General features: G+C 40.7%; 1 long non-coding RNA gene across 1 annotated transcript; it reads right to left on the bottom strand.

The window, feature by feature from the left end:
* Window positions 1–15,910: 15,910 nt before the first annotated feature.
* On the bottom strand, window positions 15,911–112,679 carry LOC129107687 (uncharacterized). Its single transcript, XR_008531912.1, has 4 exons — window positions 112,584–112,679; window positions 56,099–56,320; window positions 28,248–28,303; window positions 15,911–16,364 (listed from the first exon to the last, which is right to left on the bottom strand). It is a non-coding gene; the product is annotated as an uncharacterized LOC129107687 (long non-coding RNA).
* Between the last annotated feature and the right edge of the window lie 22,227 nt (window positions 112,680–134,906).

Genomic DNA, 134,906 nt, shown 5'->3' with positions numbered 1-134,906 from the left:
TATTTTACTATAACATATCTAATACATTTTATTGTTTAATTAAAATCACAAAATCTTGCAACCATCACACAATTATAAGCTCTTAATTTATACTCAGTTATAGGACAATTTTGTTAGTTCTGCATTTTCCGCTATCAATAAATATAAAGGAACCAAGAGAGGTGTGATCATTGATGTAAATGCAAGTGTTGGATCAATACAGACAAACAACAAAATGCCTCAATTCAAATTGAAATTAATACAGGCAGTCCAGAAAAAGAGCAGGAGCTTCAATGACACAACCAATCAATATAAGACTCAGTGACTCAATGGAAGCATCAAGATATAGTGGGCTAAATTAAAGAACCAACTAGAAAAGTCGACAAACTAAATAACTAAATAACATCACTAAGAATAATAAATGTGTGATAAGGTGATATATATATATATCAAAACAAATACATGCTGAAAAGTTTTATGTACTTTGATGATGAGGATATTAATTACAGCATGTGGCTTGTGTTTAACACACTTGTTATTGTGTATTGGTAAGTCTGACTGATCTAATTGAGAATAAAATAATTTAGGAAATAGATTTATATATAACAGGGAATACAGGGTGGGTAAGTAAAGAAATTAAAAGGTATTTTATTTTATTTTATTTAAAATATTTAGTTTTACTCATCTTTATTCACTTATGTTAATTTTTCAGTTCATTAATTGACAGGTAAATCGAAATATTATTTACCTAGATAATTGATTACTTTTCTAATCATTTGTAGATTTATTCATTTATTTTGAAGTTGTGATGCCTTTTTTATTCTCCACACAAAACCAAGAACCAATTGTTGGACACCCACACCAAAAAGCTTTCACAAAAGCACCCTCATCGAGGAGATAAACACTATGTGCTGGACAGAAAAACAAATAAAAGACAAAAAGAAATAGAGTCCTCACACTAATAATTGCTCCTATGAACATTTGATACATTACCACTGGTGACATTTCAACCACCTAGCTCTTCTTCAGACAAACCCTTATTCTTGGACACCAACACAAACCAATAAGCCAATAATAAGCAAACAAACAATGAAATCAACTGTAGGGATTTTCTGTCTTGTGACACTGTTTGGGTTTCTTTGAGAGATAAAGGCAATCGCAGGTCTGAATACATTCATGTGAATGATGGTAGAAGGAGTTCGGTGTGATTGTTGTTTCTATCTCAGACACAACAATAGATGGATACATTTTGTGTTGGCAGATTACCCAAACACCCCCGCCTGCTTCTCTGCAGTCACTGTCTTTACAGGTTCTATCAAAAATAAAGCTAATCACATGCTTTGTGCCATGGTAGACAAATGCTAGAATGATTTCATAGGAATTAATGGCCAATCTGCACACAAAAAGAAGAAAAATAACCCATTTGTATTTATTTAGAGGTAAACATTTTGGCAGTGATGATCTATAAAGGAAATCCCCACTTCTAAAATGGATGCATTTGATGAGTGACTATGAGTCAAATTATGTGCGTATCTTCATTGCAGTATGGAGTCATGGACAAAATAATTTGGTTAAAAGATTAAGTGAGGTTAAGATAATATGAAGGAAACCACCTTGAAACAAATAATGATTAGTAATCATGTACATTTTCATTTATGGGTACACAGTTTTTAAAACTATTAGAAGTATTTAAAAGTAATTTATGGGTAAAAGACTGACCAATGGTGATTAACTAGAACTGAACGGAGTAGCATTCTTATCAAAAGACTGGAGGAGGTGAACTGTCTTCAAGGTAGTTCAGAATAGTGTTTGTTGGTTGCACCTGTTTGTTGTGTGCCAGCTTGCGATGAGTTTATTCTTATCAGAATATCTGCAGTTCCTCTGCAGTCTGGCTCTCTCTGAGTTTGGAAGTGTGACAATTTTTTTGTACCCAATTAGAGAAACCGTCTGCTTGAGGTACCGATTCTGACAGCGCCGGATATGAGCAACAGTGCACTTTGTGCCACATCTAGAGCAATGTAACCTGAGAGTTGATGGGGAGTGTGCCATCAGGTTAATCAGGTGCAAAACGCTTATGCTGCACAACTGAAAGGCACAGTCAAATAGCTTTTTGACTGCTGTTGTACGTGCAAACACATGAACAGGTCTATTTGTGAAAAAAAAAACACAGACTCCCTGCCTGTCACACACAAACTCTGAGACAAACCATTCTTGACAATAGTTTGGTTTATTGAAATTTGTCAGTTGTAAGAATCAATCAGTCTTTTTAAAGAGCGTGTTAACATGGAGGGTAGGTGAAATAAAGCTTCCTAGGCAAGATTTTTCTTTTGCAAAACTGAATAAACTAAACTAAAAAAACGTGCTTTCAAAAACAACATAGATAGTGTTTGTATTCCAGGTAATTGAGTTAGATTTAGTCAAGACATTTCTAAAATTCCCTTCGGCCTCAGACAACCCTGTGTTTATAAGGTGAAGTCTCTCTTCTCTTTCATCAAGTGATCTATGAGCGTCTGGATTTCCCAAAACCTCACTCTCCTTCTTTTAACTAACAGAAACACAGAAGTGTTTTCAACAGCAATTAGACCTTACTGATTTGATAGATCCATTGACTACTTCATGTTTTTCTTCTTTTTCCCTGCTCTCTGTTACTGATGTTAAAGGTGTGCTGCTCATTATTTATTGTAAACAAACACTGCTTTGTTTAAATTAATTTATATCCACCCAAAATGCATTGTGTGCATCAATACGGGATAACAAACATGTTGAATGCATGTTTTGTATGTTTTGGAATATGCACTGTTCAAAACACATGCTCTCTTCTTCTTCTCCTCTTTTATACCCCGTGTTCTCTTTTAGATGCATTACTGCCACAGACATTTAGTACACCTTCTGCAGTCAACAGAAACTTGTATCCTGTAGTAATGACATGCATATGCACACTGGTAAAGTGTGAGATAAAAACAAGGCAGAGACTCGCTTTTTAAAAGTATGGCTCTACAGCACCACTAGCAGTCAAAGATATTGCTCTATGCAGGTTATATTGCACATTATATGATAAGTGGTAAATAACTATCAAGATTTTAGTGGAAGTTCAAGTACTGAAACAATTACTTTTATCCTCTTAACTTACTGAGGTACAGTCAGGGTCTTTCCTTTCAACTAGTGATGAATATTGGATATTCAATTAACCCTACCTGTTTACATACCCATTTAGTTACAGCACCCGTTTATTCATTTCACGTATAATGGATTATTTGTTAATATATATGTATAATAAGCCTGTTATCAATTCTAGTTAGACAGCGGAAGAAACAATTATAATGTGAAAGTGCTTGGGCTAAAGTGCTGCAGGGATGCAGTGTAAAGTAGGAGGAGTCAGATTTCACCATTTTATCAGAGACGATAGTGGAGGATTTGGTGTAAACGCGAAAAGCAAAACTGCTTTTACGGCAATATTTGAATTTAAAAATATAATAAGATAATAAGGAACCGGATAACATTAATAAAACAATCTGTAAACTTTGGGTATAAAGCCAATGGAGGGGTTGCAGCCAGTGTGCGCGGTGCAGCATCGACAGTTGGAAACACGCAGCCCTGTAGAGAAAGAGAGCACCAACACAGGCAGAAGAAAAAAAGAGAAGCTCCACTCTCCATCTCATGTCAAGAAACACATTTTCCTCCTGCAATTAAAACATGTGATCAGAGCTGACATCAGGTCCATTCAGGTATCAGAGAGACGAGACCAACAGCGATTCAACAGGACCCAACCCAGCCCGTTAGACCTGGACTGGATGGTTTGAAACTCAGGTCCTAGGTCGGGTCAGGGTCACCGGTCACTGGGACTGGTGTAGACCTCTATTTCTAGGGACCAAGCTAAGTAATGTAATTCCTCAGTATCTGATTGCAGCCTTGGGAATTGGGAAGAAGAACTGTGAGGAATAATCAGACGGTAAACTCGACTTTATGTGATTCCCCCATCGGCATTAAGGAGCTGGACTCATTCATGTTCCATTACCTCAGGAATGTCTACCGGGGGAACAAGGGAAGCAGCAGCACATCACAGGCTGGCATTCACCTTTCAATCACCCTCCTCCTCCTTCTCCCCTCTCCTCCCCTCCCCCCACCCCCCTACCCCTCACGCCTGTAATCATGTTAGCTCATACATAATCACATTTCAATTACCTACAGGGGTGTGACCCTTGCTTCCCAACATGCCTAATCTAATAAATATGTTTCCTAAAAGAGACAGAGGGATGCCTTGTTTTGGTAGAAGGATGGGGGGGGAGAGCATGCATCAACATGCCGTGTCATGCCGAAGCTATAAAAAGGGATGCCGCAGTTTTCGTCTGATTCAACCATGGAAGTCAGCAGCTATTTTTAGTAGGACATATGTGGCGCTAGGAAGAGATGTAAACACTGTTGGATTTGGATTGGCGAGGATGGGAGAAAAGATGGGGAGGGAAAGGAGGATAGAACAGAAGATGCATGCAGCGAGAATAACAATCCCACGGACCAAGTGTGTGTGTCTCTATCAGCCTCTCAGTCTGCCTGTGTATGTGTGTGTGTCAGGGGCCCTCTGAACTCCAGGCCTTTCTGCAATCCCATCGTTCAGGAGAGTGGAGAGAAAACACCAAAGATACCCTCAGCCATAAATCTCCCTCTCCCCCTCCTCTCTGTCGGTCCCACTGGGTAAGGTAATTCTTTCCTTTAAGACTTTTTCACCTTGTCTCCGTCTCTCTCACTCTCCTTCTCTTCCCTCTCTTTCTGTCCGCCTGCTCTTTCACTCTGTAATTCCCACTCTGTCACTCTGGGTCTGTATGCTTAGCGGCCTTGTGTCATTATTATGGGCCAATTTGTGTCAATGCTAACATCCCATTCATCATGGGGGGGGGAATGGTTTCCGCCAGGGCTCGGGGGGCTCACATACCTCACCTCTCACATTTTCACCATGGTGGCATCCGCTCCACTATGGGGTCGGAGGTCAGAGTTCCAGACCTCCTGAGTGATCACTGACTTCTCTGCTAACCCCCTCCCTGAACTCCCATTCCTTCTCCCCGCCAGCTCTCTTACATTTCCAGGTCTTCACCCTCCTTCACTTGATTCCTCTTGTTTTTTTCTCTTTCTCTGCCTTGTCTCCCAATTCACCAGTTCTTCTTCCATATTGAAACTCTTTATATTTCCATGCCCACTGTCATTTTACCTTTGACGAGACAAACACCACTTTTGTCCTTTGAGAGTGTGCCACTAATAAAAGGCCACATCTTGTTTGATCAGTTCAGATTTTTGTGATGAGGGTGATGTTTCTGCAGAGAGGTCTGCACCCCGCTCCATACATTATGCTCCTTTTCCCAAGCCTTATCCCACCCACACGCCCACCAACCCTCCACAACCCAACCCCCCTATCACATCAATGGCTCACATCCCTTACTCACACCAAAACCCCTGCATGAGGGTCGATGGTTTTCTTCTGAATGAAGGGCCCAAATGAAAGTGCATTCCTGTCTCAGCTCTGAGAGGAAGCAGCTGGCTGTTTGGTGAGTTCATGTCAGACGTTTGGTGTTTTATATCCACGTTCTACACTGGAGAATAAGATTATGCATTGAGTATAGAGAAAAGAAGGACCAACAAGAAGAACTTCAACAACAGGAAATGGTGCAGATAATTGCTGTGGAAATGCAGCCACACCACCTGAGGTTGCTCCTCCTGTGAACTGTAGGCTGGGACAAAGGAGGAATTGAAGCTGATGTCAAGGTGAAAGGTCAGAACGCAGAGCAAAAATCTGCTGTGATGGTCTAGACTTCTTTTTCCCAAACATGTTTCACATGTCTGTGTAAAGGCTTCTCATGGACGATTTCATTCCTTGTTTAGAGTGTGGCAAACGAATTAAGACCTTTGCAGTTGACCCTCTCGATTACATGACTCAGAGAGCAAAGATTTCAGAAAAAGGTCTGTGAGTGAGACTTTTCCTGCTATTGCCTGAAAATTAGCAGCTGAGCTGAAAGGATCCTTGTTGTTGTGAAGTTCCACTTGCTTGTTTAGAGATGGTATTTGCTGTAAATCTGTGCAGCGAGAGCTTGGCTCCGGTGTGTCGGAGGCTGCCAGACGGAGGCAGGCATGGTGGAGGAAGGCATGTGGGGCACGCAAGTCCGTCTACATTTCGCTCTCTGCCAGCTCCTAATTATGCTCAATTACACCTTTAACACAAGTGGGCCGCTGTGGACATTTCTCAGGGTGTGAGGTCAAGCATTTCCTGTGTCTGTGAATGGCCCAACGTCAAGGGAATTGTCTTGCATGGGCCTCCCTCCCTCTCTCCCTCCCTCCATCATTCACCCTTTCTTTTTGACCCCTCCTCCACTAAGCCCCGATCCCAGACCTCCACCATTCACCAATGAGTCAGATAGTTTGGGCTTAACCTCTATGACTTGCTAGGGCACTCTTCTCTCAAACCCAAACAAACAGGAAAAGGCATGCATACCCCGACTACTTCACATACACTCATGCATGTGTGCATGGGATGCATGCAAATAAAACTTACAAATCAGACATGTTAGCATCCTGAAACTCAAGATAAACCACCTCCAAGAATTCAAAAGACCATTTAAAAAAAAAGTATTTTGTTCTGCATCCACTTTGACACCCACCCCTCTCAAGCTAGAGACAGGATTTCTATTTTCTGATGGTCTAGTTCATTTTTTTTTTATCCCTTCATTGTCAACAAAACACCTTGAGTAGGCTTTAGGTGCGTGCCAGGGTGTAAATTATAGATCTGATCCAATCTAATCTTATCTAATCTAATCTAATTGACAGAGTGAGTTTTTGTGAGTCAAAAATGTGTGAGTCAGAGCTTCTGAAGAAATGGAAAACCTGCCGCACAATGGTAGTGTACCAACAGGTTGGGTTCCCACACCCAGTAGGAAAATAAATACTCCATAATCACTGCCTATCAAAACAGGCAACAGGGTAAACCGAAAATGGCACATTCCAAGGGAAATCCATAGCGAGCAAGTACATGCTCGCTCCTCCGCACTGACATTTCAGAGACACAAGGGAGAGATTAGAGGCACATGTGGAAGGGCCACAAAACCAGGATGAAAGATGGTTGAGGAAGATGGGGGTTAGGCCCCCTATTTTTATAAGATGAATTGCTGGTTGAAGTGACACCATGCTGATTGAACTGACTGAAGGTAAAATCTGGAAGTGGCTCAAGTGCGCAGACTGGATTTAGTTGAGTGACTTATTGAACATAACAAATTCGGAAATTGCCCAAATATGCAGGAAGGGACAGTTATGTAACATGTATATCACAGTTTTATGACTTTTTTTTTTAAGTTTCAGTTGGCAAGCTGTGTCTGCAGGAGAAAAGTACACAAGAGGACACAAACCAACTCGCATGATCCAAAAAAGAGAGCGTGGGAGTAAGAAATAGTTTTTGGGTGAATGAAAAATGTCACTGGCAAGAGCATGTATGTTTTGAACATCTCTGAAACCACCCATTTGCCCACCCACCGCCCCACACAGTCCTGCAGGCCACCACGCAGTGGATACAGTTACTGCAATGACATAGCATTTCACTCTGCCAAGAAGACAGGAGTGGAAACAAATATGAGAAAAAAAAAGTCCTCAGAGAAAAATGGAAGGATTTTTTCTTAAATGCTGAGTCGAGGACTTTGGTTATTATTGGAGGTGGGGAAAAATGAAAGAGGTCATTCATGACAAAGAGCCAAGATATGAGGAAACCACACTTGTGTCTGCAACAGGCAGTGGGAAGGCTGAGCCAAGTCTTAGTCTCAGCTGTTGTTCCAAGCCACACATTTATCACACAGGCACTTCCCCAGCAAGAAAAGACCCTCACAGGCGGCTCATGGCGGGGTGCAGACTCGCTCAAGTGACTAGATGACCCCGAATACCAGAGAGTGGCAGGTCTGTGGGATGAAAGGAGGACTTGTCTTGGCCGCTGTCTGTCCATGTGACTTTAAGTGCTGTCCCACGTTAAGGTAGAGTGAGCCTTTAGAGAGAGACAAACTACCTGGCAAATATTTGTGTGCTGGATCCAAATTGTGAGCCATATGAAGAGGAGGAAAACTGAACTGGGTGGAATATGGCCTAAAGCTATTAAACACACTGTGTTCTCCTCCTTCACATTCTTCACCTTGGAAAAAATGAACAGGATAGAGAAGGTGGAAGGAGTGGGTGAGAGAGAGAGAGAGAGAGAGAGAGAGAGAGAGAGAGAGAGAGAGAGAGAGAGAGAGAGAGAGAGAGAGAGAGAGAACAGAGTCCAACCTCCACTATACTAAAGAGCATTGTATGTAGCACTTCAGTGGACTAATGATTATAGGAAAGCTTTTCCAGGTTCTGGCCATCTGTCACTTTTATGAACAGTGTGGTAGGAAATTGGGTCTTTGGGTTGTTTGGCCTTAGAATAATGAGCCACTGAAAATTACTATTATAGATGACCTCCCGGCACTGTTCTCATATGGAGCCAATCGAGAAGCAGGTCCAGAGGCCTCCTAACAATCAGGGATAAATCAAATGGATGTTACGGGTCAGGGGTGTGGGTGCTGCAGGAGGTAGGCCTGGGAACAAGGTAACGTTCTTACTGCATGGAGGCGGGCTTGACTAAGGGGTGTTTCTGAAAGAAAAAGGGCCTTGTTCCAATCAAAGTGTCATCAAAATCTTGTAATGCTTTACCTGAACTCTTGAAAGGGAATGCATTAAAAAAAACCTAAGGAACTTTGAGTATTACTCCTCCAATTAACCTCAAGAGAGGGGAAAGAATTTACTTTAACATTGGGTGAAGTTATGAAAAATGTGAACAAAGGAGAGATGTGGGAAAGAAGTAGCGAGAGCTCTAGAGGGAAGGATGAAAGGGGGATGTGTAAGGAAAGAGGAGAGAGGTGTGTATTCCGAAAAGCCTATCAGTCGTAACGCCAAGCCCTCTTCGGATGCCCCTCAGACAAAACAGACAAAACCCCTGATAAGGTTGAATGTGAGAGACATTCCTCAGCTGAATGGATGTGTGCCGATGAGGGCACGCTGTGTGGTCAACAGTTTTCACATAACTGATATCAAAAATCCAAGTCCCCAGAGAGTTTGCAGCAAAATGTCACACAGGTATGTTATAACAAAGTTATCGTCAATGCAGGAACCCTCTAGCCTCCATGTATGATAACGACAGATGGTTTGACTGTAACTTTACTTCTTGGTTAGCTGGCTTGCTAGTGTTATCCACTGGTTAGCCTACATTCATCTGCCCCCCCCCCCCCCGTGAATTTTGCTCACAGTTGGTTGGTTTGTTAACCCTGTGGCTTCACTGTGAGGACGACACCTCGGGAGTCCTGTGTGCAGTCACCGGGTCAGTAAATACTCAATAGGACGACTGTTAGTTAAATTAAAATGACATGCTATGAGGAGACGGAAATCACTGGCCAGGATGAGGACAGCGGTTCAGTATGAATTAACACATTTGAATATAAACATACATGTTACAGTGTGAAAAAAACCCAAAAAAACATACTGTGCATGTGTATTTACACACACAAAACTGCCAACAAACAAACTTACTTATACACACATCGGGTCTTGTTCCAATGCATGTTGAATATATAATACTAGATGTGCTGGTGTGGAGACTAAGATTTGTTTAAAGGTAATTTTGACAAACTTTGGTTAAGTAGGTAAGTGATATAACAAGTATTTAATTATTGTGCTGAGACGTTTTTAGTAAAGTGATGTAATCAAACAGATCTTTTTTAAATTTTTTCGTCCCATCGGCATTCACAGGAAAAGTCAATACACCAATAATAACAGAAAGTTAGTTATTTGTATATATATATATATATATAATATGTATATTTTGTATTATTACATAATATAACATATTGTCTTGAGATACAGCAGAATTGTATTTTATTACTCATTTTGCAATACAAATTTTGACAGGTTTACATAACTTTTAAACAGGTAATCATGTCAGAACAGTGCTTTAACTATTAAGTAAGTAAAATAAAAATGATGCTGCAAATGTTGAGATATGTGATCACAAAGAGGGGGTTGGAACCAGAAAGACGACTCCAGACATCCTAGTGCTACTCCAGGTTCCAACAGCAGACAACTAGTTGATCCAGTTTCTCGGCTCATTTTGGTGTGGGTAAAACCTCTCTGTGAACTTCTTGACAGTTTGTTTCCCAGGGCTTTTTTTGCATGCAAGGTGGAAATGCCAGTATATCCTCAGTTAATGCAAATGCAGAAGATAATAAATGGGTTATTTTTGAGAGCTTCACGTTTTAGCAGACCCTTGTAAGGACACAGACAACTTCTTTATCCCCATATCTCTCTTTCTCTGATGGTGTAGGCACCCATGACTCCACAGCCTCTAGTGCTTCTGTACCTCTTGGTCTACTGTAATGAAATGTCACATTGAATAAATAAGAAGAGACCATGCATTGACTGCCTTGAATGACACCATACTGGGATTAGTGGAACTGTTCTAAAGCAGGATGTGGGTGAGAAAAGTGAGTTACAAAAATAGATGTCTGGAAAAACAGATGAGGAGACTACATCTCTTCTTCGGATTTCTTTTCCTTCTTTACTTCCTGCTCTCCTGGACAAGCAACCTTGAGGAACATTTTCTTTATGTCTCCGTCCCCACAGGAGGCATTGTGCATAAGCACACTCTACACTCATAGCTCTTATCATGGGAAGGAGAATGGGAAGGAGCTTGGTTGGACATTTAAAGTGTGTATGCATATGTTGCAGTGAATCCCCGAGATGAACTGAGGAGTCACCCAGGGTGTCTTAAATATTTTCTGCCCAGTGCATGCTGGTATATACCCCAGGCTGCTTCAAATGCAAGAGGTATTAAGCAGGTGGAGAAAAAGAAAGAAAAAAGAAACGCAAATGAACAATTATTCAGTTGTACAGGCTTTGTTGGCATGAAGTATATCAAGTTGCTCTCTCTCATTCTCTCCATGTAGCTTGAGTTATGAGCCGCCACATCACTTGCTGCATGCAGACAGCTGCCTTTGCAAACTGTGGCAAGTAAGACAGTGTATGAAGTAAGGGCTTCAGGACCTGCTAAACGAAATGAGGATCACTGACCAGGATGACGACAGGGGCTCAATATGAGTAACACATAAGAATGTTAAAACATGCACAGGACGGTGTGAAAAAACACAAACATACTGTATATGTGCATGCATACACACACAAATCCACACAAACACACACACACACAAAGCTGGTCTGGCCAGAAAATAAAAAATATAAAAAAAACTCAACAAGCTGTTTGCCTGTCAACAGCCCATTGTATTTGGTTTTCAGAAAGAGTCCATATGCTCAGTTCTTGTTACCAATGTCATTCTGATAGACCCCCTATGTAATGCAGCTTAATGAGAAGCGTCATGACAATAATGAGAATGGCTTCAGTGCATGTACATCTGTGGACTATTAAGTGTCTTAAAAACAATAACAGATGCACAATCTGCTAGTTAAAGTTCGTGGGAGATTACAATTGTTGTTTATCAATATATGTTAGCGTGTAGTTCAACACACATATGGCAAATGCCGGACACACACTGTCAAATGAATAAAGGGCTAAGTATGTTCCTGTTGCTCTCATACACTGTTGTGACCGTTGCGGACAGAGTGAAAAATATGAAGTTGACAAAATCAAAAGACGTCTCTCTTTCAGTGATTGCATGTAGCCATTGTCCAGCATATGAGTTGTTGTATCCTACGTGCTTTAAAAAAAGAAAATACCTTGGCTAGCTGGTTGTGGTGTTTTTGGAGGAGGCGGAAGAGGAAGTGATCAGCTCGCGGTACTGCTGACCACAGCCCAATCATTAACAGGGAGATGTGTGCAGTTGCTGCGATGTTTTAAATTTCAAGAGCCACATGTTGGGTCCTTTAGTTTGCATAACCACGCAGAGGGCTTTAGGTTGTCTACAGTCTCAGCTGCATTCTCTGACAACAATGTAATTTATAAATAATTGATCAAATTCATCTTAAGGAAAAGCCAAAAACACAGTTTGCATGGTTGTATCTCTGACAGTTTCTTCATTTTTAAAGATTCTTTATTAGCTTCAGTCTGATTTGACTCACTTTAAAATGTCAGCCATTTTCAATTGTACAGTTGCAAACTGTAAAATCTCAACTGTGTTGATTGCCCAAAGTAGCACTGTCACAAAGTTTGTATTCATCACTTTCCTTGCAGTTAATCTTAAACCGACAAAGAAATCATATTTCAACATCATTACACACGAAAACTCACATACTGGAAATGCCGACGACCTTGCCTTGCATCTTTTTTAGGGTGCATTGTTTGCACAAACATTCTGCACGTGTTACTGATAACAAATATATGCATTTTTTCGGGGGGGCTAATTTGTGATTCTCACACATAATGCAAGGCCAGTATGTATGTGTTTGTACAATTGAAGTGACACCAAGCAGCAAATTTACCAACTACAGTGAATCTGCAATCTTTTACATGACATTGTAAAGGCAGCAAAATATAGACATACAGACAGACAGACAGACAGACAGACAGACAGACAGACAGATAGATAGAGGAGGGAGATAGGAGGCGACAGAGAAAGTAAGAGGAGAAAAGGGGGAGGGCGTTCTGCACAAAGGAGAAGCCTGGATTAAGTCATGAGTGGCAAGCGACATAGGTTGGATTTTTAACCAGTGAGCTCACATCCTCTTCCCTAAACAGAGGAGGAACTCATCCTCCGTTGGACAGGACGGTCGAGCTGAGCCCCGACACTGTCTGTCTGCCTGTCGGTCGGTCTCTGTGTGTGTGTGTGTGTGTGTGTGTGTGTGTGTGTGTGTGTGTGTGTGTGTGTGTGTGTGTGTGTGTGTGTGTGTGCAACAAACGGGACATCCATTACCGAGACAGTGGCATGCAGTGCTGGCCCTGCACGCAGGAGTCTCCACACATGTCAGCAAGCTGCACATTGGGGGACACACAACCAGAGTGCGTGTGTGTTTTGTGTGTGTGTGTGTGTGTGTGTGTGTGTGTGTGTGTGTGTGTGTGTGTGTGTGCGTGTGTTTGTGTTTAGGGGATCCATGTGGAAAGTACTTTGAGTCCATGTGTAGTATGTGTGTGTGGATCTTTGCGAGAATGCTTCTGCATAGGTGTAAGCATGTATTTATTACATTGTACAATTTTGTTAATGAGCATGTGAATGTGTACATATACACTCATGTGTAGCTCTGTGGATGAGATCGTCTACATTATTCCCTGAGGGGGATAAAATCCTAATTTATGTTACTTCATCAAATTATTTCATTCCTAGGGATAACGCTTACACTTCTTTAAACTACTCCTATAATGCACATCTTGGTTTAGCCCTTTCTCAGTCCAGTATTTCTCCATAGAGACAACTATAATGCCTGTTTTTTCACTGTGATGGACGCAATCTGTAGAGCTGTGGGAAACACAGACTGAAACACGACCTCCCTAAAATTTGCACTCACTCACTCCCGACCTAACTTTTTTGGTAAAGTAAGGGTGCTGATAGGAACTGAGCGCTAAAATGTCCATAGTCGGGAGTTGTTCTGACTCTACTGAGATTTGGGAATTTAAAAACTGCATATTTGTTAATATCACTACATAACATTTTGGGAAAAAAGAAGCTCAGTGTTCACAGGTCTCAGTGTCTATAAATCTCTGCTCTTGAGGGAATTCTATCAGCCTGAAGGATGCAGATTTTTTCTTTTTTGTTGATTTATGTGACGAATGTGGCCTTACTTTTGTTATTGAAAAAGAAACAAATGTGCCGGCACCGGAACACACCAGGAATGCAGGTCTAATCTTAATCCCTATCACACATGTTAGCTACCTATCCATTTCAAGACTGTGAATCATGGTTATTGCATAGAGGAAGTAACACACACAGCCCCCATAGTCCTGCCATCCCAACTTCTCTCCCACTTTCAATTCTCATGTAAAGAGATACAATATATGAAGCCAATCCAGGTTTCGCTCCCACCCACACTTCCCTCCCTCCCTTCCTCCTTCCCATCCCCGACCAGACATGACCCTATGTGTAGACTGCAGGGTGGAGTAGTAAAAGTCTGGGTTTGGTGAGCTGAGTGGAGATGGTGCACAGATGGAGATGTTCTCCTCTTACAGCCTCAACTCTGTAAAAAGGAGTTAAAAAGATAGAGGGAGAAAGAGAGAGGACGAGCTAAAAGGGAAGAGATGAGGGGGCTGAATCCAAAAGAGAAGTAAAAACATGCAGCTTGTTATGGGATTTTTCCTCCCTCATGGCAATATTTCCTTCACGTCTTTAGCCGAGAGGCCTGTTATTCATCCCTCCACCTTTCTCTCTCTCTCTCTCTCTCTCTCTCTCTCTCTCTCTCTCTCTCTCTCTCCACCCCCATTCTACTCTCCCTCCGCCCCTCCATCACCCCTCTCCAGACTGGGCTTTCACTTTGGGGGGCCCTCAGCTTCCCTCTCGGCTGACCAGGGAGCTTTCAAGGTACCCTGATGGATGCTAATGCCGGACTCTTTCAGATCGTTTTACAGCCGGAGCCTTTGATCTGCCAGCAGGCCTCTCTCCACGGGCTGCCTGTCCTGAGAAAATGTAAATCCCCGCCTTACAGACACCTGTAAAAAAAATACAGCAGAAAGGGGGACAGAAAAAGAAGTTACTCCAAAGAAAAGGGGGAAGAAAAGATACAGTATTGTGACATTTGGAGAAAAAAGAGGGCATAGTTTAGATTGCGGCAGAGCGACAAAGAATGAGATGGAAATTGTGCGGAAATAAGAGCGAGTAGCAAAGAAAAAAAGGGGGACAGGACTGCAGAGAAAGGAGTGGAGAAACTGAGACATGGCAAACCAACAAAGAAGGAAAAGAGGAATGGGTACCACAAAACAGAGAGACAGAAGGGACATGGATGGATGCAATAGAAAGAAAAGGCTAAAACAGCAAAAAAAAAAGAAAAAGAAGGAAGGTTTATCTAAAGACCCAGCATGGAAGACAGGGGGAGAATGGCTGGGAGAGAGAAAGCAAGATGGAAATAGTGGAGTAAAGTTGGTAAAAGCAAAGACAGATGGACAATTTGACTTGGGGAAGAAAGGGACAGAGAGACAGCCCAGACAGACATATGAGGCCTGCTGCAAGGCTCGAGGGCGGATGTGTCTGTATACGGTTGAAAACTTAGGAAGGAAGAAGTGAAAAAGAAAGTATGGTGAAGGGGGACTCAGCAGCGTCGGTGACAGCAATGAAAGAGGCCTCCCTCACCAGCGGCAGCAGCAGTGCTCTGAATAGCGGCGCTGCTGCTGGACAGCTGGCTGCAGCTGATCGGTGGACAGCCTCTGTGGAAGAGCGCTTGTCTTCCTGCAGCCAGCTGCTGTGTCCAGAGGCCAGCAGTGACAGCACAAGGCTCAGAATTGATTGCCAGAGCTGGCAGTTCAATGGGGTGGATGGAGTGCAGCGAGGTTGACTTCTCTGAAGTAGTGTGCACTGTACGGCAGCAGCAGAGCACAGCTGGCACTCACTGTATCCTCTTCTGAGAAAAAAAAAAAAAAAAAAAAAAGAGGAGGGGAGAGAATAGAGTTTGCTATTATGGTGATCCTCCCTCCTTCTTTATTTCACTCTGTGTTTCTTTCCCCTCTCTCTTCTGCTCTTCCTGACACTTGCTATCATTTCTCTTCTCCTCTTCCCCCAGAGGATTGTGAAGAAAATGACTGTCCCCCATTGAGAAGAAGTGCTCTGAAACTACAAAGTGTCATATGAGTCTTTCTGTAGAGATAGCGTGCAGGTAAAGAGCTGTACACTAAGACGAGAGGTTACTTTGTACAGACGTGGCTCTTCCTGTGTGAGATGCAGGCCCACGCCCGCAAACTCTACGCCTCGTAATGAACTCGTTTGGGGTCAATATAGCTTTCTTAATGAACTTTATTGATTTTATCGCTGGATTTGATACAGAAGGAGGCGGAAGAGTGGGAAAAATCTAGGCAAATATAAAAAAAAAAAGGCCATGGGGTACATCGAAGCGTCCTGCCGACCTGAAAGCAAATATACAGCCACTGTGATGATCATAACGCTGCCTCTTCTCTGATCAACACTTTTCCTTCTGTATCCTCATTCGCCTTCATGCTCTCACCCACACACCCCGCTGCTCTCCGTCTCCCACCACCTTCCTGTTGTCCTATCAAAACAGGAATGATGTCATTCTCCTTGTAGCTCCGGATGGGAAGAAAAATCAAGCCCAAAGTCTTCAGTAGCAGCAGCATCCTCCTGTCCGCGTGTCTGTTCCTTGTCGGTCGGTCCGTCTGTGTGTCTGATCGGTCGCACATCCGGCCATCCTGACTCCCCTGCGACTCCCCCAGGCCTCTGTGTCAGGAGGAAGGAAGGAAGGAAGGAAGGAAGGCCCTGTGGTCACACAGGAGGGAGGGTTTGGAGAAAGGGAGGGAGGAAGTGTGAAAGGGTGTCTTAGCTGGAGCTGATCCACTCCAATGGAGCCTCTCACTATAGAAGGGCTGTTTGGACAGGGACAAGGCCAAGCGCAAGTGTGTGTGTGTGTGTGTGTGTGTGTGTGTGTGTGTGTGTGTGTGTGTGTGTGTGTGTGTGTGTGTGTGTGTGTGTGTGTGTGTGTGTGTGTGTGTGTGTGTAGGCGTCTATGGCTCTGCACCAAGATCATCAAAGAGAGGGAGAGATTTGTGCTCTGTTGTATTTATTTATGGCTTAATTGAAAATATTCAGCATATAATTCTAGCTGGCCGGTAAGGTAGTTGGGGACATTTGATGGTGTGTGTGTGTGTGTGTGTGTGTGTGTGTGTGTGTGTGTGTGTGTGTGTGTGTGTGTGTGTGTGTGTGTGTGTGTGTGTGTGTGTGTGTGTGTGACTCAATGCCTATGTGAGTTCACTGTTCAGCAGAGAGTGACAGCTTACCTCAGTGGAAATTCGACTGAGTCATCATGTTCAGTGACTGCGCTGAACATGGAGGGTTTAGCACTTCTTTTCCTCACAACACGCATATCAGCCCATGCACACAAACACATATGCACATGCAAAGACTGCAACCTAGACTGCTTTCATCCATTTTTCTGTGTGTGAAAACTTACGTGACGTCCGATCAGTTGAGAAAACAACACCTCAACTATGCAGCGTGAGAACGGGCTACAGCATCACCTAGCAGATTTTGCTGAGCAGTAAAAGTGGTGGCGTAAGACGGTGAATGCTGGAGGAAAGCTAGCAACAGTGCTTTTGGCTTTGTTGCTGGAGAGCAGGGTGGAATTAAGTGCATCAGAGAACGAGTTGGAAAAAGACATTTCCTGATGTGAGCAGAGGGGTGGCTGGGAGGAAGACTGCCAGGCAGTGAGACAAAGCCACTGTACACCAATTAGCTTCCTCACTGCTGCACATGCAGACTCTGCTTGAACAGACTGGTGTTACTGATTTGATCCCTGGAAGTAAAGGGAAGGTGTGAGCACCAGTAATCGAGGAATGGCTGGCAGCTACGACTGAAGAACGCTGCTGAGGAGCTTTTGAGCAAACTGCTGAACTGACTTGTGGCTTAGCTTGTGCTTTGACCCTGCTATGGATGTTCATTTTTTGGCTGGAGTACATGATATAAAACCTATATAAGTAATATGCCCTATAAAAGCTAATAACTTAAGACTGCATAAAAACTGCACAAATAATATGCTAAACTTCCACGCTAAAATGAAAATACACCTTGAGTGCGTGAGCAGACTGTCAGAGAGAAAGATAAAAGCACAGACAGCAAGACAACATTCTTTCCCTATGTTTAAAAAAGCTGCCCCAGTAGTGTGTTACGTGCCAGGCAAGGGCAAAGTGCCTGTTGTGTGTGTGTTTTTCTTCCGTCCTGTTTTTCTTTCTGTTCCGCTCCCCTGTTTTCTCTCCAGGTGCTAACAACATGATTGGTTTCCACCTGAGCAGCCCTTTCATGTCGCTCATTGGTTCCCTCGTTCTTCAAGCTGGTTCATACTCATTTGGGGCACTCAATAAAAGGAACAAGCCTTCAGAGTTCACAACTTCTTTGTTCTCTGCCAACCCTGTTTCCAAGAAAAAAATTGGTTCTCATACAACTAAACTCCATTTTCAATTACGTTTCCAGCTAAAATAATTTTCCTCTCGGATTATGGTCGCAGTTCTCAATACCTGGTTAACATTGTGAATTAAATAAAAACAAAACTCCAACAAAAATACTTGGTAATGTTTAGTAAAACATCAAGGATAAAAATAATTAAATGTTGGCTTTTGGTCTCACACAGGACACAAACAGCAGTTTCCTGGGTGAAAGTTTGGAAACTTAATTGACTGTTTTTCTATAGGGGAACCTCATTCTTAAAGACACCAGACTGTCACTGGTCTTAGCCTGTCTGAGCTGTTGTTGTACTACGTTAGAAAAATTGTAAAGAATAGTAGAAAAAGTTATGTGATGAGAGGTTCAGGACAAAAGCTGAGTTTTGGTACCCTTTACATTTTTCATACAAAAATGAATTATTGGCTGGTGCCACCTCTGCATTAATTTTGGCGAAGTACATTTTTTTAGATAAGCATGTTAGGTCTTTTGTTTGTGTAGTTGTTGTCAGATGTAGGGATAAACCAGGTCCAGTAATTCATTTCTATTTATTTGGCACGACCACTTTGTGACCTCCCCCACATTTTGAGAACCTTTGTCATGTTTGCAAGTACCGAGACGGTCAACAAATCAATCGCTTTCATTTTCACTTCTACCATCTTGTTTGAATTATTTGATTGTGGCATTATCGTCGTAGCAATTGTCTGCCAGTCACAGTTTAAACTTAAACCATAAGTCAATACATCACTTCCTGTATTGTGTCATCATTGTTTTGTTTGATTTACGATTTCTCACGTTTTTTTTCTGTGTATTCAGCTGATAAGACTTACAGTCGGGGCTCGAAGAGGCACACCCTTGCCTGCTCTTGTTCAGCTACTAAAAATAAGCGGTGAAGTAATGTGAAAAACACTGCTCTATTTACATTCTGGTAAGTTATGGCCTCCACACCGCCTGCCTGCCTGCCTGCCTGCCTGCCTGCCTGCCTGCAGTGTTGAATCTGGGCTAAATGACTGAGGGGAAATGTCACTGCTTTTTTTGTTGGCAAGACTGAAGCTGGAGGGAAAATAGATGAGAAAGTATTGACAGAACATCTGATAGAAAAGATGAAACCAGTCAAGCAGAAACAAACCAAATGATTGAGATAAAAAACGAAAAGAAAATGTAAGAGATGCCAGAGCAAGATGAAAGATGCGTATTTACTGTGACATGTCATTCCTGCCTAATAGCCAAAGGGAGGTGGGGGACATAAAAAACACAGACACAGCAGGGCGGATGGTGGATACAAATCTCTCTGGCTGAATTTATGAATGATTGGGATCAGAGGGGCACGTGGACGGATGTGTGCGCTCTGCTCAGACCATGCCTGCCGTCACGCATCCCCTCTGACGACACCGTTGTCCTCAAACAGAGAGAGCAAGACAGAGACAGGCAGAGGGATGATACCAGATGCCAAACAGATCCACAATCACACTCACTGTAGTCAGCTGGCCTTATGACGTATATTCTTGAAGCAGGAAACACATTTTTTTGTAGATTTCAGGCTTTTTCTCTCTCTCTCTACAGATGTACACAGCAGTGACAGATAGCACAACAGCAAAACTGTACAGTTTCAAACGTCATTAAAGCCAGCCAATGCCACTCTCATGTGATGAATAACAGGAAATGACGCTGTCTTCTTTATCTCTGAAATAAACATATACAACGATACAGAGGATATAGTGCAGGGGCACTTTTAATATTTGCAGGTTCTAATTTAAAAACAAACAAAACACTTAGCCTGTTTTCTCTCTGTTTTGTGATGGATCAATGTTTCTCCTGATATTCTAAAGCTAATGCTTGTTAAAGATAACGCCCAGCTACATTGATCCATCACAAAATGGAGAAAAAAACGACGAAAGGTTTTTCTGTCAGCTATATTTGTTATTAAATTAACCTGAAAATGTGGTTTGACCGTCAAAACGAACACAACTCTACCAGAGACTGCAGATTTAGCTAACACTAATTAGCTGAAATTGGGTAAAAGTACATTTGAGTAAAACGTAAAGTCGTGGAGTTTTTAGAATATTTAATACCATTAATCAGAGACAGTCTAAAGCGAATCCTTACATTTTTTACAACAGAAACTTAAGCAATATCTGATCAAATGTAATAATAATGCAACTTTTCTATGGAGCATTTTTCATTTGAAAGGTCAAAGAGCTTTTACAAAAATAAAATGATAAAAATGCAACACATTAAAAAAAATTGCAAATAGACAATACAATTAAACAATAAAAAGACAGTAAATGCTAAAATAAATAAGCAAAATAAAAAAAGATTAAGATTAACAAAAAATAGAGAATAAGTAAAAGAAACATATATTTCCCAAGCCTTGTACAAAACAGTGAAGAATGAAACGTTAAAAAAACCCTGCTTTAAGCAAAGTAATAATCGACAGATTAATCGATTATCAAAAAATCGTTAGTTGCTAATTTATAGCAAGACAATGAGGTTGAGGTTGATTGTCTGCCTATATTTGTGTTTTGGGTTCATTCACAATTGATAACATAACTTCTAGCGAGAACATCGGTCCTGTCAATGATGTATCAGTAGCCATAAAGATGATCTCACTTATATGGTTGGAGATGATATTTCTTCTTAATTTACGAACTGACTTACTTATCTATGCCACCACAAAGTTTTTTCAAAAAACAATGTAGGAATTTATTTGTGTCAGGTAAAACAGGTAAAATCTGATTTTAAAAAATGCCTTTGTAGCAAAAAACACTCTTTATGTTTGAAAAAAAGTTGGGCTCCTCAGAAGAGGACCTTGATAATTGCCAGCTGCATAGCCTTGTGTCGTTTTCCAGCATAGAACACATTGACTTTTGAATGCATTGGGACATAAATGGATAAGGGTTCTGTTTTTTTTTATCCTGGGTGTTTTATATTAAAAAATAAATCCGAACTTTGATTTATTTAGCTATTTTTGACTAAATCTTAGAAAAAGAAAAAAAGAAAGATAATATGTGACCACAGAGGGGTAAACAGGAGAACATTTCCACATAGCATGAATATCTCAAACAATCTCCTTTATGGCTGGAAACAATTTAGAAGGTCTTGGGTGAGTAAAATAATCTCGTATCAAAGCCTTGATTAAGCCACTTAGGGACTGATGGAGGGCAAAATGGTTCGATATGAAAAAAACAGATCTGTGCACATTAAGCTGCCAATCTTTATTTCATTCCACTGATTCCCCTTCATTAATGACTTCTCTGATATTTCAAATGAACGCAATGTGACAGCAGGCGTGGTAGCTAGAGTGGAGCTGAGCAAAACACAACCAGCTGATGATGAAACAAAGCATGGACTTAATTGCATGTTCTACCACCGCTCGCCCTACCCTTCCAATTCTCTGATGAGGAAGAAGAAGTAAAAAGGAGCTCGTTTGCATCTTATCTGCAGGAAATAGCATTAGCCAAAATTGTACTCTTGGGTTGCGGCATGAAAGGGATGGCATGGTTGCGGCCATCATTAGCCTTGTCCCCCGACGTGTGGCCTACCTCTGATCCAGAGCCAGGGCTGGGCAGGAAAGGCAGAAGGTGGGCAGGCGAGGGTCAGCAGCCCTGGGTGGGCTACACGACTTGGGCCTCGCTAATGGGCCGGCAGCTATCAGCCTGGTATGTCGGTATGTAGGCCGCCACTGCTCACGCCGACATCAGGGGATTTTAAATGGGCTGAGGCGGACGACTGCAAAACAAGAGTAGCAACCATGCCCACCTCACCACACCCACTGCCACTGTCACTGACCATCCAACTCTCATCTTCTCAGTGAAGCGAAGGCAACTGAGCATTAACTGCAGTCAGTTAGCTCTGCGTGGTCCGGACTAATCTCTGGGCTTTTTTTTTGGTGCACGTTTCCATGTTTTCTCCCTCTCAGAGGGAGCAGAACAGCTTTTCTCAGCTCACTCACATCCCACAATGCCACCAATGAGAACTCAGCCTTTTCCCAGCAGTTTCCACAACGGCAGCTATTTTTCCCATGCTCTCCTTTCAGAGAACCTATTTGGGGCATTGAGGCTATCAAACCAGCTGAGAATGAAAAAATAACTCTTTGAGAAGTCAAGACACACACACACACAAAAAATCTATTCAATAGGCACAAATCATGTCTCAATTTAACCACCCCATTGTTTCTAAACATGTCTTTAAAAACTCAGATTTTTTTTCAAAACATTCCCCCAGCACAACTCTTTTTCTTATATACTAAAGTGTTACATGATGTTTCCTGTTCTTTCAGAAACAATGAGCTAATCGAAAGGCTAAGTGGCTGTTTTTACAGCTCCTTTTGTGACCAATGTGTTGGGGTGAATGGCTTGTCTGGCCCTGAGGCAAACATACAACCTGCCATTCAGGATAATAATAATAATAATAATAATAATAATAATAATAATAATTAAGCCTTTATTAGTCCCACAATGGGGAAATTATTTCTCTGCATTTAACCCATCCCGGAGGAGCAGTGGGCTGCAATGAAGCGCCCGGGGAGCAACTTGGGGTTAGGTGTCTTGCTCAAGGACACCTCGGCATGTTGCCGGTAGAGGGGTTTGAACCACCAACCTTGTGGTTACGGGACAAGCGCTCTACCTCATGTGCCACAGCCGTGTCAATGAGGGAGGCATATCACCTTTGCTCCCAGTATTTTACGACACAAGGCTCCAGTAGTAACACAGCTCTGGGGCAGCGGGCAGCATCGCAGCACCAACAGAGAGCTGAACAGAGAACTGTCAAAGATGCAGTGTCAAGTATCTACTGATGGGACTCAAGTGTCCCCCATTGTATAGTAAAAAGGTTGTGATGTACAGTGAAGCGCATGGAGCTGAACAAAAACAGGAAGGCAAGGGAATGTATATTCTATAAGAGTTATTTGATGCTATAACAAGACGTTCTCACAAAGAGACGAAAGGCTGTGACACCACCAGACAGCTTACTGGCCGGCTTATCAGAGGACGACTATTAATACCAGTGAGACGTTGTCCCCCTGTCCCCTGAGGGAGAACCATGGAGGAAGTCATCGATTCTTCCCACCATAATGTCTGGGAAGGACAGACCTTGCCTTTTCCCTTTTGGGTGACGAGGGTTATTATTCTACAATTTTGAAAGGGCCCACACAAGGGCTATTTCTGTGTCTCAGTGATGGCGAGACATTATAGAGTCAGAGTCGGATCGCCTGTAGCACCAACAAACAGTCATTGTTGCCGCCTCTCTCTTCCCAGGACTGTTTCCTGATCTCTAGGGATCATTTTAATCTTCGCAAGCGCTGTCTGATCGTTCTAAATACGATTTGTTGATACTGTCCTTGCTAGAAAAATAACGGCAGCGGTCATTTCTTCAAATGCCGACGATTACCTGACAAGGACCCCTAGAGGCTGTGTGAGTAATGAAAGTTGTCTCGCCGCAGCAATAGCGGAAGTAGTACGATGTTGTTATAACACTGTAAAACCGCAAGAGACCATCGTTCGTGATTGCTTTCCTTTTAACAGATGACGTTGGTTTCTTTTAATCATGACTTTTAATCAACTATCTTTTCCTAACCTTAACAAGGCAGTTATTTTTAACCCAAACCAAAATCTGTCATTACCATTAATCCCATACTTTATGATTTTAAATTTAACCAGACCCTTCGTATGAGAAAAATGCTCATACGAATAACTTTTTTAAGGCAACGAGGAACGATACTGTCTGTTCAGGTAGGTAACTTTGGAAGAAACTTCCAACCAACATAATATGTCTTTTATTTTGGAGGATTTGCTGAATTTGCCTGAACCCTCCAGGTACAAAACAGTGACAACACAGCTACAGTATCAGTGATTACTTATATGTATAATTATATGTATAATTACATTATATACACAATATCAATGCTCAGAAAGAAACTAAACATAAAACAGTCACGCATCACACAACGCTTTTAAACCCTGGAATATTTTTATTTAATTTTATTCTTTGTCCTTCATCATGGTATCTGCTTAGTCTTTGAAATTTGTTTTTGTAACTTCTGTTTATTTCCTGTACCAGAGTATGCTTGTTTCTGTATTTGTTATTTTTTTCTTTTCATTTTCTTATCTAATATTTAGTATTTGCCCATTATTGGGCAACATGTGTAGGCCACTTATTTTGTTGCTATTGTTTTGTTTGTGTAAATCTCTAACTACAACTTTATATTATATTTTGGAGAATTTTTACTTGTTAGGGCGAATGTTGAATCAATCAGTGAAATGCTTGCTTGTTGAGGTAGACAGAGAACAGACAGAGAACAGACAGAGAACAGACAGAGAACAGACAGACCAATATAAGGACGGACAGAAAACGGGACAGATAGATTTGGATGCCAGAGCAGCTGTCAGAGCAGGTCCTGGTGGCAGAGACGGTGGAGGACAAACTGCACAGTGGTTGAGACAGGATGAGGATGAGAGGAAGACAGGCAGCATCTGTGTGTGTGTGTGTGTGTGTGTGTGTGTGTGTGTGTGTGTGTGTGTGTGTGTGTGTGTGTGTGTGTGTGTGTGTGTGTGTGTGTGTGTGTGTGTGTGTGTGTGTGTGTGTGCATAATTATCAATGCATGTGTGCTTTGTGGAGTAACACTCTTCCTTTGGCGGGCCCAACCACTAGGCCCTCCTGTGTGTTTGTGTGTGTGTGTGTGTGTGTGTGTGTGTGTGTGTGTGTGTGTGTGTGTGTGTGTGTGTGTGTGTGTGTGTGTGTGTGTGTGTGTGTGTGTGTGTGTGTGTGTCTGGAGATCTGGAGCAGTTAGAACAGCAGTAAAGCAGATGTTTCCTCTGTTTGGCTCCAGAACATGAACATGAAGAAAAACAAGGGCCTACCCTAGAAGACAGGATCTCATTGATCATACCTTCAGTTACCGAGTCAAAACTGCGACCAACAAAAAAAGGGAGATAATACCGAAGGTTTAATTCCATTTAGTTAGATATCAAATATCTTCTTATCAGTGTTTTAAAAAAGCTCCAAAGTGATGCAATGATGGATGATATTATCACTATATTGTGCATCAACCGGCCCTTGTTAGCAGTGTGCTGATGGCGTGCATTTCCAGTAATCAAGTTGAGAAGGAGTGAAGTAATCTGCATGTAGTATACACTCATTCTTACAACCAGTGGTGGAAAAAGTATTCAGATCCTTCACTTAAGTAAACTAACTAAAAACCCACTTTGAAAAAATTCTCTATAAAAGAAAAGTCCGAAATGCAAAATCAAGTAAAGGTATGCCAGTATTCTTAACTGCTTAATGTACTTAAAGTAAAAGTACTCGTGCAGTAAAATTATTGTTATTATTATTTACTAGTGTAGATGTTTAAGGCTGAGCTGATTTGAACTCCTTCATATACTGTTGGGTAGTTTAAACTACAGCACTGCATCAAGATCTATGAGATAATATGTTTGTAGCGTCACTGACCTGTTTAAACCACATATCTCTAAATAGTCATCTTTTCATGAGCTCAGTCAAACAGCTCTGTTTTCAGCTTTGTTGCAATACATTTTCCAGCAGTCTATTTAGCTTAAGAAGTATGAGCAGGTTATCAACACATAATGAACACTTCATCCTTCAGTTTATCACAAACATTCAAAATCAACACATTTAGAGATGCATTGTTTTCACCGGACAGGGAGGGGATGAAACGAGTAGGGAAGAGTAAAAAGCAGAATATATGCCTCTAAATTGAAGTTGAGTTTACGTATAAAGTTTCATTAAATGGTTATACTCAAGTTAAGTACAAGTACCTAGCATTCCCACTTAAGTACAGTACTTAAGTAAATTTACTTAGTTACATTCCACCACTGCTGAGAGATAATCTGCACAAAACCCCTTGTGTTACACCTATCGATGACAATAACTCAAAACTTTGTGCGTTAGAGTGATTTAATGACTTGTTGCAAAGAGGTCTAGTGAGCTCCAATCGTCCCGGTTTCGGTAAGCTGTGAGGAGCAGAGCAGCTGCACAACGCTAATCCTAACAGGCAAACGTTGTGAACACAAGTGTTCTGCTGCTGCTGAACAGCCAACCACGTGTCAAAAGTGTCGAGTCACCCTGAGAGCAGCCACTTGACCCAGGAATGCTCTGTCATACTGGACTACATTGCATGCATTTTCTGTTTCACTCTCACATAGAGCGCCCATTTAGAATTAAGAAAGTGTTTATGAGTGAGCTGTTCTTTTAATGGTCACTTATCAACCCAATCCTTTTGTGTTTGATGAAACAAAACCAACCCTGTGTGTGACAACATCTGTAGAGAAATGATGTGCAAGTCAACAGGGAATACCACCAACCAATCCAAAGGGATATGCAAATCATTATAGTATCATCAACGTATTTAATAACACCGGATTAAATGTCAGGTCTAAGATTTTATAAAAATGTATTTCCCCCTGAAGATTACATATGAAAATACAGGGGTAGTGGTATGTTTGAGGAACAGACATCAACATCATGACACATCCAATACTCTCCATTTCTGATTATTGTGCTTTCTCTTCCTTATAGCGTGCAGTTGCGTTGTGACGTTGACGTGTTTTGGACTTTTAATTGCCTCTCGCACTCTCTGACTATCACTATGAGCAGAATAGCAACACTCGTGACTTGTGAAGGCATCTCCACCGGCTGCTTCTACGAGAGATGTTAATGGTTTGTTACTGATTTGCACTGTTTATTGCTCACTCTCTTTGAGGAGGTAACATTTAATTATAAACAATAACGGGCTGTTGATTTTCTTCATTTTTAAGAGGTGTGTTTTTGTGGATTTTTGCATTTCATTTCTATGTAAAATACATTTGAAAGATATCAAATATGATATATAAGTTGTTTTATCAAGTGCTTCGTGTCCTCAGAACGCAAAAACCGAGTATTGAAAAAGGAGAGGGTTGTCAAGTAATCTGGGTCTTCTAAATTTCAGGCCATACATTCACATGGATTTGAATTTAATCATAGACCTATTTTTCAGCATTAACATAATTTACACATTACATATTTCTATTTTTATTAATGTTGTGTTGTATAATGTACACATTTTTACATACTCATTTTATATTTTTCCTATAACTATACTATACTGTAACATAGCTCAATTTCCCCCAGATATCAATTAACAATTTCTGATGAACCCCACCTCCTCTAAACATGCATTGACATCATGTGAAACACTAGGTTTTGTTTTTTTCTTTTTGTTTTTTTACAGCCAAAGACATTTGATTAGCAGGTTAAAAAGCAGTTCAGTCATTGAGTGCTAAATGACAGAAGCAGAGAAACCACCTAAAGCTAACATTTACAGGAATCCATGCTTGTGTGGTTTCGATGGCAGAGAAAGACACAGTAGTGGTATCATATCACTGTGATACTGAAGATGACAAGGTCAATAATAGATTCTCTGCTGACCTTTTCCTCACTGAAAGCTAATTCTATTTCCCACTATCAGGGATTAATACACCTGCAGCAAGTCCGAGAATAGACAATGGTCTACAACAGCAGCCATGAACTGGGTAACCCGGACCAATATGACATTAGTCAAGTAACTACTCAAACATGTGATTGTGAAACAAATGTCAACATCAGCATAACTGCAGGCAGGCTAATCCCAGCTACATTAAGTTTCATTTCTAAAGTAAGATCAGTAAGAGTGTAATGAGCAAACATTTCCACTACTCCCTCATAAAGTTTTTTTTTTTTTTTTTTTTTCAGAAACAACAGAAGAAGACTATAAGCAGGCAGAAGAAAGCTCTTTGGGCTCCTGCGTAAGACAGACAAGCCAGCGAGACTGGTTTCAATCAAAACAAAACTACAAGCCCAGCAGCGCTACAATCTGCTGTTAACAGAGATGGCATCTGGGGATAGCAGGCTTATTCACTAGCACATCTATACTGTCTTCTGGAGGCATTTCCAAAACATCTAATTGATTCTTTCCTCTGTAATGTAGCATCCGTATCTTTGTTACACAGCCGCGTAATGTTTCAGGACATATACATTCTCTGACACACAGGCGAGGGCCATCTGACATATCTTGTGTCTGCTTATTCAGGGCTGGTGAGTCATTCACAATATGATTAATTCAGGCCAGTTTTGCTTTAGATCCAGCGAGCTCAAACACAGAAATAAGGCACATGAATCATGAACATGAATCAGCGGCTCACGTAAGCTCAGAGAAACACAAAAGATAAGTTGTCTTACCTGAAATCACCTCCCCGAAGCTAGTCCTGAGTAAATCCCACTGTTAGGATCCATTCCTAGAAGACACAATATGCAGTCAAGTATGAAGACAGTCGGAGTGATGAGGATGATTATTTTAAAAAAAATGGCACACAAAAAGGTTGCTTGTGACAGGCTGTGGCTTAGTTCTTTGAATAATAAGTTGTCATACAATTTGATTACAGATTGGAAATTCCTATTACTGACAGTCAGATAAAATAAGCTCTGACACATTCTCATTATTGAGAAAATAATTTTTTTATGTGTCATACTTGCCAAAGACCTGTTAAACAGTTTAAGTAAATGTGACATTTCTAGCACTGGGCTGTACAAAAAAAAAAATCCTCAATGAAAACACAATAATGCAAAAGTTTGCCTCATCACATGGAACTAAATCTCATAATATTGGTTTCATGTAACATGAGAACAGATGCTGGGTTACTATCCAATTTTTGTCTTCTCCTCTTATACGCACTTGGGGCCTTATCACTCATCACAATGACTTGAATGAGAAAAGCGGATTATTTCCCAAAGGAGCCAGTTGACTTAATGCTTAAGTCTCCTTCCTATCAGGTGTAATCTCGTACTTTCCCCCTAGAGATCATCTTATAAGAGCCATGCTGCTCTCATAAGATGATTCTTTCCTTTTTTTAAATTTTGTTCAAACACACTGAATACAGCGGCAATACAAAGCAGGTGAAAAGCAGCGAGGTTTGAATTAGATCCCTCAATCATCAGAAGTCAGGAAATGGGATCAGATGAATGAGAGCAAAGACATCCAGGAATTAAGATCCTGCATTGTCTGAGATGGCTTTTTAAACGTCTTCCATTATCCAGAAAGTCTTTGAAACCTGAGCTCCTGGCAGAGCACATCAGTGACTTCGCTTCCTGATAAACAAATGTAAGACAACCACAGCAGGAAATTTACTTCAGTAGAACCTGACTTGCCTGTAGCTTTGTGCTGTAACGATATCAAAACCAATCTAATGCCATCTGATAATATTTATTACAAATGATGAATGACAAATCTCACAGCACCTGCAGAGTTTCTGCAACTTCCCCTTTCTTTATGTACTTTCTTTGCGTACATCCATCGCTCTCTTTCTCTCCCTTTAATGCATGAATGTGCTGACAGTGTACTACCAGCTAGCAGGTCTGTGTCGTGTCCTGAGATGACAGCAGACGCTGGGATGGGCCACACTGAGTGCAGCCGAATGCCTCAGTGGAAGGGGAATCTCCCATGAACAATGCCACACTCATTAGTGCTTCAAACAGCCTTCCCTGGGCATCTTCAGTTCTGGAGCAGAAGATGAACAGCTGCCTTTTATCAGGGTATTAGAAAGTTTCTCCCTGTTGTGTGAGCGTCTGCTTGTGTTTGTTTGTTGGCGCACATGTTACGCAATGCTAACAGCTCATCCAGGTGGGTGATAACAAAGAGAAAAGGGTGCAGGTAGAATCCGAGACCTATTCTGACTCCCTAATCTCTCCATTCTGACAGACACTTTGATTTGTGAGTCAGTCCAAAGCCTCAGCAAACAGCCTGTATCGTCGCCACCCAAGTAAAGACTGCGAGAAACTTTCAGGCAACTCTTTAGTCTCCTCTGCGTTTGTTCAAAGAAGTTCATCTATCTTTTCAAGCCCAGGTTAACTGGGCAGATTTTAGTGTCCTCCCAGCTTCCCTTTGTGAAGCGGTTTATTTGAGGCCTGTTAAGAACTCCCCCTCTCTGTTTGTCCCTCGCTATAGCATGACCAGACAGATGTTCCTTCACAGGTGTCAGCGCACACACCGACGTATGAATGCATGAAAACACACAGGCACACAATGTTGACAGAAATGTTTCAGATCATCACAGATAGAGGCAAGATAAAGAAGAAATAATAGATAACCCAGAAGAAAAGAGAGGAAAGAGAGTGTTAAGAGCTGCAGGCATTTAATAGGACAAAGCTGTGAATTCCTGTCCTGTTTTAGCAGGTTAGTATAATTTCTTTTAAAAGAGAAGAGAGACACTGTCTTCCTTAAATGCACATGTTTTGTGTTTATTGGGACAGATTATCACTCTGTTGGTGGAACACTCGACACAGTAACAAAAAGAAAACTCCAGCTTTAAACGGACCAACATTAGACTGATTTTACGAAGATGGTATATGAGGAAGAAATAGTTGTACTTATGATCGCTGCATAACACAATGATGATCTGTATGTAGAGGCCTGTTGGTACAGAGAATATCTACTCTCACATGAAGACAGATATGGTGAAAGCCGAGGGAGACAGAGTGAAACAGAAGTGAAAACGTGAGTTCACAGTGATAATAGTAATAAATCAGATCTGCTGTGACCCCACACCGAGTCCTGCAGTCTCTGTGCGCCCCAGCCCAATCCCTCACATGTCCCACTTAAGACGTGTAACCTGTGCTGACAGCTCAGCCTGCTAACCTTTGTGACCCGTCTACCCCCTCATGCTGGAGTGGGACGCCGCTGGAGAGAGGAAGTGACACGGCAGCTGAGGTGAAAGGTCGACACAGATGATGCATTTCAAATGCGAGGGAACAAGATGGATGGTGGCGGCTGCAGTGGAAGCATGTTCTTACTAGTAAAAGAATCTCAAATAGTTTTTTCACCAAGTACAACAAATATGTCTTGTTGCTATGGTTCAGTCCCAGGATGGGAACAACGATACCCAGGATGGGAACAACGAGAAGAAGAAAAGAGTTGACAATAAGGAAGACTTCACACTACAATGCCTTTCCTGCACCGTTACTGTCAAGCTGGTTTTTTTCTGTTATAAGCCTGCTTCACCAGCCCGCCCTCGGCTGTCATGATTTTGGCAACAGGCACTAACGGGAGTAAACAAAACAGTAGAGGATGCCAAGCCAAAGACGGTTACCCAGAGAAACACGAAAGTCTCGTTCTCCCATTGTTTTGCCATGTCTTTTAATTAGCATGTATTTTATAGGGAACAATAATTTGTGAGTGAAACTTGCCCCAGTTGAGTATTCAAGTTATTAATTCCACAAACTGTTTCCTTATTATGAGTTCCTACAGATCCACGATCCAAGATCCACGAGCATGAACTCTATGCGCTGTTAGCACCGCCGACAAACCGCCGACATAACCATCGCTATGCTGAGTTTTTGAGAGACAAACAAAATGCTCCGAATCTCTTATATAGCACCTTTAAGAAAGATCATAGCATCAGTGACATCTATTGAATGGAAAGCACTTTAGATAAAACATCAGCTGAATAATTGGCTTAAATCTAATGAAAATATAGTTAACGATAAGTTCATGAAATCTGAGGAATGCTAAGAAACTACATGTTCTGATAGAGGGTATTTTTCAGTCTCAAAATATCATTAATGCCCAAAAGCATGCCTCATATCTCTCTCTCCCTCTCACACTGAATCTAGGGGCCACATTCTTGCCCTTTACACACTCGACTGCTAACACAGCACGTGGCTTTATACTAGTTTCGCCGATGGCTCCTTTCTAGGAGTTCTTAATGGGTCACACACACAATACACTTTGTGTTACCCAGTGGAAGCTCCATTTAGGGGGATCGATGGTGTCACAAGGGGGAGAGAGAGACAGAGAGAAGGTGACAGAGAGAAGGTGAGAAAGAGACCCTTGGGCTGTAGTTCGAACATGCAGGACTACTGAACACGCTCTTACTCAGCTCCTCAATGTGCTAAAGTCTGCCTGTTCCCATCCTGCAGTCTGACCACTCACCGTCACTCAGAGGAAATTACTGAGAATGTGACGGTAGACTTTGAGAAGTCCAAATCTCTAGAATTAAATGAAAGAGGCTTTGTTGGCTCTGCTGGCAGTACTATACTATGAAGAACACACACAAACACCATCGTATACAGAAACACTTAAGACAAACATGCATACATACACACATGTATCCGCATACACAGGCACGCACACACATGGATATGTCCAACAGTGGTGAACAGCTGCATGGGTCGGTCTGGAGCGAGACCAGCCACCTCTTGGCCACAAAGAGCTGCTTGTGCCCCCGGCTTCGCTAGGAACATAAAACACAAGAGATAAGACCAGACACTGTTTGCCAGAACCAGTGGACCTCCCCAAACAGGAACTGCAAGTGCAAGTGTTTGACACACACACACACACACACACACACACACACACACACACACACACACACACACACACACACACACACACACACACACACACACACACAGGAAAACACACACATGAATGTGAATTACACACACATACAGTGCATGTTTCAATGTTTATGTTTATTTATCGTTAAATAACATGCAAAAAAGTATTTGTTAAACGACACCTCCACTGAGCTAATTTTCCCCACAATTCAAAGCTCATCCGGCCACTTAACAGGAAGTCGACCCACCCATAACAGAACTTAACAGGTAAACCGAGGCTTTATTTGTTATTTGGAATCAGTTGCTACTCCCGTTTACTTGTAAACACTGTTTGAAGTATCTTAGATCATTGATAAAGTTGTAGAGGGAGAAAGAAGTTCAATTCTTAAGAAGTGAGTCATTATCAACAAACAGAGGTATTGCCATTTCAACCAAACAAGGACTGAGCTTCATCTTTCCATTTAGACCACTGTATTTGACAGAATTCTAACTTAATCCTTTGTGGTTACACATCAAATGCAAAACTATTTTGTTTACAAAAACTTTAATGGAAGACTAAGTCACAAAGAAATATATCACACATTCTTTCTCTTACGAATGAAAAGTTGAATTTACAAGCTATAAAATGCATCCTTGCTCAACTTCTTACCCTCTTTTACACACGCTTTTATCGCAGTATTTTACTTGGTCTGGTATGACCATTAGCTTTAGGTGGCTAATGTAAGCAATCATTAGATAATACTTGTAAATTACTCAACACTTACTCAACCTATACGTTGACTTTCTGACCTCTCTGTACTTGATCAACTCTTATGCTACATGTTTTAGCAAATATTAGCATGTGTTGTAACTGAACTATGTCTGTTTATCCACTTTCAAGGTTCTGTAAGATGCAGTGACAATCAAGTATTTAAAGTTTCTACTAGGAACTTCCATTTTGTGTCAATTTTGCGGTCCCTGTGGTCCAGAGTGGTAATGTTTTGCGCGGAATCCAACCAGGTGGCACTGATGACAAGTGGCTAATGTGATGCCCAAGAAACCTGCTTCAACAATGAAGCTCTGCTCTATTCTACTCTATGTGGCTCTATTTCTGCTGAGTCATGATTTGTCCAGTCACCACTCACAGGCCCACACAGACACAGGGCCACACACACCATGACACAGTAGAGTCTGTGTGGCTTGGATCAAGGTCCACTCGCATAGGGGAGGAGGGAAAAAACCCTAAACGTGACTGATGTCTTTGTCCTTATCGCTGCCCTTCTTCTTCCCCTCTCTCTCCGTCTGTCTATCCATCACCAGCCCCGTCTTTCTCACTCTGTCACCTCCCCATCTCTGTCCATCTGTCGCTATCACCACTCCCCTCTATTGCTCGTCTCATGCAAAGCTTGTTTCATTCAAAAACCCTGCAAAATTGGTATCAATTCATAATATCGTGGGAGTTCCTGCTAAGTGCACTAACAAACTTGATGACCTTTTTGTGTTTTAAATATTTGTGTCCCGCTGCATCAACATGGTGTGCATCTTTGTAAAGCCAGATGTGTGAGGAAGATATCGATGGGGAGATATGGAGGCCAGACGCATGAATGTTGCTGCATTACCCAGCAGTTTATTTTAATAATTTCCACTTCATTCATCAGCTGTCCATACTGACCAGTGGGCCATGCAGCTGTAGCTCATTCATAACCTCCACTGGTCACCAAGCACACACACACACACACACACACACACACACACACACACACTCAAACAAACACACACACACAAGCACGTGTCTTGATATGCTCCCTAGACAAAAAGACTAAAATCTGCACCATGCAAAAGAAAAAGAGACTCTCTTGGGTGAAATGTTAGCGTGTATGGTTTAGCGGGAGACTTGGGGGATTTTACAGAACTGCAGTATGTATACAGAAGGTGGAAGCTTTCACATCTGTGTACGCAAATAAGAGTGAGAGGGCACTATGGTGTCTGAAACACCTGGGACTTGGTCCCTTTAGGGAACACGCTCTGAGTTAAATCCACACATTCATAAAGGAGCTCACTGATATAAATGACAGGGAGATATGGATGGACAAACATGTATGCACATAGAGTTATGCATGCATATACAGCTGACGGTTTTGATCTTAAGTACAATATGAGGCAAGTGTCCCATAACGCTTTCTTAGCTCAGAGATTATTTCAGCCTGGGTTCATTTAAGGTCTTAAGATTTGAGACGTTATGTTGTGACAAAAGTTTACTTTGTAACCAAGCCTGGACATGCAGGATATTCAAAAGAAACATCCATCCATATAGGGTTATTTTCACACCAGTAAAAAAAACCATTGCATTGAGTGAGCGAGACTGAGAGTGTCACAATGATGAATGGGCCAGAGGTTTGTTCATACTGTTGCTCTACGTTAGCCTCCACTCATTCATATGATCGTGAAGGGATGTTTGGAGGACACCAACTTTTAAGAGGGGAAGTTCGGAGAGACAAACCAAAATGGCCACAATCAGCTGATGCAGCAGGGACTGGTTCAAGTAAAATGTTACTTTCGACTAAAGCAAAACAAGAGTTCTGAGTGGGAGCAGTGTGGAACTATTAATCTTTTTTTTGGTACCAACTTCCTCTCAGATACTTGTGTGCAGCAAATAGCAGATCAAATAACCAAACAGCTCATGCCTGTCTTGATACAGGCTTTCTCCTAATAACTGGCAAGTTAACGGAGTAGCAACCTAAGTCTTAATGCGGCGTCCATTGAAAAACAAAGTGAGTCAACAGCAAACAACAGATGTTATTCTAACAAATCAGTTTGTTCCTACAGGTTTATATTTAAATGCACATCTCTCTTCAGCTTTATTTTGGATGATAATTTCGTATATTGTTGTTTTTCTTAAAGCAATATTGTCAGTAGGGGAATTTTAATATTGCCTACCCCTAAAATGATATAGAACAGAATTTTCCATTCTGTATTTATATATGAACATCCATCCAACATCTTATACAATTGTTGATTTTTCTTTATTAAAAAATACTTTACCGAAACCTTCAGAGTTATTGCTCTTCGCCACTGTTGTTGCTATGACGTGCGCTCCACGTTGGCCCCACCCACGGTAGTCTGTATACTCTGTGAAAGCCAATGTAAGGCAAAGAGGTAACAAAGCATGTCAACACAAGTGCACAGACACAGACTGCTGAGGTATGACATCTTTATTTATTGCTATTTTCATGTCAGAAAGCTTTAATGATAGATCGACTCTCACACTATGGTTGTGAAGAATCATTGCATGTAAAAGAAAGCTTTCCATTACTGTCATTCCAGCAGTGATCAATTCCCTGGCACAAAGCAGCAGCATTCTCCAAGTTTTTCACTGATTACAGCTAATTCCTACATCACCTCCCCGTGCCCCAAAACATTCCACCGCCGTTTTCTATTTTGGATTGAGGTATTTGCCTTCTTTTCTCCTCATTTAGCCACTTGAAAAAGGTCCTGTGATTCAGCTCCTTGCGAAGAAATCTCCCTCTCTCCCGGAGGGATCTGACTAAACTTTAACTGTTGTCGGGCGAAATAAGTCCACATGACAAGAGTGGGACTGATTCCCATGTGATTGGTTGATAATTGCCATGTTTGGAACGATGGAAAGATTCTTTGGAATCTGTGTCGCCACTGTTTATGGGCAATTTACTGTACATGAAAGGAGAAAGGCGCTATCACTGATTAACAGAAGCCAATATGTTGGAAGACTAACTCTACCTCTGCTGAACCCTGATTCAGAAACACATCAACTAGCTATCTAGAGGTAGGTCACTGGCTTAGTGGTAGATTTAGCTTTACTAAGAAAATATTATTCCTGTGCAAGTAAAGTAAAAATATGCACGTTCACACCCTTAACATTGATAAGATATATTTTTAAAAATAGTTTTCATTGCTTTCAATTTAGTCACAGTATGACTTGTTTTAACTGCTTTTGCTGTGACTCATAATCAAAAGGGTGGGCCAGCAGAGATACTGGGAAAATGCTGTGCAGCTAACCGCCTGTGTCAAAACGGAGGTAAGCTGACATAATGATACGATACGCCTCCGATCGGCAGCAAACAGGATGTTTCTTTGGGTCTGCCTGCGAAGGATGTGAAACAAAAGGTGAAGTGGCGAGTGTCAGGCTGCAGGTTTGGAAAAGCTGAGAGCTCTCGCTTTGACTCAGCATGTTGGTACATTGCTTTTCTGCTGCATCATGAGCTGAGCCACAGGTTGCTATGCAGACTAAAAAATGGAGATGACACTCTCTACGAACAGCCCAATAAGTCACAAGATTCCTCTTTTTAGAATCCTGGGAAATCTTTTACCCTTTCTTGAAATTAATAAAGTGATCTTCTTCCTTCCTGGATGGTCTCAAGATACTCATCGTTTGTACCAAAAAAAGTGAAATGTCACATTTGTAAGCAATCAAGGAAACAAACAATACATAAATCCTTATAATTAGGTAACATTTTAAGAGAGTGCAGTTTAAAATTGAAGAAAGGTGGTGTTGATCAATCAATAGGTGTTGATTTAACTGGTCTTTCTGGAGGCTGTAGTTTTATGTGCTGAATAGAATTGCATTATACAGACAGTTGTTTCTATCATTTTGTCCACCCTATTTATATCAGCGAGGGTAGGCTGAATAAATTACTGCAGGACTGAATTTGACTGCATTAGTTTTGCTTAAACTGAGTGCATGTGTGTCATTTCACTGTATGTCCTGTTTGCCTCTCCAGCTCTCAGCAGCAGCAGGCTCTCTCACTAGGGCTTTTCTCTGTGCCTTCCAGCAGCTGCAGTCAGCCAGTCTGACTAGCGCCCTCTGTGAGCGGCAGGCGCTAAATGTTTCTGCAGAACAGAAACATTTAGTGCAGGGCAGGCAGCTGGACAAGGACAAGTGCAGCATTGCCACCGGGAGCACTCATGGCAGAGACAGTGGTGCAGCCCCCAGGAAACAGCTGCTCTGCTATCAGTCACACTTACACCACAGACATGGGATGGAGTAAGTTATGTTTCTGGAATTATCTTTATATGGCCTGAGAATGTGTTAAACATTATTAAATAATAACAATAAGTGAATTCGGATTTGAGTTTGTTGGGCTATACACATGTGAATACAATGTCCATGTCTGCACCTCATCTGAATAAAAGCTTATGTCACAAATAGCTGACACTGCCCACACGCATTTTGTTTTTGTCAGTTCTTTCTGGCTTTGTGTGTTTGTGTGTGGGTGCCAGCTGTGAACAAGTTAACCACAGATCAACCAGCCAACAAAACAACAGCACAAAGCAGAGTCCAGGATATGTTCCTTTAGACCAGCGGTTGATGAGGTTTAGACCAAGTCGAGGTGTTAAAGTGTGAAAATGTCCAAATTCTAACCTGGAAAAAGCTAAGAGAAAGTTGAGCTTAGACAATACAGAGAAGTCTGAGAACACTGAGAATCAAAATCAATTTAATCATGGGAAAAATACCTCTGTCTTTTCCACGCACAACGCATTCCTGCTACTCTACACTCAGAGAACGAGAGCATGTCATTTGAACTGTAGCTTTGGTTTCTTTACTTTAAATTACTGTACATACTTTCATGTCCTGGTTACTGTCAGGTTGCACCTTGTGTTTTCACTTTCTGGACATTTAAGAGCAAAACCCCATTCCCCCTAACCTTTATGGTTTAAATAAAAAGGACATCATCTTCTGTTTACATAGCTTGAATAAAGTCTGCCTTTTTTGGGGGCATTTTCTTGTCTTTATTGGACAGATGAAGAGTGAAGTGGCAGACTGGAAAGTGTAGAGAAAGAGAGGCATTAAAGATCCCGTGGTTGGAGAATTGGTTGGAATGCGGAGTAACTATTTGACTACCGAAGCACTCCACAAACCTCAATTCTTCAAACTTTTGATAAAAAGAGAACCCTACAGAGTATCAATGACTCCTACTACCAATGGAAATTTTCGGGGCTACGGCAAAGTAGGTGGGGAAATTTACTACATGATTTATTCTGTATGAAATTACTCAAAATGAAACCTGATTTTCATTCATTTGAAATTGTTTATGCATGATGGACCTGAACATGTGTGAAGGGAATTTATCAGACTTTGGCTCTTAAGAAACCAAGACTGAGAATTTGATAATTCAACCATTTCAAAATGTAGCATAAGGGTGTGGTTTCTGGTAGTTGTTAAAATCAGATTGTGTAAAGGCTGACAAGCATAACATATTAAAAAGAAACAGGACACGAGTCATCTCAAACTTCAGCCACGCCTGAAAAGGAATCATCCCTTTAAATATATATATTTTTTAATTAAATCATAATTAGAACTCCAAAGTATGAATCGGGAGCTTAACAATTAGGACCAGAGTTGATACAAGCACACGTGGGCATAATCTTATCAGCTGGGGTGGAGAGAGGAGAAGAGAGGAGGGACGGGTGGTGTTATTTCCGTTGGCACTCTTTCACATGTTTGCAGTGGAGCGCTCCACATCAACCATGGCAGGGACAGGTGGGCACTTATCAGTGTGAATGAAGTGCTTTAAATAAGAAACGTGACTAATTCAAAATGGAAAATAGCAGAGTTAAAAAAATAATAAATATGTGGAAAATCCCCACTTGCTATGTTTCAGACCAGAACACATCTTCTAACAAGCATTGTTATAGGCAACGGTTTCTGTAATTCAAACACACCAGTTGAGATATAAGTCATCAATGCTTCTTATATTTGTGAGGACATCACCCATGAGTAATTCATGTCTGCATCAAGAATCTGTGAAACCTTTCAGACTCATGCACATCAGCCTATAAAAGAGCTGTGTGACGTTTTTAAAAAGCAAGAACAACTAGTCAACAGTTAACACTGTGTTTTATGGATAACGTGCCTGTTCCTGAGGTTTCTTTACTCGAGAGCTCTTGGGAATGTGGGGTCCTGGCAGGGCCACGGTTAATATCACCGGGGCAGGTGGGGAGAAGGGTGAAGCACAGCGGGGTGTCATATCATATGTCATTAATGTCTGTCTTACATTCTTGTTTCCCAAAGCCAGGTGTTCTCATCAGTCTTCATGCACACACTGTCTGCCAACTACCTGCACAATACCACGTCCTTTTAAAAAAAAAAAAAAATCCATACACACGCATAAACGCCTGCAAACACACACCCATGCGTGCATGCATATACAAAAACACTCAGTCATCCCCTTTATTTTTCAGTTGGGACTCTACGGCATTGAGATCAACCATGTAAAATAACACTAATGGCCAAAGTGCAGAGCCCAGCAGTATCACTGACCAGGCTGGATATTGGATTGCCAAGTTCTGGTACATGATAGTCAGACTGGGATGTTCCCCGTTACCCCCCACCCCCACACAAACCCCTCTCACAGATTTTGCGGGGAAAATGTGTGTTAAAATGTATACTCATACTCTCATATTAAGATTTGTTGTTAAATGTACTTCTAAGTAAACTACTTTTTCATTAAGCGGCCCCCTACCTCTTCTCTTTCCTTTCCTAAGACGCTGTTCACCCTAGTATGGCCTCGTGAAGGCCCACACCTCATTTCTGGACTTCCTGGCTACTGATTGCAGCGTCTGACTGACCAAAGGCTAAAACCAAGCTGCTGGTGTCTGTACCAGGTACCATCTGGGTCTGGTTACCGAGCAGTGGAGGCAGCAGAGGAGGAGGGGGCAGAGAATGATGGCAGGGCAGAATGGGCCACGAGAACCTATTAAAAAACATGGACGTGTGCGCATGACTTAATACAATGTGAAACACACCCACAGCAACACCCAAAAAAATGTCTGAAATTAATGTTTGTGTTCCTAAAGTTTGAATTAAAGATTAGTCTGTTTTAAGTGAATGTTTTGTTGTTATCACCTTAACTTACTCGTCCTTTTCAAAACCAGTGGGATGAACAGTTGACACAGGTGTTCGCATGTCCTGAGGTATTTTGGAATCTGATGAATCACACCATATAGCAGAGGCTTCCAACGTGTTTGAGCTTTTAAAACAAAGCTTTGTCAGAGGTTGCGTATGTCAATAAACAGGGCCAGTTCGAATCAAAGATCAAAATGTTTTAATTTAAATACTTTTTAAGGCCATGATGATGTCACATTAATAAGTAAGACCCCATGCAACTATTATATGAATGTTTCCTCTGAGTCGAGTCTTTGAACATACAGACACAAAACAGGCAATTAAACAAGCTGTATTCAGGGATGTTTGAGATTTTTAAATATCTAGCAAGATGCCGATCATCAAACAGCAGATTATAAATAATGTGTCAACACATTCTCCCTCTCAACTCATTTAATAGCTTCAAACTATGCCGCTCCGGATACACCAGGGAAGCCTCTAGTCATTACATGTATAGTGTCTTATCAAAAGAAACTTCTTTACAGGAAGTTATGTAACATAACCATAAGAGCATGTTTGACATTACCTTGACTGACAACTCACACGACTAATGAATGATGTGACAAAATTACAAAATTTACTTTTAGTTTGTATGGGACTGGTACCAAAAAACTAAATTTACACATTTGAAGGTTCACCCATTTTTACCATCACTTTAGAGAAATACAAATGATTTTCTTAAAGTGGTTGTTTTTTATTGCATAGAAAAAAAGTTTGTCCTTATGTGAAAGAGAGAGAAAAAGTGAGCTGGATCAACATAGAAGCATACAGACAGCAGCAGTGGTGGCGGTGCTTTACGCTACATGCCTGCCCATTGTCCACTGTCCTGTCTGTGTGTCCACTGTCCTGTCTGTGTGTCCTTTATCCTGTCTGTGTGTCCACTGCACCACCTTTATCTCCCAGTCATGCTGCTGGGTGACATTACTGTATGAAGGATGTCCTGGACAGAACCGATAACACGTTCCTCATCACTGAGTTCATTTCCTTTACCCACAATGCATCTGGGCCAGCTGGTGGACTAGTTTGTGGGTTAGCAGTGGGGTCAACCTATGAAACATCACTGCCTCGTAAACACATCATATCATCATATATTCTCAAGTTTTGTTGATTATACGATGCAACATAAAAAATGTAAAATTACACTGAGCTCATGAAAGTGAGTCACTCATTATTTCAACTTACATAAAGGACCAGACAGCTAAGGTTAGGAGCCTAGCATCTTATTATACAGTGAGGTAATAATAGAGTCAATGGCACAAATCAACAACACACTTTTACAGTAAAAAGTGTAATAATTACATCAGATAACATGATAACCTCAGGAAATTAATCTGTAATATTCTGCTTTCAGTTTTACATTGTAGCATGATTTCATAACACATAACGCCCGCAAAATATATATTCACGCTGAAGTAACTGCTAATGTTTCCACTGCCTTTATTAAAAGGGTTCTGTCAGTCATGGAACATTAACTTATAAAGAACATCAGAGAAATTGAAGACACAGGAACTGATTTTTATGTTCTTTTGGCAAGGAAAGTTTCATTCACTCGGTAATGAGTAGGTAAACTTGAAACGAACAATAGTTTCTCCTTTGGGGGGAATAATATATAAGACACAATCTATTGTATTTTTTAGCGGAGTATGTATTAAAACTTGAGGGGATCTTTTAGTTACAGTTTACTTTGACATAAACTTTCACGTGTTTTTCCATTGCTTTTAAGCAGCATAGACTTCCTACCCTTTGCCCATGGCTGCTGAACTGCAGTTTGCCTTCAAGCGACTGCAAACACAGAATCACCTTGACACTCAACAACAACAACAACAACAACACCTTTTTAAAAGTGAGGACCACTGCAACTTATGATTAAGCCAGGCAGAGAGCGAGAGAGAGAGAGGCAGAGAGACAGAGAGACAGAGAGAAGGTATAGAAATAGATACAGTTATTCTGTTCCAGTCGGCTAGATAAATCATATTTATGAAATTGAACAGGACATACATTTAAATGGCCAAAGTGCAGAGCCCAGCAGTATCACTGACCAGGCTGGATATTGGATCGCCAAGTTCTGGTACATGATAGTCAGACTGGGATGTTCCCCGTTACCCCCCACCCCCACACAAACCCCTCTCACAGATTTTGTGTGGGGCAAATGTGTGTTAAAATGCATACTCATACAAAATCCCTTTCTCATATTAAGATTTTTCTCCGATAGCATGCATTCCAATTTTCGAGGATAATTTGTTGTTAAATGTACTTCTAAGTAAACTACTTTTTCATTAAGCGGCCCCCTACCTCTTCTCTTTCCTTTCCTAAGACGCTGTTCACCCTAGTATGGCCTCGTGAAGGCCCACACCTCATTTCTGGACTTCCTGGCTACTGATTGCATCGTCTGACTGACCAAAGGCTAAAACCAAGCTGCTGGTGTCTGTACCAGGTACCATCTGGGTCTGGTGAAAGTTTCATTCACTCGGTAATGAGTAGGTAAACTTGAAACGAACAATAGTTTATCCTTTGGGGGGAATAATATATAAGACACAATCTATTGTATTTTTTAAGCGGAGTATGTATTAAAACTTGAGGGGATTTTTTAGTTACAGTTTACTTTGACATAAACTTTCACGTGTTTTTCCATTGCTTTTAAGCAGCATAGACTTCCTACCCTTTGCCCATGGCTGCTAAACTGCAGTTTGCCTGCCAGCGACTACAAACACAGAATCACCTTGACACTCAACAACAACAACAACAACAACAACAACACCTTTTTAAAAGTGAGGACCACTGCAACTTATGATTAAGCCAGGCAGAGAGAGAGAGAGAGAGAGAGAGAGAGAGAGAGAGAGAGAGAGAGTGAGACAGAGAGTATGAGAAGGTATAGAAATAGATGCAGTTATTCTGTTCCAGCGGGCTAGATAAATCATATTTATGAAATTGAACAGGACATACATTTAAAGGCTAAAAAATAAATGAATGTGCACTGTAGGTGCAGGTGAGAACTACTATAGCTGTGGAGTTAATTGGACTGAATACAGACTGTAGGACTGAACTGAGGGACAAGGGAGGGTGTGTCTTTCAACAAGAGGCCAAGCGTGGCCAGATCGCTTCTCAGCAAAAGTTTGGAAAGGAACTGCTGCTGTTGGCTCTGAAAGAAGAAGCACAGTCAGGGTGGCCGAGGATGATTCCTCCTTTGTTCCGTCTCTGTCACCTAATCAATTTTCTTTGGCAAGTCCTAAATAAAGTCATATAGTGGTACTAATGTTTTAATATAACGCCATGTGTCTGTGGCACAGTTATGGCCCCAGACCTCCTGATCCCCCCCCTTCTGTATCTTGATTCATTAGCGGGCTAAGGGGGCGGCATTTGTTCTGTGGCCGGGCACGAAGATGAGCAAAGACACTACAGAGAATGAGGGAGGGAGACAGGGAGGGACGGGACGAGTAGAATAGAGAAGTGAGTAGAGAAAGAAAGAAAGACATAAAGAGACAAAGAAAGAGAAAGAAAGACACGGTGGTCTGTTCATTTTACCCACCATGCAGAAGAAAAGCATCATCATCAAAAGCTTTAGTCTCCAGGGAAGCTAGATTCTGAGAAGAAAAGGAAAAAGAATAGAGTGTAGAAGAAGAAAATGTAGAAGTGGAGGAAGAAAAGGAAGAAGATGTAGAGGAAGGGGTTGAAAAAGCAGCTCGTCTGAACGGGACTGCTGGGCTCAGCAAGTTAGTGATTACTGATTAGCCAGCTCGGTCCTGTAGGGAGGCCTGTCTGTCCTTGGCTTGGGAAAACAACATAAAAGGGTGCCGGCTGTTTTGTGACGGGACTTGAAAGGTTGGTAGCTATCGGGAGACATTAGCCTTATCAATGGCCGGTCACTAGAGCCGGGCTATATGAAGCAACAAGGGCACTGCTTTTCCAGAAGGAGATAACCGACGCATACCTCGGCCCACATTTGCATGCACCGGGGCAACAGGCAGGCAGAGAGACACAATATGACAGAAAGAAAGCAGGGCATGAAAAAAAAAGAGGCATTGCCAACAGAGGTATTAATGCCAGCCACCCAGCCAGTCAGTCAGTGTGTCCTGCCCAGCGCACAGATGGGTGTGGCAACCCGGCAGACAAGTGATGTGCCGTACTGTATCTACAAAGGCCTGTCTGATGCTTCCTAAACCTAACTGCCCTGTCTTCTACTGCCCTTTATTGGGTTTCTCCATACATGTGAAGTGAGAGGTTAACAAGTGCAATGGCACCTTTCAATCATTGAAAAGAACACCTTGACACTTGGTGTGTGTTTGGCTGGTTTGTGCTGTTTGAGTTTTCCATTGGGTCGAGTCCACTAGTCTAATCTGTTGAACTCGGGTCAGTGGAAAAAATCAGCTTTGAAAGGGACGGACTGACTAAAGTGAACTATGACAATGTGAGAAAACATCAAAAGGATTTCTGGAAAGATCCCTGTTTCCCTGCATCACCACTGTACATAACACATTGGACCAGCCCGCACGCAAAAACTTGTGCACAGAAAAGACCAACACACACCCAGCCCTCCCAGTATGTTTGAGCTGATTGATTTTTGTGGGGTAAGGTCAGTCGGAACAGCTGCTGATAGACCCGCAATTCATCTGGAGTTCAAAGAGTTGGTTCAGTCAGTGTCGTTCCTGTTTGTACTTTACCGAATGACAACGTCACCAGGCACCCTGCCTTGTCAACAGTGTGGGCAGCAGGACAGTTCGTCCATCTGTCAGTCACTTTTTGAATCTGCAATCACAGCCATCTGATCAATGCAGCTGAGACACAGAATGAAAGACGAGTTGACTCAAAGAGAGGGTGAATGAAAGTGGGCATACTACACCTGCCGTTAACTAAAAGCTAGCCTAATCCTGCTTGTTTCTGCTATGTTTGCAATATTTGCAATAAACAAACAACTGGAGTGAGGTTCAAAGCAACACGCTCCGCACTCCGGCGCCACTTTTCTGCAATCGCCTCTGTTTGTCATTCTTTCGCGCCCTCCCTTGTTTTCTCTCTCTCGTTTTGGTCCCACTTCTAACACCCCGGCCTGCTTCAGATCTTGTTTTCCTCTCTCTCAGCTGACAGGCTGGCACACCTTCCATAGGGCAAAGTCCCCCGAATGAGAAAACAGAAGAAAAGACACGCGTGCACGCACATCGGTGACACGAGTGAACACATGTAATCATAAGCAAACACGGTCATGCGCACTGGGGTGCAGTCTCATCTTCCACTCAATCCCATTCACAGATGAATCGGTGCACAAAGAGGCAAAACCTGCTGCATACACACACAAGCACACACTTCCAAAGTCCTTGAGCGTCATGCCTTCCCAACCTACACTTGATAAACCCTTGTGTGAGCCTGACAAAGCAGGAGAGGGCACTCAGCAGCCTTTGAACACTGGAGCAGGTTGCATAAGGCGGCTCAGCATACCAGTGGACTGTATTCACACACTGAGTACTGTACCCAGTACTGTATGACTCAGACAAAACTTTCCAGCTATGAGATCTAAAAGTGTTGGAATCTCAAAGCTGACAGATGAAACAGACTCTGAGGGAAAAACAGGATTTGGATTGTGACTTCTAAAATGGTACGCATTCCTTTGCATCGTACAATACAAAAGAATAACTAATGTATCAGAATTAATGTAGTACTGTTTCCACTGAGCAATCATATATGATTGTTGCACGTAAAAACAAAGCTCATAGTTACAACACTGGTCCCCATCAGGATGCTCAATTCCCACCAATCCCATTTTCACCAAACCAAATTGGACAGTTTAAATGAGCCCTGCACGGACTTTACACATGGTTTTAGGTTTATTTATCATGAGGATTACTACTCAGCCAGTGAAAACAGTTGTATAATGTCTTCTGTGACTTTGGAGGAGCTTTACAAAGTTTGAAAAAAACAACAACCTGGTAATCAGAATATCTTGGGCTCTGATGCTACAATTTTGACCATTCCTTTTATATCATATCACCAGAATCCCCCCTTTTAGTAGCCAAATATTTCCTCCCAACATTTCTGGCAAAATTGCAATAAACTGGCTGCAAAGACAGTGATATGGTCGAGCAGAATCATTTTGGTCAAATTGAACTGAAACTGAAAATCCATGTTAACTTTTGCAGGGAATATCCAAATCTAGTTGCTATCCCAACACAACCTAAAACACCAAATAACTATTTCTATTATTTTGATGCATTTTAAACGTCATGCTTTACTGAAAGCATTTTGGCTGTCATATACTTAATGCAGAACTAAGTTCCTTGTGTCTACATCAATAAGAGATGAATGGCGATGTTGTTGAAGTTCAAAGCAGCGGTTTCCATCCCTGAAGAGGAAACCAGAGCGCCCTGTTTGTCATCGATGTCATCGCCAGCAAACCACACTTCAAACTGGTTATAAGGCAGCAGGAGTATTCACTACAAAACACAGAGGGCCTTATTTGTTCAAGCTGCACACTCTGCGTGTGTCTCCATGCTTCTACCGACACTGTGCGCTAATGGTTCCCACATCAGACTCTCCCAGTGGCCTCAGTCACATATGACTGCCATGCGTCGCCATCGCCATCTCCATCCACCTCACCTCACCTCAAACGGGCTTGGTCAATTAGTAGAAGGCATGGAGAGCGCAAAGCAGGCTTCTGAAGGGGCCTCCCAGTGGGGGATGTGAACAGGAAACAGAGCTGTATTTACTGAAAAGCACATTTGGGATGCACCGATAGTAATCTGACTTTAATTTAATGTGTAAAATGGGGATGTGAGTGTATGCATGTGTGCTCGTATGTGTGTATAAAACTCAGGGTTTGTGGGAGCCCTGCACTGAGTAATTGAGACCGTATTTCAAACAGCCCTATACCAGATCTTGACTCAATCACGTCTGGCCCCATGGATGGGGTAGACTGGGGTCTACATCATTGTTTGACAACGTGTATGCTGCAGATTGATTTTCTGGTTCCAGTGGAAGGGGGCAAACGGATGTGAAAGGGAGGTACAACAGTGTGCATTATCAGGAAGGAAGTACAGAGAAGCGTAGCATTTGGACCATGTGCTGCAGGCTGCATGAAGATTTTTCTTCTCCTTTTGAGAATGGCTTACTTAACAAACAAACAATACTGCACATTTTGAGTAACAAAACTGGCATTCACAAACTCTTGAAAAAGAGTGTCTTGTAAAACATGAGCTGTATTCTGCTGCCTTCATCTCCTATAGAACAGAAACAACTAATCACACTTGGCACGGTGACACTGCTAATAACTTATAAATTGTTTTTATGATTATTTAGTGATAATGTGAAACAGACACTAAGTTTGTTTGTCTTCCTCTGTCTTGACGTGCGTTTTGTCTCCTATGGGGCACTTGCGAAATTATCTTCTTTGTCTTTCTGGCTTTACTTAAAAAAAAGACAATTCTAGTTTAGTAAATGTTTTGCTGGCTGAGTTTAACAGAAACAGGCTGAGATATAGCTTATGAAACAGCTATGATGATGCTAAACAAAGATACTTGCAATACTGCTGCAGGCTGTTTACTGGGTATTCCAGGAGGATTCACGTTTACACAACTGAGCCTATTCAGGAATAAAGTAAGAAGGTTAAATTGAGGGATGGCTGGCTCTAAAATCATCTGTTGATATACGTTAAATAACTGTACATTGTATGTTTTATTCTTATCTTTCTAAATTGTTTTTTTAGTCTATATTCTAAAGGACAAGACCATATAAGACCCCTTTTTTCAATAAGCTCACATTGCATTGGTTTGAATGCCTTTGTCTTTTGTTTGAAGACATTTACCCATGGCTGCAACACCTCAGCTTCAACATATATATCAACATCTTCTTCACCTCCACCTGCTCCAGCGTCCAAACACAGATTGCTGTTGCAAACTCAATGAAAGCTGTCTCTCTTTCACACATCATGCAAAGATAATTTAAATTACTTCTTTTTGGAGAAGACACTAACACTAGTTGCCTCCTCTGAGGAGGTTTTGTTTTCAGCTAGTTTGTATGTTTGTTTGAAAGTTGATGTATCTCAAAAACATGACCAGATTTGAATAAAATAAAGAGAGGTAAGCCATTAGCCACTGGATTTGCTTTGGTCTGGATTTGGATCAGCGTTCCGATTCAGGAATCTTTAAACATTGCATAACAATTTTTTATATTTCTTCTCATGAACTACTGTACTTGGATGGAAGTACAGTACTCATATGCAGATCTGGATCCAAATGCATTAAAACTATCTATTGTAATAATACATTTAAGAGATTGTTCAGTCTCTGTGAGATTACAGTATGCACTCTCTCTCTCTCACAGTAATTTCCAGTTGCATCTGTTTTTGTTTTGTTTTGTTTTTTCTGATGCCATCGCCACAGCGAAGCAATGTTGGGATTTTAAAGGAAGTCGAGCACTTAACAGCTCACAGTCAAACTCCAGTGACTTTCTGGAATGTCTGATGTAAGCACAAAAGGAGTAGCGTGCAACAATGAAAATATGTCTTGAGTATTTATCAGCTTTTGATGCATTCGAGCAATGTCTTCTCTATGCAACAAGACACATTTTCAATCAATTAGTTGATGAAAGCAGTATAAGCATGTTGCATTTTAATGTTCAAGACTGAGTTTGGTTATTTTTCCTCTGCACTCACCACTTTTCCATTATCTGATGTCAAACACATGATCAAAACCAACACACAACATGGTTTCACATCTTTAGGGATCATCCCACACTAGCTGGGAAACTGAATGTGCGTGGGTGGGTGTGTTTCATACTTCCAGTTTAACTGCTCCACTACCTGTGGGCCTAGGAGTTTTTTGTTCACTACCATCTTTGATCTCAGCTCAATTGTGGTAGAATGATTTACCTCTATCAGACCTGATTAAACATTCCCCACCTACAATTATTCTTGCAATTCTCATGAAGAGCAATGAATTCACAACAGGATGATCTCAAGAGTCATATAAAGGCTCCATTAAATCCAGGCATTGTATCAGATTTCAGCTGCTTGGTTAAAAATGGCAAGTTCTCTTTGCACTGCAGGAATGCAACCCAGATGCAAGTACTCAGCAGGATAATGTATACAATATGAAACCAAAATAACTTATTTTACAAACCTGGTTACCGGTTTTACGGGAAGTTCATAAAATAAAAAAATTGAAAATTGAAAAAAAACTATGAGCAGTAACAAAGATAAGATGTGAATGAATGTTAGAATACATGACCTAACAACATATGAAAACAGTTTTTCTTCCACCGTGACGTCAGATTATTAACCATAACATCCTGAATGCGCTGTGCACTTTCTTTCCTTAGTCAAGATGTGGGTAGTTGAACAAACGGTGGTGCAGATCAAACACGGTGGCCTGGGGCAGATTAGGTCCAATTCCACTTTGTTACAGAGGCCTGCATTTATTTTCTGACATTTACCATAAAGGAACGTCAGACGTAGACCTCGTAGAGGAGGCCCCTCAATCTGAGTCTCCTAAACCCATCAGCGGACGAAGAAAGGAAAGGGGCGACTTTAACCGGCACGAAAGGGCCCGACAGCATCTGACTTCCATTGCCGAGCTCAGCTTGTGTGTTCCACTTAGCCACCGGTATTTTGAGGAGATGCATGGCACCCTTAGCAGAGCCCCACACTCCAACACAGATGATGTCATAGAGGTTCTATCAATCTATATCTATCTATATCTATATCTGTTTTTTGCAAACTTAACATTGGACGCCATAACAGACAGAGGCTTCTAGCTGTCACCCAGGTTGCACAAAGGAAGGAGAAAAGAGAAATCTAGAAGGTGAACATCAAGTTCTTTTTTCTCATCAGTCCTCTGTGGAGTTTCAAAGGCAAACAGAAAGCAATGAGCTATTTCACAAGGCCCCTGATGAATGAGTGAAATCTTTGGTTACGGCTCCCATTTTTTTCACACAAAAATGTTGCTGCTGAATTTGTGTAGCATGATGCGATGCTCATATGTCTTTTGTACGTTCTGACTTAAATGACCAATCCTAAACAGCTATCATCATCTGCTATGAGCACAATACATGAAATATGCACTGTGAACACAGCTGGCTATCACAGGTTTACAGTGGAAGTGGATGTTAACTTCTAGATAAGCTCTACTGTACTGCACCGCACACATAATATGAACAAGCAGCTTTCTTGAAACATCTGAGCACTTGGAATGAATTCTTCACTTAAGATAAGCAGTACAGGTAATCTGGCCCAAATAGGCCATCTGCTGTTCCCACAGCCAACAACAGAGGCTAATAACATGCTGCATCCAATCAGATTGTACCAGAGTCAGCCGAGATAAAGGCAAAGCAATAAAATGAAACAATCTGGTGCTTTGACACTACAAGCAAGAGAGCTCGCTACTTCGCTGCTGGGCTGGGGGCAGGAATGTGCTCTTTGAACCAGCTTTATTTAACAGCGAAGCAGCATGCGCACAGCACGCCCTGAGTCTCCGAGCTGGCCCAGGGACCGTTTGCTCCTGACGTGGGCACATCAGATGCGGGGCCACCGGGTCAGGGAGCTGGCATCCTCACCCCTGGCACAACTTGCTCCCCTTGGGGGCGTAGGGGCTGACACCAGGCTCATGGGGAGGACCAGACAGACAGGGGCCTACCAAACAGCTTGTGACCATAACCAACAGCGGCAGAGAACAATGAATGCAATTATTTACAAGAACACAGTCCAAGTCTCTTTTAGTCGCTCCCCATTACGCCTGTTTACTCCCACTCTCCTTTTTTCGGGGGGCAGCATGGAGAGGCTGTGACCCTATCGGTACAGTCGTCAGCAGGACTTTTTCATAGTGCCCAGGGCTACCCTGCTATTCATGCTCTATCGCCAGCAGGCCTGGTCGGGGTCCAGCTGCAGCGTCTTTTCTACCAAATGTACATTTTGGCAAGAGGTGAAGGGAGACACATCCAACTTGGACAGTCAAACTTTGTGCAAGGGAAATAAAAATGTATAACTGCATGAAAGCAAATACGGTTTTCTTTACGTTGAGTGTTGAGGTAATGTGGAAAAGATCTGCCAGGGGTTCAAACAATAATACAGTGGTGAATCATGACTTTCATGCACCATTAGGAAGGAATTTCTATTTCTAGTAGTTTTAACTGCTGAGAACCTGGTACAGACCTACAAATTTATGTCAGCACATGGCTGTAAGCATTAGGGAGGAGCTGAGACCTGAGTGGGCAGAAAAGTCTGCCTAAGTACAAATACTGTCTATATATATATAGCCTCATGAAATAGAATCATAAAACATATATTCATGTAATACATTTTAATAGGATATATAATTTTCAACACAGTAAAACCAATGAGTGGTGTCATTGATTGAGATTCACTTGCTAAGAGAAAATAACTATTTAATACCTTTGAAAGGTTAAACATGCAAATGTATTTTCCAGTATGTAACTGTGTACAAGTGCAAATAAGCTCATGATATCAGAGATGATAAATATAGAGTGGAACACACACTTGAATTCATGTTTATGGGAGTATATATATTATATATATATTTGTTTAGATATGTCTTCGTGGTTTCATCAAACTTGGTTTATCTAACACAGCACATCTGATTTTTTTTCAGTGAAAATGACTAGAAACAAAAATGAAGTGCCCAAGTGAAGCTTGATGAAATCTGAAAATGTGTGATTTATCTTGTAGGTTCAGTGACTTTTTCAATTGCTTGTGACTGCACCTTAGCAGCACAGTTAAGGGAGCATTTCCTCTGTTGTTTTGTGTTTTTAGATATTTCATGTTTAAAGAAGAGACTAAAGAATATAATTAAACTAGCATAGTCTTTTTAGATATCAAACATGCTCAGTGAGTCAGAGGGCGAGGGTGAGTCAGTGTGATCCCCCCCCCCCCCCCATCTCATGTGCACCAAGGAAACTGCAATATACTGCATCGTCTATCAGATTAGGGCGGATGGAAACACATCACCTGCTGTAATGATTTTATTCTGAAAGAGACCCCAATGGAACAAGATGGCCTTCCCTTCCCCATCCACACTGAACCAACTCCATCTGATAAAACAACACACTCGATGCGGAAGCTACAGAAGAACAATAGCGCTGAAGACTGTACAATAAGTGTACATTCCCACTGGTTTACATGCACTCTCTCTTTCATGTAAACACACATCCACAAATACAGTAGAGACAGTTCCATTTTTCTTTTCCCCTGTGGCTCTTGGCTTTGGCCCTTTAGGAGTGTCCAGATGAAGAGAGCGTGGAGTGTGGCAGAGGGTCCTTCCATAAACAAAAAACAACAGTTATCTTGTGTGCGGCCGTCTGTGTCAAGAGGCACACGAAGCCAAGCCCAGCATCTGAGAGGCGTCTGCTCCTCTTTCCGCCTTTGGTCTTGTCTCTTTCAATGGCTTATAAAAGTGTGGATGTGTGTGTACGCCCACGGGTGTGTGTCTGTGTTCACAGCACAGGGCTCCTCTGTATTGTATTCTGAAGCTGGCTGGAAGTAAAAAGGCAGAATTAAGAGTGGCGGGGGCAAGAGAAAGGGGTCTGCCAGCACACTGCAGAACGGCAGGGAGCTCCCCCAGATCCCAGCTGCCCAGGACTGGCTGAGAGCTTCAGGCGAGTGCCAGGCTTCCTCGGCCCTCGTGGAGGTGGGCCAGAGAAAGTGGGAGGAGTGGGAGTTAGAAGTCAGAATAAAAATGCCAAAAATAATGTCTGGGCCTATATAAAGAAGGCCTTGGAAGACACACAATGCTGACATACAGAAGCAAAACTAAAATCTAATGGCAGGTGGGAAATGTCAAGCATTTTTTTCTGTTCTGTTCACAAAGAGCAAATTAGTTTTCAAATAATAATTGGTTGCATAAAGCGTTCATATATCAAGGAGCACTCAACTTCCTGAGTAGCCCAATGAAACGTTCTTCCAGTATTGGTGGCCTGTATGCCTCTCCTTCTCCACGGGGGCTGGCAAAACAGTGGAAAACAAAGTTTATCTGGAACTGTTTAATGCATTATTTGTCCAACAATCAAGGAAGTGAGTTTATTTTGCAGATAATTATAGCTTTTGTTGCGTTGATCGCCAAGATAAGCCAGAGTTCCGAACCATTAACTGGTTGTGTTTTTTCTGGCAAACGCTTAGTTTGTAATGCAGAATGCACTGCAAGAGTCCTTGCAACAAGCTAGAAGAACCTGACATTAGGTGGTATAGGGCTCCCTGAACTGCAACCATGCCAAACAATCAATGAGCTCTTCTGATAAAACTGTTGGGTTTTACAGAATTATACTTGCCAGTACTTTACTTCAACATGAGATACTAATCAGTAAACAGTTCCCACCCTCCTATCTCTTGATCCGCTTACATCAAATAATATGACTCAATGAAAAATTGAGGCCATTAACTATACAATATTCAAACCATATGTAAAGCCAATGTCTGATCCAACTCCCACCACACACTGAGGAGAGTAATGCCGTACAACCATCCAAAGTGGAATATGATGGGGCTCTACTGTAAGCAGTAATAATTACAGCTCAGGCTGTGGAAAACCCCTGGCTGGTCTAGACACTTTTGCCCTCTGAGCTGACCCAGGAACCGTGCAGGGCGCTAATCATGGCACTTGGCAGACAGCTCCATTTTTCCATAGGTCCTCAGAGAAAGCCCTTCCTCTACAGAGGCAGGTAATCACAACAAAAGCACATCCCGCCCTGGTAGCACGCCAATGAATGCACGCCAATGAATGCACGCCAATAAATGCACGCCTGCTTTGTCCACTCCATGAGGAGTTGGTAGATTATTTATGTGCTTCTGACAGAAACAAATAACCCCTGTGTCACCCTGCCTGTCAGCCTGACTGCCTGCCAGGGAGCCAGTGTGGGTGGTGTTATTCATTGTGCGTCCCCACCCAGGGCCATTGACAGGAAGTAAGCTCCACTATGACGAGGGAGAAACCCGTTTACATCTAACTCACCAACACAATATCAGGGTGGAGGAACACTCAATACTGAGGTGTTGAAAGTTCAAAAATGGGACTGCATATTAGCATCTTTGGTATTGTAGATGCTCTGAGTTCACAGACTAAAATTATAGATTTTTGCAGAAAAGTAAGAGAAAAAAAGAGATTTACTGTTTTCAGGCTTCTGGAATTCTCTTAATACCTCTAGTTTCCTGCCTTACATGTTAACAGTATTACCTCCAACCACCAGGGTCAAAGTCCTGACGCACACTGCCTGCATTTTCCGTTAATGAACCTCTTCCTTTGGACACCTGGGCAAAATTTGACATGTCCAGAGGGGGCCATTTTGACGCATTTCATTACCACTGCTAAAAATGTCTTCTCCTAACATCCGATTGCTGCTATGACAGCTACACCTGGAATGGATTGATGGGGATGTCAGGGACGCTATTGTTGGACATATTGTTCCATTACTGAGAGTATGACAAATACCACATAAAAACTATGAATATGTATTGCAACAGTGAATGAAAAGCTTGGTATTCTCATGTAGTAAACATTCCTTGTTGGGAAAAGTGAAGTATTGATGTTTTAGTTTTTGGTTCTGATTAATGACTTTGAATAAAATATTTAAATGTGAAACAGCTTCAAAACTAAAACTTCTACAGTGTAGAAACTGGTAAAGCTGCATCCATAGACTGTATATAACTGTATATAAATGAAGACTTAAACTAGCAATTAAGACCATAAACTCATGTACAATCAGACTTATTTTTTAATTAATTAATGAATTAATGTAATTATTAGATTTCATCGATAGATAGATTTACTTTATTTTCCACCTCAGTGTCTTTAGCTTCTCCAAGTACAGCAAAGGTTCATAGGATACACCTAACACATTATTAAAAATACACAAATACACTGTATATAATATACAATAAAGCAAATGAGCAGGTAGCAACAGATTATATAAATAATCAAAGGGAGCATATCTTATAAAATAACAAGTGTTGCCGGATGCAGTCATTCTGAGGTCAATGTCTGTGTGACATAGGGAATAAAAGACTTCTTATGAACTGGCTGGCCTTTGGGTCCCTCAATCGACTGCCAGATGCAAGCAGCTCAAACTTCTGGTGCCGTTTTATGTTTAGCCTTCCTGTGTACAGCTCTGTCAAATATATTGCAAAGTTGTCTCTGTGACTTGCCAAACACCTTCCCTGCAATATTAACAATCTTGGAGATCTTGTTTTTGCTCTTTGCACTGTTTCCGTACCATGCTGTTATGTTAAATGGTAAAATTAAAAATTAAAAAACGTTCATTTTGACGCTATAGCTGAAGATCAAAGCAAAGCCTCACAGAAGTTGTTTATTTCACAATGATCAGCTGAAACATTGGTTGATTTTACACCAACTGCCAACAGTTCCCACAGTCTAAACAGGAGGTCCCAATTTCAGTGGCCACTAAAGAGTTTGGTGACATAAATGTGGAGGACTTAGTGACAGATCTCATGCCAGACCACTTTTCCTCTTCTCCACAACTCTGAGTGATCTGAGTGATAAATGTTCTTGAGCATAGACCGACGGAAAATTCTCATTTCCTCACAAGCTGAACCCAAGAGACAAACCCAGAGCAGGTATGGAGCTCAGGTGGTGTCTGACTGCAGATTTGTTATATTTTTCATGCACACACATAGATATATTTAGAGGATCTATTGGAGGTACCACGTCTACACATAGCAGTTCTTGTAAGTGACAGGAACTTAACATTCAACAACCAGAAGAAGACCAGCTCAGTGTCAGCAGGAGAAATGGGTCCAGTTCACATCTCCAGGCCGTAATATCAACATTTGATAAGTTAAAAGATATATATGACTTACATTAAAAGCTTGGGCTGGTAACAGGTGGGCTCAGATCTTCGCTGGTCATTTTATGATGTCACTCAGGTGTGCCAAGAAAGAGCCTGACCAAAGAATTCAGGTCTGATTTAGGGCCACAACAGGCTGTCTGGTGCTGCTTCTTACTGCTTTGTATCGTATCATCCCTCTTGTCTTCATAAACGCTTTCCAAATGGAGTTTGATTTCAACATCTGGGTGGCTTTCTGTAATAAACGAATACATAGAGCAAATTTATAATACAGATATTGCTTAAGATTATGTACACACTGACATTTGATTTATCTTTTTACTGTGAATCTGTTTGGGACATGCTTGAAACAATGTGATCGACTTTGTACATCCTCCTCTTCCCCTCAGCACCTGTTGATTCCTGATGCCCACCATGATCTAGTCCTTCTTAGCCAGACTCACCAGGCTTAGCCCACCCTGACATTGGCACTGGCACAGCCAAGCTGACAATTATTATCTACCTCACTGCCCTTGCTAGCAGGCTGACGGGATGAGCAGCATTTGTCTGGCTGGAGTTTACAGAATCTGTCTGCCTGTGTAGGGTCAATGAGTCCATCCTGACCCCCCTTTTTCCAGTATTAGACAAAATCAGACCTTATATCTATCTATCTATATCTATAACAAGTCTGAATTATTAGTCTGGTTAAAGCTTGTTAAGAAAGTAGTACTTTCACTAACTTCTTTTGTGGAAATTCGAGAAAGAAAATCTGTCAATAAACTCAATAGCACTCATATCATAGACAGAGACCGACATTTACACATTGTGGCAGACGGGTGTATGCAGGAAACCCTACTCTAACTGAAAAGGGCTGTGGTGTGAGTCATCCTGGGATATTCTGATAATGTGGTCTCCTGAAAATCCTCCTCCCTGACATTCACCACTACCATCCAGGGCAGCAAGCTGAGGGTCTCACCAGTTACTGATGACGAACCTACAGGAGATTCAGTTGCTACTTCCGGAAATGAACTACAGACGTTTTAATTTCCACAAGCTTTGGCAACTTTATTGTACACCTTTATAACTTAACCACAAGTTAACAACAAATCTTGGTCTGGTAGGGCCCGAAGTTCTTCTTTTAAAATGACTCATCTTTGACTTTATGGAGCGCTCATCTTTACCACTGTTCCCAAAGACTAGCCAGTAGCTTTTTGAAGACCTCTGTGACTCAGAGAGAACGCGGTGCTGAAGATAGGGCAGGAGCAGGCGGAAGGCAATACCATAGAGAGAACAATAAAAATGCAGATAATGACAGATAAGGCCTGTGACACAGATGGCCCAGGACTGTTTTAGATAGACACCCACCTCACCAGTCCGAAATTGCAGAGTCTTAGAGCGTTCCCTTGATGGAACTGACGGATCAAAGGGAGAAGACTTATGAGCTTACATTATAGCCTACAGATGGTGCATACTGGTGTTTTGGTGTGGTAATGCAGACGGCTGTGTACAATAATTCATACTCTCAGTCATAGGTGGAGTTGATTTTTTAAAAGCTATTTATGAAGGAACTTCTCTGTTGTTTGTCATGTAACCCTCGCATGCCCCGTAGCTAGTTCCATCCACTGGTACTTTGGCCCAAACTATTAATAACTAAAGAAGTGACCAACGCTCTTGACTCCTGAACTGAGAACAGCCATTTATGAGTTAAAAATAAACAGCTAAATTAATCTAACTTTTTTCTTAAGACTTGTCACAAGTCTTTTTAGAGGTTTGGGACTGTGGTGAGGAGTGGGTGGCCCAGCTCTGACCCTCATTCATCTCAGTGAGATACAGTAGGCTAAGTTGGGGAGGGACATTCAAAGGTGCCACATCCCACAGACATGAAACACACAGTGTGCGCATACAGAGGTCAAGTAACAGGCTAACCACAGTAGCAAAAGCGGATTGTTGACTGCTTATCTATACACTTGTCCATCTGTGAAAACAATCCACTTTGAAAGTAAATTGGTTAAGATTGTAAGCAGCAAACAGACAGAGAGATGAAGAAATGTGTTGGCCAGAACAGCAATCAATTTGTGTCCATCATTCCTCAAAGGACCAGCAATGCAAAAACATTAGGCCTCTCTCACTAATATCTATTTACAAGTTTTTTCTTACATTTTTTCTCAAGAAAGGTCCAAACAAAAGTCTACGATGAATTACTTGTTCTTAACCGCAGAATTGTTTGCACTTGTGAACTTCTAATGACAAATCCCATTGGGCAAGTAAATTGAAGGTATGTGCCAGTTGTTTCTAATCAGCATAAGTAAACGCCCTGTCAATCACCATAAAAGGGAATGAGACTGCAGAGCCGTGTGCACGTGGAGGTACTTCTGCAGGAAGTGAACAACAAATGAGCTGTCATATTTCTTCAGTGGAAATAACACAAAACAAAGCATTGAGTGGTATTACTCGTTAAGACTTATCCTAAGAAGCCATAATGCTTTTTTTTTTTTTTCTGATCCATCTAAGAGGATGATCCCTGGAAGCGTGATCACTATAAGTGGTTTCCACTGTGATGAAAATAATTCTTGTAACTCAAATCCTATATTATAAAAGAGTAGAACAGAAAAACGCATGACCCATTATTTTGCACAAACATGTCAACCATGAGTGTGCATCGATTCTGTCCTTACCTAAGAATAAATTCCAAATAAAAAAAAAATATTGTTGAATGTCAGAGTCTTTGTAAAAACTGCTTAAGTGGTTGTTTAGAAGAAACTTCTTCTGAGGATCAGTTGGTCGATGAGGCTTCTCCCAATCTACAGCTGTCTTCTTTTCTCGACCCTCACATCCCCCTGTCACACCATATTACACTTTCTGATCACGCTGAAGCTCCTTCTATCTGTTCAGTAGTACGAATTTGTTTCAGGAAAACCCTGGTCATGGAGAATTGCAGGGGAAAAAATGTACAAATAATTAACATCCGAGACAAAAGATGAATTCATTCAACTCCAACCACACTATGTCAACCAGAAAATATGCTGAAAAAAAGACTACACAAACACCATCCTGGTCCACAAAAATTTGACAATCTGCAAAGATGCAACACCCTTGATAACCCTTCCTGTCTCCATCTATAATCTAATAGAGCGCGAAACATCAAAGCTTGGAAGAGTGCCGCATTCTCAAAGTTCAAATGATCACTTGTCTCAGCTTGGATGTGATCCTAGAAGTTTTTGACATCCATGTCAAGGAGACAGGCAGGCTCATTCAGACAAACTCGCTCCTTCCTGGCTCGGCTCTCTTGTTCTCACAAGATCCAATACATTCGTAACCAAACAGTGGTCAACAGTAAGGACACAAAAAGCTTGTGATTCATAAGAAGTGCCAAAGGGTTTTCCATAGTACTTTTTCTGCGATCACTCATTTTAAATGTCAGAATGTGTTTGTGTGTGTTTCTTCTCTTGCTCTTTCCCTCAAATCGAAAACAAGGAAAACTAGTTTTGTTTTATATGGGGTAAAACAAAGTCAGTAACAAATTAAATGTCAATAATTACAGACATTTACTTACGTTCACAAATAAATTTCAAGCTTCAGAGACGCAAGCTGGTCTGTCAAAAATAGTCCCAGCGTGTAAAGAAAGCGAAACGGGAAAAGAGCAAGGGTCACGAGTGGCTCAAGGACCCGCTGGACACACACACACACACACACACACACACACACACACACATATATATATATAAATACACTGAAAAGAAAGGCAGAAGATTACACAGCGTCGGCGCAGAAGTGTAGCACCCACTCTCCGGGTTCCCCTCAGGTAACATTTCGAGCTCAGTCAGCACTTTCTCTGTAGTCTGCACAGTTAGCACTGTTAGCACCGTTAGCACCACATGTCACTCCGCCAGAAACATCTACTCTAATATCAGTCAGCTCTTGTCTGACCATCTTAGGCTAGCGAAGTCGATATCTTCTTCTGCTCGTTATCTAAACCGTCTTTGATATTCATGCTCCAAAAAACTTTGTATTCTTATCATTGATTATTGCTAGCTTTAAATGAGTGAATTCTTACCCATCTTTTCATCTTTATCACTAGAAACAGTTATGGCATTTGACAGAGATACACTCATCAACATTTATAAAGTGCAGCGGACCATGAGATTTTGGGGGACTCCAGTGGGACGATATGAGGCGGACTCTATGTTTACATCAATGATGCTTGGTACTCAAACAAAGTCTTTGTTTATGTTTACTGCTGTTTACATTCCTTCTAAAGCAAAAAAAAAAAAAAAAAAATACAGTACTATTTTTTGTATTGTTTTTTTGTTTTGTCATGTCTTTCTCATGTAGCAAATGGGCTACAACTGCATTTTATTGTGTAGCCTTGTGTTCTGTAACTACAATAATGAGCTTTGAATCCTTGAATTAATCTTCCTCTTTGTCTCTCTTTCTCCCCTGTCTTGGACACACACACCCCCATCATCTGTCACTCTCATCTCTTCGATTCTGCCTCTCACTGGCCCCTGGCACCATCTTGAATATTCATAACTGTCCTCTGATGAGCATGCTAAATGGGTGTCAAGATGATTTGGCCACATGACAGAAGTGGACTGTCTTTGATAAGCCCCGACTTGAACCAGAACAAGGCAGCAAGGAGGAAAAGAGCGACAGAGAGAAAAGAGACATTGACCCCTGAGCGTTTTTTGGGTGCTTTGTTGAACCAATCAGAACCCGGGAGCCGGACCGTTGCAGCTATGACTGGGTACCAATGGAGAGGTCAGTAGGGGGGCGGACCCCTGTGGTGGCCCCGGGGGTGAAAGTCATTGTCAACAGGCTTTAATGGGTCCCAAAATTCCTCAACTGACCGAAACCTGTGAACGATTGAGAAACGAAAGACATTTGTGATTCAAATAGGGCCTCTGGGGGCTCCACCATAAGGTCTGCAGTTGGAAAAGCTTCTCATAGGAAACAAACACTCTCTCCCATACCCACATGGATAAGCCAACCTGGTCCTCTTTTTTTTTGCTACATTTTCGTATTTTTACATCACAAAACTGGGGGGATTTAGCCTGGTTTACGTCAACTTTAGGACAAGGCAGCTTTCATTTGGAAAATGAATTATTTCATTAATTTGACCATATGGCAAAGTGAATAATCATGGAGGGAAAATAAAGCACCGAAAAACGATTTGGTGTCTTTCCTGGAAAGGAATTCACTCACTAACAATATAAAAAAAAAGTTAAAGTCTTTGTTTTGATTCAAAAACAGCAACATAGCTCGTTTGTCAGGAACCTGCATTAGTTTCTTAGTATCTGCAACTAAAAAGAGAAAGTCCAATGTGTAATTTCAGAAGGTAATAACTCCCTTGCTTTGTTTATTTATTTATTTATTTTTCCGCTCATATTAGTTTGGCATGAGCTACACAAGCCACCTCCAAGCTCGACAGCAGCTCTAATAGGAAACAGTGATTTCTTTATTTGATAGTCCCTTTGGAGTAGTCCAACTTTCCTATAGGCACTTCAGACAAAGGCCATAGCGCAGAGCTGAACTGACTGTTTGCTTGTATATGTACTGTGTCTAGCAACAGATGTCCAGGTCTAAATGGGAACCATTTCTACCTCCTTATAATGTGTTTATGATTTAGGATGCAGAACTCCCCATTGCAACATGTCAACAAGACTACCCGTTAGAACAGTCTATTGGCCTCTGTTGTGCACAGACAGGCCAGGTTTTCAGAGTCTTTGATTAAATCAGGTGTTTATAGTTCTTAAGTACAGGGATAAGTGCTGAACATATGACGTTCTGATGAAGGCATCTGAATAAGAATATGCATTATTGTATCCATCATATAGAAGCACATGTTGGACTTTTACTTTAGCAGTAGGTAAAGCAGTCTGATCTGAGTTTACACCCCTGGTTCCTACATAAATCTCATCATTTTGTTGGAGAAGAAGAAAGCTGGCACTGCAGGCTTTGTTTCCCCTGTCAGCCTTAGAGTGCTCATCTGCCATCACTGTCCTGTCACCCAGTAAACCTTGCCCTGCATGGATGCAAAACAAAGACCACCAACCACTCTCGGACCATCCTATCCCACAATCTGCTATTGGCACCGTAGATTTACCAGCAGCATATAAACATGCGCATGCACACTCACACATGACAAAAACCTCAGTGGAAATCGCAAACCTGCTCCCTAATCTTCACTAAATCTGCCCCCCCATTTGGCTTTATCTGTCTTTTGTTATCAGTGCTGGGACCGGAGAATGGCAGGGGGTCACAAGGGTAAGACTTCTTTTCCAGCATCTGCTTAAATAGGGGTGGGGGGGCAGGAGAGCAGAGCAACGCAGGACGAGGGGCCTCCCCTTACTCAACTCCTCAACCCTCCACACTCCAGCCCCCAACTCTGATATTTTTTGGAAGTCTTTTTTCCTTTATTCTGTCTTTTTTCCCCTTTTCCTTTCCTCTAAAACCCAAATAAAGTATGTGATGGATGAATGAGCAGAGGCAACACCTCCCCCATCAATCTAGAGCCGGCCGGGGTTTAGGGAGGAGGGGGAAGCCGTCCCTTCACAGGCTTCCAGAGGACCCAGCAGCATGGCCCCCCATGTCTCTCTCACACATATCATCTGGACACACACATGCATGATCAGTCATATCACAGAGTTGTCATGCACAGCGTCCACTGATGCAGATGCATGTTCCAAGCACATAGGAGAACACACATACAGTATTGGCATGAAATGACGGATAAGCAACACTCTCAAACCTCAGACCTCAGCAAATACACCCCACCACAGCACAAATTAGCAACAATTTTTACACCCCCAATAGCAGCCCCACGGTCTGTGGAGCACCTATGCTCACAGCGAGCATCATTTCAAACCAAATAATATAAAATAACCCAGACAGGAAGGAGAACAAGGGAAGGAAATAAAAAAAACTAAGAGAATGAATGCAAAAGACAGAACAGGAGGGGTAAAGAAAAGAGTTTGGAGAAAGGAGACACCAAATGGCCCTGGTTAGTGGCTGCAGAGCAAAGACAGATCTGAACAACACAGTTAGTCTCTCTCTCTCTTTCTCTCTCTATGAGAGCACCGCCAGCACAAGGAGTAAATTCCAAGAGAGTGTCGTCACCAGGAGCAAGCAAAAGGCAGGGAAGTGGTTTTAGAAGAAAAAAGAAAACTCGAGTTTAAGCCTCTGGGTAAGTTTGTGGGTGGTTTGGTGGGTGGTGTTGTATATATACACTCTATATATACTGTATGTGTGTGTGTACATACATGCAGTGGGTGGGTAGGTAGGCACTGGGGGGTTGATTGCATGGGAGATTGCATTCTCATACTGTATGCACAAATGTAAAAGATCTCCCTTTATATTAGGAAACCAAACACATGCGTTATAAACTGCAGATGTGCACTGAATATAAACAATCAAAAATAATGAGCTGATGACAACTCGATGGATTGCCCACTACTCTGAGAGCTTCGCCCTCCCAAATAACGAGGTGCTGTACCTGTTCATTAGGTTCACCTGTACAATTTAAGACAGTCCTTTAAAACAGACCCATCAAAGATTCTCTATGTTCATTTTTGAGATTGTAGTCGGGGGTGCTGTATTGTGTTTTTACATCACAACACCCTAACAAACATAGTTGTAAGCAGCAGTTAAATCATAAATGGGGGAGTGACAACATTTTAGAAACACAGCTCAAAACAAAGTCAGTTGAATGATTCTTGCACCGGCCTCCGGCATGCATGAACCCGCATTATGTTACTGTGGTCGAACGCAAAAACCCAGCGAGTGCCTTTTTGAAATTTGAAACGACCAACTGTGCTCATTCGTCCACTAGACCTTAAGGGATCCCTGAACAATCACTTCCTCTTGTGGATAGAAGGATAACCAATGTACTCATAAAGGTGTGAAGAACAAATAAAATAAAAAATATGGCCTGTTCTACAGCATTACTGGTTCATCAAAGGTTTGACAAAACATAGTGGCTTTGCCTGCTTTCTTCTTCCACAGTAGTTATCCTGTGTTCTGCTTGAGATTGGTCGACAGCGCCCAATTCAGTCACATCAAGTAAAGGACCCACTCACAACTGTGAGCACAAAATTACTTTTTGCGTGTAACAAACATACAAAAACTCACATAGTCTTTGATTAGACAGAATATGAAGCACATGTTAGAAGTTGCGCAACTGTGAAGTTGACAGACTTTAAATAAAATGTCTTTATAGAATTAAGAAAAAGATTAACCTGAGCTGTGTGATTGCAGTTTATGAACCGAAGGCGACAAGAGGAAAAATAAGTCGAGAAGAACCTGGAGTTCAAAGTAAGTTTTGAAACCAAGTAACTGGGGAGTAACTAGTTAAATGTAACAGAGTTAAGTTAATAAATGTAAATTAAATCAATGTAATGTAATCAAATTACAAAAATGTAATCAATTAAAGTTACGGTGGAAAAAATATGTAATAAATTAGTTGCTAATCAAAATGTTGGTGAAAAGTTTAAATCTAGAATATAACATTTATTATGTTACTCTGTTCCCATCATAATTCAAGTTATTTTGAAGAACTTTTAATAAAAGTTCGACAATAATCAATGCTGAGAGCTGTTGTGATGTTTACACAGGCTGGTTTATGTTTTAAGGACGTTTCAGCTTTACTGCTCAATTTAAAACAGAAAATAAAACAAATATAATATATTGCATCACTTATGAAAGTTACATTACTTATTTATAATGTTAGTCCAATTGCTGTTAGTTATGAATAAACAGCAACAACATTGTATCTCCTATTCAGTCAGAATGCACCAACACAGCTGCTGGTTGGCTTGATCAGTTGTCGGACACCTGGATGAGCTTTCTGAGAGACAATATGGTAGTGATGGACGTAATTGCACGCACACAAATAGTTTGCATGTATGTGTGTGGCAGCCAGGAAGAGCCTCCAACCAGAAACCATTGTGCCTGGGCTCATTTGCAGCCAACATAGCCCCAAAACTGTGGAGATCCAACTCATGTGCAGCCAAACCAGATTCATCAGCCACCAGACAGCTTGATGTGGCGACGGCAACCCTGTGTTGTTGTTGTTGTTGTTGTTGTTGTTGTCATTTTTGTTTGAGGGTCAGGCAAGGGCTTCTGGTAGGTTTGATGCCACACATTGTCAATGGGTGGTTTTTTAAAACTTTGTTATTGGATACAAAATGTACTGAAGCCCTTTGCTGTTTGGGTAACCACGTGACAAGATAACTATTATGTTTTAAGGAGCTTAAGGACAAGACGATAAAAATCACTTAAGACTCCCATTCTGGCGAACTAATCGTTAGATATTGAAGTCAAAATTCAGAAAAAAATTGACCCACAGCACACGAGGAGTGGAGCTAAACATAGCAGCAATATTCTGACACAGTGAGAAAAGAGAGATGGATAGATAGATAGATAGATAGATAGATAGATAGATAGATAGATAGATAGATAGATAGATAGATAGATAGATAGATAGATAGATAGATAGATAGATAGATAGATAGATAGATAGATAGATAGATAGAGAAACAGAGTGAGAGAGATAGCCTAACTAACAGCTGTGAACATTTTCCATTTGAAGTGAAACATTCCTGTGTGCTCGTGGCCCTGCACACTCCAGCGGGCTTCCTCTCAGCTCCATGTGGTATTTGTCCCCAGCTAAGATCCAGAGAGTGGGAGAGTGAGCTGCAAACTTTCCCAAGGATACCATCCAGCCACATGCCACTCTTGCCCTCCCTCTCGGCACAACGCTTTCCTCTCTTCCCACTCTCCTCCTACGCTTGCCTCTCTCCTCTGCTGCCTCCTCACCACCATCTGTGGCTTACCAGGACATAATTTTCATTAACAATTTGCCCCTGATTGGAGGATCATTCTATTCTAGTAAAGGCCACCCACGGCATGTTTAAAGCCTCAAAATAAGCACTTTCATGTCTGAGCAGTAGTAAAAATATTTAGCCATGCTAGCGGCATAACTCTTTGGTTGGCAATGTTGGTCTGTCGATCTGTCCGCCACTGTGGTCTGGAAATAAATATCTCAACAACTATTGGATGGATTGCTATCATGTTTTGTACAGACATAAATGGTAATCCATGGTTTCCAGATGATGTGTCCCACATGATTTTGGTGATCCCATTACTTTCTCTCTAGCACAAACTGGAGGTTGACATTCAGTGTATTGAACAACATTTCTTAACAATTATTAGATGGATTGCCTTTAGATTAGGTTTTGGATTTTTTTTATTTGACCAATATTATACTTTATGACCAAATACCTGACAAAAACTATTGAAGTTCCCACAGCTTTAGCTATATTTTTGTCCTACTTAACAAATGTTAGCATGCCAAATAAGATGAGGTGAACGTGGTTAACATTATCTGCTGAAGGTTAGCAATTTAGCATTGCCATTCTGAACATGCTAACTTCAGCATCTAGCCCAAAGCAACGCTATATCCTCACAGAGCTGATCCTGTTTTATTTTCGTTTACATGGCGACACGTAACAGGGCAATTCTTAGTTGGTTCCTGGCGCTACCAGAAAGTGGCATAGTGAAATCGATTCACACATCTGCAAACTAGTTGGTGCAGGAATCTGATGGGTGATGATTACGTGTGAGTTCAGTAGCGGCTACCCTTGCTTACAGTTTTTTTTCATAGTGCCCAAAATGAATGCAAAGAGGAGGACTTTTGCCACTGCTTTTCCTATGGCGTAGCAAAGATGGTTAAAACTGGCAGTTGTTACAACTATTATGCTAATTGTTGGTTTCTGCTCCCTCAAAAGTCATCAAAGTCAAGACGGTTTGCCATTTGTCAACAGTGTAAATTTGCATTTCAATATTCACCAAAGTAGAACTTTGTCAAAGCGACACAAATGTACCTTACCTCACCTTCATCTGATCATAACAATTCCACTGCTATAGGTACTGGCCTGACTGTGCCCTACATTTGACTTTTCTTTTCTTAGAAAGTATTATAAAAGCTGAAAAAGACTATCATTACTTTTAATTGACTAATTAATAATTACTCTCCAACTCTCTCTGCCTGAACTCCTACTGGCTGAGTGTTTGTTTTTTAATCTAATCCCTTTTTTTGTGTGTATTTCCATCAAGAAACATTCTGCCATTTGATCCTGCCTGTGTCTTAATACACATTAAACAGCCTAAACCTCTTTCTGTTCTCTTCGCCGCCACATCTCATGTCCTTCACAACTGTAACTGCCTTGATATGTGTGTGTGTGTCCTCAGGATCTCGGCTGTGCTCGTGTGTCCACAGGATCTCTGGGTCTCCAGTTGTGTGGGTAACATGACGCTTCGGCCCCAGCCAGTTGCCGCAGATGGTACGAGCAAAACAGCTAAGCGCTAGAGGGGAGCGAGGAGGAAGTGTTGTTATCACCAGCTGGCTCAGTGGCTCAGCCAGAGCAGTCGGTAAGACGAGTGCAGCAACAGGACGCGTGGGTGTGCATGTAGGCTGTAAGGAGGCCCCTGAAGTCTGAGAGGGCAAGTGTTAGGAGAGCGTGCACAAGTGTACACGTTAGCTGTTTCTAGGTACAGTACATGTATCCACATCTGCGTGTGTGTGGCCTTTAATGCTCCTCAACGCGGTGGCCCACACATGACGTACCTCTAGCCCAGAGCATTTACTACGACCTTCATTTTGTTTGCTTTTACAGCCTTCTGAGCGGACGCTGAGAAGCTCAGACTTGTTGCTGTGTTGTTTTAGTCCCGATTACCCAGCGTTTAATGTCTAAATGTTACAGCAATTTGCAAACATCTGAGATAAGTCAATACTGCCATATGATCTGTAGTTTAACAACTTGTTGTTCCTGGGCAGTTTTTGTTGATTCAGGGCAGTTATTAGAGTTTTCTTTTTCCCAGACTGCTGATAGCATGAGCAGACAGCACTCAGTCAGGGGAACGTTTAGGATTTGAACCCCTGTAGTTCGGGTATTTGGATGCTTAACGTTAACGCCTGTCTGAACCGATACTTCACGTGGTCTCTGGTGGATTCAGACCTGAAGTAGAAAGGGCCTCTGACAGTTGGGAGGATGCAGCCATGAGACCTTGCGTACCAGTAAAACTAAAACAAGAGCACGTTTCCCGTAACATACATTGATTCCCCTCCCATTTTTAGTGTTTGTGTGTGGGTCTGTTTGTGTGTGTGCGTGCCATTTCTTTGTGTGGCCTTGTGGTGTTACAGAGTTCACACACTCACAAGTCTGCCTGGGAAATTTCGGTAACATTACTGTATAAACTTCTAAAGATGAAACAGAAAGCTACTTTGAAACTTATCATTGCAAATATTTAAAACTCTGTTTACAGTTACGGGGTAGCTGGGACTCCGCTACAAGCCTGTAAAGATATGACAACACATCATTTTCCGAGGGCTCTCTTTCCAAGCAGGCTCTTCTCTTTCCACATAAATCTTTCCATATTTACATCTCCATTTATAAAAAGTCCAAGGCCGACATTCCCTTTCTCCCATCGTGTCATCCCACCCTTTCCTAAAAGCATTTATTGTTAGCACATGGCATCATTTCAGCCAAACAACAAAAGGGATTGTCCACTACAACAAACAAAAAGGGGACCAAAACCTGACATCATCTCTTCCTGGTCTCTTTTAATAGCTTTTTGATGTTCAAATTCAGTTACACCTCTGCCACCCTAAATATTTAAGAGAGTGAAGCTCCTGTTAGGGAAGGCACTGTTACATAACAGAGCCCCCAAACCCCCAGGCCCCTTCCTTTGCACATGTTTCAGAGTGTGACCGCCATGAGTTCAACACTGAAAAGGGGGACAGAGGACCCTCTGAATGATCAGAGCTGGAGGAGGGAGGATAGAGAGCGGGAGCGTGCGTAGTAGTGCGATGTCCTCACAGAACATCATTCCTCCCCTCTCTGTCACCCTCCACCCTCTCCCCCAGGCAGTGAGTCGTCCCCAGTCCATGGACAATGGGACTGCTCAACCAAAATAGTACCTTGCTTTAGACAGGCTTCCTGCCTGTGTCCTTGCAATTTTTCTTGCTCCTTATCAAAGGGGATTCCACTGGATTGCTAGTGGGGGGGGACTAGGACAACTGCAGATGTGGGAGAGACAAGGAGAAAGGTTCAGTACAGCTGTGAAGATGGGGAGGCTCAGGACTGATGGAGGACTAAAACAGAGATATCCGACATCAAAGTCAAGAGAAGGCGTGAAGAAGCAGGGAGAAGATTAGAGGACAGTTTATAGAAGAAGTACTGACACTAGCTTCCTCTTAAGTTTGCATTATGTTGTGACACACGTGCACCACACTAAGGACTCATGGACTGCTAACTCCCGCAGCTGGCATGTAACTCTTTTGTGATTAGTCGACTCTGACCAAATTAGACCACACACAACAGTGCTTCACATAGCAGGAACAACAATGGACACACATGCTGTCCAAAACAGGCTATGATTGACCACAGAAAACACAAATGACTGCTTTAAATAGGCTTAGTGACTGAAAATTCCCCTAAAATATTGGCCTGGGGAGGGTAAACAAAGTGAAAGGAAGTACTGTAAGAGTCATCAACATACACAACTTGAGAAACATTTGCATTATCCTCTAAATGTCTGCTCAGGGCTTGGTGAAATAAAAAAAAAGTCAACCTATTTCGAACTGATGTGTAATCACTCAATGTCTTAATTGTAATAAAACTGCTGTGCAATATCTCTAAATAATCTCCTCAGTGTAATCCTTTGGTAGTTCACTACTAGCAACGACAGCGACACAGGTATTGGTTTCACCTTATGAGTGTTTATATAATATATAAGATGCAGTCACAAAACCTTACAGATGTGTAGTTGAGATAAAAAAAAAAAGGGTAGGAAGAGGTGAATCCTCTGGTCCCATTTTGCATCTGGTGTCTCTAGTTTTCATTTGTTAGAGACTTAAAAAAGACATTAACAGTAAAACAGTAACAATTAATAATTTGGAGAGCTTTGTTTTGTGTTCATTGTATTTTCAAGAATAAATAAATGATTAATTAAGTTGCTTACAAACATACCCAATAAACAGAATTGTATACAGGAAAAAATCAAAGGGATTTAAATAGAATGAAAATAATAATTACAATAATTAGTTCAAGAAAACTATGTATGCTATCAAGTCAAATCTTTCACATTCTTTCAGAAACAATAGATTGTAAACAAAACAGTAGGTCGGGCCTGTAAAAATATCAAAGTAGAGGCCCTTTTGTCTGTTTTATTACATAAACAGAGTTGTGTGTTCATTTTACGTTTGAATTCTTTGATTTACGGCCATGGATTAATTGCAATTAGAAACAGGGCACATTTCATCTGGTAGCTGGCCTATGTGGCCTCCTGTTCATACTGTACATTCTATTATTGCTTTATTTCGTGAAGCCTGTATGATAGCTGTCATGCTCACATAATGCTACCTCAATAAGTGCTGATCATTTCAGTTAAAAACGTCCGATCTTATGAGAGCTCCGACCTCCATCACCATCGGACCCACAACAGTTTCTGAATCTAAACAAAGCAACAGTCAGAAAATCAAAAGTAAAACCAGTTTTGCAGGAGACAATTTTGCAAACATGGTATAAAAAGAGCTTGAGACCACATGAAGGACTGAGGGTAATATGACACTGCTCTCCAGATTTCTGAGAAAAGCTACCCATCTCTCTTTCTCCAAAGCTCTCTCTCCCGCTCTGAAGCTCTCTATGCTCTTGCAGCCTGAAGACAGACCCTGTCCTCCCTGAGGGTTCTGCTCGGTGCAAACCCAAGAAAGACTTTTTCACTGCATTGTGTGGAAGACATGTTGTGAAAGGTTTTGGCTCTGACTGTCTGACAGCAGTGGGGGCTGTCTGTGTGAGGGCCTCATTCATAGCTGTGGAAATATGATGTGGTGAGTAGATGCATATGGGGCTGTACATCTCTCCCCCTCTCCGTCTGAAGTGCATTCAAACCACGTCGTCCTACTGAGAGCTTTATTATGCTGCCCAGGGGAACACATCGTCTCTGTGGCTGCATCGTGGATCTCTCTGTGGACTCTCTGGTTTCATTCTCTCTTTCTATTACACAGTGCAGTGACTAACTGGGAATGCACCTTGTCTTTCCCTAGAGGACCACCAGGACTGAACAGCACGCGTCCTCTCATCGGCAAATATCCCCAACTCATCCTGCCGCCACCCTTTAGTTTACTGTGGGAACTATTGGGAGGAAGATATTTTACTCAAGCTACAGTGACTTTTAAAAGATTTATCTTTCTTTTATGTGACATAGCTATCAATAATAGATGTCTCTTATGCTATCAATGCTTTCAAAAGGCAATACATTTGCGATGGACAAGGTACTTTAGGGGCAATACAAATGGAGATGTTCAATGGTTTCAATATATAGTCCTTTAAAAGCACATTTAAGTCTGTGGATGCACAGAAGCCTGCAGGTAAAGTTAAAGAGAGATGTGAGTGTATGTGCACAATAAAACAGGCCATCGCTGAGCAATGTGAACATGCAACGTTGTTGCATGGGAGCCTCAAATGATTGATACAACCCCAACTGAACAAAATGAGCAATCCACAAAACCAAAATGAGTCACGAGGACAAAACCCAAGCACTGATCATAAGCAAGTATACTTGTCTCCCCAATTCAAACCAAGTAACACATACCAGCAGCACTTGGGATAGAATGCGGCCCCATACAATTAACAACAATTGGTTGCGTTCCCTTAAGGATTTTCCCAGACAAAAGTGGTTGCCGTATCAATACTGTCCCCAGCTCCCTCCCTCGCCTGCAGTGCTGCGGTATCATATCTGGCCTCTTTGTGCACAGGGGGATTTCCAGGCGCTGAAACGGTGAGCCGGTTGGGAATGGGCAACCGACCTCTGGGCAGCGTTTCTTTAAGCGTGTGGGAACGGAGCGCTCCGTGTGGGACTGGGTGACATGTGACAAATGCACACATACTTTTTCAGGAACATACACACGGTGACACAGCAGTTGGGACAGTGTGAAACCGACAGGGCAGATTTGAAATGACACCAGGCCAAATTGTAAGCTCTTGTGATATCAGTCTAGACTCAGTTTTTCCTGACCTTCACACAGAGGCAGGCCTTTCTAGGGAAGTGACAGGACCAGAGTTGTATCAACTGCAATGAATTACACACACAATTGCAGTTGGGTGTGTGTGCTATCACAGAAGCTCAGTGATAGCACTGTCACTGAAACAAAAACCTGAAAAATGAAAAGGTCCCTTGTTTGTATCAGAGTATGGCAAAACCTAAGCATAAGGTAGAGTTGAGATTGGAGTTTAAGGAAAAAGAGAAGATCATGGTCATGATAAAGCCCTCAGTTTGAAAACAGATGTGACAGGTGCAGTCCTACACATATACTGCCCATCCATCCATGGTCCAAAATGTCATTTGTGTAACACCAGCAACATGTCTTCTACAATTTTAAAATGAAAGCCATTTAGTTCATCAAGTAAAAATGCATCTGGAGGCAACGCCTCTAAACTAAGCACACTTTCAAGCTCACCAGGGATTCCACCAAGGTTCCGGCAGAAACATTACATTACATTACATTACAGTCATTTAGCAGACGCTTTTATCCAAAGCGACTTACAGTCAGTAGTATATTACATATCATTCACCCATTCACACACTGATGACAGGCTACCATGCAAGGTGCCACCATCAGACTCTAACTAACATTCATGCAACATCCAGTCCACACCGATGGCAAGCCATCGGGAGCTACTTGGGGTTAAGTGTCTTGCCCAAGGACACATCGACTGCCGAAGCCGGGTATCGAACCACCGACGCTCTGATTGGAGAACTACCTTGCTCTCCACTACGCCACAGCCGCCCGAAACTTGCTTGAGCTGATTGCGACCACTCCAGAAAAATAATGGCTCCCATAGCAAAAACTTGACTTGAATACGGCATCCAACTGTAAAGATCACGGTAAGCACTCTACAGAACGTCATCTTGTCTTGTACAATGTCTGGTGTAATCGGTAACACCGATGTTGTCACAAGTTTATCATTTTACTCACCATGGCACCATGTGGTAATTCACAGTATTATTTTACCTGACTACATGTGGACACAGTGAACGTGATCATTGAACATTAATGAGTGCAGAATTACCCAAATGAACATCATTTTGAGCTGATGTAGATCGGGGACATCACAAATGCTGCATACTCATATGAAGTAGTTCGAAATTGCTTATACTCACACTTGCTGAATCACTACTGTTTTTTGTGAAAATTGGCCACACTTTTCAGAGCTAAATCCTGTCCGCTATATAGTACAGGCAAGTGTTGACCCAATTGGAAATGGGGAAGTAGAAATGAGTGCAGTATGCCAGGATTTTGCATATTGATTAGCTTTATTGAAAAAACACTGTTCTAGACGAGTCCATGGTTCCTATACAATTTATAACCAGTTCTCAAACCAAACCTTAGCAAGTTGGCTGCTGTCTCCGAAATGTCAGTAATTTTAAGAGTAACATTGATAAGTCAGTGTTATTTTTTCGACGCAGACAAACTTCCCTGTTGGTTTGGCTTCCCATCCAAACAGAGGCAATAGCTGGATTTCAGATTTAAGGATGCTTGAGGGTATGAACATCAATATTGGGTGAACCTATCTATTCATACTCTCCTCAATTTATGAACTATTCAGTGCTAACACTATCCTGAACATCCTCACATTAAAAGGAACATGTCAGCATTTTAAACCCATAGTAACTTACACATTCCATATAAATGCCCATGTGTAGAGAGCACAATGGACGACGTGACACTCTCCAAATTACAAATTGCACTGTATACATCTCCTATATCAGGTTTAGCAAAATAAATGTATTGTACTACTATACGAACAATAACAGGTATCAGCCCCAAGTATACTGAGTGGTCCACCATCCACTACATAGCATTGCAGCAAAAAATAGTAAACTACCTCAGAAAACTACAACTGCAATATGGATGTTCTGGTTTAAAATGTATCACTGTGTTTGATTTTCTGGTCCACAGTTTGAAAACCTGAAAGTCACATGTGACTGCTCTGTAGACTGACAAATTCTTTGCATTCTTTTTGATCAAGGGAATTATAACTACTCAAGCACTACTCTAGATGCATTTGAAGCTGATACTGCTGTAGGTTATGATGTGTACAATAAGAACACAGAGATGGAATTTATCAGAGAACAAAAAAATAAACTATAATAGATTTAAAAAAGGTACAAAATCCATTCTTAATATAAAATTGAGGAAATCCTCTCCATTGATATACAAATTATGATATATTCATGCATAAACACAGTTTAACTGTGTAATAATGCCATTCAAATACAATGTGAGAGGCTTAATGCAATAGCTGATAAACCGGATGCATATAATCACAATAAGAGTACTCTGACAATGAACTGCACACAGAGTAAGCGACTTTACATAGTGCAGCTCTTGTAAAAGTAAAAAACCTAATCTTGTGTCTCAATGGCTGAATCACTAAAAACATGTCTGGCCAGTGGTCAGTAATGAGCAGACAGAAGGTTAATCAGATCTACTCGGCAAACGCAGAAAAACCCCAGCTGCACAGAAACCATTCTTCTCTTAACAGACTTGTAATTGCAGAGACAGACAGACAGATGCGGCTTACAAAACAACTCGTGAAGAGGAATGCCAGCCATTTGGCATGTACAGTACAACAGATGAATGGCTTTTGTTGAGGGGTTTCACCGGGCGTAGTTGACAGAGGGCTAAAGTCAGTGCTCCACAGCCCAGCAGACAGACGGGACAATAACAGGCCAGTGTATTTCACCCACAGTTTTTTCTCTAGGGGCCTTTTCACAGCTAATCCACTGGGCCTGAGAGGAGCAGCAGGACAGGTCAGTAATGCTGCTCCACCTCTGCGGAGGCCTGAGTCTTTGGCAGCATTATGGAGGCAGATAAAGGAGCTAGACGCTGCCTTCTGTGTCTCTGAAGTCACTCTTGTCGGGCTGATCCTGATCCCTGACATCGGACTATTGGAAGGAAGGCTGGCAGGTCATTGGCTCAGTTTGATGGCCAGGTAAGCTGCTGTAGAGCCTGCTGTTACTATAGTCTGCCCTGGCTGGATGCTCGCACTATGGCCTGCCTGTCATGAGATCAACACCAGACATCCCTACCTTCCATAACCACCTCCCTTCACTATTTGTTTCTGTCTTTCTCTCTCACCGACTCGCTTTCTCAGCTCTCCACCCTATGTCTGGATGCCCTAAATCATCCAGCCCACTTTTTTAAATAGTGGCCAATGTCTCTGGATCAAAAGCACTCTCAATATGTCACATTCCACATGGTACCTATCTCTGTGGTGGCAGGACTTTCTCACAGAACTTAAACCCTATTTTTCTTTGAATGAGAGTACTCTATTGTTGTTCAAATTGTCCATCCAAACCCTAGCAACTTCCCCAAATCGGTATGCCACAGGAATTCCTGGCTCCACTGCCAACTCTAGCTACCTGGTAAAGGGGATTAGGGCTGCTTTATCCTTAAGTCAAGAATGCGGAATGGCTGAACTTCTGACCAAGTCAGACAGGCTTGACATTCAAAGCCTGTGTTCCAGGGTGATGCCTCCAACCTCTGTTGTTCTTCACTCAACTTAAATTTCCATCGGGGCAATTAGATATCAATAACACTAAATAAACTATCCAAACCATAGCTTACTGTATCTAATGAAAAGCTATGTACGATACAAATAAGATGGCAATGTTAACACAAACGCTTTCATGTTACTTGAAGATCAAACGGTTAAGAAACAGGTTAACAACCTCGCAAATGCCTGGCTAATTGCTATATCCTCAATATAATTATAATCCTAGCAGTATCTGAACACCATCCATCCCCATCAAAGATGTTGAGTTCGAACAGGTAAGTCACTTGTGCCCTCCCATTTGTCCCATTCCTCCTCCTTGGCCTTAAGGCTATCATGTAAAAATAGCTATCATCGATAGCATTCCTAAGTCATGACACTGTGCTCAAGGTGACTACCACTCCCAGTAACTCGGCAGCAAGACTCAAACTCAAGCCCATTCATGAATACCATCCCTGCCCAAGCCTTCCCCTCAGAAAAAAAACTGAGTTTGCTCATAGCCTCATCAAAACACGGGGAAGAAAACACAGGAGAAAACACAGGGAGTATAACTAACGCATCAAACATCAATGACTTCTACAGCCAACATTGGTTAAAAATTCTTGATACACTTTGTTGATATATTAAGGTCTAAGGGTTTTTGGGGGGGGGATTTTGATCTAACTCCCTGACATTATTTATTATTATTACATAATATACATATTATTATTCTTACAAATAAAATATTATATAAATCTGGCTATGAATGTGGAGATTTCTGGCTCAGATTATAAGAAAAACTAGTTTTGAGAAAACTGCATTAAAAGATATATTGTAAAATCATGAACTAATCAACATGAAACTTCCCAAATTGATAACTTACATTAACATTAACATTTTTTACAAACGATCATGAATAGAAATAAATATTACAAACGATGCATTAAAACTAACAGCTAACTAAAAGCTAACTTTTAGTGAATTTAGGATATGCATATCTGTGGTCTATTTGCATCTACAGATGCAAATAGACCAAGTGTAGTAAAATTAAAACCTAGATATATATTTTTGAACATGAAAAACAATACAGAAATTTGATCTTTATTCATCTCTTATTGAGCAGTCCCAGACAGATATTCAAAATGTGGAATTAATTATTCAGCACCCATGTGGAAACAAAACCAGCAATTCAGATGCAATTATTTATATATTATATTATGCATACTGACTTAAGCCAATGGCTCATCATCTTAAAGTGCGTCATAGGGAATCTAATAGATTACTTTAAACCACATTGTTCTGACTGTACAAGGCTTCATGTCCAAACAGCTCCATCTCTCCATGTATTCATGAACATCAACACTGTATATACAAGATTATGAATTATGATTGCTTACTGAATTTGTATACAATACTGACTTCTAGTATAATATCTGCACTTGAATGACTACAGACTGTATGTATGTTTACATTTTTCTTTATGTACATATGTATTGGATTATTTTAGTAACAACACACGGCTTTACTACTTGCTCACCGTCATCTGTGAAACATAATTATACAAAAAAAAAACTTATTTGGTTTGGAAATAATTAGTTAAGGGGCTCTTTACCATACATTGTAAAGATGTATTGGGCAAAAAAAGTAATCTGAGGTAAGAGAGGTTTAGCATTTGGAACGTAAAATTCTAAGAAACTGTTGCTGGGCCACAGCCCAAACTATCATCAAACACGTAGAAAAAATCTCGTATCTATCTCAAATCAAAACCAACCGGGGCTTTTCCATTTTTAGTTGCTGCCTGCCCTAGTGATACCACATAAGAGGTTTGAACAGTATAAAAAAAGAGCGAAGAAGCTTACAAAACAAGGTGTGTCTTTGTTTTGGCAAGGTAAATGTGTCTTCAGCTCGTGTAGAAACATAATAAACAGGAACTTTGCCTGTAAATATGTTTATTCTTAAAATAAAAATGAGACAGTGTGCTGACAGGTTTGCAGAGGTGCTTGTATGACTACTTCTATTCAGTCAGTAAGTCCTATAGCCTCTACTTCCTTCAGCCTCACTAGCCAGTGTATATAAGTATATTGATGAGCACTACTCAGTCTGTAGGTAAACATGTGAGAGGGAACAGGCACTGATTTATAAGAACAGAATAAGATTTGAGCAAGAGGGATTTTTGAACAGCAAGCTGCATTAGGATACAACCACATCAGGACGTCAAGATCACGTGTTTTTCAAAGTCGAAGGATGAAGTTGCACAAGGAGAAAAGTCAGCTTTTGAATATAGCAAAACAATATGACTATTTAATACAACATGTGATTTTCATGTTCAGCAAAATTCTGGCAATCCAATTGATCCCTTTACTAATGCCTAGGTTGTACATACAGGTATGTTGGATTTGCGCAACGCCTATTATAAATATATTGTGAGAGTGTGTGTTTGAACCATTAGCTTTTTGAATCCCACATGGAGTTGGATCAGATCATGGAAAACCCAACACCCCATATCAGACTCATTAGATTTCAGAGGGCAGCATTCCACTTAAAAGTGACAATGAACCTTAATAAGAAAAAATATTCTAATGGTTCTAATAGTTTTACTACTATTAGTTTAAATTATTCATAAAAATAAAATAAAAAATCACATGTTGAATAAACTTTAACATGAAGCTAAAACTGACATTATGATATATAGCTGATAAACTAATTTGATTGTCAAAATTACTCTGCCATAGTGGCTTCAAGAATAGATCATTTGCCAACAAATTTAGTGTCAACGTAGTTTGATTGTTAAAGACACCAAATGCTGCTCTTTGTCTCTAACTGGCTGGGGGAAAAAAACCGATCCCAGTTCTTATTTTGAAAGTAAAAGGAAGGGTCTAACAGGATGACCCTTCACGTCAAATTTTGTTTTATTACTAGGGTGAGAATCTGCATTGCTGGCTCACACAATTCCTCTTGCATGCTCAAATAATCGGTTTCGCACACAATTCTGTCCTCCATTATCCACACCACACCACACTTACAAATCATTTGTGGTCAATATACCGCCGTACCAGTGCTGCTGTCCTTCATGAGGAACGGGAGGCACTGTAAGGGGGATGCTGTGGACAGCCTTGCCCTTCTTTCGGTTCTGGTGACCAGCTGACTTATATCAGAGGGACAAGTGTATCAAGGACAACAGCACTCTGGGATACCACTGAGAGAAAGGAGCTAACCTCCTCCACCAATCTACTAAAGCATGGAGGCAGAAATCACACAAATCTTCCCCCCTCACTGAAGCAGATTAACACTTAGATCCACACACAAATACGTTCACATACAACATCTGCATTAATATAAATAAAAATGTGTATACATTCTGTTCCATCGTCTGTCAATTTTCCCTGTCAATTAGTAAGTCTTCAATTGTTAAATCTCACTGTCTTTTTCATTCCTCGAAAACCCCGGCGCCGCCAGAGCATGCAGGACTGGGGCTCTGGCCCGACACCTGATGCCCTCCTCCTGGCACCAACGGCCACTGAAAGATTCCTCAGGCCTGTGAAACCAGCCGGCTGTGCACAGGGTTCAAAGATTCAACAAATTCCAGGGCAGCTCTCAGGGGACAGTTACTTTGTGAACAGCCACACAGAACAGAAAACCCTCCAAATGTTTGAGAAAGGTAATTATAGACTCACTAAACTTATCAGGGACCATGCTTTTCTACTGAAGCATATACCTGGAAAAATGCTTGTTATCATTATTTATAGTTCTATATTATTGTTTTTACAATATTATTTTAATTAGCAACATTATCTCACTATTTAACACTTAAGCATACCGCAAAAGTTTTATAAGTTTAATATTATAACGTAATTTAAAGTTTACATCATAGTATCAACCGTGAGTAACTGCACAGTTTATGAGGTGATTATTTTTGGCCATATGCAGAATTAGATGATGAGGAAAAAACTATTTGCAATCTGGGACTAAATAACTTCCTATTGGGGTGGGAAGCCAGGTACTAATAATGTGTGTGGGGCCTGTCCAGATGGACCGAGGGCCAATATGGACGGAGAGGGGTCATAACAGAAACCAGAGTATCAAAGCTGAGAGGGCCGATTCCAGAAACTTGGCACTTTCAAGTAGCACTTATCCAGGGGTATCATATAAACTTAACCCTTCTGTCAGAATGGCCGCCTGGAAGGAAATGAGCTGGGGGTCACGACCTTGAAAGCACAAGTCAAACGTCCCCGACCACAGTTACAAGGTAAGCTGCACAGCCACAGCCTCGGTGTGCCAGATGGCTCTAAAATCTGAGTCGCCGGCTGATGGAAATCTCTGAAGACCAATGTCCTCTCTAGGCCCCCCTCTAAAAGAGCAGCAGACTGATACATAAGTAACACGGCAACTGTCACAGGTGGACCACACACCACTTTGGACCAATTTTCTTCCATTTATCTTTCAACTAATTCCCAAAACTCATATCTGTCAAAATCAAAAAAAAAAAAAAAAAAAAAAAAGCAGAAGGAGACAAATTATGTACCAAAGATGTGAAACCATATGTTTAATTCCACGGAAAAAAGTTCAGTAGCTTGTTCATAACTTGAAAACCTTGGATAGTCATAATAATATTTGCTTCACAGTGACAAATGCTTTCAGGCTTCACTTCCAGCAAGCTACATACAGCGTAGTGTGAACACCCTTATGTCATTAACCTCACCGCCAAGAATACAAGTAGGCCGTGACGATGCATCACTCTGTTATCACCACGGTAACAAAAGTAACAAATAATTGATGTGGCACATCGCTCTTTCTCACATTCTCTCTCCACTCATACATCAGTTTTTCACTTCATATTAAGCCAGCCTTGCTTCCAATAATTTTCACTACAGCTTGTCTGAACTGCAACACTGAAACTGTCAGTAGCTAGTAAGTGTCTGATGGACGTGTTATGTCACCCATGTTGGTTACTCGAGGAATTACGTTGGCTTTATTGTAAATGACAAGATCATTTCTCAACTCTTTTCAACTTCCCCCTGAGCCCTGTTTGCAGTGGAGAGTGAAATACTGCTAATGACTGGTTTGATCGGGCCATTTGACTGACAAGGTAGGATTAAGGAGTCCCAGAGTGTCTGCTCTCATTCCAAAACTTAATGAAGAACCAACTAATTAAAGGTTCAGTCGGCAATATTGCATGGCGGACTAACTTTGCTCAAAGTCACGGCGAGTAGATAGTTGCCTGGCTTGGTTGCAATACTCATTACGAGTATTTCCCCAAGCCTAACACTCTTAAAGTTATAAGGATATAACTCTGTACGTTTTATTATTTGTGAATAACATTACAGAGTCCACCTTTACAAATATAGCAATGATGCTGTCAAAGAAAGAAAAAAAAACCTTTTCCCCTCTCTAATCCCTGGCTTATCCCACCAGGTCTACTGTCTACACACTTCAAACCTTCAGTCACCAGCTCAAACTGAGGCCTCCTGCTCACCGCCATTACACCATACACAATGGCTCGTCAAGGTGTCTTATTTCTGAGACGCATTCTTGGATGAATGCTATCCTGAAATCAAATCATGTGGAAATGAACACACAAAAGGTGGTCTCTGTCCAGGTGGGTTGGTGGATGTGAGTATTTTGAATTTATAAAAGTGCAAACACAGACACAGAGTTCAAATAAACGCACATATACAGATATGCAATGCTGAAATGTAACTATACTCAAGTACTATAACTAAGTACAGATGTGAGGTACATGTACTTTATTTTAATATTTTAAATAAATATACATATTTAGCTTTTTTTAACTAATCACATGTATTTGATAACTTTAGTTACTTTGCTGATACAGATTATTAATACCAAATATAAATCAACAAAGAAATAATGATGTATAGTTACACAAGTTAATACACCTGACAATATTGAGGTCTGCAAAAAAAATTGAAGTTATGTATTGTACAATGAGTCAATAATGAGTGGTAATGGAATACTTTTGTACTTTTACTTGAGTTGATTTTAAATGAAAGTCTTTTACTTGTAACTGAGTACTTTTTACAATGTATTATTGATATTTCTAAATGACCTGAATACTTTTTTCACCATTGTAAATGGATACAAAATACATCTCATTCCAAGCACCTTAGGCTTGCAGGGATATCTCCTGTAAGTTTAATATTTCTAGGATCTGTTCTTGTTTAGTCAGCAACAAATGTTACTCTAAAGATTTACCCATCATCAGTGAAGTGATACCCTTCATTTGGTGTCCAACAGGAAACTTGAACACACTATTTCCAAATCATTTCCTCTGTTCAGTTTATTTTGTGTGTTGTTTCGATATGTAGCAATATATCTAATGAAACAGTCTCTTATGAAATAATCTCACTGATATCCTTCCCGGCACTAGTATAACTGCCAAAAATTAGCATATTCTGATATAACCACTAATTCATATTTCATTTTTTGGTATTGAGCTGTTATGGTGGATGTCAGGACTCAATGCAAATAGCCTGAAACGTGACTCCTATAAACCCACTTCACCTAATACCCCCATGCAAAGACAGAATGCATCCTTCAATAGTGATCAAAATTAGCCTCCCCGCATGTGCATACCTGCTTATGAAGAAATTTACCAAAGAATATAGATGTCACACTAGATGCATACATGCTTGTCTGATACATTGTTTCCAGAACTAGACCAGAATGACACATGTTCTGTGAAACAAACAAAATATCAGCGTTAAAAATAGTAGGCCTGAGCCAAGGAGATAATACTCTTATCAATACCCGTATCCTGTGGCCATGCTTCAGTACTTGTGATCGTGACCAAACCTCAAACCTTTAGTCACTAACTCAAGTGGAGCACATCATGACCAATATTTAATTTAAAAAAAAATACAAGAAGTAGAGGTCTATAACTTGTCTTCCCCAAACCCCTCATCCTACACTGATGTCCGGATCCAATTTAAGGTAAATTTTCTGGGTTTTGGTTCATTGTTGTTTTGGCCGGCTAGTGAAACTTCCAAAAACATTTGTGAGCTTTTCAGTTTTGGTCAGCTTTTTCTCTCTTGCTTAAAGGCAAAGTGGTGAGCCAATTTTTTATTCATTGTCACATGACACACACATTAGGGATGTAAGAAATATTGATACACTTGAGTATGATGACATTATGGTTGATTTTTAACTCATAATTTACCACGTTTTTTCACCACGAAGTTGGTTTATATGCAGATGACATCCTGCTTTAATTTACAAGTTTCTTAACAGCCATTCCAGAAGTCCTCAAACTAATTTCTGCTCATTATAAATTTTAGACTATAAATTTACAACAGTGGATTAGATTGCATTGGATGTTAGATGTCAATTTTTTTTATCAGATTTTATGCATAGGGCGGTTTGTTCTTTATATAATGGCACTTATCCTAAAATTAAGTTCGTAACATGACACATATCGTATTGCCAGATTCTTGCCAGTACACATCCCTCACACATATGCTGTGTGATTTTCTTCTGAAAGATAAAGATTTATCCCTAAAAAAAACGAAATTTTCACGCAAATTTTAAACCTTAACTGCTGTGGATAGTGTAAATTAAACAGGAACTATTTTCTTTCAACCATAGTTCCTACATGAAAATGCTGAAAACAAGGTCTGTGGAATATCTTAACTAAACACGTCATGATTTCTGGAAAGAGAAATTGCTGTTGAGTTTAAAAAAAACAGGAACTATTTTCTTTCAACCATATTTTATTATTATTATTGTATATTTTAAATTACATATTATTATTATTATCATTATTATTATTATTATTATTATTATTGTTTATTATTATTATTATTATTATTATTATTTGATATAATTATTTGGGGAGGATGCTTTGAGCACCACAAGCCGAGTCCCATTATATTGGAAATAAGGCAGCTATCTCTACAGAAAATATATCCAAAATCAGGCAACTCCCACCAAAGCAATCAAGATGAATAAATGGCACTATGTGGAGGAAAGGATTTAGGGGTGAACAGTTCCTTTAAACTAGCAACCTTCAACATCAAACCTAAACATATGACAACTGTTATAAGATGAGTGGCAACAACAGTTGTGTATGGTTATGAGTTATGTTGAGCTATACAAAAAACCAACTAAACAGGAAATAGAAAACACCAACCCAAAACACCAATTTCCTCACATTCCTAGAAATCCTCCAAATAATGAATACCAAGAACAGGACGTGCATGTAGTCTTCACTGCGTCACTGTGTTTCCATTCTGCTTTTTGGTAGCTTGACAACGGTTACTTTGGTGCCTCTCACACACAACTTTTAGGTTATATGTACTGTGACAACCATGAGGGCCAGAATTACTGGTAGCATATGTCATTATTCTGCATAACTGCAAGGTATTATATCTATGCATACTTTGAAAACAGTCAAAAGTATTGCACTGCAGATAATCTATAGAAAGCATTACAATATGAACGACAATATAATTTAAAGATACTGTGATGATGATATTTGTCACAGCTGAGGCTTCAGTGTAAATAGCACGGTGACCTAAAAAAATACTTTGATAGACAAAACAAAGTTAGAAATTGACCATGTGCTGTTCTATTGAAATGTGTGGTTTAAGTAGGGGAAACTACCCACACATTGCTTCACATCCGCATACCAACGACCGTACAAACAAAAATGTAAACATGGACATTAAGTTTTACATAAAACCACACATACAATGGGTCAGTCATGCACATGCATATAGTACACTAACACATGACTCATCCTCAATTATCCTTCTATCTGTTGTGCAGGGCATACACACACGTTCACAGTTAATGAATGCTACAGGAGGATTGGGTCCTTGAGTAGGCAAGGTGGGACTCGATCAAAGTGAATCGTTGGTTTGGCTGGCAGAGAGGAGACTATCTTTCAAGGGAGACTGGTTCAACGGTTAGACCCCAGATGGTTGCACACCTGTGGGTGTCAAAGAAAATACCCAGTGCCTGAAAACCTCCAGAGCTCCAAGATGCATATGCATTAAGCTTCTGAGAGCTGCAAACTGATCCATCTGTGACCACAGATCAGGTTTCACACCGATGAAAACTTGGGACCTGCCCAGTCATGTCAAGAAAAAATATATATTTGAAGAAAAAAAACAATTTAAAATGGGAAGACTCTGATTTGCAGTTGAAAAACCTTTTTTATGCCAAGCCCCATATTCAAAACACTTAACTGCAGGGAAGATCTAGGAATTAGCACTCTGTTCTAACAATAAATCACTAGTTCTGATGGCTACCCAGTAGAATTATATAAGCACTACTGGCAACTCATATCTCCTTTGTAGATTTGATTTCATAGCTCAATGAAAAATAATAATAATAAGGACCTGTACCTACACACATGAATACAGCACTTATCTCAGTTTTGCTCAAATCTGTCAAAAATCTTACTCTCACCTTCAACAATAGAATAAAATAATTAGAAAAATACTAGCAATCATATCAGAATCAGTCATATCTCCATAAATCCATCCAGACTAAACAGTTTTCATAAAGGACAGATACTCATCCACTAACATCTACCATACATTATAATGCAGAGCAGGCCTTCGATAAAGTCAACTAGACTTTTCATAACCTCTCAATAAACTTGGTCATGGGGAGTCATTCGTTTATTTGGGTTAGAAAACTTTACAACTCACCATCTGCTGTAGTTATAACCAACAATCACATCTCTCAACGCTTCACAATGAAGCAGGGCACAAGACGAGGATGTCAACCCTCTCTGTTACTGTTTGCCATTTTCATTGAACCTCTTGCACATTCGTATCACAAGTTTATCATCAGGACATTTTCACCACGAAATTGGCTTATATGCAGATGACATCCTGCTTTAATTTACAAGTTTCTTAACAGCCATTCCAGAAGTCCTCAAACTCATTTCTGCTCATTATAAATTTTAGACTATTCCATAAACGTTTCTGAATCTAAAATTCAGAAAACTCAAATACTGTGTCTACAAAACAGGTAACATTAAATACAATTTCTATTGAAATTGAGTATAACACTTTAGGCTCTATCCTAACTAAATCCTATCGGAGACATTAGAAACCAAAATTCAAAATATCCTTATTAAAAATATTCTGCAAAAAATCCATAGACCATGAAGCCCTAGTCGGTCCAAATTTCAGATTCAACTTCCTTGCAAATTATGCTACCCAGTCAATTAGAACATAAGTATTTAAAAAAAACATTATTAGCAGTCGCTCTGACAGCTTGGTGGAAATTCAACCCACTAACTGGACATACCACAATAGACAAATTAATTTAACCCAATCTAGCACAACCCAGACTTTCAGATTAAAAAAAACCCTTGCATTTAATTCATGGAAAAGAGCAGGAATTACAAAGAATTGAACATCTGTAACCCTCACTTGATCATGGCTCAGTCATTCTTTACAAAACACTAATACAGAGAAGTAGGAGATAAAGAGATAGGTAGTAATAGCTTCTGGAAGTATTCACAACTGAAGCACTGTTTAAAAAAACAAAATAGCACATCCAACAACATACTGAAACCACCTCCATTGTTTAACCAACAATGGACGTCAGAAAAGCGCTTCTCAATATTGTACAAACTTAGTAATAATAACAACAGACAAAAATCTTGCTCTGGTCAAAGACTGGTCAAAGACTTGCTGTCAACATCAATAGCAATGCCTGGATGTGCATCTAAAATTATACCTTCTCAATTACCCATAACTCCTAACTGCAATTTAGTCAATACAAAATCTACCCAGAGTTCACTTCACACAATAAAAACTACATAAAATGGGACTCACTGGCAACAACACCTGTACGCACTGCACATTAAACACTACAGATGACTATTTTCATGCCACCTAGCTCTGCCTGATCATTCAAACATTCTGTACAAGATGCCCATAACATATCCTCCACTGTAAGTAGCAGCATTCCAGTCTCCCATTCTATATGTTTTTAGGAGACCTTTCCTCAGTTTAACCACGACTGAAATATGAACAATCCATACTAGTCCCCCAGACAGTTAAAAAAACAAAATAACAATATTGCTCAGCTGAAAAGATAGAAATAACCTCCCAACATCCCAGTGGCACACTTTTATCCTAGTACATTTTAACAGAAAGAAAAATGGCATTAAAAAACAACCAAATAGATACATTTCACAATTGTTGGGCCCCATTTATGAATATTACTCATCTAACTGTTAAAGCACAAATCATTGTACATAAAAACACATATGGACAAATCCTCACCCAATTAACTACCTTTTCCTAGTCTTGTCAGGACCCTCCTTACTACAATAGCTGACACTTATCTAACCACTCATTATTAATTTGTTTTCATTCTTTCTGTATTATTACCACCCAGTTATTTGACTATTTGTATGTTCAAAATATGTATTAAATCTTGTTATTACCATTTTTATAATAATAATAATAATAATTGACATATTTATCATTAAATCTGTCATCATTTAATATTATATTATTAGAAATATTATGCGTATTATTTCATCCTTATCGTTTTGTTTTGTTTGTTTGTTTTGTTTATTATGTACCATGTCAAGCTCTTTACGTCAATTTGTTTACTTAGTGTTGTCTTGGATACTTCTCCCGTTTTCTTTTTGCACCAATACAAAGAAAGAAAAAAAACTCCAAACTGCTCAAACATAGCTTTTGTTGTGAAATTCTATACATACATATGTCAAATGTATACACTCTATTCTGTGCATTGTATTCACTACATAAATCTGACGCTATGTTCTTCCTTTGTGTTATTATAATTACCACCAGCGATAACACAATCAAAAAATGACTCAGAGGCAGTGCAGGTGGTTGAGCTGTCGTGCCATATGGTGGAATTTAAGATGTATGTATTGTGTTTGGCCTCAGTCGATCGTGGTGAATATTAAAAGAAAATCAATTATGTTTGGACAGTTAAATTGGCCCAGCGTTTATGAGCTCACTCTTTGTGCTTTTACACCTGCCACAGTGGGTGGAGATAATTGGTCTCAATGGAGTGAGTACATCATTAATAGGTTGCCAGCGTTTTACTCCACTTAGTGAAACAGTTAAGACACTCAGGGTAACAGCACCATGGCATCTCAGAAGTGGCGGGTTGAGTCGGTGAGATGAATCATATATATTTATCAATGATGTAAATCAATTTTATCAATATACATCAGATACTGTTGCTGACTGTTTCATCTAAACTAATGCTCAAACCAGTCATTTATTATTTAACCATGTGAAATAAATACAATTTAACTAATCATATTTCATATTGTAACATGTTTGAAACACTAAGTACAATTGAAATGTATATATTTAAATTTTAAAAGAAATCATGCCACTGGCTTTTTAGGTGTCATTTAAGTGGTAGTCCAATGCTTTAATATTGCACTTCCATAAAGTTGGGGGGCTGATATAAAAAAATAGATTTGTTAAAATCGAAGTAGCATAGGCTATTCTGGCTTTTAGCCTCAAGTGTGGAATCCTACATTTCCAATAATGAAACTGGATAGCACGTGCCATTAGAATCCCAAATGTCTCCTAAATGCTCACCACATTCAAACTCCACACCTCAAGTTTTTAACGCAGACTTCCTGTTAAAAAAATGATTACCTTGATGACATCATTAGGGTTATTCTTTTAAGGCTGTAGAAAGCCAGAGGAGACAAACTGTTTTCAGAGGCTGAGTTGTCTTCTCATGAAAAGTAAACTGTGTAAACTTTGTGTAAAATTGGTTGAATGCCCCTTTTCAAACCCCACATGTTTCTTGTTAGTCTCCTGATATTAATTGTGTGGATCAGAGTTAATATTGGGCTTATATATAGAAACAGGTTGGCGTCAGGACTGAGAATACTGTTAGGATTAGGACGTGAAGTGAAACTCAAGATTAGGATTACCAGGTAACATTTCTGCATTTTAGGCACCATGATTTTGTGCATGATTACGTCTCTTTCTCTTTATACAGTCACTATAAGCCTTTTGTACACATGTGATTTCCTGGAAGCCCCTGAGCATGTCATGGTGTAACTGTGCTGTCACTGTTGTCTAGTTTAAATCAGTTGGTGCTTTAATATGTCAAATTTTGAGATCACATTTTTCAAGCCTTGGGGTCATCACATTTATTCATTCATTTTGCCCATATCAAGGCTTGTACATATGTGGAATTTCTGCTCACACTACTTGATTAACTGTATATTCCAGTATAATCATTATGGCATGTGGACACTCTTACTAGGGAAAGCATTAAAATGAATGCAGCAGTTCCATCTTAAGGTCACAAGAAGGTACTACAACATGTAAGGAAACATCTTACACGCTTGGTCCTGTTTTCTATTCATGCTTCTGTTTCTCTCATATACAGACACTCTTTTTCTGCTGCTTACGGAATTCAAACAAGAGGATATTCATTGAATATGTGTAATGCATCTGCAGGACAGTGGAATGAGAGAGCAAAATATGCATTATCTGCGTAGGAAAGCTCCATCAGTGCGACTATTGAGGGAGTTGCACTTGGAGGAATTTAAAAGGTCTGCATGTCATTGACCAGAGGATTCCTGCAAGCTATGTGGCCAGTTTGTTTGTTGCAAATCAAGATTTTCTGAATTTTGAGTAGCCCTATGATTTTGAGGCACACAACTTTGCCGCATGAAAGACAGGAAAAACACATGTACTTATGCATATATACACAAAAACAAGCATGTGAGCACCGCACTGTTTTGGGGTGAGTTGTTTAAACCTCTCTTGGCACCTGATCAGACCGAGTTTCCCATGAAGTTTTTTTGTGGAGCAAAAGTGACTTGAACTGATTGCAGCGGATAAGTGGCCTGAGCAAATAGCCCTTGCACTGTGACAAGGGAGTGGAGAGAGCAATTAGTCTGGTCTTGAGATCTACAATTCCATAACCTCAGATAAACCTTCTTGATTACCCCATAAAACTGGCCTTTCCTGAATGGCATGTCATTGAGGAGAAATGAGGCCATGTAAAGTGCAAGGCTGGCAAAAGTCCTGGAGTTCAGCGAGCTAAAACTTAGCACCATGGGAACTACGCCAATCATCCATATTATAAGTTGTGACATCAGATAGCTCTGGGAATAAAGGCATACCAAACGAACAAGCAGAAACCATTTAAGTGCAAACAACAGCAGCACGCTGTTGGCAGGTAAAAGGCGTCGTCTGCCAAAACAAAGATGAGCGCACGCTTTTCTTGACTGGCTTAAAGCATTGGCACTCAGTATTGATACTGAACTTCATGCCGAACTTATGGCTTAAGACATGAGAGAGAAAGTCATTATTGATTCAGCCGCAGGCTTTAGGCTGCAGTTAAGGCAGATAACACTGGGGCTACATTACATGAACACATCTCAGCGGCATGAAACAAGTTGCACAGAACACTTTTTTGTACCCGTACTTTCTTCAAAAATAAAATCTAACTTACTCCTGTGATCTTGCTTTCTGCTTGATCCAGAGGCAACTCTCCCTGTTGAAATTGACAGCTGGATTGAGAGTGAAACAGTGTGGCAGAGAATATGGAAGAGGTGACAGTTACACAACAGTACAGTACTTCTTAGTGGTGTAACGGACCATAGTTGGTCCTTATGGATAATATAATATAGTCTTTTATTTCCTCATCATTGGATGTATGTGTTTTTATGTAAATCATCACTGTAGATAACCTTAGTAAAGTGAAGCGATAACATTAAGACATTTAGACGGTTTTCACTGACTTTTGGATGAGTAGAAATTATTATTTTATATATAAAGTTACATTTGCTCCAGTCTTTTTTCTGTTAGTTCGCTCCGCGATCACTTTTGTGATCCGCTTCAACGCCAGTGCATCCTAGCTAACGTCCCAACAGCTGATATCCTCAAAGTTCACAAGAGGCTAACTGCACAGGGTCAGGACACCACTGCTGGCAAAAGACACCAGCTACACAGCAAAGTACAGCTCGGCACAGTGCAGTCAAGTATGACCTAACCAGGAGTCTAGCAGACTCCGACAAATACAGTAGGTGCCTGGTACAAACACAGTACACCACAGTGCGGCTCAGACTGTCTGGGTCGGGAACAGACTGCAGCTAACAGATACAAGACTGTATGGAACATTACGATATGCTGCATGGAAAATGAAGGATTATTACACTGCAGAACTGTCAAGACAATATGGTACAGACACAGGACAGCATAAAATGCTCTGTAGTGGAGTCTTGATGGGCATGGGATGTAACCAAAACACCCAAGAGTAGCTGCCTGGTAAAAGTACAGTAAAGGGATTCAAGATGAGGGGGCTGAAGGGATAGAGCGAGGGAGGAGTGGAGAGATTGAGCGTAACAAGCAAGCACACATAAAGCCTGTCTCGTTCTTTTTTTCCCCCCCCCCCTCTCTCTCTCTCGGTCTCCCCCTCTCTCTCTCACCATTACAGCAGCATTAGAAGCTGAGCTGCTCAACTGTTCCAAGATGTCAGAACTACAAAGCTCCCTTGAATGAGGGAATGTGGGGCCCAGGGCGGCGAGTGGGTCTGGAACAGCTGGCCCAGTGGTGGGGCCTCCTGTTCCCCTCGCTCTGCAGCCGCTAGCTAGCTGGGACAAGACAGGGATGTCTGGCTGGGGGGTGGTGTGTGTGTGTGTGTGTGTGTGTGTGTGTGTGTGTGTGTGTGTGTGTGTGTGTGTGTGTGTGTGTGTGTGTGTGTGTGTGTGTGTGTGTGTGTGTGTGGAGGGAGGCTGGATAGAAGGGGCTCAGGAAATGTTTCTATCCTGTCAAAGGAGAAATGACACAGGGCATCACCTGCCAGGTCCCCCTGATCAACGCTGGAGAGGAGGGGTGGGTGGGGACAAAGGGGGAAGTGTATGGAAGGGGGGTGTAGTTGAGGAATTGCAGACAGTGATCAAGTTTATTTCAGGTTCTAAGATTTCAGTGAACAGTGGTTGCAACATCGCACTATGACATGTAGGGTACATCACCAAAAAGGAATATAGAAAAATCAAGGGTAGAGATTTAGAAAGTTAATGTATGGATTTATTTTGCGACACATACAGATTAACGTGTGCATGCACACATGTGGACAGTGAGCTGCATCTCCATCTGCTCATGCTCTGCGCGTAGGGAGACATGGAAAATTACAGGGAGAGAACACTTGTGGCTTCCATCTCGTCTTTGGTGTCAGAGAAGTGTGACTTAAAAGGGAGGAGGATAAAAGGAGACAAACTATTTTCGACAACTGTAAACAGGATAAAGCACTGAGCTGTTGAAGCTCAGCACACAGAGAGGAGAGAAGAGATATCATATAAGGTTCCAGCAGAGTTCAAGGAAGGTATCAAGTTAAAATGAAGCTTAACTCTGCAGGAAAGCAGCAAGTCTGAACATAGAGTAGATGAACGTCTGGGTTCTCATGCAAGCTTGTTGCGGGCCATCATACATGATGCTGGAAAAGACCACTCAGATATTGCAGGGAACAGGCACAAGCAGGCAATGAACAGGGACTTTAAGCAGCTACATCTGCCCTCACAGATATAAAAGACCCACAATTAGTAGCTATGATGAAAATACAACATCCAAAGAACAAACCCAAGGCAAACATTTAATGTAAACCATCATAAAAATCCCATGAATGGGTTCTGTTGTTCATTTAAGAAATGGCACCATTCAAGAATTTTACTGTGATTGTATTGTTGCTTGTTTTTTATTGCCGTTTGTTTTTTCCCAAGCTTTTGGGGTGTTGTCATCTGCATTAATGAGATGCATATGAATTTGCTGGAGCTTTTTCTGACATATATACGCATAAAGATGCACCAAACCACAAACAAACACACATAAAATCTACGCAGGCATATCTGCACGTTGCTCACACACACACAGCATTTCACAATGGGGGGTGTGAGCATTGGAGACCTCATTGATTGTGAAGTGCACAAATTCCAAAACAGCAGAATAAAACATCCCCTTTTAAAGAGAAGACTGGATTATTTTACAGGAGTTTCCGTTTGAGGGCGCCACGCAGTCGAGCATGCACTCGCTCTGCACAACAACATAAAGCTCAGTCTCTGGGCGGCCAAGAGAGGCATCCAACCAAGATTAGAGCCGGTCTTAAAATCGGATCTTAATTGTGTACGTTTGTAATTATACAATGGTTCGCCTCTTCCCTTCAGAGTAACTTAGACATCTGGAATTGGGCATGACAGAGGCTTTCTTTACCACTGCAAGAGAAGGAAAAAAGTAAGCAAGAGTTAGATGGAGAGAAACAGGAGAGAGAGAGAAAGTGAAAGAGATAAAGAACGAACAGAGAAGGCACAGAAAGAATCAGGTGAAGATTCATCAAGGCTATAAATGCTGGCTTTTTCCTTTCTAGTGTGCAGAAAGCATGTGAGGTATGTGCTGGATGAGGACACAAAAGATGAGTCCTGGAGTTCCTCTTTTGGCCCAGATCACAGCAGTGGACCAGCCAGTCCGCTATTCAATCAGCCAGTCAGCTCAACAGCCCCAGCTGCAGCAACTAGTGCTATTGAGGTCTCCCAGCAGCTTCTTGGAGACTGTGGTTCATGAGCAAACGGCCGCATAAGCATGCATCTATGCAGACTTCAACGCAATGCATATGAAACTTTAGGGCTGTATACAGTTGATTATATATGATCATTTTTCATGAATCCATGATTAGCGACTGTGTAAATGTGTTGTGTGTTTGCTGCCATTTTAACTGCCCTGAATGGCTCACAGAGGTCCACCAATGATAACCTTTGCATCTGCAGCATGCTTAACAAATGCAAGTGTCTCTTTGGAAAGTCACAGCATGGTGCAAAATCCCTCTTAAGGAGATACAACTTGACGTGGGACCTTACTCACGCCAACACCATATATTCTAAGCAGGACAAAAATGTCAACACTGAGCGCTGCAGTTCTTCTTTAGAAGGGTTTTTTTGTGTGGGGCTTCCTGATGTGCGTCAGAGGTTTGGAGTACAGTGGTATCTGGTCATCATGCTGGACAACTTTCTTGGAATTTTATACTGCTGTTCCGAAATGGAAGCCTGAGGATCCTTTCTTGCCATAAAAGAGAGAGGGAGCTGTGGATGCTAAACTTTTATTTTCTAGCAGGTCAAACATGCTGATTGACTTACAGTGTACTCCTGCTATTCCCTTAGCAGACAGTTTTTTTTTGTGTTCAGTCAAGTAAATCACAGAGACAATTTCCACTCCGGTGAATGAAAAGATGTATTCATTTAGACAGGGGTCGAACTGTGGTTTGATTGACATGATGGCATGGAAACAGTTAATTCATCTCTTCCATAAACTACTGCTTGTGATGGCCTGGGCTTTGAAACCTGAGCCGGCAGTAATCTACCTCCTGATGTATGTATAATGTTAACATAAAGTGAGGCAATAGCACTCATTTCCTTAGCTTATTATTGCACACACTAGTTACACAAAGAGAGCAATCTCACATGATTCCTTTCTGCTGCCGGGATCGAAAAAAGAAAGAGGAAGCTTCCTTCTGTGGGAATTGAGAGGACAAACACCGACAGTGAAAGCAGCGCGGTCAGTCATTTGAAAATGAGAAACAGGGCTGCAATAGTAGCTTGTTGCTGCATGTTTAACAGGACTTGATTCAGAAGTCTGATGGGATACGGCGGTCTTTATAGGAGCTTTGCTGGAGAGAGGACGAAATAAGTTAGAGAAATGGAGAAGAAAATAATTTGTAGAGAAAAAGACAGATTTGAATATGATCAATAATGACAACTTTGTGCCTGTCATGCGAGTAGTAAGCCTGAGAGTCACATCATTGCACGTATTTAATCTAAATATGGTGGGATGTAAGGCTAGACACAAGGGAAGACGGATGTGAGGAAAGAGTGAAAATATGGCCAATTCCGTTTCGATTAACTCATTTTTCCTGATGAACCTTTAGCAGTATGGCACACCGACTAAAGAATAGTATGTTAAAGTTGCACACTAATAAAGACATCTGCTGTGAGTCTTGTATACAAAGACCGAAGATGAAAGGGCATCTCTCAGTAGACAAATTGACTGACAAAGAATAGTGGCACCAGAACCACATTTTACATTTCTTCCCATTTTCCCGTCAGGGCCGACAAAGGAAGACAACCCATCCTGAGTCAGATGAAACACCACCAAATGTCATTTGAGTTTCCTAAATCCCTACAATGAGTCAATTATACCTTACCTCAGTCACTGGCAAAGAACATAAAGCCAAGACATTCGATGACCTCAAGCTGACTCAAGAGATGAAGGCATAAAATGACAATCCAGCGCTGACTACAATGCCTGCAGACATAAGCCTTAAAGTGTCTCTGTGGTATTTTCACCAATGCTTCTCAAACACACTGTTTGCTGGCATACTGTGACTTAGCTTGAAAGAAATGACGTGCAACCTGCGCAAATATGGCATAATATTATCAGAAAATATCAGGTGTGTGGATTTGTAGTGTATGAATGTGCCTTCTTTCCTTGGCAGGTGGCATTCCCTCGAGCACACACACACACACACACACACACACACACACACACACACACACACACACACACACACACACACACACACACACACACACACACACACACACACACACACACACACACACACACACACACACACACACAGTGTCCTCTGCATGAGATGACTCACATGCCGTGACATCTGGTTAGTGTTGGATACATTGTTCGGGGCAGCGCAGTGACTTAACACTAGGCATAATGGAAGGAAAAGGGAAAAGGAGAAAGCCATGGAATAAAATACACGATTACAATATTAGGCCTCGGTTCTCCATTAATGTTTTTTCCTCTATTAACAATGGGACACCATACTGCCAGCACGGGGGACAACTGTGAGCCTTCCCCTCTGGTGAGGAGACATGGTTAGGAAGCTGGGGCAAGAGGCGGAAAACAATAGAATCGTGGCAGAAAGTTAGTTGATACTCGAATCTCTGTTGTTTTAGTTTGTAAAAGTCTCACTGTCTTTCTGCTGTCTGCACATGTTCCACCTAGGACTGAACAGGAAAAATAGTGCGAAGTTGGTGAAGATAGTGTCGGGTCTGGTTTGAATGAAGGAATTAAAAAAAACAATAGCCTTAACTGTGCATGGAAATGAGCTCAAGACGGAACCAAGGCAAAATAATCTGCAATGAATTTATCCTCTCATCCCTCATTACCGCATCCCCCCACGGCTTCATCTGGGAGAGACACTGGTGGAGAGAGGCTGCTGAGGAGACCCACCTCCCTCTTCTCCCAGCGCTGCCTCAGGAATGCTTTTCTTCTGGCCCCCTTAGCCCCATGTGTAGACGCCCTCTCTGCAGGGTGTGTTTTGCATGTAAAGCAGGCTGCAGATGCTGTCCGCTAAAAAGCGACCAGGAGGGACAAGGGGGGACCGGGACACAAGGAGGCCCCACTGCCATGCCACCCGCCTGGCCTCGCCTCGCTTTGCTGCCACCCCCTCCGCAGCTCCCCCTCCCACAACACCTCTCATTACTTCACCCCTCGACAGTCCCCCTTTTCCATCACCGGTTCGACATGCCACCCCTCCATCACCCCATCGCCTCCACCCGCCCCCTCGACCATCCCTCTGCCACCCTCCTAGCACACGCAGTTGTGCGTCTCCTGGGAAACAAGCTCTAGTTGGTGTATAAAGGCACGCTGAGCTCAGACAGTTACACACACACACACACACACACACACACACACACACACACACACACACACACACACACACACACACACACACACACACACACACACACACACACACACACACACACACACACACACACACACACACACACACACTATACCACTTCAGTGGAGTGAAAGACCTGAAAAACGGCATTTGGACTCAGGGAGAGAGAAAGAAAGAGAGGAGGGAGAAAGAGAGTGATCACCTCTAATAAAATGGTTCTTTACAATCCTGTTATGCATATTCGGTTTGACATGGCTACATTCAGGGGAAATAATTAACAAGTGTATGGCGTACATTAATATTGCATTTGACAGCAGACAGGTGGCTGGCTGGGAGCAGATGTTAGTAGGCAGACCAGAGAAAGAGAGAGAGAGAGAAAGAGAGAGAGGGAGGGAGAGAGGGATTGAATGAGCGGGAATTATATGGAAAATTATTAGAAGGTTCTGTACCATAAACACAAGTTACATGTTACCACTGGACTTTTATAAGCTTTTTGATTTACAGTTAGTTGAATAAACTATTACATTTATTGCAAACATCTTTTAATAATATAAATAACTAATTAATCAAGAAAAATAGTTAACGTAGTAAAGAAGTTTTTGCAAATGTGAGGATTTTTTTCCCGTTTTGTATTACTTATAGCTTTGTTTATTTACTGTTGCTTGGTCAAAACAAGCAATTTGTAAAAATCACAGTGTGATTGGCATTTTACCTTCATATATTTATTTTTTTACAATAAATAGATAAAATTAGTTATCAATTAATTCATAAATGTTTCAATAAATATTTTAAACATGCTAGTTGCAGCTCTTCTTATCTCTATAATATAAAGTGTCTCCTGCATGATCTACAGTGAAGCATCCATCAAATTATTCATCCTACCAGCTCCTGTGTCTGCTGCACACAAAGCACCACAGTGTGGCCAGTCAGGGTGGGTGCAACTGGGATGACATAATGGTGTTTTCCATCCAACCTCTCCGCTCCCAGGATCTGTACTGTGCTGAGCAGAGGTGTGGTGGCTGTATGTGTGTATGTGTGTATGTGTGTATGTGTGTGTGTGTGTGTGTGTGTGTGTGTGTGTGTGTGTGTGTGTGTGTGTGTGTGTGTGTGTGTGTGTGTGTGTGTGTGTGTGTGTGTGTGTGTGAGTGTGCTTGTTAGGGTGAATAATTGTAATGACACACTAGTACATTTGGATAATGACTTTATTGTTAATATTACAGTATACACAAATCTGCAAGCCTTTACATGTGTGTTCCCAGAGAACACCTTTGCGAAGCTTTGCAATGCTTATGTAATCCACCAGCCTGCTTTATTCTGTTCTGTTTGAAATGGAGCTTGTGCCTCACAAGGTGACAGACAGGTCTAGATTGGACTGACTGGGATGTCGGTTTCTCTTTTGTGTTGCTGCGTGGTTATTTCTAAGAACTGTAGTGCAACAATTCGGCATGCTTGTGTGCAAGCTGCACATGTTGTCATGTATGAATGGCTTGAATGAAGTCACATTGATCGAGCACCTGATTTGACCTATAGCCATTCATATAGCATTTGGCACACGTGCAAAGCAACACCTGTTGAGCGATACCTTTAGAGGGATTTTAGACCTTTTGAACATCCACCTACCCAACTTTATTCTTCAACAACACAAAAAAGGTAGTAAACATTGAGCAGCATCACCATTGTTTGTAAGATTACTCACAGGAATTTCCATGGTTGAAGACCCAATTTGAAATTAAATCATTCAAAATGCTGCATCTACTTATCTTGTCAACAACTGCTGTCTGACTTTGCAGCTAAGGGGCCCGCAGCAAACACATGGGTCAGGAGGCAGAAACTAAGGGAGTCTCCATGCTTTGCTCCAGCATTTGGAACCACTCTCGACCTATCACAAATTCCTCTTTTTTGGCAGCTATACAGCTTTCTCTCTCTCTCTCTCTCTCTCTCTCTCTCTCTCTCCCTTTCCTCTTTTCATCAGTGCTGGCAGTAGAACTGTAGTCTACATTCTACACTAATTAACAACCTTCAGAGGAAGACCACCAAACTGGTGAACTGGCACACTCGAAGCACGCTTACAGTAAGACTCTCTTTCACTCTGGTTTATATCCGTCTTCATTCTCTGTCCATCCCTCTGAAGGGTGTGTTGTGTTCAAGGTCATGAGACACAACACAACTTTCAAGCTAAGTTGGAGCTCCGTGTAAAGTTGAGACCACACACACACGTGTGCACAGTCACACACACACACACACACACACACACACACACACACACACACACACACACACACACACACACACACACACACACACACACACACACACACACACACACACACACACACACACACACACACACACACACTGAAAATGATCTATGCCCTTGCCATTGACCCTGCTACTAACTCTTGCATGGCAGCTAGCCTTGCAGTGAAAGCTTGCTGTGTGTTATCAGAGTATCTAAATAAATAACTGCAACATCCACATGAGCCAATTTGGCAGCTTTCCCTCCGTGACATTCAGTAAACAGTGAACAATACAATACTTATTAACATATTTTACAGTTGGTGGGCTGTGTTAGTACTTACACTATAATATTGTTATACCTGGTTAACTGGCCACCAAACCTGATGTTATTAGCCAAGCCCAGGGATTTCTGGGACTTTAAACTATGTAATAGGACTCAAATTGGACCCTGGGGAATGTTTTTTCCCATTTTGCCTTGTTGAATATTAAACTTGGACATTATCAATAGCAGGGGTCTTCAACGTTTTTCAGGCCAAGGACCCCCAAACTGATGGAGTATGGATGATGGAGCAGGGACCCCCTACTATATATATTGTATAAAATTGTGTTTTATATTAAACTGGGCCTAGTGCCATGTATAAACATACCTTGTTATTGTGCATTCAATACTAAGCTATTCAAATAATACACAGGTTCATATATTCATGTTTTTATTTTAAACATGTGCAAGGTACAGTGAGTAGGCTTGGAGGGACAGGTCCAGGTTAGTCTCGCGCTGTGAGTGAACCGGTGCCCAGCTTGAGAGAGCTCCTGTGTGTTGCTGAATGTGTGCATTTCTGACTGAAAGATAACATCTTCTGCCTCCATTTATCCATTCGCTACAATATGTTGGATTCATGTTAATGTGTATTTAAAGACATTTAAATTTGGGGAAAACATTTTTGGGGAAAAGAATATGAAAAATTGTCTAATCAACCAAAAATTTCAGGACCCCCTGCAGTACCTCTGCGGACCCCCTAGGGGTCTCGGACCCCCTGTTGAAGACCTCTGATCAATAGTAAAACAAATCTGGACGTCAGGTTCACAAGCTTAATTGGTCGGACATATTCAGAAACTCAAATTCATGTTAACAATCTATTACCCTCTAAAAATGTATTACTTCAATGCAATCTACAACTTGATTTATGCTTGACGCTAAGGGGTTAATGGCAATCCCACTTTATCTATCTAAATCGTAGGTTTCGATCATTAGTTCACAACACATTTTACCCATGGATGGCAAACACGAGACAAATGTATCGTGCTTTATTTCGGCCATGTTGCACGTGGCAAGTATTAATGAAGCTCAAGTGAAGGAAGCGATGCATCATAGGGAGTAGAAACAAGGAAACATCCGCCTTCCAAGTGTCATTCAGCATCCTAAATCATCACAAAGGTTCTCAAATGGATTTGCCCCTGTATCTTATGCACATGTGTGTTACCATGGCAAAAATGTATTAGTAGTTATAGTTTAGTAATAGCTGGGGTACTTTGGTTTTGCACTGAACACCATGATAGGCACAACTGAGAGAGGAGTTGGGGTGTATAATTGAGGATTAACTAATGGGAAAGATGTGTTTTCCATCACACTATTGTCTTTTTCTCATGAAAACTAGCACAGGAATATTCAAGACGGCCATCACTAACACACAAACACACACACTCAGACAGGAGCTTATACAGTGGAATGTCCATAAAGACACACACACAACTTTTTTGAGTCAAAACCCCAAGCTGCTGGTCCAGAGCATCAATCGAGTCTCTGTTCGTTCTCCTCACCCTCCTAGTCTCCACTGCCATCTTCAACCACCAACATCCACACCACATCATTTGTCATAGAGCAGCACAACCTAAAACCAGACAGGCGGCCTTTAAAGTGCACTTAAATTACAATCAGGTACATGCTCTCCTTCAATAATACAGTGAACTGAATAGTCTGGGTCTCACTGGTTTCCATTTCCAGTCTTCCCCTGGGAAAGTTACTGAATAAGGGGGCCGAGTGGGAAGGTCACAGGCTGTTTCAAACTCTTGTCAAAGAAGTTAAATTCTTAACATTTCCAAAATGCCTTGATTGCCAATGTTGCAAGCAAACAGTAGCTCCCAAATAGATGCAGTGCATTAATCAGGGCCATAGTGCCATGAAACTAGGACAGAAGTTAGAGATGTGGTCTTGTGACCGGAGGGGAAATGTTATTTCACATCCCTGGAGCGGCTGGAGAAATGTGTCGGGAGAAATTTGAATGACAAAACGTTTGTGTCCATGTGCCCTTGAGCAAGACATTAAATCCACAAATATCACTGCTAAGGAGCTCAGTGCCCAAAAGTATAAGGCTATACAGCTCCAAGGTGTGTGGTGTTGCCTGAATATGCAACAAGGCATTGCCAGTAAAGAGTTTAGAGTGTTTAGAGCGCATAAAACATCCCTGTGTTCTTGGAACCATCCTGAAATTGCCAGGCAAAGACACACAATTAGGACAATTGACAAAAGAGAAGGAACATTACACAGTGACAGAAGTTGACAGGAGTTATTTATTGTGCACCTTTAACTGACAAACTCAACTCTATGTCAAAAGCTTGACATAATAGCCCAAACATATAAAAACAAGAGGCGAGGGGTAAAGAATGAAGGAATTCCAAGAAGACGGTGGGTCCAAGGAGACAGTTTGCCTTGTTTCCCAAAGAGATGCTCTGGCATGCCAGTGATCACAGACAGCCTCCCAGCATTAAGTGACTCTGAATAGCGATGAGCGGACAGCGAGAGGACAGTGGAACAAGATTGCTGGACCGGAGCAGGTTGAGTGGTGCTGGCAGGGCCGGCGCATTGTTCTGGGAGCCGAGCAGGAGGCTATCACGGCCCGGGCCAACCGCTAGCCACGTGCTCCTCACGGAGGCCCACATGAATTATTACATTTTCGTTCTGTTATCTTTCCTCATGGTTCATTACAGACGGACAATTGAGCTTCAAGAGAAGCACCACGCTCAGGGGTCCCCCCCCAGATGCCCTCAGAAAGAGAGCGAGTGAGGGAGAGAGAGAGTCAGAGAGAATCCCTGCACTCTCTGCTGAAAAGGACAGAGGAGGATGGACAAAAACACATTGTCCGAGGATTTAAAAAGGAGGCTTATGGCTGCTATGAAAAAAAAAAAAAAAAAAAAAAAGAAATGTGCTTTTAGAAGGAGAGAAGAATGAATCTGCCCGCTGATGCACGCTCAATGAGATGTACGCATAGCGGAGCCATAGAAAAGAAGCGTGAATTGAAAGGGATGGAATCTGAGGCAAATGACACTCAAGTGTTTTGAAAATAACTGACAGCTGCACAATAGGACACCAAAACAGACTGCAATCTGCCCATAGATAGATGAAAAGACATGGACTTGAATAGAAGTGCGACCAAATACATACAGAGATACTGTCCATTAATAGCAGAAGTGGATAAATAGACAGCCGTGAAAATGGACATGAAAGGTGAGGTTTTGCTCTGATAAATGAAGCAGACAAAGGGATAACTACAAAGAATTTGTGAAACAATTAGGCTTTCTCATTTTAAGCCAGAGTGCCGAAAGCATGCTTAGCAAGCTTAGGCCTTGAGAAATTTTATTTACCATAGAGTCGCACTTAATGTATACAAAAACATTCACATTCGCACAGAGACAAAGCAGAGACCAAATGTCACTTAAACATTTAAGTTGTGAGGAGTTCAGAAGGGGACATTGGTATTGTTACACTAAATCACAGCTGATTACAAACCTGTCTGAATCAGTGAAGTATCCCTGCACGCATGAGCCTTAACAATCCAGGAGAAATGCATATGTACTGGTATAATCCCAGTGTCTCGCTTTGTCATATGTGTCTGTATGCCTCTGTGTGTGTGTGTGTGTGTGTCCAGAGAGGTGAGTATCAGAACACACTCCTCTTGTCACTCGCTGTTCTCTGCATAACACAGACATTTTCCATTCTGTCAGCGCGAGCAGCGAGCACACTGGCTCCTTCTAAACTCAGCCGCCACTTCATTAAATGACTTCAGACTCTTGGCAGAGTCAGTGGGAAAAGTCTATATTAACTGTGTGTGAGATCCACGGGGTGACCAACAAAGGCCATAGTTGTTCCTCTACGCTGGGTACTGCTCGGGGGATATCTGGAGCCTATTGGGGTACCCCTCCGCTGGGGCCTCTGTTCCCATATGGGTCTCACACATGCTCTCACTTCTTCTACTTCTCTCTCTCTCTCAGACCTCACATATATACAGACAGATAAATAAACACATGAGGATGCACACTAGAGTCACATAAAGCTTTCCTGACTTTTGCCCTACTTTCCAGGAAATGGTGTTGCAATGTTGAGTTACTGTAAATCAGCAAGTATAAGACCCGATCCAGCCACAGTGCAGATTAAAGGCGCATGTGTTGGTGGGGCACGGTTTTGACATCATTATGCCGGATTGATCACATCGTGCAGGATCGAGCCAAGTTACGGGTTGCATTAGATAGTGAGGGGGGTGAGATGAGGGGGGCTGTTATGTGTTTAGACTAGACTCCATTCCCTATGGAGGGAGAAAGTTGATGTCTCTTCTCGTAGTCCAGCACGACGGCTGGCTGATTTGTTTACAGGAGGTTCAGATGGAGAGTGGCAGCCTGGTGGTACCTAAGGGCCGGGAGGAGAAGCTGGGAGGAGAAAGCCGGGTCAAACTGCTGGATCGGTTCGGAGCAGATGGGCAGAACAACCAGTGGATCTGCCAAAGGGGAGGGGCTAGGGCAGGAAGTGAAATGGGGAGTGTTTGGAGACAGATAGACAGATAGACGCAATGAAGATACTTATGTGAAGAATTATTTAGAATTACTTATTTAACCACAAAACATTATTATAGCCTCATCCGCGGTTACACACCTGAAGACAAATAGGAACAAAGATGCAGATATAGACCGTGACTCACACATCTATTTATATATTTCTTTTTTACAATATGTCTTTTTCTGATACTAATAAAACACAAGCACACACACACACACACACACACACACACACACACACACACACACACACACACACACACACACACACACACACACACACACACACACACACACACACACACACACACTCATGCAAACAGACAGGCTGAAGCCTCTAATGATCCGCAATATGTATTGAGAAAGGTGCAAAAAGAGACACCACAGCTGTACAGTCAATAAATCGGATTGACTCGAGATGCCAGTTCTAGTAATGGCTACCTTCTGTGGTGACCTTTACCCAATCTACTGGATTTATTTGTTCTAATTAAGTGGATTAGGGCCACATGCCTTCACCTATTAAGTCATTCATCTTGATGTGACGAGTTGGAAGAAGAAAGGCCAATTATCCCCAAGGAAAAAGAGCAATGTCTTTAATACCAGGGGGTGAAGAGTCTGTCACAGAGGGTTAACATTTATACTAACACAGGAAAAAAGAATGTACTTTACACAATGTTTCATATTCTAGTGTTGCCACCATTTATGCCATTCCTGGTATTATACATTTTTACAGTATGCACTGACTGCGCTGTACAATGAATGAGGTCATATGCCTATTAGTCTCGCACTCTCTCTTGTTTAGTGTGTCAACACCAATTAACAAACTTGTGAATGTGTGCTAGAAACAAACAGCAATTTGATTCTGATTTTGACACAGAACACACAGTTTTGAATAAAAGGTATATAACCAGCCAACTAAACTCAGCCTACAGCATGGCCCCAGGGCTGAAAATATTCCACAATGTCTGGATCAACGGAGGCTGAGGCCGGCGGGGGCTCAGACGTGGACTGAGGCAGAACGTTAGCTGGGGGTACTGGGATTGTTTCTCCTCCTGTAATCCAACACACTGGAACCTCTGTGCATAATACACAGTGAAGTGATGAGGCTCTGTTTGTGTGTGAGTGTGTATGCAATACTGAGCTGCAGATCTCGCCACGCAGCCTTATTCATCTAGAGCTTTTCATGTTCCTCAAACACAACGTTCCCTCTCGCATTCATTACCTGCCCACACACTGGCATAACATGTGAGGATACAATTCATAGTCTTGAGTTCATCCTCCATGTCGCCAAAACTACACAAAGCTCACCTTTTACTGGAAACCTCTCATCAAGGGAAGTTTACTTTCAATTAAAATACACCACAAAAACGTGCACACTCACACGCACATAGCCGCTAACCTTAGGGTGACTCCCAAGCATCCTGAACCTTCCACCACGTAACACGAGGAGATTGGGAGCACAAAATGAAGGAATAACACCAGGCAACAATATGGCTCAGTTCTTTTCACCGTGGGGTTTCACTCTGGGAAATGTTTGGAGTTTCAAAATACTACATCCCTCCTACAGTACACCAGCATTCTGAATGGGGCTCTCTGTGTCTAATTGGCCTCTTTTACCTTTTTATCAGTGTTCGTTTCTCTCTCTGTTGAGCTCTATGTCTCTCTTGCTAAACACACACACGCAATAGTGTGTGCAATGTGAATGCACACACGTACCCATGGCTGCTACATTCCCATCTAATCCACATCCATACTCTCTGTGGAGCACACTAGATTGGTTTTTGCTTCTAGTGTAAACTTCCAAGTTGAGGTCATACTTTGGGGTCACAGAGGCCTACAGAGGGCCATGCAGCTCGACTTCAAAGAGAGACAGGCATAAGCGGGGGAGATGGCTTGTTAGTGCTTTATCTGCCCTTAGTTGCACCTCTCACATCCCATACATGTCTGTGTCCTACTGTCAATAACAGTCAAGGCTCTGATGGCTGGCGGCAACATTCAAAATGTCTTTTCTTGGCTACACTTTTCTGCACAAACCAGAGTTGCAAAATATGCAATGAAACAAGAATTAAAAAAAAAAAATACATCTATGTTCTCTGATTAGTATTCAATAGACTCCAAAAGATCCTATTGTAACTTTGGAATTAATTCTACTCTGTGACAGTGTGAGGTATTTTCTATGGCAAAGCTCTTGAAAGGTGCTTAATACTAGATTGAACATTTCTATTGCCTCTCAAAGTTGTTCTCAACTTGGCGACAGCTGAGCCGGCGTTTCGCAGCTAACAGTGCAAACTACGGCAAAAGTGCCGACAGAGCTCACATTGTTTGCCTGAGGGGGAACCGGAGGATGGCTGCCATGCTTATGCGACGATTCCCTATGTCGGGACAGCGTTACCACATTATGAGAGCAGTGCAGTGCGGAGACCATGAGCTAGCCAGTGGTGCTCACTCACATGCACTAACATGCGCTAAAAGCACGCAAGGCTATGTAAACAAAGCGTGGAGAGGCTCTTATAACAACACACACAGAGGGAGAGTGACTTCATTCACTGCTCAGGTAGACGTTACATAGCAAATAGCTGTTTGCTGCTATATTAATGCTCTGAATATCGAATATGGCACCTTTAAGATAAGTATTGATTTTGTGTGGAAAGGTGTGGTAGCAATCAACTGACGGCAGAGCATCTGCCTGAAATATTGATTAGGGCTGGGTATCAAGCCTTCAATACACAATACTTTTGACGACCAAAACGTGGCAGTAAATGCTTTTATCTTGTATACTAATGCTTTGATGAAATAAAATCTTCCAAATTTTAGACTGCAATTTTTGGCAAACTTCTTCAATGCTACTTGATAGACAGGATTTAACATATTGGAATGTTGGCTTCTGTTTAAAAAACAAACAAATAAAAAACGGATCTGGTAGAAAAAAATGTGCATTCTTTTGAAAGTCAAAGAATTTTTTATATTATTACTAATATCGGTGATGATTCAAAAGTATCGAGACATTTTAAACAATGCACATCCCTAAAAATGATCTTTTGTTGCAGAGTAAATTAACTTGTTTAGTCTTATAACTGAAGCTGAAACTCATCACATATACATGCACGCGTGTCACATTGAGGTCGCGTTTCTTACTGAGTGTACCTTTAAACCCTCAGCTTTTGATTTCATTAACATGACTTTTCTGCTCTCTAGTGGTGATGTATGAGAACAACAGCTGTGCTTTGCATCTTCATTAAAGGGCAACGCCAATGTCTAGCAGGGACTGTGCACACGAAAGTGCCTATGATAAATCATTGTATTTTTGTCATTTTGTTATAATTTAATTTTCCGTCATCACTGCCAGAGCATTCTACTACATCAGAAAATATATTTGAGACACTTGAAAGAATAACATGCAAATATCTGAATTGGATTTTTCCCAGAATCCTGAGGTATTCATTTTTATCAAAGTATGAGAGAAATGGACTTCACTTGCCATGCATTAATATTAATCCTAGATATTGTTATAAACACGGGTGTGTTTTTGCACTCACATATAGATATCATATCTGATCAATACATACCAATACCTTATAAACTGTATATATTCTTTAGTAGAGGCAATTTAGGCAAAAACACACATTAGTTTTCCTGTTTCATACTTATTCTATAAAATGTATTTTCTAATCAATTATAATGATTAGTGTTATCTAAATATATGATTGCAATAGAAAGTTGTATGCAAAAGTTGATGGGTCACTTTATATTAGGTAATAAGAATTCAGTGGAAGCTCTAGAATCATAAATCAACCTACTTTCAAAGTCAGTATGTATGCATTTGCATCATGTTGATACATCATTGTTGTGTTGATAGCCAGACAGATGTGAGTCTATTATAAGTTCTTAAACACACATTACTGATTCACCAAGAGGAAGCTCTGCCTGGTTAATAAAGTTATACTTCTCTAATGATGCAATAGATGATCAATCATACTACAGTTGATGTTGGGGGTGGGTGGGGGGGGGTGGATTAACTTGCACAACATTTCATCACCACTAGAGGTCAGTGTTTCACCATACATGAACTACACCCTGGACAGACACCATTGCCACATTAATTACACTCCCTCAAATGGAGTCAACAAAAAACTGAAAGCAGAGGAATTCAAATCCAAAGAGCTCATAGCAAGCTCTGTCAAATTAGCATCTTCTGCAGCAGTGAATTTAAAAGTCACCATTGTTTCAGTACTGTTTGACAATCACATGCAAAGATGAGCGAAACATTCACTGGGACTTTGAACTGCCCATTAATGAGTAATTTTGGTCCGTTACAATTTATTTAATTGATTAGTCATTTTTTTTTATCATTTTTTATGCTGAATGACACATTTTTAAGAAATGTATGAACACATCTTGGTTAACATGATTTTGTTTGTGGAGAAATACAGTTTTACAGATCTGCAGATTAAATCAGCTAATCGTTTAGTCGATTAAGAATTTCTTGAGTTGATGACAGACCTACCTGAAACAAATAAGGCAGAGGAGCCAAAACTCTTTATGATGTTTTATGAAATAATGATGTACAGCCTATAGCAAATTATTCACTTATCTAGTCTTAATATCCTATTTGTATTAAAGCAAATAAAACATTTTACCAAGAAAATTCTTCTTATTTTATCATGATATCAATAGTACTTACAGAAAGTGTCTGACACAATAAACAGTTTCAGAAAAAAAACTCCCATGTTCATTTCTAAGACAGAATTTATCTATTAAATTAAAAAATGCCTTTAAAAAAAGACTTGTTTGTGTGTCTGCTTATGTGTTATTGTTCTTTTGGGTATCTACACGTCATGTTCTGTTTCTAAAGAATATTGAGATCATTTGCAAGATAAGTTTACATTTAAGGGAAGTGGAACAGTCTGACACCAAAAAAACTAAACAAATATATATATATATATATCTGGCACACTTAAATGACATAACAAAAATGTACGCTTGGGAAATGCGTTGCCACCCCATAGGGGAATTTTCTATGCCACAACATTCCGGCAGCTGATATACCTCTCAGACAACAAGACACATCTTAAATGTCTGACGTACTGTACCGACTACCAAAAGCTGCCAGCTTGTCAGAAAAAAAAGAGATATGTTTCTACTTCACTGATCATTTCATAAAAAGACAACATGAAAAGCCTCAGCAAGGAGGCAAAAACAGACTTTGGGCTACTTTTAATAATGCAAAACTGTGAATCAGAGTAAACAAATACATACAGCTGTAAATGCTGTGCTATTGTCAATGCATCATTTATTTATTTATGAGGAAAGAAAGCTTTCAGTTCTTTTAGTAAAACCTTTGTGGAGCGACAGTGGAACATATTTCTGCAACAGTTGAGTGAAATATAAATTCATGCATAACTGATGCATGGAAAATTGTTGAAAATACTTATTTGAGATGTGGCTGCTTAAATGCACAGACTGTCAAGACAGCCTCCTCACTGCTATATTGAAGCTTAATATTTACACAAACAGCAGAAAATGAACATCCGACAGTTCATTCGACACGGCTGATTTAATGTGTAACCCATGGAACTGCTTTCCTGCAGTATTTAAGCTGGCATAATCATCTTCACCAGGCCCGGATGTTGTTCCTGCAGAGCAGCTGCAAATCTCAAAGTTGATCCTGGTCCAATTCTATAGCAGACACATCCGTACATACAATCTGACACTGCTCTGCCTCCTCCTCCTGCTGCTGCCTCTGTTGCACTAAAAAAACATGCCAGCAGTCATCCATTAAAGAACACTTTAATTTTCAACGTTGTCTCCAAGTTCTTCTCATGGACCGTCACGTTTATACACCATTGTTGGTATTCTTTGTGTCTCATAGACCGACTCAGTGCAAAACCCGACATCCTACACTTAGTGATGCTGAGAAGTGCAAGAAAAAAAACTACAGCTTTAGTTTGGTACGGGTGCAGAGTTACGGTTCTCAGACACAGATTTTACGGAGGAAAAATAAATCCTCCTTACTTGACTCACTTATATGGAATATGAGGATTTCTGAAATATATCAGCTCTGAATACTGAAAAGTGTACAGTGCACAGAGGCATGCGATACTATGAGAACAGTTTCTACCCAGAAGGCTTATTCTCATCACCAAATGCAGAACCACAGAATAAATAATGTAATTGTTAAGCAACAACTGATGTTTATCACTAAAATTGTTGTTGTAAGTGACACAATGTTGATGTCTTTTGTACGTTATATATGAACACCTGGTCACATACCACACAGCTCCTCTAAAAGATGTTGAATGCATGAGTAAACATGGTTCTGCTTTTCCCCCTCTATACACTATAAACTGTATATATAATGACTTCAACTAATGTCTCATGTTTTTTTCCTCAGAATAGTTTATCTAACTTTTCTCCACATGTATTTGTTGCTCTTCTGTATTCCTGTAACATGAAAACCACCAAGCCAATGAAGCTTAAAAAACTACAGCATCCTCTCAGCGCAACTGCGTGTTGCATTTAAAGCAATCAAACCACCAAAACACAGCGGTCCATCTGTCACTGCTGACATACGCCTCGCTTGTGTTTAGCTTGACAGGAAGTGATGACGTCAGCGTGTTTCATGTAAATTGGTAACTCGGTAAGCAGTGAGAGCAGCTCAACATGAAAACAAACAAATCTCGTCTCCCTGTGAGGTGTCATCACTACGTGAGATAACTGACACGCAGGTTAAAGTTTGTGATTTCAGCTGAATTCAGACTACAGAACAAACTTTTAAAAAAGTCACAGTAAATCATTCTGATCAGACCAGATCTGAAAATATTATTCTATGAAAAAATAGTCTGTGTTCAAGTTACCATCATACGTTGATACAAAATGAACTATCCATTGAGGTTCATTTGACTCAGATGTGTGTTGGACATATCAGTGACATCACAGGGGTTTTTAAAATGACTACGTGTTACTATATTTAATTACCTTTATAAGTTAAGTTTACTGCAGAGATAGTTTCATTCTTAGACATGATATGACTTTTTGCACTTCCCATCAGAGCAACAGTGGACTGCAAACAAAAGTTGGAAACTACACAGTAATTCCCTGCATCATCGATCTTCAGTTTATAGACAAAGTTTTGAGATATTTATGTTTTCGTAAATTATTAATACAAAAAAAAATATATATATATATATATATATATATATATAATATATCTATTTTTTTTTTTTATTTTTTATATAAATGTATATATATATATATATATATATATCATTTATAAAATTTCCAGTTAAAGCTCACAGTTTACATTTTTAACCTCTTTGCCACAGTGTCAGTTTACATCCAAAACAATATCAAGATGCCAAAAGCTGCCAGTAACAAAGCCAAAAACACCACTAAGTGATTCACTGTCCAAGGACTTTTTCAGAGGAGAACAAACCTCCCTTTAAACTTTTTCTGAAAGCTGTTTGTTTATTAGGAACAGAGTAGCAACTGCTGGAGAAGAGATACTTCTTCAAAATAGAAACCCAATAAGAGTACAGTACAATCAAGATGAAATAAGCGTAGGAAACTGTCCAAGCCACAAATGTACCCAAATGAAATGCGTCACGTTTCTAGAGAAGTTACAGCAAAGAAACTCATGATTGCATGTAGTCACTCCCCCCTACCAGGCCTGAGTCTCTGCCAAAAACTTCAGCAGATTCAATTTCTCAGCCAATCTGACAGGAAGCTTTTCCCTCCCCCTTCTTCCTCAACCCCTCCTTCAGCTGAGGTGGGCGTGCTGAGGAAACACAGAGCATGCAGATGTTGACGTTCCACAACGAAAGCTGTGCCCACATCCGTTCAGAATGGAGACTTTTGTAGCCTATAGCAGGCTGTTCAGACTAACAGTAAGACAGCAGGCAGCAAAATATGGCACATCTACAGTGCAGTACCCTTTCAGCACCACTGGAGTCCACAACTAAGAACTGGAACAGCATATTTAGGCTGGACTAAAACTTTAAATCTGTGAGTGAATGAGTTTCTGAGTGGGTGAGAAAGAGAAAATCCCAGAGAATGGTACTTATTAATGGGAAGGGGAAAAAAGTAGCAGGCATTAACACATTTTTTGAATAGTTTATGCAGGGCTTTTAGAGCATAATTATACACTTTACCATTAACACTTTCACCTGTCAGGGTCTACCTACTGGGTTGATGGATTGTCACATTTTCTTGTCTCACACTTAGGGCATTTCTTGATACCTAATGCTTGCCATCACTCTGATACATACAGAGGCTGCACAGCTGCCGAATAAAAGGTATATGTCACTCAGTCAGGGCGCAAAAGCTGAGTGATTTTCAAAGTCATCAGCCTGCCTATGGAACTCAGGCCCATTATATATATATAATACATTTCATATAGGAAGCGCTTTTGAAAAAAAGGGGATGAAATAGAAATAATTTGAAAACGTACATCACAGAAATAACAGAACATATATATATATATATATATATATATATATATATATATATATATATACACACATATACATATATATATTCTTTCTACAATCAACACTTGAAATGATGAAGGCACTTGCAAATGACAAGGTAGTACAAAATGTAAACCATACTTTTAACATTTCATTAAACTTTTTTTTTTTTTCTTTTTACAAAAAGTACCAAAACACTGGCAACAAGGAAGATCTTGGGACAACTCCCTTAGAATCAACCTGAATTTAATTAAAAGTCTCATCTACTGATAAACTGTTTTCAACACGCCTGCCAAACAGGGAAATTAATATTCTTCAGCCTTCAACTTCATTTAAGCAAACCAGAAAGTAATACTCAAAAGATACTTGTGAAGTGTTTTGGCAGACGGGAATTTGGAGATTACTGTAATGTACAGTGGCGACGTCATTCGGTGGGCTTCATTTTTAGAAGTCGGCTTTAAAATGTAGCGTGACTTATTCTTCTTCGTTTGTATAAATGCAAACAAAAACAAACAAACATCGCTCTTCTTCACTTGTGTCACTCGGCTTACATGGCAGCTGTTTTGCACCACTATTACTACTACTACTACTACTACTACGAGTCACGAGGACACGCATACAAACGCTAGGCGCGCGCACACAGAACATAAACACACATTTTTATTAAAAACTGCGAACAAACACATCTTTGACTCACCTGTCTCGGCACTTTGGGCGCAATCGGCTGCAGCACCGTCGGGTCGTTTCGTAGTAAATACAGTAGAAGAGCTTTAAAACAGCGTGAGAGTTGTTTACAAAGTTTCACCGTGAACTCCGATTGGTCTGAGTGACGTTAAGTCGACGCCCCAAAAAGCCCTCGGTCACCGGGCCGAGTCTCAAACCTCGTTTCCTGGAGTCGCTGCCTTCCTAGCAGGCAGACACTAACAGTGAAGGAGGCAAGCTGTCGGACGTTAATGGTGGAATGAGCAGAACAGTGTTTCAGCTTTTTTTTATTTATTTAGCACACGTTGACCCCGTTAAGCCAAATTCAGCATGCATTCAGAGGAAGGCTCAAGGAGACCTTTGATAACTATCATTACATTACATTTTACATTACAGTCATTTAGCAGACGCTTTTATCCAAAGCGACTTACAATCAGTAGTATGTTACATATCATTCACCCATTCACACACTGATGACAGGCTACCATGCAAGGTGCCACCATCAGACTCTAACTAACATTCATGCAACATCCAGTCCACACCGATGGCAAGCCTTCGGGAGCAACTTGGGGTTAAGTGTCTTGCCCAAGGACACATCGACTGCCGAAGTCGGGTATCGAACCACCGACCCTCTGATTGGAGAATTACCTTGCTCTCCACTACGCCACAGCCGCCCGGTATCAGTAGCCGAGGGGGGGTGATCAATGCCTATAGAAACAATATTTAACAGTCACAATTTGCAAAAGCTCATTTGACACCTATGTTTCCATACTTATAGTAATATAAATAATAAAGGAATTGTTAAGACATCCCATGTTCTAAAAAAAAAAACATAAAGTGACGTCATGTGCTATACAGCATAGAAAGGAAATACATCAAGTAACACTTGATTAACTTTTTTCAGTCATTAAATTCATGCATATGCCATCAATAGATCATTTCCCATGCAGTGATGTAAATATATGCAAAAGCTGTCCAATTCAAAGCAGTATTAATAGTTATTAGAATTTTAGTGGCGTGTCAATTTATAATGTATTATAAATAGGAAGCATAATGCAAGCTTATTCAATGAGCTTTGTTTTTTAGTCATACATTCTGCTGAACAGTAATTCAGTTGTATGCCAGTGCTCCTTGCCACCTTTAGGCTGCTCCACATGACACTGGGGGGAAAAAAGTAAATAAAAATAAAAAGCTATTTGAATCGTCATAGATTTTTGCTTTACGGGCTCGTCGCTCTTCCACACCCAGCCTTGTAGAACAGGACATCATCCAGGGAGTGGAGTTCCAGAACGCCCCTAATTTTTGTTGTCACTACTAGATTATTGCGCAACAATTCACACCTTGACCCTTGACCCTGCTTCACGTCTTAAAGCACATGACATGCGGCTCACATCATGTGAACTCCAAGTGTGAACAACTTCCCCAGAGGTTTAAATGCCAGCCACCTCTCACCAGCCAGTAGAAATCAGGGGGCCTCATAGATCACTGGAGGAATGTCCTCAACTCTGCGACTAATTTTTACCTGACGTTGTTGAACATTGATAAGTGACATAAATTCTACCGGACATGCTGCCAGATTAGCTGTGTTATAAAAGACAAAAAGGTGACCTTGGTTAGCAAGTGGGACAATGAGAGGAGTCACAAATGAAGACAGAAAGTCATCAACGACAATCAGTAAGCCTTAACTTCCTAGGTAACACGTGCGTTAACTGTAAGATCATGGAGAATACAAATGTCAGTGGCACTGAAGTACCTTTTCCTTTTGTGAGCCCACATAAAGCAAATTATATACTGCATGCCGCTATTAAATTATATAATATATAAGTATCCAATTTAAGGTGCCACATGTTCTCCTCCCTGCCTGCTGTTTTAGTGAAAGTCCCCAGTATTTCTAAAGCCTCAAAAGAAGATTCTGATTAATGAATGTGAATTTCACAGGAAGAGCCAGAAATAGAATTCCCCACCTTGGTGGGCCCACATAATCAGTCTATTACAGCGGTGGATTTCACAGAGGGGCTGCTTTGATTAGACAAACTAATAATTTTGAAGATATGAGGAAAAAAGACCAAATGTATTTCTTCGCAGGCGTCATGGTGTCAAAGAGGGAATGAAATAAATGTGGTCACAAAAATACATGGCCAAACCGTTTGGAGGTTTAATCATTTTTTCTCCACTTCCCTGCTTAATATTGTTAACAGAACAAATCTCTAAATAAATTCAGGCACTCTAAGGCATTTTTTCTGGTAGGCAATCTGGGCTGTAACAATTTCAGTGTGTTTACATGTGGTACTGTGTGTTTATAGCAGGAATTAATATATTCTACATTATAGTAGAATTACAGATTTCCTCCACAATATAACAGTCAGAAAATAAGACATGCATGAAAATTACAAAAACATACTGGCTGCTGCAGCAAGGCCTTGGAGTGAAAGGGCTCAACTGTTTACTCATAAGTAATCATAGAAATGCCACTTGTTTAGGGTTTGTCTTATCAAACCAATTGTGATAATTTGTCAATTCAGTCATAGCCATTTTAGCCAAAGAAAACTCCAGATTCAGTAAGCAATCAAAAATCCTCCTGAGAAAACTCTACTGAAATGATGTGTTTGATTGCTGTTAACCTGCTGTGATGCTGCTGTAAGCTGAGAAAGGAAGGTTAGACCTAGCAGTCCACTATATCCTGATAAGAGCCTGCAGGTTTTATAGAAATTAGGCAGTGGTGAAAAGAAGAAAAACAAAGTGTGAAGAATAAATTAATCCATTTCCAACCCCATAAATAAAGATAAAATAAAGATTCTAAAAATATATATATGGTCGTGTTTTTTTGGGGAATATACTAAGTGGTCTGATTAGAGAGTACAGTAGTTAAATCTATAAAAAATAATATCAAATGATAATATAAAAACAAATGGTAATTGTATTCCATTAAAACGTTGTAAATTATTTTCTAACAGAGTACAAATAATGATTGTTCTCAATTTCATCACATAACAGCTCCACAGGGCTTAGTCCCACCCAGAGAGGTGGTTGCATGATGGCAATCATGTGCTTTGATTGCACTGTTGTGATGGCCATCCAGCCCCTCGGGGTGATGCTCAAAGTGAAGCAGGCGGACAGCAGCATGGTCTCCTGGATTGCGGGCTATTTAATTGACAGATAGTCTGGTCTCCTCGAGAGCATTGTGGTGGAAATGTTGCAGAACATAAAGGAGGCCCGCTTGGAGCCACGCCTCTTTCATATTCGCTCTCAGGCTTTACATTGAGCTCAAGAGTTGTTTTTTTGATGGCTCTTTTGCTTGAGGTTGCGTCGGTAGGAGCAGAGAGGAGGATACCACCTGTGGTGGACTTGTTTCAGCACAAGGCGAGAAATAATTTGTAGTTTTACTCTTATTAATGAGGTGAGTCCAAGGAATTGAAAAAAAAAATCTAAATATTCCTAGTAGTGAATATTGAGGTAAAATATGGAGCCTTTACAACAATAAAATAACACTTAAATTGGGGTTTAGATACCTGCAAAGGCACTTGTATAAAACCTGCCAACAGAGATCTTCAAATTAGAATTACAGTAATAAATTAAGCAATTATTAAATGTTTCGTTGTGAACTGTAAAATTGAATATATTATATAGTATATTCGGTAAAATGTCAAAGTAAATTTCCCTTTTTACCGTAGACCCATATTTTTTTGTCTTTTTAAGGGGCACAGGGGATATATATGGGGAGATAGCAGGTCATCAGTTTAGGCCACATATGAGTGATGTACATCTTCTGAAAGCTGCAACCTGAAGATTGAAATTGAGATGCAGTTCAGCAGTATGTAACACATTTTCTAGTCATAAATCTGTATTAAACATTGTGTTCTGTATAAGCGCCAATTCAAATGTTGGAAGTTTAGAGTGCGTAACGGCTTAGATCATTATGATATAAGTATATCATGGCCTCTCCAATGCTCAGTTATGTCTCTAAAGTGTTTGCACCAATTTTTGGTGCACACAACAGGTCATTCAAGTTTCTGAAAAATATCTCACTCCAATGAAATGGCTAATATGGGGACAAATATAATCCCACATGAATAGAATTGGGTTTACTGAATCCACAAGAATCTCAGGTTTCCAGTCATGCCAGTTTTTCCCTAAAACTTTATTTTTGATTCTCAACAAACTTGAATGGCATTGTTGGTAACCATGGATCCCTTAGATTCACTAGTTTCATATGATCCCAGGACGTTCCTTTAACTGAGCCCGCAGCCTCTGAAAATCTGTTAGCCAGCAAGGTGAATGAAGTGCTAAAAAATAACACTCATATCTGAAGGAGGCCTTTTTTCTCCTTGCCAGAAAGCACATGCTCCTTTGCCAGAAAGCACATGGCTCCTTTGCCTTGGTTGAGCAGTTTTGCCCCACGCTGTCCCATAAAGTGACGACAACATGTTTCTATTACCGACTGCATTCATTTGCACTAGGAAGCTACAGTATATGTCACATCATCTTAAAAGAAGAATACATGTTTGCCATCATTAGCTCTGAAAATCTGTTAAAGTGGCTACTATGGCACTAAAGCGCTACATATTGGCAGTGTGAATAATATAATTATGCGTATTAATCTGTGTTTACCAGTTTCTCTGTGCAAGAAACACTAATGGCTCGCAACTACCTATCTCTGAGAATTGTGTACAGGTAACTATTTCAAGTTAATTTGAGGATATGAGAAGCTCAATTAGTTGTTTTTTTGCAGGAAAACAGTATGCAAATCAATAATAAGAAGATATAAAACCAGAAACGATTGCTTAATTAAGCCCTGCAGTTTCGATCTTTGCCTCTAACTATTCTACGTGGACACAGCAGGTTTTATTTTGTGGGTTTTCTTAATTATGATGCTTAATCCACAGGCTCTCCTGAGAGTCAGACAACAGCACAGCAGTAATTAAATCAAACAACTGAAGGGGAATGATGAAATGTTGTTCTTTTCTTTTTTAATCTTTCTTTCTGAGGTTCAACAATGTAGGGAAATCTTTCATGTTATAATGTTTAGAAGATATAATTCAAAGAACGTTAATTATTTGCAGACATCAGATAGCAGCTTGCTGCGGATGAAAGCACCAAACACAAGAGTGAGAACAGAAGAGGAGATTTAAAATGAATATGAGATAGTTACTCGTATGTGAGGAACATTTTAATACAATATAACCTTGTTAATATGAACGCTACAAAGGACAGAATCGACTGTAGACTCCGACTGAACCATTTTCCAATTATTTTTCATCAATCTGATTGATTCTGACAATATTCTCATCAAAGCTTCATTATAGAGCTCTGATAATACATGCTCCTCCTGATATCAGATGAATTGACTTTGAGCAGATAAAGAGAACACACACACACACACACACACACACACACACACACACACACACACACACACACACACACACACACACACACACACACACACAAATAGACACACAAATAGACATTACAAAAGACAAACACATATACAAGCCATCATGCAGGACAAAGTCAATCCTCAGCAGCAGGACATGAATGAATTGTTTGAGTTAGTTGATTTTCTTGTTTTTAAAATAATTATTATCAAATAAAACTACAGTTTGAGATTTTTTTATGCATTGAACGATCAACTTTGAGGTACTTGTCTTGATTATTTCAATTTCTTGCTACTCTATAATTTATTATTCTAGAGGAAAATATTACTTTTTACACCACTCCATTATTTTACAGCTATAGTAACTAGTTCATTTGAGATGAAGATTTTAAATTACAATTGTTTCATAAATATGGGCTCAGCTCCACTGTTCCTCACAAGGTGAACAGTTGAAAAGTTCAGAAAATCTACCTTGTTCTGAAAAAAAACACACTTCTCTGCATTGTTGTGTTCGGGTTCTATTTGAAAGTAACCATGTGTAAAACAACAGTTCAGAAAAATACATATATGTTGTGAGAAGGAAGCGCTTCATGTAAAAGCCTTTGATAATATAAAAACCCATCAAATTTATCTTGTGACTCACCAGAGCAGGCCAGATTACAGAATATAAAGTTATGATAGCTCCACCTAGAACATATCAGTCAGAGGATGAATCAATTTCACTTTTGACACATGATTTGGTGATCATATATACTTTTAAGGATTTTGAATCCTGGTCTTGATCCTGTAGTGAAGTATCTTCACAATAGCATATTGATTAACTTGAGAGAAGGATCTGAATACTTCTTCCATCATCTAACAGACCTAAACATGCTGATCCTCGACCACTAAACGTTCCTCAGCGGGACACTGTCCACCCCAACATGTCTGAGTGATGTGAGAGGGTGTGTGATCGGCGAGCTGAAGAAAAACTCACAGTGCCTTCCCGTGGCTGATGGCTTTTTGTCTCAGGCTCATGTTGGGATGCCCAGGGAGCGCTAGCGGGCTAATTAGCACAGTGCCAAGTGCTTAATCCCCATCTAAGTCATTAGTCTGTGAAACAAACAGTGGTGCTCAGATTGAAGGTAATTAAGAGAGATCCCTGACACATAGGAGTGTTATTCCTCTAAACTCTGCGTCGCTGTGGGGGCGCCTGTGGCTCAGGGGAGGCAGCGGGCTGTCATTTAACCACAAGGTTGGCAGTTCGATCCCCAGCTCCTCCCGTCCACATGCCAAAGTGTCCTTAAGTGTGACACTGAAACCCTAAATTGCTCCCTGGGTGCTGCTCCTCAAATGTTAGATGGGTTAAATGCAGACTTCAACTTCCATGTATTTGATGATAAAAATAAAGTTTAAGCGTAATTAAAACAACAATCTATCTTGCATTCGGGAGCTTGGATACTACATAAATGTGCACATACACACACCCACGTGTGTTAAAGCAGTACACTGACTGACACTATACAGCACAAAAGATTCTGCAATACTGTGAGAGCAGAACTGTAATCCCAGACCGAATATATATAGTTTAACGATTTCTCTTTTTCTTCACTCCTCTTCAATCATAAAGCATGAATTTCTTTCATTCAGTCCCACTTTTGTCATCCCTGATTGTAGTCATGCCTGACTTTTGACACCATTCAATTTAACTGCCTGGATATTACAGCCAGTCATGAGCGGGCGTGTGTATGTCTACCAGACAGACTAGAGGCAGCTCTGGTTGACTCTCATTATTAATTATTGTTATCATTACTGAGTCATTTCTACCACAGTTTCTCAAAAGATCCATTCTGCCCTGTGGACAGACGTTAGTATCAAAGCAGTGGACGGTAAATGACGGCCGACAAACACAGTGACACATTCACTTTGTAGCAGCCGATTGAAAGCAGTCTAATACACAAATGTATGGTTTCATTGAATGCTCTCACTAGTTTAATCACACAAGCTATCTGTGTTATTCATGGAGAAGCGTATTTCAATACTTCTGCGTGTGGGTATTTATGAGTCATCTGTTAATGGCATGCCCACCAAGGACACGAGCATGCTAAATGGGGGAGAACAGAAAATCCATCACTTCTAATCTCTGTGGCTCTGATGTCTCAAGTCCAACAACTGCAGTCATTGCCTTTCTGTAATATTACATTGGATGCCGCATTAATTTTGCACACTGAGAGCGCAGTGCCTCAGTAAACTCACGCGGTAATTTGCAGTGGTTGTTTGCACCAGTGATCCTTTTATTAAAACATCTAGAGTGTGAAGTTTGGCGATGATCAACTAGTTGTTCGTTATATTATGTCACAGATTAATCCAAAATCATATACTAATCACCAGCTCCTGTTACTACTACACAGGACCCTTTTTGCAGTGATGACCCAGAGAGCTAATGATCTACTTACCACAGAGATTTATAAAAGATCAAAGAGGTTACATTTTTGGCAATTGTATGGCCAAGAAAAGATGTTAAAGGAATAGTTGACATTTTGGTAAATATGTTTAACAGCCTTTCTGCTGAGAGATAAATAAGAAGCTCAGAACCACTCTCATGCTTGTACAGTCACCTCACCCTGTTTGAAATAGTCAAAATAATGGACACTTGAGATTATACAATCATTGGAATTCGCTCCAATTTATATATTTAGCCTTTTTTTCAATGGCTAATCTTTGTGCCTTAAAGTAAAAAAGATCTTGGGTTTCTTTGCCCTGATCATTTCCTTGTGGAGTTGTTCGTTTTTGTGCACTTTCCTGTGACGGCCCCAAGATGCGTGGGTTGGGAGCATCAGAGACCTAATCTTGCCACAGTACTGTAGGAATGAATGTTTCATGACTTCTGCATAAAGCATGCATGTTGTCAAGACAACAAAAATGTGACTATAACAATAGCAGCAAATTAACATAGGCTTCACACTTTCGTTGAATTAGTGTTTGTATTTATACACATATATTTGTATTTTTTAAGCTGTGCCCTCATTTCTGACCTGTGATGGACAACACCAGTACAGGCTTGCATGTGTGTGTCACAGCCAGTAGGGGGAGGAAGAGCACACAAAGTGACAGACAACTCCTTGTGGCACGATGCTTAAGTCCCAGTAAGCCCAGGGCAGATGAAGTCATCTGTTTAGAAGGTACACACAGGAGCAAATGTATTTTAATTCACCTCCTCATCATTGCTGCGTCTTTTACAGACTGACCGTAGTCTACAGTCATGCGCGGATATGAAACAGAAACAATCATAGACACTGTATTTATTAATGTCAGATTCCCAGGAGAAGAAAGAAGGCCTGCTAGGACACGTTGCCACAAACAACATATTCACGTGTTGCAGGAGGCTTCTCACAAAAGAGATGCCGAGATGTCTCTCTGATGTCAATATTACGTTACAGCATGTATGATGTCAGCCACCTTTCAAAGGTCCTTTTCTTTTCAGTAAACAGAATACTTCATCTCATTGGGGGTTTCCAGAGCAGCAGCAGCAGAGCTCAGGTCTATTCAGACCACCCACTGATCCATCTGGGCTGCAACGATTCACGCGTTACATCCTTGACTCTTCACAAACAGAGGAGGGAGCAGAGGGAGCACAGTTGGGGAGGCTGTGTTTGTGTGATTCCTGTTTCATACTGATCTCTCATCAGTTGAACCAGTAGGACTTAATAGATAAGCTAAATTAAAAACTGATAGCAGGTGTAACTCTGCGTATCACATTGGGTCTCAACAAAGCAGAGATCCTAGCCCTTGGTTGCAAATGGATGTATGACATCCCCTTGCATTATCGAGAACTGCTAATGAAGGTTTACTGTTGACATTAAGTTGTTTGTGCACAAAGCAAGAATAGAATCATAAGATGAGTATGTAGACTTTTGGGGTTTATCTACTTTCTAATCAAGAGTTTATGCAGCTTACATTTAATCTTATGAGGTATAATACACATGTTGATTTGATACATACACTAATAGGGAATGTTGCAATGTGTGTTTCAAAGTAATTACTGCATTAAAATGTATTTTTTAATCATAATACAATCAGTAAAAATAATGCTTGAGTCAGGCAGACATTACTTATACGAGTTTTAGAATAAAACTCAGAAATTAATTATTAGATTTCCTCCCTGTCTATAAGTGGGGTTGTTTTCCTGATCACCAGCTGAAGGTCAGAGCTATATTTACCACTGCATCACTGGAGTGGATGTAAATGATTACATTAGGAGGTACAGATTAGTGAGGCAAGATGCTGTGATCAGTACCTTGATTAAATAGAGCCATGCTCCTGAAGCTCTTTGCTGGTGCACAGCAAATCCACCAAGGTGGCATCTGAAATTAGGCAGGAAATCACATTCTCCATCAGCGGAATGACACTCTGCGAGCAGACTGCATTTTCATACTTTTGGCTGCTGCCAAGCCAGCCTGAGGGGACGCTGCATCCATATTTAGCATAATTACACTTTGCTTAACTGTAAACCATTTTATATCACAGCAAGTAAGTTTGTTTTGGCAAAATTAAATAACAAGTGCAACACATATATAGAAAAGATGAAGAAGGATAATTTGATTTAATCTATTCATAATCAGTGTAATTTACCATTTCTCCTCAGGTATCTGCAAATTGAATATAGTATTTTGGGGAAAATAATGCTCTGCCATGAAGAATCAATAAAGCTTCACTAAAATATACAACCCTTATGCCAGAAAATGACCTATTTTTTCTGCAAACAACAGGATAAGTTGAATGATGTTTCTGAACCCAAAATGTTTCACATCAGCCTCGTGTCACGCTTTCAGAAAATGTAGTGAAGCGATTGATCAGGTTTAGGCAACAGAGCTAGCTGGTTAAGTTTAGAAAAAAACATCATAGTTTGTGTTAAAATATTAAAGTGGCCCTATTATGCTTTTCCACTTTTTCCCTCTCCTTTAGTGTGTTATATATATTTTTGTACATGTAAAAGGTCGGTAGAGTGTAAAACCTGAAGTCCATGCCTAAAAGGAGTAACCCTCCCCCTCAGAAGCTCCTGAGCTGCCTGAAACGGCTCGATTGAATTCTCTCCTTCACTTCCGTAACTTTATGAGGTCATAATGTTACAGAAGTGACGTAAAACTCCTTCCTACTAGTTTGGCCCGCCCTCAAACAACAAAAGAGAGAGACAGAGTTGAAGCTCCGGAGGAAGAGTTTTTTGAAATGTGAAACGTTGACCAATCACAACAGAGCGGGCTAGCTGACCAATCAGAGCAGACTTTGCTTTCTGGAGGAAGGAGCAAGCGCTACAACGGAGCATTTCAGAGAGAGGGTGAGAAGAGGTGCTGCAGGACAGCAGGATGAGAAAAAATGCATGTAAACATGTTGTAACGGTAACTTGAGATAAAAATATGCACCTGGAGAATAGCATAATAGGGCCTATTTAAGGTCACATCGTAATTTAACAACCGTAACAATGTAATTTGCGTAAACTGACTTTCTTACGTAGTGAAACGTAACGCCCAGAAAGATGCTGACTTCAAACGGAATTGGTTGTTTGTCTGTTTACAGGTGTTTAAGCCTTTTGTGGCTTAAATTGTGTAGAAAATCGGATAAAGTTCCTTCAGTGATGTCACTTGATGTTGGTTGGGGCTGAAGACTACAAGTCTGAAATGAATAAGATCTGTGGGTGCGGAGTTAGAAAGAAGTTAGTTTACCAGGTCACTGTAGCCAGCTCCTCATTTCTGCTTGAGGCTAGTAGCTCAAGGCTAAGTTAGCTAATACTAGCCTAATGCGCCCAAATCTCAGACCAAACTGACAGCGTTTGAGTTGGATTGTGGGTAATATAGCTTTCTTCAAATTTAATGGACACCCTTTTGTAAACATGTCATTCCAAAGTGTACCAAAAAGTGCAAGAATTCATTCTTTTGGGGAATATAGCGAAATATGAAATTGGTTGCTACAGTATTCAAATGTATTCTTGTGACATAAATTAATGAAAGGAAATATTCGTTATTTCACCACCACGTAAGGCATTTTGTTTTAAGAGCAAACCAGCTGAAAACCACAAGAGGCTGACCTCATGTTTTAGTGCAAATTGGCCAGTTGGGCTTCAAGGAAGTTGCTGAAAATGTGTGGAGAATATTTGAACACACATAGTAAGAATAATTGCCACTAGAAAAGTGTGACTGTTTGATACACCATGCTTTACACTTGCCAGGCTATGTATAAGAGATATTTCAGGGCTGTAAAATAGTATCCTTTTGAAAATAGTTATTGGATACTTAGCTCAATTACTTTCCATTTAATTAGCAGATAAAACATGGCAGATTAATTTTGCTTGACAGATGATGATACATGTTATTATTAAATACAGCTAAATTAATTGAGACTGAGTCACAACTAATATTCTCTTCTGAACTGTTGGCAAAGATAAAGATATTTCTCTTATCTCTGCAGGGACGCAACACGACCTTGGTGAAAGACTGAAGGCTACATAGGGAACATAAAAGGTCTGCTGCCTTTTTGAATTTGCTGTCGTCTCCTCAGGTGACAAAAACAAACAAGCCCAACATTTGTCCAGTTTTGCCCCCAAGCTGCTCTGATGCACAAAAGTATTTCTGCAGACATCAGTGGGTCGTAGGTCCACACTGAGCATGTGACTGATTACACTTCCTGTCCTTTTTTTTTACCAGGAGTGTATCTGTCTCCCAGCGGGGTACCTTGTTAGCGCTGTTCTTGTGGCTTCAGGGCCCAGTTGCTGGTTCTGATTACTCCATGCTTTGTTAGTCATCGTGATTGTCACCATTATCACCTTCCTCATCAGTGAAACGGTGGAACTGATAGTAATTGTAATTGCCTGCTTAGTGGTTGAGTGTGTGCCTTTCTTGGTCCTCCCATGGCTGTCTGTTGTCTCAGATAATATGTAATTAGCTGGATAATCTTTGGTCTTTAGAGCTTGTTTTGGCAATTGTAAGTGTTTTTTTCCCCATTGCTGTGAAGGGAAATTGTGTTTTTTTAGTCATGGTGCTTTGGAAGAAGACGGAGAGGTTGTGATGAATCTCAGACCATCATGTTTGTTTTTAAGCATACGAGTTGCTACTTAGTCTAACACTATGAGAAATGCACTGCTTTGGGGGGAATTTATACACAGTCTGTTATCCTTTCTCAAGCTTAAGAACCTCTAACTTGAGTGAAAGGCTGGAGTACAGATGGAAAGAAAGATAAAGGATTTCACATTTTATTTCGAACACAATTTTCATTAAGAGTAAATCTCAAAGGGAAACAAGCAAAAGATTAAAAAAAGCAAAATGCTCAGAATGTCAGAATTGAAATAAGTATTAAACACTGATAACTACACAGGGGATCATCTTTTCTCTGAAGTGCCCTATGCAATATTAAGCTAGACACAGAGACTTTTTCATGTTAATAAAAAAACTTGATTCCAATCTTACTCACAGCCAACACAAGATGATTTATAGCAAAGAAAGATGTAATGTTAGTAAAGGTCATGCCCACTTATGCAAATTAACAGTCCATTTAGCAGGACAAGAAAAAACATAGCTTTGTTGATTTGATTTCTCTGTTGTTTATATGTATACTGCTGTGCTTTTTATGTATTGCTGCATTCTCACGTTTGAGTCTTGGAACTTGTGAGAGTTCATTATTTCACAGTGTCACACTTAAATGACAAAAACATTGATGCAGACGTGGCAGGCTGTTGAAAGCATATTATTCTGACAGGGTCATGCCATTGTGGATGGCAATGCTTACTCTTTGCTCATCAGCACTTAGAGATTGAATAGCTGATTTTGAAAAGCTTACATATTTTCATCCAACCTGCTGTCTCATTGATTACCTTGCAGAAATTAGGCACATACAATGGACTTAGAGTTATTGTCAGAACAGAGAGTGTTATCAATCTTCTCATCTGACTCTTGTCATAAAAATAAATAAGGGAATTTCCCAAAAATGTCAAACTAGTCCAAGTGACTCATCCAGTTCTGATGTCAGACAGGGATCTTACCTCGCATTTGATTCATGCTTTAAATACTCTACCAGGCAAGCAATATCAAATACAAAGGCCCAAGTCAAAGGTCAGAGGCACAGCAAAGACAGGCATTCAAAGCCGGTGGTTAACCTAATTAGGCCTCACTTAAAATACAAACAAAGGTTGACTGGGGAAAAAAAATCAGATTAAAGCACAAAACAAAGCCCCACTGTCATCCCATATGTGGCATGAGTTTCTGATGAATACCAAAGGATTCGTGCAGACCACAGTTTTGCAGTTTTAAAATCTTGGACCAACACCTGGTTCACCCAGAAGATCACATAAAAAACAACATCTAAACAACACTGTCTAATCAGTGAAGTGAAGAGAGTTCACAGATTTGTGGGATCAATCTTTCCCTCAGGCCAGGACTCAGCGATTTACAGCCATTTAAAATGGACAGTTTGAAAGAAGCATTAAAGTGTCTGTATACGGTACACCGAGTTGTAAAGCACTACTTGTGCAGACTATAGGCTACTTCAGTATCTATTCAACACATCCAGATTAAGGCAAAGCGCAAGGAAGCAGCCTTGGCGAGGAGATGTGACAATACACTCACATAACACAAAAACAAAAAGTGCCCTCTCAGCCATAATGTCCAAGATTCAAATGTCCACAGAGATCGACAGAGTTTTCCCAGCTCAAGGCCAAAAATGTAGAAGACAGGAGAAATAATAGGCAAAACATCTTTGACTTCATAATAGCAGTCCAGGGGACATTTAAAATTTTGTTTTGACATTTCACTAACAAGCTGAGATGGTCCTATTATGTTAAATTACAACATGATTTACCTTTGACAGTAAGGGGCAGTAATTACAGGTGCAAATGAGTATTGATTACAGTGTATAAATCGGTTTATAGCACAGATATTAGCAGCCATAATTAGAAATCCTTTATCAGGTTATCTTACTGGGGAAGGTTACACAATGTATGCCTTTTTCAAGCAGCAAGACACTGAATAAAAATGCTCGATAAATATGCAAAAACTGCGGAAATGTGTTTAATTGTAGCCTTGGCTTGTTCTTTGTTATTCTTCTGATAAAAGCATGTGTACAGGGTGAGTCTGGTGGCTGCAAGAGGACCTGAATGTAGACAGAGAGCACATATTTCAGGAGCTACTCAACCTTCCTTTCCTCATGCCAAAAGGACCTGGTACTCCAAGACTGTGAGTGTCTGGGCAAATTACAGTTTTTGTTGTAGTGTGTGGAGTAGTGGGGGATTTATTTTCAGAATTGTTACCGTCCAGATCAGCACGCTGCCTGACGTATTGCTTTGTGACTTTAATTACGAAGATCAGGGAGAAATATGAGAAAAGGAACTAGTTTGGTTTAATTTAATTAATTACAAATATAAAACAAATCATATAGTATAAGTTCTAAAATAGTACGCTTTAATTTTCTGCACTAATCACCAACTTTTAACTGAAATGTTTTGGCCTTAACCTTCATTAGACAACATTTTCAGGTTCAAGTTTAAAGGAACAAAAAAATAAAGAAAAACTTTTATAATCACAAGCCATGGAGGACACTCAACTTCCATCACCCCGCATATACTGTATGCATTAAAGTACTGCAGTACATTAATGAAATAATGGCTACTTAACATTAAAGCTCTCTGGTTCCAATTTTAGATTCTTCAATTCCGTGATCATCACCTTAATCATCCCATCAATGTCATAGTCATTTATATCTATCCACCCGTTCTTTATGCTGGTACAGGTTGTGGGAGGTTGCAGTGTATCCCAGCATGCACAGGGTGAGAGACAAGACATAACCTCCCCAGGTCACCCGTCTATCACACGTATGCAGATAAGCACCTACAGGTTATATTTATAGTTTCAGACCAGACCAACTTGCACACGTCTTTGGAATGTGACATAAAACCCATATGAGCACATAGAGATCACCACGGACTGAAAGGACCCATACGGGCTCAAACTTAGGTCCTTCTTGTTATGAGGGCGCATTTCTTACCACTGAGCCAGCCTGCCTCCCCCATTCATTAATATAGCATATTTATTTATAGTTTCTTTGATGGGCACATCATTATGGAGAGTGAATCATCTGTCGACATCCAGGCAGATTTATCAAGGAAGTTATACCTCAAACTTTACTTTAGTATTAAAATGAGAAGATTGGAGAATATGGAGAGGGGTGCTGTTGGGTTTTTCAAAAGTAATTTTTTTGTACACTTTTTAAATACATATTTATTTAATTGAGCACAACAAAAAAAATGTGTACCTCCTTTGTATTGGGGTGGTGGCAGAGATTTAAGAAAAATAGATATCCCAAAACTTCTGCAGATAAAAGGAAACCAAATGCCTGGCTAGATACCACGGAGAGGAAGTATGAGGATGTATGTTTTTATCATCAGAATGAACCGACCCTTCAGTTTTAATGGAAAAGGTTACTATACTGTACACCTGACGATTGTTAGATAAGCATGATCAAAACAGTAGATGATTATTGTTGTTAGTGTAATGTAATGTACCTTCCCTGACCATGGAGACGCATAGTGTAGGTAATACCAAGATGATTGGGCTGTGCAGGTTCAATTCGAAAACCCACATCATTTAACTGGAGCTACATTGAAACCAAACAAAGCTGTTTTCTCGTTGGTTATAAATTGTGTGTGTTTACACAGATAGAGACAATAAGATGGAGGTGGAATTGCAATGTAATGTATGCAGAGCCTGCTGGCTGGTTATCTTTATTGTGTTTTTTAATAAGTGCTAAATGTTCTTATATTGTTTTATTGATATTAAATGGCTTCATGTTTTTAATCTTCCTTGTACCAAAAGTGAATGTATTGTGCAATATCATAATCAAGTGTTTTCCCTCTTCTTGCATAAAATGTGCTTAACAAATGACAAACCCGTTCTTCCAGCTGATGTTTTTTGCTTGTCGATGTTTGTCCTTTGAGTTGGAAACAAACCGTATGACCAACAATTGTTTCGCAACAATCCAAAGATTAAATCATGGAAAAACAAAGATTGAAAGAGCCGGGTTCGCAGACTTTAAAAGGTGAGTTGGGTTTATAGACAGACCTCGTCCCTGTTCTCCGGCGATGACATCAGTCCTCAGTCTGTCCGAGCACATAGCAGAATTAATGTGATGAGGGAACAGGACTGAGAGAACATAATGAGGTTTATAATTAGCCTGTGGGTTAGAGGGCTGGCCGCTGGAGGTCAGGCCTGAATGCCTCACTGCTGTCAGGTTAATGAATGCAGGTGTGTGTCTGTGTGTGTGCATGTGTGTGTGTGTGTGTGTGTGTGTATGGGAGGGGTTCATTCATTCCAGACCACCAATTAGTCCCCCTCCCCTTTCTAATTAGATATTTTGCAATTTACATCAAGTTCAACAAATCCTATATTTACAAGTAAAGGAGTCTATTCTGCATCTTTTAAATGTGTTAACAAAAGCACTCTTGTAGTATAGCTACATATGATTTCATTTTGCTGTCTTAAATACACCCATAAATCAGTTATGCTAACTCAGCAGTACCACACTCTCCAAATGGCTCCACAGTATCAATGTTTATGCAGAGAGATGAACTGTGGGTCGCTGTATAGTACTCCATATTCGAACAACGGGATCCACATGACTTGTAAATGGTCTCAGAGCGGGCCTTTAGAGAACTGCTGTCAGCCATGACTACAGTTGGCAAGATGCAACTGTGCGAGGGAACCAATTTGGCAACGGCGCCGTATCACCCTCATAGTGGAGATCAAAAACCACAGCCTCCACCGGCTGCTGTCAAACTGCAGCACTGGTTCCAACAGATTGCTCACAAAACACAGTTGTGCTCAAAGACAGACTTTTCATCGATTTGTTTAAATATTCCACTCCTTTTCTCTTCAATGTTATAATTAAACATGACCTGAATACGGTGGATTGTAAACCTTTATGGAGGAGGGGTTATGATATCACAGAGGATGACCTTTTTTGACGTCCCAGCTTTTAATAGGGGATCTAAGCTGGAATGATGGTTCTGTGTTGTAAGGGTTATGAGGGCTGTAAATATAATAGACAGCAAAGTCGGGGTTATGTTAGTTGGTCATTTATACAGCGACCCTTCCAGTAAAATACCTTTAGTGTGTGACAAGTAAAGATACAAAGAACATTCCAGGAAACAGTTTTTGCAGGTTGGACTTATTGATTTGTGTCTAAATCCGTACTGAAGAGTAACTGGGCAGGGGCATGGTAATAAGTAACCTTACATGTTGGTCATGATACCTTAGGTTTCCTCTAGTACCTTTAAAACCTTAAATTTATCTTTGCAAATACCGTCAGTCACTGCTTCCTCACTACTTTTCTGCCATTTTGCATCATGCAAATCCCTTTCTTGTCTTCTCTTATTCAGTTGATTGAATATACATTCACTTTTGGTAAATCTTTTTCATGTGTGCATCCTACATTTTGACCTTCACTTGAATTGAACTCACTAGACTAAGTCCACTTGTTATATACAGTCTATGCTTGTTCCTTAGTAATCGCTGAGGTTGAGCCTTATTTTGAAATGCTTGAAATTTGGGCAACCTATTCACAGAAATATTTGTAATAAGCTCTAAAGTCTACCAGCTGCACATATAAATATAAAACAAACAAACTAATGAACTAATGAAAATGACAAATGTTAGATCAATAACTAAATAAAGCGGACAATAACATCTATATGGCAACATCTCAATTGCATGCATGTGTTTTGTTCTTTTGGCTTGAAGGGTCAAAGCAAATGTCATTTATCAGTGCCTTCAAAGAAAAACAAAAAATATTCATATTACTGTTTTCCACTGCTAATGTCAAGGTTTAGTTTGGTTTAATCACAAAAAGCATGTTCATGGATATGGGTGAAACCATGAAACCAATATTGACAGTATGTAGAAAACTGAAGGCAAACAGCCGCCATGATGACAGCAGTCTGTGTTAAAGTCACATGGTTTGTAGACTCATTCATTCATCCATAATCACTTTTATTGCAAAATAACAATCACACAACACAAGGTTGTTGTCAGGTAAATGTAAGAGATGTTTTAGCCATTTGCACACACAGACCAATGCTGTCTTTTTCTGTTGAAGACGAAAAAAATGCACATCGGAAACAGATCATTGCCTTCAGTGAGATGATGGATGTTGGCAGATGGAACAATAATCTGTAAATCTGTAATTTGTAAAACATATCTCACCCTATGATGGTGTCCATTTCAAGCCTAGTTAAACATGTTAGAACTTAACTCAATGCAGTGTCGTTTGGGAAAATGTTGCACCCAGCAAGGTGCACGGCTGCCAGCAGCAATCCTATTATCTTTTCAGAAAAGCAGGTGATTTTCCATCTGGAGGAAGAAAAATAACTTGAAAAGGGAGTGAATGAGAGATCCTTCAGTTGAGAAAGGAGAGGAGAGAAGATTATAGTTGGCGTGCAGATCAGTCATGTGGTAGCACTTCAGCGATGGCTGGGAGATTGAAGAGTGTGTGTGCAAGAGAGAGTGTATCTATGTGTGGGGGAGGCATCAAACTAGACAATAAAAATGAAGTGAAAAACAGTAGAACATCAAAGAAAGAACCATACAAGGGAGGAGAAGGTGAATGGTATTCCTGAAATAAGGAGGTTCACTGAATGCTATTAGGAGGGGAAAGTGTTTGAAGTGTCAAGGTCAAGTCTTACCAGAGATGCAGAGCGATAAGCAGCTGAAATTGGTCAAATGTCAGTGAAATTGGTCAAATGTCAGTGAAAATGGAAAAATTTGTGCATCATCGCATGAGTGGGGCCTGCTCCCCCGCTCCTCTGCTGCTATCACAGTGACCTGGCTGCAGCAAAGTAATCACCAGGCTCCCATTGAAATGAACAGATGAAGCCACTTCCTGCCTCCAGGTCGACTGTAGAAATCTGAAACAAACAATGCAACTGAGTAATAGGTCATAATGCTTTTCATGCCTTGCTTTGTCCGGACCGATTGGAGCAGCGGTTTTAGCATACACTGAAGGGCAGATTAAAGTGGTCAGGTTATAAGACTTTATCCATCCCATTTCAGCTGGGGTTCTCCATTTCAATATGGCTCAGAATGCACTTCACTGCCACCTGGTCTATCCTTGAGAAAACTGCTGTACGGCAAGTGGAGGTGGAGATGTGAGGGCAAAAACATGTGGGCTTTAAAGGCAACATAGCATGAAAAAAGTTTTTCAGTGTTTGTGCATATTTCGTTTTTTGAAGTGTCTACCAACCCACGAACTGTGAAATAAGACAACCCAGTCATTTTTAAGGGCTGCTCAAACGAGAATATACCTCCCCACATCTGAGTATTTTCACCCACGGCTTGAGAACTACCTATGCAAAGGTGTGCTATGTTTTTCTTGCAATCCAATCTGAGCAGACTGGGCTTTTGCAGGAGGGGGCCTTAAAGTGACAGGCGCTAAAACGGAGCATTTTAGACTGAGGATGCATACAGGTAAATTCAGATAGACAGTATGAGAAAAATAAACAGGTTGAACCAAACCCTGGTACCTCTTGCTGGGAGGCAGTGCAGGCCTTATATTGACATATTCTTAATGTTTTTTCTGCTGAGAGTGTATGTACTTTATGGATGACGTTTGGGGTTGCATGTTTTAACATGAAAATAATTTACTTGTTTTTTTCCAATCTCACTCTCTGTGGCTGCATCTCTGAACAACAGAAGTGAACAGAATCCCGTGGTTGAAGCCAGAAATCAGCCAGAAACCTATCTAAGGATCTCATCCTATTTCCCTGTGGAGGTGAAAAGTGACAATTCAACCGTTAATGGTGTTCCACCACAGAACAATTTTCGAAAACAGCTACAGGCTCATTGTTACCGCTCTACTCTATGATTTAACAGAATCTCTTGGTTGCAGAAGCAAGAAAGACTTTTAACTTAATAGCACAATAATAGGAGTTGTACAGCACTTTCCCTATTACAGCTGCAACACTGTGTGACCTTTAGTTTCCTTTGTCATGTCTGTGCCACTGTTTACATCAGTGCTACATGAAATAGTTCCTCTTGATGGTGCATTGATTTTAATGGATTATAAACTGACTTTTTGTCTGCTAATTAACAAGAATATTTGCAGCAATGTAATGTAGACATCAACTAAGTGGCACATAAACCATTTTATTTCACTTTGTGGTATAAAATACACATTACATTACATTACAGTCATTTAGCAGACGCTTTTATCCAAAGCGACTTACAATCAGTAGTATATTACATATCATTCACCCATTCACACACTGATGACAGGCTACCATGCAAGGTGCCACCATCATCGGGTATCGGAATGGTTCTCAATATTGGCAGATATGCAAGTTCAGGTATCAGAATAGTTATAGGGAGGAAGAAAATGGTAATGCAACATCTTTTAACGAGATGATAGCTACTTGCTAATGCTCAGAAATTTGTCCCATCTTAACAAGATATCTGGCAATAAAGTTTGATCTTATCAAATGCAATTTATGGAATAGAGAATATCTCTTAAAGTGTGCTCCTTTGACATTTGTGGCAACGATCAAATTCAGTGATCCTGTTTAAGTGTGAACATTTTAGCTCAGTCTCTTTCAGGTGATTGCTCTTCATCCCTTGTGATCAGAGGGCAACAGGGATGACTCGGGGGTCTACAGAAGTCAGTATGGTGTCTATGATTCTCTGCTTCTGTCATCACCACCCACAGAGAGGGAGCGGGAAAGGAGTTCAGAATGATGAAGACTTGGAAAGGAGATAGACATGGAGCTACATTCAGATTCGCTATTGATAAAAGGCACTGCGGTAATGAGCATGAGGTAAAGAGAATGCTAGAAAGGGAGGCAAATGAGAGACACAGAGAGAGTGCAAAATGTACCCCTTTTAATCTAGGAGTCTGCTCTCCTGGTAACACACATAAAGGCGTGTTACGACAAGCTCCCTCTTGCCTCCTGCCTCTCTCTTTCTCTCTGCCTTCTTCCATCGCTCCGTGTCTTCTCCTGCACTGCACAACAAGGAGATCAGGAAGCTCCAGGCCTGAGAAAGCCAGGAACAACAAGAGAGGACAGGATAAAGATTATCAAACACTGAGATGGAGGTGATTTGCCGGCTTGTATATCTCCTGAGACCGAGTTAAGGCCTATGTGTCCCCCCGCTGTTTGATAATGAAGTCGGATGGTCAAGAAGAGAGATGGCTATGATCCTTGGTCAGCAAGGCTATAGAGTCTCTTAATCAACCATTAAATGTCGTCAAGGGTCGGCTTGTGACAGGTTGGCTCGCCTGAGAGGGGAAGTTTAAGATAGTAAGTAAATAAGGACAGAGGCTGGAGTGGTTCTGTAGCTTTGCTGTGTTGGACATACTTTAAAAACTGCATGAGACAGGATCCGTTGGGTGAGAATAGGCTCACCTTATCAGTCTATATCACTGCTCTCAGCGGCTGCTGCCACAGCAATAGTCTTTCAGCCACATTTGTGTGATTCTTCCGAAAAAAGACCTGAAAACGGGAGTTAAGCATTAAAGATAGTGTTTAAAGTACAAATCTCACTGTACATATCTCTCTCACTCTCTGTACTGTACTCTATATTTAAAACTCCTGTTCTGTGAAACAAAAAAATATGACTTAGACTGCTTTGTGCTACTTTGGAAATTCATGTAAAAGCAGCAGTCTGGAATTTAAAACTGAATACTCACGTTTGTATCGCTATGCACAATTCTCCTGTGAAATAACAGCACTGACGCACTAGAAAACATGACAATTGAAAGTGGTTTGACAAACACTTTAAAACCTGAAAGCAAAAACAAGTTAGAAAATGATCTAATCCATCTACAGCCATCCTATTACAAAGAAGACAAATAATGACACTACACACACATTGTATGTCAAGTCCTCAACGTCTGTTTCCGATTTGAGAACTTGACTCGGTTTTTCAGTTTTAGTGAGTG

The sequence above is a fragment of the Anoplopoma fimbria genome, chromosome 19 (genome assembly GCF_027596085.1).
Source record: "Anoplopoma fimbria isolate UVic2021 breed Golden Eagle Sablefish chromosome 19, Afim_UVic_2022, whole genome shotgun sequence".
NCBI classification, from domain to species: Eukaryota; Metazoa; Chordata; class Actinopteri; order Perciformes; family Anoplopomatidae; genus Anoplopoma; species Anoplopoma fimbria.
Note: the sequence above shows the minus strand (reverse complement) of the source record. Positions and strands in the feature narration are given on the sequence as shown.